Source organism: Panthera pardus, unplaced genomic scaffold (assembly GCF_024362965.1).
Source record: "Panthera pardus isolate Hobbes unplaced genomic scaffold, ASM2436296v1 HiC_scaffold_16, whole genome shotgun sequence".
Classification (NCBI taxonomy): Eukaryota; Metazoa; Chordata; class Mammalia; order Carnivora; family Felidae; genus Panthera; species Panthera pardus.
In genome coordinates this window covers 115,500,604-115,609,452 of record NW_026526721.1, presented here as the reverse complement: position 1 = coordinate 115,609,452, position 108,849 = coordinate 115,500,604, and the positions used below count along the sequence as shown (strand labels likewise).

The 108,849-nt window shown below is 36.9% G+C and overlaps 2 long non-coding RNA genes across 3 annotated transcripts; one reads left to right on the top strand and one right to left on the bottom strand.

The window, feature by feature from the left end:
- Positions 1-3,068: 3,068 nt before the first annotated feature.
- Positions 3,069-96,337, top strand: LOC109260679 (uncharacterized). 2 transcript variants are annotated; one of them, XR_002077111.2, is made up of 4 exons: positions 3,069-3,347; positions 91,700-91,768; positions 94,745-94,856; positions 96,155-96,337. It is a non-coding gene; the product is annotated as an uncharacterized LOC109260679 (long non-coding RNA). The 2 variants fall into 2 exon arrangements; XR_002077112.2 differs by having other exon boundaries at positions 94,741-94,856.
- On the bottom strand, positions 4,594-7,173 carry LOC109260684 (uncharacterized). Its single transcript, XR_002077114.2, has 2 exons — positions 6,502-7,173; positions 4,594-5,707 (listed from the first exon to the last, which is right to left on the bottom strand). It is a non-coding gene; the product is annotated as an uncharacterized LOC109260684 (long non-coding RNA).
- Positions 96,338-108,849: the final 12,512 nt, after the last annotated feature.

Here is a 108,849-nt window from a genome sequence, read left to right as displayed (position 1 = left end):
CTCTTTCAGCTTTTACCACCTCATTCACCATCAGTAATATGTATCCATTCAAACTGGTTGGGTATAGAAAGTAATACTTTATAAGGATACCTATTTATATTTTTTTCAAGTGACAATTACTAGTTTGGGGCTAGAAATAAGAAAAAATGTTAACAACTTCCTATGACATGTCACATTTGAGCCTTTTCTTCAAAGTTTATTGCAAATATAATGGTGTAATATACACAGAGAATGGGCAATATTCTCCATTAATCTATGCAAGACTGGTTGCTCCAGAGTCTCTGCCTAAGCAAGAGGCAACAAGACCAGGCCAAACCAGGGACTATTTATACCATGCAAGCTGAATTCTGGCATTAGTTCCTAACGTTTATTTCCACTTTAGAGGAGGAGCTAGAACAATATAAAGTTTCCAATTGATGTTAAATTGGAGGTGGGTTTCTCAAGAATGAGAAATAAGAGTTAGCTATCCAGTATGGAAATAACATTGTTTGGCAGCGAAGATGCTACAGACTTAAAACTGTCAACTGTCCACAATATTTTGGCTGCCTCTAATGGTTGCAGGGCATCTCTAGTAAATGCAGGGAAATTCACTGGTTGTGAAACTTACACAGTGATATTTTCACCTACAGCACCTACAGCCTACTCTTAAGCGTGGATATAAACATATGGGAATCGTATCTTTAAAAAAAAAAAAAAAGCCTCCAGACGTTTGAAGGCGAGATACCTTAGCAAATCTATCCTTTGTGTAACAATTTTCATTAAGCTACAGAAAATATAAGGACGTAAAGACAGTGAGAGAAGCTCACATCTTGATTCCTTTTTAAAAATCATCTGTCCACTCGGAAAAACCCTAGCTTCTCGCAAAGCAAACTGAGTTGTGGAGGAAGGTAAAACCAAGAGAATGGCGTGGGTGAGTCTATGTGTCAAGGGAGATTTTTGTCCTAGAGAATTTCCTGAAAATATATAAACACAAGGGGTTGGGGGTGGACGTGTGCGTCGCGGGTGGAGGGTGCGGAACAGCAAGACTTCCCCACAGCACCACCACCAAAGGCCAGGCGGTCAGCTTTTGAGGGGCCCTTTGCGCCACCCTGCAGGCCAGCGGGGCGCTTTCCAAGTCGCTGCCGTGGGCTGGGGCTGCGTCTGGGAACGCAGTGCGCATGCGCGGCCCGCGGCCCGCGGTTCCACGTGCTGATGAATATGCAGCAGGCGCCTTTGCCCACGCGGGCTGCGGAGGGAACCTCTCAGAGGCTCAGGCCTGTGAAAGCCGCCGGCCGGGCTGCCAAAATAGTGCGGCGAGGAAGCTGCACGTGTTTGTTTTCAAGCCGCGCTGGTTTAAGTGAGTTCACAAAGCCAGGCAGACAGAGTAGACTCGAGCCTAAGCTCGCAGAACTTAGAAAGAACCGAAAGCTGAGCCGGCCAGGCAGTCTCCCTTACCCCGAGGGCCTGCGAGGTGCGAGAGCCCCAGCCGAGAGCCAAGTCCGCTGAGGATTCCTCCACCTCCCGTCCCCGCCCAAACCGGAAGCTGGCATCCTGGCTCTTCTCATCCCTTAACTCCTAGACGAGGCACTCTCCCCTCTGCTCATAGACAGAACCCAAGCCTGAGATGGCGGGAGGGGGGAGCAGGCAGTAGGGGTTTCCTAGTGCCCACTTCTTTGCCCAGATATAGGCCTGAATGTCCCCCTGTCTGTTTCTCTCCCCCTTTCCTTTCTCTCTCCTGGTCCCTCTTCCTCCTTCTGTGCCCTAGCCCTAGTTACCCATTTAGGGGCTTAGCAGCAGCTCGCTCTAAGGTTTTCACTTGACCCTTCCCAAATAATGCTCGTCAGCTCGCTTGCCTACGAGCTGATGTAGTTCTGTTAAGCTCAAACGTGCTTATGTGATGACTAGTGGAGGAACTGCCCTGGCTGAGAGACCTGGAAAGTGTAGGGTTTGCTGAGAGGCATCCGGAGTTCAGGCGCTGGTGACATTCTTGGGGTTCTGCACGGTGCATGACATTTTGTGGCCAATGTGCTGACAGTTCCAGAGCGAGTGAATAACCTGTCTGGTGGAGTGACCAACGCTTTTAAACAAAGGGGAGGGGTGGTGGAAGACCCTTGGATCATTCTATTCTCAGACGCCTATAGAGTCCTGTCTTTGAGTGTGTTGGTCAAAATCCTAGGTCCCATGGCATCAGATAATGGCTGCCACAGGTTCTAATCCTCTTCTGGATTTTACTTTTAACTGAACGGGTGGACCCATTCCATGACACCCATCCCTCTTGCTTCCTCCACTGCCAACAGGAGAGGCCTTGTGCCACTGCAGTCTTACTGAGGGCCAGCTTCACCCTACCAGTTCTGATGGGGGGCCGTAGCATCATTCCATCTGATAGTCACCAGTCGCCAAGTCTTCCGCTGAAGGGTGCAGCCGAGAGGGGTTTTGGAAACGTTCCTGCCAGGACGAGGCCTTTTCTCTTTGCCAGCCTTTAGGTCTCAGAGTTCGATAATACAAAGATGGTTTGAGAAGAGCCGCACGACCTGGATCCACAGAAGCCTGGCAGAAGCCCCTCACTCCCACACCCAGGGACTTGGCGGAACGGGCTGGAGCAAGGGGTTCTCTTGTCTGAGGTCCCCGGAGGCCAGAGCGTCCGTCCAACGTTTAGTCCCGGGTGCAAAATCCCTTGATCCACTGAACCCCTGCCACAAGAGCCACCTCACAGGAAACCCTTCGCGATTTGGGTCCTTTTGTGTTTAAGCGTGTTATGGGGAGGGCGATTCCACGGACTCCATGCTAATGATGAAGACCTGTGTCGGGCACACTCTGAGCAGAAAGCTCAAACCCAGCGTGGGTTCCTGCGTTCCTCCCCAAAAGGCCAAAGCCCAAAGAACCCTTTTCATTTGGCGAGGGGCTTGACGAAAGGGAGGGGCGTAGGCGGGAGCGGGCCGGGGTCTGCAAGCCAGCGGCCGGACGCGACGGACTTGCCCGGCTGCTCAGCTTGGCCGCCAGCATCCGTGCCTGCGACTTGGTTGCTTCCTCCCCGGCCAGAGAGTGGGGACGCTTCTCCCACCCCCCCCACCCCCCCACCCCACGGCGCCTCGGGGTCGGCGCCAGAGGCCCAGAGGCTCTGGCCTGATGGAGGCGAGGCAGGCTCTGTGGCCTCCCCGGGTCAGTCCGAGTTTAGTCTGCGGAGGCGACGGCGGTGGAGCTGGCCGGGGCCAAGATGGACCCCAAACCAGACAGGCGCTTTCCTCCCCCCCCCCCCCCACCCCCCCACTCGCGCCTTAGTCCCTGCCCATATTGCCCGTCTCCGGTAGGACTATCTGCCCGGCTTCTGTCTGCTGCCAACCTTGCCCGAAACCTAGACCCCAGACTTGGTAAGTCGCGTTCTTCCCCCACCCCGCCCTGCCACCTTCCTAGCGGACTGGGCCCGCGACTTCGTGCACGCGCGTGGCCCGAGGCGCGCGCTGAGAAGTTGGGCTGGTTTGGAGTAGCCGCGCGAATCCGGCCTCTGCGGCTGGTGTGTATGAACGCCTAGGACCTCAAGGTAGTGAGAAATGTCGCGGGGCTCCCCAGTGAGGCGGGAGCGAAAAGGGTCCAGCCTCGCTCCCCTGGATCCTCTTTGTCCCTCTGGACACCAAAAGCTACCTTTTAAGAATAAGCTTTCTGCTGGTCTCTAAAGAGAGAGAGCGAGAGCGAGAGGAGAGAGAGAGAGAGAGAGAGAGAGAGAGTGAGTGAGTGTGTTGGGAGAGTATGGGGGAGGGAAACTGTCCCTTCCCTAAAGCAGTTTCTAATCCCTAAGGTCTCCAACAAAGTTTACTCAGAGGTTTCATTCGAATGCTGTGAAGTCCTTGTCGTTGTTGTTGTTACTATTTTAAGTGAAGATTTCTAAGTCACGCTTCTCAAATATACGTGCCTCTTGAGGACATTTCGACAATTACCTTGTCCACTAACTCCACTCCCTTCCCCTGGAAAAAAAAAATAAACTTAATTTTTCAGTAGTTGCCCTAGGACCCATCGTTTACATGTCACTAATGTGAAGAAAGAAGGAAAGAAAGAAAAGCAGCCTTGGTGTTTCTCGCTGGAACTCCGTGTGCTCTATTATTGAAACGTGAAAGATGGATTTTGGGGGGGAGGGGTAGGCAGGGCTCTGGAAGAGTGCTTTTGAACCGTGCTGCCCTGTTGCACGGGACTGACCTTTGGCTGACACGGCCACGGAGCGGGCCGTTCGTTAACGAGGATTTGATACATTAGACATTCGAGCTGGGCGTGTAAACCCACACTCTGAATCCAGATTTTGCTCAAATTAGTGTACGAGGAAATGATCTTTTTAAGTCCCGAGGCTTAACCAAATGTCAGGAGGGCCAATCGCTGCCTGAAAAGGGCAGTGGAGGACACAGGGTAAAAGACACATTCCTCGCTCCTTAAAAAATAAACAAAACAAAACCAAAAAGCCTTCTCTGAATAATTCCTGAAATCTCCCAAGTCACCACTTGGACGAAATGCTTATAAATAAAGCTAATCATTCGTTCTAATAAATTCTGTTGTGTTAAATCCTAATACTAAGCAAGACTGTGAAGGCAGCGGCGCAGTTAGGGCAATAATCCTTTTTTGAGATTCGTATATTTTGAGATGCTGTTTTACTCGGTGGAGATACTTGAGTATGACAATTTATATCCGCCAGGCAGTGGGGCACACACAGAGGAGGGAGTCACAGATTTTAAAGCCGTTTCAAAGTTGACGCGTCCCTCAATTTGATTTGGTTCGATTTGTCTCCAGACGTTGGAGCCCGGAAAGGGAAGGCAGGCTGGCTACCAAGCACCCTGGCCTGGAGCGCAGCGGCCGCACGGATGGGGCAGAGGTTGGGGACTTTGCTGCGGCCACTTGCAGGGTGCGGCGGCTCCCGCGGTATTTATTGACTGATTCGGGAAGGTGTCATTATATCTAAGTTCACATTAAAGCTCGAACTTAAAAAAAAAAAAAAAAGAGTACCGCCAGAAAATGCTTTTCTTTTCTTTCCCCCAATAGCAGAGCCCGCTGTTGTCAGTTGGAAAGGGGGGAGAAATTCTCTCCTGTCGAAGTTTCCAGCCACTCTAAGAGTGGAAGGGGGAGGGCGAAGCGAAACGGTGTTCTGGCTCTGTACCTGGCAACCCTCTAACCGCTGGCTTTTTCACGTTGCTGTCCTGGGGAGAGTATCGCAGAGGCAGACGCATACGTTTTATGCACCTGAGTGCTGGGTTCTGCCGCTGGGTTTTGCTGGGTCTACGCAGGGGCGGTTCCTGGGATGCGGATTTAATCCAGGGGAAAACGTACACGAAACAGTTTTTGGCCTCCTATCTTTGCTTAGAGAGGCTCTGTCTCCATTCCTCGGTGTCCTCTGAGTGTAGATGAAAAGATGGAAAATTAAACGAGAAAGGCACTTACTATCATGGGGAAAAAAGATAGGTTAAAAATAAGGAATCTAGGGGAGAGAGGTCATTCTCCAAGAGCCTACGTTGAAGAAATACAGACAGGGCCTATGAGAGCTACAGGACTTGCTCCACAATGGGTTTTGTAGATAGCGTCCCCACGCACAGGCCGACGGCTCGCCAAATTCTGGTTCCCGACCCTTAGGACAAGGGCAACTGAGCCGGTTGAACACTTTTGGAGACGATAGACGTCCTGGCCCCCTTTGGAAAAATCACACCTTTCCAGAATCTTGAGAACCCCGCAGGCTTGAGAAGGTTGCAGAAATGGTCTAAGAGTTAAGAAGAGAATGGAGAAAGAAGGGAAAGGTTGGTAGAGGATGGAGAAAGGAAAGATTGTGGCCAGTTAACTGAGAGATCGAGTTCATTTTCCCCCAGTGGCGGGTCCCAGCACCCTCCTACCCAGTCTGCGATCACCAGTTACTGGTGCAAGGGCGAGACACTGCCCGGGACCACCAACTTCCGAGTTGTGTCAAGTTGAGGTGGAAACGGTGGATCTATTTCATTTTAAGGTCCACTTTTGGGAGTCGGTGGGATTACTACAATGCTGATGCTTGTAAGAGTGGAAGGAAGGAAGCACTTGCCGCTTACAGACTTGCTCCGAGTTTCTTTGGCCCCCTTCTCTACAGCCTCCACCCTCGTCTAGCCCCGGGAGCCTACACCTGGGTTTGGGCCTCCGGACCCGGTCGCAACTCTGGGGTACCTGCGAGTACCCCGGAGCCGTGAACCCTGAAGTTCTAAATGCGACGTGACTTACTGGCTGGCTTGAGGAAAGCCTCTTTCGCCCCTTCTGGGATATCATCCAGCCCTGCCCGGGGCTCCCTCCCCGAAGCCCCCAAGGCCTCGGTAGGTCGGTCGGGGCCACCTTCGGGGCTGCTCGGGGGACCTGACGCAGGCCGCGCTGCCGCTGACGTCAGGGGCTCCCGGTGGCCCGAACCCCAGTCCTGGCAACAAGGCGCCCGGCGTGGGCGTCATTAATTATTAGATGGTAAATATTGCAAAGAAAGCTCAAGCTATAATTCAGGCTATATTTCGGTTTCTCAAAGCATAGTTACCAACTTCGCACCTTCTTGTGGTCCCGTCTGCCCTCTGGGTCCACATTTTTGTAGGTTTGAGCTCTTCACTTTGTAACTGGTTTTGGGGATTCTTGGTGGAAGCGCCAATATTTGTTCATGTGGGAACTGCATGGTTACAACTTCCCTGTAGATTCAAGCTTGAGGAGCTTAATCATCTCTATCAACCAAGGGGGTGAGATGTGTGTGGGCATTGCTTCATAAAGCTGGATCTAGGATGCTCACATCCCCTTTTCTGTTTCGTCAGATTCTTAGTCCGAGATCTGATACTATTATTGTTGTTGTTGAGTGAAAAGGAGGGGAAAAAACCCTATCAAACAGCGACAGGGCCAAGGTAAATGAATAATGCCATTCGGTATCAGGAACAAAACCTTCCATTTGTAAAATCAAACACAGCTCTCCTTTTTTCTTTTGTTTTAAAAGGAATCACACCTATAGTATCTACTTAAAATAGAATGTTAAGGAGCAGTAACTTCTTCAAAATAACACTCGTTCTCGGTGCTAGCTCTAATACATTTTCAAAATCCTTTCCCCGAGGATTACTGCCGAATAAACATAGGGCACAGCAGGGTCACTGTGGCACGAATTCTCTCTTGGGCTCTTCTCTACAAAAGGAAAAAAGAAATCATGCCATATATGATGGAATTCCACAGGTGATGGTGAGGTGATTTTCTGGAAAAAGAATGAAATTATGTAAGAATTAAACTAACCCATTTGAATCAAGACAATTTTTATAGGAGTGGAAACAATAATCCACAAATTTAAGCGTCTTGCATATTATCTTACTTGTCATAAATAATTTCTCTGCAATTCTCTTGTTATATTAGCTGTTTGAAAGATCCTGTATATAAAAATAAAGTTCACATGTATCACTGCATAAGACCAATAAGTAGCAGCTCTCAAAAATATAAAATTATCTTCATACATATGAATATAAAATGTATTTGTCAGGATCCACAGGGCCAGAATGAAAAGCCTCTCTAGTTATATCTATAGGAGGTAGAAATATCCTGAAAAGTATTTTGAAAGGCAGGTAATTTGTTTAGTGTTTCACAGACAGAAAAACAACTGACCGAACTTTAATTTTTCTTTTGGAAGTTTTAGAGCCCTGCAGGCAGCTTTTGACTCAGAACTGTGATGGTGACCATTTTATTCTCAAGTTTATAATTTATTTTTAACCAATAGTTATGTGGTAAATATTTAACAAATATATACAATCTCTCAGAAGTGTGCAATAATTATTTTGTAAAATATGAGTAAAAATGGAGCTCACTCTTATACATCAGATACATATATTTGCAGTATTGAAAGCTTTGTGAAGGAGAATTTTAAAAAGTGTAAACAGTCACATTAGTAAATGTACAAAATTCCACAAGCATTCATCAATAAAAATTTCCAAGAATTGTGTATTAAATGTATTAGAAAAGAGATAACTGCACACAAAAAGAAAAATGAAAAGAAACCTCATTTAGGGAAATAAAAACAAACAAAGGTCCAGGGTCCATCATTTACTTTTTCTGCTATGATTATTATGTATTTCTATGGCTTGTTATACCTAGACTTTTCTTTAAAATTCCAAAAATGTGTGTTAGCTGGAATAAAAAATATTTGGAGTTGCGGACAACAGTTAATTGGCATTCAACAACTTCGGTGCTGTTTTCTATTTTACGTACTACTACTTTTATATACTACAAATCTTTCCAGAGAGTTCTGCTATTTTTGGTACAGCAGGCTGAAATTTATAGGCCTAAGATATATTCCAGACTATGTTTATAACACCCTGGCTGAGAAAAACCCTAGGATATTCATTAGATTTTTTTTAAGTCAGCTAATATTATTACAGTTCCTGAATCAATAAATATTTACAGATTTAAGGCAATAATTGAATTGAAGGGCCACATTTGAAAGTCATTATGTGCATGTGTGTATATCTTCAAATAAGTGATTTGTACAATTTAGACAATATCCTATGGAGGTTATGTGATTTTTCTGCTGCTTCAAACATGATTTCACTTGCTGACCTCGTGAAGTCAGTTGATATTCTTGGCTCTTAGATTTGCACTTGTGAAATCAGTGTCCTAGACAAGATGCTCACTAAATTTTTATGTAGTCCTCAAAGTAGTGATTTCACTTAGTCTTGCTTATGGATTAAAAAAAGCAACAACAAAGCTTTTAACTTTTTATTTGTGAAAAAAAATAAATCAGGGAAATCTTAACTGATTTGGGATATAAATGAAATCAACTAGCAATTCCTATTGTAAAACCTCATTGTTAAGTTTTTTGTTTTTTTTTTTTCCCCTGAGAGTCTTGTTTCAGAAATGTGTTCTACTAAACAAGGAAGGCTACAGGAAACCTCTTTTTCTCCTTCTTAGTTTGAAAAGGAAATAAAATACATTTCCAGTGTTTTGTTTATGTGATTTACAAGGAGTATTTTCGTAAACAGGGGCAGAGGATGCTTAAGAGATGGAAACACTATTAAATTCAAATGTTTAAGAGCATGAATTTAGGAAGTGTAAACTAAGTTCTGGTCATATACAAATAGATGTATATTTGAAGGCGATACAAATCCCACCATGTAAGTAACAAGAATAAGAGGAAAACACAATGCTCCTGCACACTCTCCTCGCTAGATCAGTGTGAAGAGCTAAATATATTGAGTATATTATCCAATCCACAGGTTCTGCAGCTGTTGCTTGTTACTTACCTGTCAGCTAACTGCACTTGACTAGACCAATTAATTGATTAATTAATTACCCCGACAAACATTAGAGATAAGTATAGTTATTGTTAATAGAGACTATGTCATTTCAAAATTAAATTTCAAATGCTTTCTTCCTTCCAGGCATATAACAGGAGAAATATACACAGTTATTCAAAATATAAGGTAAAATATGGTACTTGTCATAAGAGAGGCATACACAAAATTGGGGAATGTTTTACTTTTTGATTCTCTTTAGAAGATATTGGATGTCACTTGCTGCTTTAGAAAATCAGAACAAAATGTCATATCACGGCTTTTTCTTTCTCTTTCCTTCATGCCCTCTTTTGCTCCTTTTCCTTCTCTTTAGCTCCTCCTTCTTCTCTTCTTCTCTTCCTTGCTCTAGAACCTAAGGTAAAATGAAATTTTCAGAAGACCTTTCTCAGGATGGTGGCAGTGGTGTTGTGAGCTCACTGCCTGAATCCTTGCCAGGCCTTTGTCTTTTGGGGGAAGTTTTGTCCAAGTGCCCATCTGTAGTCCGCTAGCCTGGGCTCCCATGGATGGGCTTAAACTCTGGGAATGCTGGGATCTGGGGCTGGTCAGAGCTTTTCAGCAACCAGGGTGTCCATTTTAATGGTCGAAGTGGGTCAGACCAAGCAGACGCCAAGTTCTGACAACTCTAGGTAAATATCTGAAAAGAGAACACTGATTGGTCACCAGGACATTTACACTTTATAGAATTGAGCAGGGTTTCTCTCTTTTCTATTATTTGTTTGATCTAAATACAGATTCCTTTGTCACTAACAAATAAATCTTTTGTTTGTTTTCATTATGGTTCTTTTGTTCATTTTAATTCAGTTTTTAAAATATTCACTATAAAAGTGTCAGCATAGGACTAATTTTTCAAGACTATTTTTTGTTCTGAAATATTAAGCCATGTTTTCCCTTCCCCTAAGGCTGATGTGATTCTCTGGCAGTATTTTCCAAGGACATTTTATGTCCACTTTATAACATTTGATAGTCACCCTATGAAACTAAGAAATAATTCATGTTTTCTGAAAAGGGTTCCAATCAGGTTCTTTAGAAGCTCAAAGTAGGACTAACCTGTAACCAATCAAAGAATTAGAGGTAACTGGTCCAATTACATATTATTCACATTCCTTTTTTTTCCCTTTGTGCTGTTTTTGGGTCATTTGGAAAGTGGCGCAACTCAGATCAGTTTGATTTGTATTTTCTAGCTGTTTGGATGAGTTGATCGAAGCAGGAAGGGTCACAAAGTGTGTTTGAGGACTTTGTTGTGTCATTGTCATGTGATTCTAATCCTTTTTGTAACAAGTTTTAATATTGAGCAATTTCAAATACATACAAAAGTAGAGAGAATAATGTAATAAATCTTTATCACCCAACTTCAGCGTCTATCAACAAATAGCCCAGTTTATATTTCCATCCACCGTTCTCCCCCAGAATTATTTTGAAGCACACCCTAGACATCCTATTATTTAATATGTAAATATTTATTATTTAATAAGTTCTTAATGTTTGCTACAAAGCAGAGTGGCTTTTTCAAGTCAACTAGTATGTTTTTCTGAAACACTGCTTGGTCTGAGCTTTGAGCTGCTGTTCTCGATCCTTTTAACAGTTTTGCTTCCAATACCAGAGCCTTTATTAGCCACTGGAATCAAGGAGCTCTGTAGTTATCAAGAGCAAAAGAATAATTCACTTGATTATCATCGTAATCAATGAAGATGGAAGCTTCAAGTGGGAAATCTCATAATCTCCAGAGTCTAGTAGTCATAATGGAGTGAGAATAATTCACTCAAAAGTTTCTGATTTGGGGAAAAGTGATGACTAGGAATCTTTTAATGAAAAAAAAAATCCTATGAACTTGTACTGGTATGGAAAAATCATTGTACTTGAAAAACTATCACTTAAATGCATTCATTGGGTTTCAGCTTTATTTCACCCAAGGTAATCCCCCAATTATTGATATAATAATAAATATGAATTTATGCACTGTGATTTAAATGTATTGTTTCCTTATCTCATTAAGTCACATGAAGCCATATGTTGTTGATTTTTCAAAAGAGAGTACTGATATTTTAGAGCTCTATGCCAAACTATTTATGTATGAAATTATGTGATGTCTGGAATTTGCTTCAAATAATCTTGGGTGAGGGGTGGGAATGAGTGAGTGTAAGAACCAAGACTTTTATTGCAGGGAGATGGGTACCTGGGATTATGGTAATATTCTCTACTTCTGTATATATTTATTTTTTCTTAATAAACTAGCAAAAATGAAAAAGATAATGTCAAGAAGAACTCCACTAAAGTGTTTTTCTATCTATCAGTAGAGAAGTCAAAAGAAGGAATGAAATTATATTAAAAATTAAAAAGATAAAAGTTTACTTGCATCATCCTGGACTACTACCCAAGCATGTCCTTGGAGAAGCCAGTGAATCTCTTTCAACTTCAGTTTTTACATACATGAAAATACTCCCTCTGGTTTAAATAAATGCTAATATTTTTTCCATATACCCCTATGTATTAGATATGAATTCATAACACCTTGCCAGCAAAAATGTTGCTTGATAATTTAAACTTGTAGTTACTTGAATGTTTGTCATCTAAATGTTTCAAGATCTATGGAAAGGTCTAGTTGTCACTTTCTACTTGTGGTCGTTTTGTGCATTGATTATGGTAGAACATTTCTCAGTATGTGGAGAAAATAATGACAGTTATAGATTTTAAAATGAGATTCTTGCTATAGCATAATGCTTTTCTTTTTCTACTTTTCTTATGGGAAATACAGACTCTTGAAGTTCAGGGTTAACTCCTGCCTCTTGTTTCTCCTTCCATAACACATCTGCCCTTCAGACTTCATTTCTGGGCCATTCCTTATGGAAGTAGAAAACACAGCATCCTCATAACGTAATTCATTATGGAACTTGGAATTGAATTATGATTTTCAGGTTTGAGTTTTTACAGTGGGCCTCCAGTTTTGACTTATGTTGCCCTTCCCCATTTCCTAACCAGTTCTAGAATATCAGGGATAAGAATAAGTACATCCTTCAAAGTGCCAAGTTATCTTCCTCTCAACCTATCCTGCCCAGATTGGCATTCCGTCTCAGTTTTCTTCCATGTTCTCACTATGCTGGATTTTCCTGTCTGCAACCCAAATCTCCCCAAGGATGCAAACCAGCCTAGACAGTACCATGAGACTAGAGCATTCGAAGCATTCTAGTTCTTTCCTCCATGGGACTAGATCCTGGTCCTACATCTCTAGCAGTAGTGGTTCTTGTAACAGCATTCAGAAATGATGGCTCTTCTTATCACTTTGTTATGTCTGCTGTGATGTATGTATGTATGTCTCTCATATCAAGCCATATCTGACCATGCCAAGCTGTGGAAGCCATTCATTTAACTAACTAACTATCCCCAGCCCAGCCTTTGCAGTCAGGTAAGCTCTCTCTGGACCAGTATTTCTCAGGGGGCTTGCATCAGATGTTTATACAAATTCATATTCCTGGCCTTCAGTTCTAAGTGAATGAGAATGAGAATCTCTGGGTTAGGCTGTTATTGGGAATCTTCATTTTAACAACGTGAAGTTTAAAACTCATTGATTGAAGTCCTAGACTGTGCCCTTGGGTGTGACTTTTTGTCTGGGCCTTGCTTCTATTGTTGTGATTTTAAACTTCCTGGTGCCTGCACTTTCTAGAGTCTGAACTTCCATCGAGATTCATAAAACAAAAAGCCAACAACAGTAATGATGTTGGACAGGTTCTTAGCAAACAAAGCTGGTGGTCTCAAACATACTATTTGTGTTACCACCATTACCCTTACTATAATCGCTGTCTTCTTCTTGATCTAGCGTTAGAGGAAGAATATGTGTGTGATATTAATAACGATAATGTGCATCAAAGCGCCTTTTAAAAAGTTAAAAAGCACCGGATAAATGCAATGTATTATTCAACAAACACTCAGTTAATGAACTCATAGTCTGTTTGGGGGCACTGTACAACTTGCCCCCTGAACAGAGTATGAAGAAAATGAAGAACATGTTTTCTGCTCAGGGGAAGCCCATAATGAGGATAACATGCACACATAATGTTATAGGAAAACAATTGGAAAGCAGCATACTTGATTTATATCCCAAACATACTCTTTAGTGATATAATTCTGAGTGCCCTGGGAAATACAGGATAACTATGTGCTTATGTACCAACCATTGTATCTGTTGATGTATCTGTGACTCTGTGTGTTCATCTCTATCAAACATCTGCTGTCATCATCTCTACTTTTAAATATCTTTAAAGTAAATGTGATGCGGTTAGAATATAAGCTCCATGAGGGTAAGCATTTTTATGTTTTGTTTGCCGATATATTTTCACTGCGCAAACGGTGCCAGCTACATGATAGACATTCAATAAGTGCTTGTTGTCTGACTGACCGTCCTAATGGTTGACTGAATGAAGTTAGTTAGAAAAGATTTCCGAAGAGCGATGAGTGTAAAGGAGATCTTGCAGTGCCCGCCTATTGGCTGACAATGGTTGTGTAGAGAAAAGGCCATAGGACATAAGATAGAATTGGCTTAGTGGTGAAAATCTCCATATTTGACAATTCCAGTCTGCCCACTATGGATCATTTCAGTAACCCATGACTTGGGGTGATTGTAATTGTGATTTTCTGGCTCAGAGGAGGAACTTCCTACCTCCCTTTTATTTATTTATGTATTTATGTATTTATTTATTTATTTATTTTTACTTTTTTTTTTTTTGAAGTTTATTTATTTTGAGAGACAGAGAGCGTGAGCGGGGGAGGGGCAACGAGAGAGGGACAGACAGAATTCCCTCCGATGGTGGAGCTTGAACTTAGCAACCACGAGATCACGACCTGAGTGGAAACCAAGAGTCAGAGGTTCAACTGACCGAGTCACCCAGTCGCCCCCACCCCCTTTTAGATCTGTGTTATGAGGTGTAACTGAATTCTGTTTGTGGAGATAAACATGTGAGGTTTTGTGTTTGCTTGTTTGTTTGTTTTTGGAACGTGGCATTTCCTTCCTTTAGGAATTGCGTCTGTTTGTATACACAGATACATTGGGCACTGACATATATTTGCCAAATGTCAATAGTTGTAGTTTAATTGTAGTGAAGTCTTCTCCTTTGCAACTTCATTTTCTAGTCTATCTGAGGAAAGATAGAACATTTTCTCTTGGAAACTAATGAGTGAGGATAGTCGAAATTGAACAGGCTACTGATTATAAGCAAGTAGCAGCCAACCAGGATTCTAAATAGAGCTGGAAACATAATTTGACAATCTTTTTATCTAGATGCCGTGTGAAATTTTAATTGTTCAAAGATTATTTGCACATATAGCAATTTAGTTTGTTGCCTGTTTCCAAATACTGAAGAGCAGCGATACCATGTGTGGGTGTATATTTTAAAATTGCAATTTCCAACCTTTCATTCACTCATTTAACAAATATTTATCGAAGGCCTCCTAAATCCCAGGCCCATTCTGGAGATGCAGTGGTAAGTCAAATTTCCTCATGGGGTTTACATTCCAGTGGGGAGAGCAGTGACAACAATTAACATGAAAGGAATGCATATAAAAGGGAATTTCACATAGTCGTCAGTGTTGTGCTTAAACTCAACCAGTGTAGTGGGACAGGGAGGGCCTTGCAGGGTGGAGAGGCTAGCGTAATCAGTGGCCTTTCTGCGGAGCTGACATTTGACCTAAGACCTAAATGATGTGAAGGAACAAGGAGAAGGGGGTTCTGGCTAAGGAAAGACAAAATCTAAAGGTGCTGGAGTGGTAATTAGTTTGACATGTTAATTAATCCATTCCTTTATTCTTCTCCACAAATATTTGCTAAGTGCCTGTTTTGTATCAGATGCAATGTATTCTAAGGTGCTGGGGAAATGGTGACGAACAAGACAGATATCTTGAATACCAGCTCCCATGGAACCATATTCTAGTGAAACAGAAAGACAAACAAAGCAAACAGAAAAAAATATCAGAAAATAATAAATGAGATCATACTAAGTGGGATGGAACAGTGCGATAGATACTTTTTTGGTGGATATCCTAGCTTGAGGGACTAGAAAAGGCCTTTCTGAGTAAGTGACTGGTATGATAGGAAGCTCACATTTGTGTCACATCCTACCTTTGGATATTTCGAATTATGTTTTGGGATATAGTAAAACAGGCTGATGATAATGTGTGGCTCTTGTTGGTCTACCTGTAACCCCACCATTTTCTCTTCCCCTAATGAATGCATATGGGAATGCAAGGAACTGTAAATTTTCAAGTTTATAAAACAGGAAAAAAATTCATAAATTTATGTACTTTATTAGTAGTAGCAAATTACATGAAACTTTCCCCACTGGGGGTTTGGGATATTCAGGCTTAAAACAGCTGTTTTAATTATTGGGAACGTATGGCAGAATTAAGGAATTTTTGCTGAATAAATATTAAAGAAAAGCTTTAACAATGATGAAACTTAAAACTAAATAATAAGAGTATGCAAATTAATACAGATTTGAGCAATCCTGCAAAGGCAAGAATCAGCCTTGGTCTTAGCCTTGTTATACTTTTTAATGAAAAGCAGCAAATTCACCATTGAGCACATTTTCTTATATTTTATAATTTTTCCCATGTTGGGATATTGTCTTAGTTTTTACTATCAAAAAGATATTGGTATTTAAGTCAAGATTCAACATCACAGGGAATAGAATTCTATTTAAAGTAGTTCATGTTGAAGGGTGTTTATTGATAGGAAAGAACATGGACAGGAAACAAAGTGTAATGTCTGCATGTGGATGACACTGAAAACATCTCTTTATCTACATTATCTGCTCCACTAGTTTCCTGTTTCTCTTTTTGCATACACTTTTTTTAAAAGATTTTATTTTTATTATTTGTTATTTATTATTTTTGTTATTTCTTAAAAATTTTTAAAAATGTTTATTTATTTTTGACAGAGAGAGAGAGAGAGAGAGAGAGAGAGGGACAGAGCATGAGTGGGGGAAGGGCAGAGAGAGAGAGAGAGACACAGAATCCGAAGCAGGCTCCAGGCTCTGAGCTGTCAGCACAGAGCCCAACGTGGGGCTCAAACTCACAGACCGTGAGATCATGACCTGAGCCGAAGTCGGATGCTCAACCGACTGAGCCACCCAGGTGCCCCTAAAGATTTTATTTTTAAGTAATCTCTACACACAACGTGGGGCTCAAACTCACCGCCCTGAGATCAAGAGGTGTGTGCTCCACCAACTGAGCCAGCCAGGTACCCCCATAATCTTTCTTGTCTTACGTATGTTTCTCTGTTTCTCCAGAAATTCACTTTACATGTGGTATTGTTTGACATTGGTCTCAAATTCCATGTAGCCTCTAGTTCCAATTTTCACAGCTCTCTGACTGCCTTAGTCTTACAATGACCAGTTTCAAATTCCTGGGAGACATACTTTGATTTTCCCAGTTTAAATTAGGTATATACACTGGTCCAATCAGCTGTAGCTGGAGGAGGGGAGCAGGAGATAGGAGCTATACAGTATGTTCTTGTGATGTGTTATGTTATTAACAAATAATCGATCTTCCATAATATAAAAATAATGACTATCTCACATTTAAAAACTTGAAATAATACTTAATAAGGATAAAGTACCATTTTGATATCCTCTTCCTCCCACACCAATCCTGATACCATTTACCCTCTCCCTACTCAGTACTCTCCCTAGAGCTAAATGTGCTTTAGAGATATACACACATACACACATTCTATAGAAAATAGTATAATATCATATAAATTTATTTCTCTATTTAGCAAATAGTAATTGAATGCACTGGAAATTTAGCATTGCATAAAATGAACAATAATTGTTGCCCTCATGGAGTTTACCTGCCAGAGGAGACAGACAGACATAAAACTCGCTAAATAAATATGTTACATGGTACTTGGGAAGATCATGAGTGCTATGCAGAAAAATAAATTCTGAAGATAATAGGAAAGAAGTGGCCAGAGAACAGACCAATCTGAAGGTGACATTTGAGCCAAGACTTGTAAGAGGCCATCTAGAGAAAAGACATTATAAGCATACGGAACAGCAGGTGACTGCATGTTCAAAGAACATGAAGAAGTTCTGTCAGTCTGAAGCAGAATGAACAAGGGGGAGAAGAGTAGGAGAGGTCAGAGTAACTATGGGATTCTGGGAGCTGGGGAGGAGTTGGGACTACTCACTGAGGTTCTTGTTAACAAGTTTAAGGCCTTTACTTTAATTCTCTGTGAGGTAGAAGACACTGTAATATTTTGAGCAAAGTAACTTGATCTGACTTATTTTGAGTGGATCATCATGATTTCTGAGTTGAGACTAGACGGAAAGAGGCTGGCAGCAGTCAGATGTTAGGCTATTGCTATGATTCAGGCAAGAGATCATAGTGATCTGGACAAGAGAGTAGCAGAGAAAGTGATGAGTAGTCAAGATTCTGGATTGATTCTGATGGTAGAGCAAACAAAGGTTTCTTCTGGGTTAGATGCAGATGTGAGAAAAAAAAGAGAAATCAGTGTTGACGACAAGGATGGCCTTGAATAATTGGAAAGATGCAGTTTTCATTAACTGAGATAAAGAAGATTGTGGAAGGGGAAGTTTTTAGGGCATGTGTGTTAGGGAGTGGAAATCAGGAACTCAGTTTTGGAAATGGTAGGTTAGATATGCCTTTAGACATTTGTGTGGAATAGTTGAGCAGGCAGTTGGATTGGAGTCATCAGCATAGTGATAGTATTTAAAGCTTTGAGATTGAATGAGACCACCAAAAAACAAATATAAAGAAAGAAGAGGTATAAGGCTCAGGTCTTGGCCTCTCCAAAATTTAGAAGTCATAGAGATATGGAAGGACTAGAAAAGGAGAGAAGCAGTGAGTGAGAGAGGAAGAAATCTAGGAGAGGTGGTGTCATGACAGCTATGTGAAGAAAGTGTTTCAAGAAGGCAGGAGTGATCAGCTGTGTCAAATGTGATGGCAGGCCAAGTCAGAGTAGGAGAGAGAAGTGATCATTTAATTCAGTAACAGAGGGTAGCAGTGATTTGACATGAACAGTCAGGGGGTTGTAATGGTAGAGATAATGATCTCTTTGGAGTGGGTTTGAAGGAGACAAAAGGGGGAGAGGAATTGGAGATAATGAGTATATAGGATAAATAAAATGGTAATATTATTTTTTGGGAACTTTTTAATGAAGCGATATGTGCTAGGGATTTATGCTATTCTTTATAGCTCTAGCTCATTTCTCCTAATGATCATGTGATTTTTAATTATACGGATGACCACAAAGTGTTTAAGACAGTTCTCTAAATAGACCTTAACTCTTTTGTTTTAGTACCAAGAATATCAATCATCCCTCCCCTGAAACCAAAATATAGATGATATGTCCAGTGGGAATCCATAGATAATAGGAGAGGCCAAACCATGTGGAGAAAAGAGTTGAGATAAGTCTGGCTATAGTGGGGATTTCATAGTGGAAACCGGTTGGAAATAAACTCCCCCAAACTTTTCTCTGATAACTCTTCCTTGGTTTAGTGCCAACACTAAGCAGGCAAACGCAGTTCTCTGTCTCACAAGAGACACAAGCGTAGGTCATAGATAATTTTACCAGTTGTATTTTTTTCAAAACATTTAAGTTTGTGTAAGTTGATTATGAAACCAACTATAGTTCTCCATTATCCTTTGTGATCGAGTGGAAGGTTTTTTAGTTGTTGTTTCGGTACCAATCTTCAGGATGAACATTCTTGCTTTCTTATGTTATTCTGTCTACTCTCAAAACAACTCAACCTATTTTGGAATGCTTTGTAGCTAGAAACCCCTTTTAGTTCCAAGTCTCTCTTATGAAGACAGGAGCTGTTTCTCCCCAACCTCCCACATTGCACAGCTGTTTATGAGGCTTGTAATTAATGAAGAGTTGCTAATAATCACACACCCAGTGATGTTCCGGGCTTGTTGAAAGAAATAGGGTGGGCAACAGTCATTGGGCTGGGGCCTGTAACTGTGCCTTTTGCCAATGGGCTGTAGATTGGCTATTGTCTTTTTTGGTAAGAGAATTTCTGGGAGCTCTACTCACATAGTTCATGCTAAATTACTTTGGTAAACAGGAAATGATCTGAAATGTGGAAAAAAGTAGAAAAAGAGGAATTTTCTAAATGGAATTAGCTTCTTTCTGTTGGACTTATTTAAAAGTCTACAGATCTTCAGGAATTTCCAGATTAATTGTCTGGGTTTATTGATTTCTATTTTCAATTGCTTTATTAAATGGCAGCTTCTGCAGGCAACCTCATTTTCATTGTTCTAATGAAGAGAGCTTGCTCTAGTCCAAAAGTTGAGAAGTCAAGTATCTGTAGGAGCCAAGGAAAGAACTAAGCAAAGCAGCCCAGAATTAGAACTCACTGGAGAGAAGCGAGGACTGGAGTGGATTTGTTGACACATGAGAATGTCTGCCTTGTCTTAAAACTCCTCAAGGTTTTCAAAAGAAGATAGAAATCTGGATTTTAACATGACATCTTTCAGCTTGGAAATATTGGCAATGAGCTCAAAGTTTTAAGAAAAGCAATCTGTAACCAAATACATTTCAGGCCAAAGCAAACACATCTGCAGGCTGGATCCAACCCCAGGCCACCAGTTGGCAACTTCTGGTCCAGAAGGATCGGTGGTTAGGCAGTGCTTTGGGACCAGTTCTTCACAAAGACTTAAAAAACAAGTGGTTGCTAATTATCTAAATGTTCATCGTTACAAGTCGTTCTCTCTTTTTGTTTTGGTAGCAAATTTTAAATCACCATTAGCCTGATGTTTGAAACCTGCTGGTGGAAAGTAGAGTGATCATATATCATGGACTGCCCAGGACAGCACTGGCTTAGGCCTGTAGCAGTTAAAATTAATAATGCTACCCCTTTTCATTTCCAACATTATATGGACACTTTAAGTGTCTCTTTTGTCCCCGCTTCCCATTTTTCACTTATTTCTTCCCCTCCTCCTTCTCCTCCTTCTTCTTTAAGTAAGCTCTACACCCAACCTGGGGCTTGAACTCATGACCCTGAGATCAAGAGTCTCCTACTCTTCCGACTGAGCCAGCCAGGTGCCCTTCACTTATTTTTTAATTCATTTCTTTTTATAAAAGCTATCATGATGCATTTTAAATATATAAAAAAAACTAGACAAATATCATAAACCTCCATGTAGCCATCATTCAGTTTCAGTACCTATCAACTAATGGCCACATGTTTCTTCCATACCCTCACCCACTCCCTCATCCTGTATTATTTTGAAGAGAAGTCCCGATTTCATATCACTTCATCCATAATTTCTTATGCACCTTAAGTCAGTATTGTCTAAGTACCAGTCTAACACTAAACATTTAGATTATAACTCATTTTGTTTTAAGTTGTCCTTACTTTTTTCCTTGACTTCTTTATAGCTTTTCTTTCTGCACTGTGCACCATGAGTCAGTCCTTTTGTTCCTGAGTACTAGTACTGAGACACTTCATCAGCATTTCTCAATAAGTTTTCAAGAGTCATTGAATATTTGTCGCTGCTTTATTTGTGTCTAAAAATAAATTATTCTTATATGTATTATTAGAAATAAAAGATAATTTTGAAATTTATTTTTTCTAGTCCTTCAACTTCATCCATCTTTTCAACTACTGATTTGCCCACCCTTGAGTGATTCTTGGTGAAATTAATCTCATTGCCTTGTTATAAAGTGGCAAGATGCTTGCCAGATTCCAGTTCTATGATCTCTTATCTATTGTAGGCTAATCCTGGGCCCTAATTTCAAGGTTTGTTTGACACTTTTTGGTGGAAAATGCGAATTCTGGTAACTATGTCCTTTGAAAAATTTTATGAGTTGCAAATAGTAAGAGAGACAGCACACATGGTTGTTAGAGAGGAATGGACTTTGGAGTCAAACAAACTCATCTGTGTGCATGTATTTCCTCCCTCCCTTCCTTCCTTTCTCCCTCCCTTCCTTCTTTGAGAACTTCATTAAAGACTCAAAATACTTTTCTTACATCAGAATTTTGTTCATAGTTCAAATTTTTTGGATTAGTATTTATGAAGGCACGTTATATAATACACACATATAATTTGATAATAAAAATGATTGACTCCTCAGATAAACTACTTCTGTTAACTTCCATTTCATCTATTTAGAAACCTTGAATAAAGATGTATTATATTTTTACTCTCTTTTCATTTCCTTCTGTGTTGTATTTATATTTTTCTTTTCTATGATTATTTATTTACTTACTTAGTTGTCAAATGATCCTTTATTGAATTATTTTCTGTTATAGCTCTTAACCAGCTGAGCATTCCACTGTACCTCTATTGGTGTCATCTGTAATGTCATGAGGGTGGTGGCCATCAGCATTGCAGCTCACAGATTGGGCACTCCCCAGGATCTCTTTAATGGCTCCAGAGAGTTCTCTGGCTAAAGATCTGTGTGGCATCTGTCAGGCAATGTTGACAATCTCATCAAAAGGGCTATTTCTGGTGCCTCTGGGTGGTTCGGTTGGTTAAGCATCAGATTTCACTCAGATCATGATCTCACAGTTTGTGGGTTTGAGCCCCACATCTGGCTCTGTGCTGGACAGCTTGGAGCCTGCTTTGGATTCTGCGTCTCCCTCTCTCTCTGCCCCTTCCCCACTCATGCTCTGTTTCTCTCTCTCAAAAAAAAAAATAAACATCAAAAAATTTAAAAAAAAGTCAATTCTTTCCCTTCCCTTTAAAAATAAAAGTGATATTTCTGCTTCTTTCTGTCTCTTGGCAGTTCCTTTAGGGCTTTGATAATCAGGGCAGAGGCAGAAGGTACCGCTTCAATCTGGGCCTATGTGTTCTGAAGGATCAATTTCACTGTAATCCTCAGACCTATCCAGTCGCCAGTTGCCTTGGCAATGTCATCACTAACCTGTTTTGGAGACAGACTCAGGGGGCCAGTCTTTGATCTTAGGGGCCAGGACAGATAGGCACCCGCTTCCTCACTGGTACACCTCAGGTATACGACTCTGATCTCGTTGAAGTCAAACTTAGGCGGCCTGGTGGAGGCTGCTGGTGATGGATGAACCCAGATTTGGGATGACCAAAGACAGTTGCACCTTTGTCTCCTCTGAGCCAAAAGCCAAAAGCCAAATTTTTAAATAACATATTAAAATTTTCTCTTTAATTGATTTTACGTTTTTTTTCCTCTTTTTTTGTGTGTTGGTAATCCTGATCTGCATTTTTCCCCAATATTCAATTTTCATGTGGAGGGTACCAATTGCTCTATGTTCTCATATGGCACATAATTATCTTATTTTCTTATTTAATATAATTTTGAAATTCTTTGTGATCTTCATAGTTATATACATATATATGTGTGTGTGTGTATATATATATATATATATATATATATATATATATATGTATATGAATGAATGAAAAAGGAGATGTTAGAAGGTAAAGGAATTATTCTTTTTCTAGTTATTTATACAAGTAGTCTCACTGTCCCCACAAATTTTCTGGTTAGAACTGTGCTTGGGTTAAACTTAGAAACAAGTGAAGATTTTGCTTAAAATCTCCTCTCTCCTCTTGAAGTTCATCTCTTCTTCCTGTGCCTCATCATTCAAAGGTGTCTTGTCATTATATAAGTCATACCTCTACCTCAGTTTTTCATCATGTTGAGACAAGAGTTTTTTAGACCTTAGATTCCTGATTTTGTATTTAATGTGGTGTGCCTTCAGTGACCGAAATTTCCAGTCGAATATATAAATGCTCCTTAATCATGCCTTGTTTGAAGACTTATCCCTTCCACTGATAGAGTTAGCTCTGATAATATATTTTGTTATTTCTAGGTTTACTTTTGTAGGTATCTAATTCTGCAAAGAATGCATGAGAGGACAAAGCATGATGTTGGTATGTGTGTGTATGTATATGTGTCTGTGGGTATGGGTGTACCAACATGTGTCTTCTTGTCCGGAAAGAACGGGTGTCTTTCTCCAATATCTTCGTAGTGTTCTGGTATAGGATGAGTTGGGGAGGAGTTTTCAACTTTTCGAACTTTTCTAAGTTCTGCCGTCCTTGTATATTCCCTTCCTTGCCTGGCTGGGTAGACAAAGTGTAAGCTTGAAGTGCTTCATTGCCAGAGTGACCTTTCATTCTCCCAGGTGGCTGGGATTAGATACTGCAGTCCTCAAACACTCACTCACAGTTCTTAGTCAGAGACTAGGTCACAGCCAAGCAGTCAGCCTCGGGGGATGGCCATGTTCAAGTTCAGCTCATTAGTATCAACTCAGGCCGTGTCTTCTGTTTCTGTTCTCACGGTTATGTCAAGAACATGCAGAATTTAGGCTGCTTTAAAAAATTTAATCATGTCTTCTCAAGTTTTGACTGCAGAACACCTAGAGAGGACTGGATTTTGGAGTCAAACAGACTCATCTGTGTGCATATATTCCCTTTCTCCCTTCCTTCTTACCTTCCTCCCTCCCTTCCTTCCTTCTTTCATTTTTTTCTCTTTTTTCATTTGTTTATTTATTATAGGAATGGATATAAAACAGCATGATAAAATTTCAAAAAATTTAAGAGAGTATGCAATGGACAGTAAGTAGTCCCTCCCTTTCAGGTCTCTAGACTCCTCTCCCAATTTTAGTATATGAGCTGCCCAAGCCAACATTAGACTCCTTTCCCAAAGCCCCCAAAGCTAGCATTTTAGATATCCCTCCATAAATTTTCTATTACTAATCAAACATCTATTTATATTTATATCCCTTAATTTAAGTTCTTTTAAAAAGCTCAATTGTTTCTGGCTTATTTTCACTTAAAATGTGTCTTGAATGTTATTCCAAAATAGCATATACAGATCTACCTCATCCTTTTTCAGGTCTATATTTGGTTACATAGTGTTCTATTGTATGGGTGTAAATGTTTTATTGAACTCGCCCATATGGAGGGAACTTATTTCCAGTTCAAAAATAATTTAAAAAATTAAAGATGGTATACGGTGAACATTCAAAGAGATATTGGAGTATAATTATTGGAAACATTCTTAAAGTTGATTGCTATATTTAAGCATTTAAATTTTGATAGTTCTTGTCAAATAGTCCTTCAATGAAGTTGTATCAACTTACCTTCCATTAACATTTAAAAGGTCCTAGTGTCAGACTATATACTTTAAGTTTTTAATTTTTATTTTTTACAATTTTTTAAGTTCATTTATGTATTTTGAGATAGAGCGCGCGTGCGCACTTGCGCGCAAGTAGGGGAGGGGCAGAGAGAGAGAGAGAGGGAGAGAGAATTCCAAGCAGGATCCATCTGTAAGTGTGGAGTCCCCAATGGGGCTCAATCTCACAAAATCATGAGATCGTGACCTGAGCCAAAACCAAGAGTCTGATGCTTAACCAACTGAGCCACCTAGGTGCCCCACCTATTTTTTTTTTTATTTAAATTTTAGTTAACAAAAAATTTATTTTTTATTAAATTTAAATTTTAGTTAGTTAATACAGTGCAATATTGGTTTCAGGAGTAGAATTTAGTGATTCATCACTTACATACAACCCCCAGTGCTCATCACAACAAATGCCCTCCTTAATCCCCATCACCCATCTAGCTCATCTCCCACCTCCCTCCCTCCATCAACCCTCAGTTTGTTCTCTATCAGGCTATATACTATTAAACTTTTAGATCTTTGCCTACAAATTCAATTTTCTTCAATAAAAAGGAAGCAAACAAACCCTCTTTCTTTCTCCATTTCTCTGCCGCCTTTAATTTTCTTGTTTTTATCACAAAATTGGATATTGAAGGTCATAACTTATTAGGGTTAATCATAAATTTCAAATGTTGATTATGTAATCACTCCTTATAAGGGAGAAAGAGGTGTTTCTCTGGGCCGACATTCAATTTCCATGCTTCAATCCCTCTTTGCTTTAACTCTGCCCACATGCTGATATGTGGCAGTGTTAATTGGGCATTCTGCTTTTTGAATCTCACGTAGAATGTACATCCAACTAATTTACCACAAAATTAAAAAAAAATGAAGAGAGCGAATATAGCCATTAGAGTTGTTGTGAATAATTTGAGTTAAATGTAAATGCAGAAAGAAAATAGGAAAACTACTATTAAGTACACCTTACCCTCCTCAATAGAATACAATACAGATTTACAATGTTAATTATTTCCATCATCTATCTATTTAAAAGCCCTGAGATTGAAATATGAATATGTCAGGTATTTAAATACTAACTTATTAAAAAAAACTACTTTATTAAAATATCATTATGCATATTTTAAAGCTATAACTCTGCACTCTGTAGACGTAGAGGTAAAATTCCCATTTATTGTCCGCTGAATGTGAGGGAAATTGGATTTGTCAGGAAGCTGATTGATATCTCGAAGTGTTTTGTTTTCAGTGACTGGCACTGCCTAGTTACAACCATCTATCATCTAACAGGTAATTAGTCAGATTTCTCATCATGAGCCTTCAATCCTGCTGTTTTATTATTGAAATACCACAAACCAGTAGGCAATTTGAATGCAGATAAAGTTCTCTGTCATGGTCCTAAGGACAAAGACAACATTTTGCAATTCAGCAGTAGTGAGTTTGAATAAAAGTCCCTGAAATGTAAGTTTGGGTCTTATGAGAAAATAAATATAAAACATTTAATTTAATACCACATTTGTCCTCTAACGTGACAACTGAGACATTTGCGATTTACAAAGCAATCTATTGTTCTAATATGAACTTACTTTATTATAACACGTTACGAGTAGAAAGTTAGGTGAAATAACATTGATAGCATGAGAAATAAAGTTAGATAAAATAAATGAACTAAGTCTTGAGTAGCTTTCATCTGTTTTCCAAACTATTTTAAGATGCCGGATGGAAGTAATCTGTAATTAGTAGTAGCTAATCATATAAAAAGTTTACCATTTTTCAATTATTTTTCATAAGACAGTTTAGAAATTAAAATAATTGGAAATTTTAAAGATGAATTATTTTATCACTCTTACACAATGAATAAACAAATTTGCTTCTGAAGTTGTTGCTAAGACACTTTTGGGGCCTTCTATGGTTTATAGATTCAGGCAATTGATTTACATAACTGATATTCCAACAAGATTGGTTACTTCATAACATTTAATATTATTTTCTTGACTTAATTAAAAATCATTTGGGGGCACCTGTCGGGCTTAGTCAGTAGACCATGCAACCTTGATCTCAGGGTAGTAAGTTCGAGCATAGAGCTTACTTAAAAAAAGAAGGGGGTGCCTGGATGGCTCAGTTGGTTGAGCAACTGACTATTGATTTTGACTTGGGGTCATAATCCCAAGGTTGTGGAATGGAGATCTACATCCAGCTCCATGGTAAGCATGGAACCTGCTTAGGATTCTCTCTCTCTCCCTCTGCCCCTCCCCCCCCACCTCTCCCACCTGCTCGCGGGCTCGCGTGCCTGCTATTTCTCTCTAAGAAAAAAAAAAAAAAAAAGGAAAAGGAAAGAAAAAAAGGGGAAAAATCATGTGTTATTTTTTGGAAAAATGAGTCTCAATATACATCCACTTTCCAAAAAATTCACAGGACACTATAGTCATTACTTCTTAATAAAATGTAAATATAACCTCTCTTCCCTTCAACTTTTTGTGTGGGAATGAATATGCCTACATGTTTTCTCAAACCTTAGTTAAATAACAATTTCCTTTGCTCTACAAAGTATTGTATATACAGCACATACAGATTAAAATTAACCGGATCAAACGATGTTTTAATTCAGTTACATAGTCATGCCTTCTGATGTGTAATAGATTTTACCAGAAAGAACATTTTTCATAATTAATTTCAATGTTAAAATATAAACTAGGGGCACCTGGATAGCTCAGTTGGTTAAGCATTGAACTTCATCTCAGGTCGTGAGCTCACAGTTTGTGAGCTGGAGCCCTGTAACGGGTTCTTTGCTGTCAGTTCAGAGCCTGCTTCGGGTCCTCTGTCTTCCTTTCTCTCTGCTCCTCCCCCCGTGGCTCAGTCTCTCATCAAAAATAAATAAACCTTTAAAGATAAATAAATAACTACATAAAATACAAACTAAACATTAGTTTTGTATGAGGATTGCACACATACTTCACAAACATAATGTATAATAATGGCATTCAACAATTCCTATGTAAAATGTAGAATATAATATCAAATATTACAAAATTGCTTACACTTGTTTAAAATATGGCGTTATAAACTTTTCTTGTACTGCACTTCAGCTCAGGTCATAATCCCACCATGGGTGAGTTTGAACTCTGTGTTGGGCTATGTGCTGACAGCTCAGAGCCTGGAGCCTGCTTCAGATTCTGAGTCTCCTTAGGTCACCCAATTGTTTTGTCACAAACAAAATGGTAACAAATGTTTTGATTAAAAAAAAAAAAAAAAGATTCCCTGCCTCCCTCGTTCACTGCCCCTCCCCCACTCATGCTGTCTCTCTCTCAAAAAATAAACATTAAAAAAAAAACTAAAAAGGTATATTAAGGTACGCAAATATCTTTGTGTTTCTTTAAATAGCATAAGCTTTGTTTCTACCATGAACATTTCATAAGGACTTTTCGGATGAAAACAAATACCAATTTATTATAAGCCATGATTGCTTACATGTCTTTAAATTTTTTTAATTTTTAATTTATTTTTTCAAAGATTTTATTTTTAAGTAATCTCTACACCCAACTTGGGGCTTGAACTCACAACCCTAAGATCAAGAGTGTCATGCTCCACCGACTGAGCCAGCCAGGCGCCTGGCTTACATTATCTTAATGCACTAATGTAAAAAAATATTCTTTTAGCTTTTATCACATGGAGAATAAAAAAATGAAGAAAATAATTATAATATTAAATAAGTGATCTTGTTAAGTAGATAAATAGAATATTGCATACATTGTTGCTCAGTGTAGATAATGTGATAAGGTTTCCAGACCTGGATAAGAAGGTCACAATCTCTATTAGCACATAAAATGCAAAGTAGCCAGTTCCCTGAGAATTTTATTTAGGTGATATTTAGGCAACGCTGAACCAACACAAACTGAAACCTTAAGTCAAACTTCTAGGCTCTTACAGCCATCAACATGGAGCACACACTCTCTGCTAACCCCTGGTACCTAAGCATATTGGATTTTCTTTCTGGTTGTAAGAGAATGCAAATTTTAGATGTCTACATTGACTACTTGATTACACTGTCGTATAATAAAAATAGTGACAACTGAGATTTGGTTTGTGGCAGCTTCTCTTGCTCATTCACTCCTGTTTTGAAAAAGATACTGCGATCCCCATTTGGTGGATGGGCTCCTGAGGCTGAGAGAGATTAAATATTTTGTCAGATTTCAAATAGCCAGTGAAGTGGGGGGGCTGGGATTTGGAAGTAGGTACTTCAATATGGGTCTTAGGCACTTTGTCTCCACTTGTTAGGACCAAAACATAACATGGCTGTCATCCTAAGCACTGCTGTGTTCACTCATTCTAGGGATGCAACGTCCATGATAGTCTTCAGCTATGGGCACTGTAGAGTGGACATGGAGTCACCATGTTTGGAATCTCCCGACAGCTCCTCTGTGCTGGTCTTGCTCCTATAGACTTCCTTTGGTCAGCACTATTGTTTTTTTCATCCATTACCCAAAGAGATGAAAGGACCAGTAGAAGATTACACAGCTGTTAAATGATAGTGTTCGGTAACTCATCACAAGAAGCACAAATCATTTTGTTACACACTCAACAATATTTTCTTTGGAGTATATGGGAGAAATGTGGTATAATGGAAAAAAGCATCAATTTTGGAGCCAGAAAGACCTGGTTTAAAATCTAAATTCTATCAGTTACTAGGAAGTGTGTACTTGAGTGAATCACTCGACCGCTCTAAACCTTGGTTTTCATCTCTATAAAAGATTGATAAGAATATCTGTTCTAGTTATTCTGTTTGTCTGGTATGTGCAGAACAGCATCCTCTCCTCCCATATACTCCTGTTTCCTCCCATTTGAAAGCTACAATAACTCTGCTGACTCATATTTCAGTAAGTTGAAGCATAGAACGAAAACAACAAGATTTATTTTGCATTCTTTGATTTAGTTTAATTGGACTGAATTGTAGCCAGTAAATTCTTTATTCTCATGTGCAGTTCACTGAATCAATTGACTGATATTCATGAGCTTTCGGGAAGATATCAGTTGGCTGATATTCATGAGCTTTGGGGAAGATACCTAATAATACCGAGGTTTTAAACAACAAAATAGGGCTGGAGGAAACATTTGGAGGTGATGGATGTTTATGGCATTGATTGCGGTGACAGTTTGACGGGTGTATACTTATCTCAAAACTTATCAAGTTGTATACATTAAATGTGTGCAGTTTTTTGTTGTCAATCATAGCCTAATAAAGTGGCTAAAAAATGATTTTTTAACAAACACACCTGTAAGAATGGTGAGCGGTACATCAGGATATAATTCTACAATGCTTGATCCTAGTACACTGCCCTTAGTATTTCTTAGTAATTGTATCCCTCAAGGCATGCTTGGTGGAAGGATTAAGTTAGAATCACTGGAGATGCTGAATAAATATTCAGATACCTGGGTCTTCCTTAGGAGCTATTGAATCAGAATCTCTGGAGGAGACGACAAAGAATCAACATCATTCAAAGAAATATATTATTGTATGGATTGATTGACTTCTCTCTGCCTACATTCCACCAGATCTAAAGGTAGACTAATATTCTAGCTCCTGGGAGCTCATTGTGTAGTGCAAAATCCAGAAACACAAATTACAAAACAACACGATAAAGATTAAAACAGAGGTATATAAAAGTGTGCTGTAAAAGCATAGAGGAGGAAGTGGCTAATTGCCCCAACCAGGTAAATCAGAGGGGATTGCTTGCCTCTCAGTCATGACAGTTGAGTTGGGTTTTAAAGGATGAGTAGAGTTTCACTAGGGAGAGAATGGGAGTTAAAGACAGGGTACTCTAAACAAAAAGAGCTATAGATTAAAAGACACAAGTGTTTGAGGTGGATTTTGAAGGAGTACTTTTACATACTGTTCTTGGATATATAAGTTATTATAGATGTTTTGGAGGTCAGGTGGTCAGTAAATTTTAAGCTGAATTTGTACAAATATTTGACCCTGCATTTCCCCTGTTTAATATTTACTCTAGGAAGACATGCACAGATATTCACATTACAGAAGACAATTTAAATGTCACTCATTAGGGAAATAAGTCAAGTCATAGTGCCTTAACTTATTTATTTGCCAAATATTTTCTGACACTCAGTATTATTGACATTTATGAATAGTTACCCTGTGCCGGGCACTATCCTAGGCACTGGAGATAAAAGCATTGAACAAAGAGACAAAAATATATACCTTCAGGGAGCTTGTGTTATAGTAGACAGAGATAGGCAAACAACACAAATTTAAAAACTAAAGTATTGGGAAGTTGCAATACTTATGGAGAAAAGAAAGCAGGTCATGAGATAGAAAGTGCGGGGCCAGAGTTGGGACATGGGAAGGATGGTTTGTAATTTTAAATACTGTGATCAGAGAGCCTTCAGTGAAAAGGTCATATTTGAACCGGTACCTGAAAGTATATGAGGGAGGGAAACATGTGGATGTTTGGAGCATCTAGTTAGGGTTCTAATAAGTGCAACAATCCTTCAGTGAAAGCATGCCTGATGGTTCATGGAATAGCAAGGAGGCCATGTAACTCTCTTGGAAGAGAATGATTGAGAATAGACTAGTATGAAGTGAGGTCAGAAGTAGGGGTGATTTTGTAGGTAGGTCTGGTGGCTGTAGTGAGGACTCTGCCTTCGACTCTGAATGAGAGGAGCCATTGTGCCATTGCAGGGTTTCAAATAGAAGAGTGAGAAGGTCTGCTTTGTATTTGATAAGGATCTTGCTAATGCTGTGTGGAGAACAGACTAAGGGAGGCAAGGGTGGAAGCAGGGAAATCAGTTTGGAGGCTATTACAATCATCTAAATGAGAATGATTGTATCTGTGACCAGAGCTGGAGTTGTTGATGTAGTGAGAGTTGTTTGGATGTGTATGTAGGGAAGATACGGTCACCAGAATTTCCTGATCGATAGGATATGGGGTGAGAGATACAGAAAGGAGTCAGACTCTATGGCCATACCACCCTGAATGCGCCCTATCTCGTGTGATCTCGGAAGCTAAGCAGGGTCGGGCCTGGTTAGTACTTGGATGGGAGAAAGGAGTCCAAGAGGATTCGAAGGGCTTTAGCCTTATCAGCTAGAAGGAGAGTAGGACGAGTGGCTGTGCTGGGGGAAGGCCAAGAGTATAGGTTTTGACACGCTAGCTCTGAGGTATCTCCTAGACATCCAGCTAGGGACGGAGAGTACACAGTTCTATATGCGAGTCAGAATTTGGTGGTGAGGTACAGCTCAGAGACAGAAACGTGAGAGCTGCATGTGAATGGTATTTAAAGGCATGAGATGGAGGAGATCCCTACACATTTCAGAATTTGGAATAATATTCAGAAATTAAGAAAAATAAGGAAAACAATAGCACTGATAATAGTAAGCCAACACACATAGAGTTTATGCCATGTATCAAGCACTGTTCTAAAGGATTTGCGTTTAAACCTCACAAAACCCTATGAGGGAGGTAATATTATTATCTCCATCTGCCAGATGGGAAAACTGAGGCAGGGAGGAGGTTAAATAACTTGTCTGAAGTCACACAAGTGATAAAGGGGCAGAGTTGGGATTTGACTCTATGCTGTTCTTAACCACAAACAAGATTAAGTAAAAACACCTTTCGGAATAATGTTATCAGCATGATATAAATATGAAGGCCTCAAATGCCATCATTTATCTCTCCATATGAATATCTATGAAAATAATTGCAGAGGAAATATCTGGATGTGTACCCATAAAACAGGAATTAAAGATTTGGGAGGCCAAGGAGACCTCAAATTCATTAGCAGTAATAGTTACATCTCTGGGGAAATAAAGAACCAGTTAGATATGCCTCAGTTTCTTGATACATAAATAGGATTTGTTCCTACCTTCTTTATCACTCTTGAACCTAAGTAAATTCTTACCTCAATAGGCTTTTTGGATGTAATTTAGAAAAATAATGCTGAAGGATACTGATGGAGGTCAGTAACTATCAAACCAATAAGTCTCATGTCTCGTATATAATTTTACTACAAGAAAATTCCATGAAAGCAAATTTGTGTAAGGGTGTCATCACTCGCTACCTACTCACCTGCATAAGGTATAAAGAATTTTCACAAATGGATTTTTGGATGTCACTCCAATATGCTCTATTGTGCTAATATTTAAAATATCTTTTGAAGGGAAATACTAATTCAATCAAAGGATACTCTACGGCTTAAAAACCTTGCCCATGCAAATATCCTTGATTATTAATTCATTGAAGCATAAATAAAATATAAGTTAAATTAATTTTGACTTTGCATTCAGTTTCATCTTAAGGCCACATTCTGCCCTTTTGCATCCCAGCTGATGTCCCTGGAAAAGGTTTGCAGCTGTTTCCATAACCAGTGCTATAATGACTCACCTGCCAGGCCAGCACTGCACTCCTTGTGAGAGCCCAATGGCAGGATATTGATTTCTTTAAAGGCTATTAGCATTCTCAATGATGAGGGTGTGAAGGATAAAGCAAAGGGAGATGGGAAGAAAAAACGTTAGAAACGTTCAGATAAGTCTTCCAAATGGAAGTGCATAGCGAAGTTAATCGGCTAGTTATCTGACCTCTACACCTTTGCAGAATACAAGCCCCTCTGAAAATTTGCTTTGGAACAAAGTTTCTGTGAAATTTGGCACCTTCTGCTCCAGGTTAGAAATACTAGGTACCGTTTTCCACCCCTGTTTTCCTTCTAGAGAGAGTTTGGTAGTAAAATGCTTCATGAATATCCTTATGTTTGGAAAGAAAGATGATTAAAGCTTGTTTCAGCACGTGGATCTGACACTGTATGATTATGATCCAGCCATTTCTAAATCGACGAATTTATTTATTTATTTAACATGGATGCTAAGCACTAGGATAGATGCTGGGTATGTGAAGGTTAGTAAGTCCAGATCCTTGCCATCAAGGCACACATAATCGTGGCTGAGTAGGGAGAAACACAACATACATGGCTATCCATTCTCAATGGGATAAATGTTGCTCTAGCATAAACTGCAATGGAAAACTCTGAAGGTGGTGATGACTAACTCTCCTTTGTGCAGGGAGCACAGTTGGGAAAAGGAGCTGACAGTTGAGCTAAGCTTTGAGACCATAAAGATTTTAAGCATGGGTATGATCAGAGTTGTGTAGGATATCTAAAGAGTTGGCCATCTGTGTCAGCAAGATGGCTGTGGTTGATGTGTTGAGGAGAAATAAAACCGTTGAGAGATTGAAGCATGTGACTGTTATAAAGCTATAGTTAAGAGGTGACACAGTGCCGCACTTGGGCAGCGTAGGGAAAGGAAGGCACGGAGAGGTATGAATAGGTAAGAGATTTTGGAGATACATTTCGTGGGACATGGCAAACAGTTGATAGTGGTAGTTGAGGGAGAAAGGAAGGTGGAGAAGGAAGAAACAAGATTTACTCTCAAGTACCTAGTAGAGATTACCAGAAGGGTTTTTTTTTTTTTGCAAGGAGCTATTGAGGGGAGTGATTATAGGTTCAGTTTTGTGCATATAGAATTTGGGTTTTCAGCAGATTATTCAAGTGGAAATGTCGTGTAGGGGGTTCAAAGGATATGTTTGCAACTCAGGAGAGGAGAGACAGTTCTGGAATTAGTTATATTCGAAATCATTAGTACACAGGTGATGGCTGAGGTCTCTTTGGCTGACATTCTTCAGAGAGTGGCTCTTTGATTCCCTCTGTGAGTCTCATTTTCTGAAGTTCAATTACTCATGTTCACTAAGTCTGCTTTTCAATCAATAAAAGTGGAACAGTAGTAGTACCTACACTATGAGTTTTTGGTGACAAGATTGATAAGACAGAGCATGCAAAGCCTCGTGCCTAGAACCTGTAAGACTTCAATCCATGTTAGCTGTTATTGTGGTGGTTGTTTTTATTTGCTTAAGAGCAGACACGTTTAACCGACTGAGCCACCACCCAGGTGCCCTATGGTAAAAATTGGCAGAGATAGGGAGGGAGAATGAAGATACAAGAAACAGATGGAAGAAATAGGAGACAGGGCCAGGAGGCTTAGTGGACATGTCCCTAGATTATCACCGGGAGTGTAGGACACATGGTTGGGGGCTTAAAGGACATGGTAAAGATTTACAGATTCAGTGGGGATTGAGAAAAGAGGCTATCCTGGTGTCTTTCTTTGTTGATCAGTCTTTAAGGTCCTACTGATTTTACCAGAACCTGGATTTACTTCTTCGTTAATATCTTTTCAGTCAGATACTCTATTCATGCTCTGTATCCCAGTCTAGTTTCTAAAACCCCAACCACTGGTACCTTTAAAAGATACATATTCTGATACATGCCCAGTTAAATATTTCTGATGTCTCTTCATTGCCTACAAGATGAAAAAAATCTTGATCCCTTAATACGCTCCTTAATTCTTATTCATTGTTCTTAATATGCCTAAGGTTGCAGTAATTCTGAACTGAGACCTGCTCGTCCATGAGGTTGACCACGTGCTGTAGTGTGCAAAAATAGCACTTTTGAGAGTATAAGTGGGTGCTACTAAATTATGTCAGGACAATAGATAAAAACTGGATCGTAGTGTCTATCATCCCCTTGATTTCTCACATTTGTGTCTTACTTGTGTCTACAGTTCACTTTTCTTGGAACGTCCTGCCATCAGTTTCATTCTCTCCCTAGTGAAATCCTACCCATCTCACAAAACCCAACATAACCACCAGGTGCCGGACGTAATCAATCCCCTCTGGTTTCTCTGGCTGGCTCAATTAGCCATTTTCTCCTCTATGCATTCATAGAATAGAACATTTTATGTACCCCTGCTTTAGCCTTTATCATGTTGTTTTGTAACCTGTTTGCTTGTCTATCTGCCCTTTCCAATATACGGTGAGCTCCCAGAATCCAGAATATTGGTGTCTACTTTGCACTTGGTACGATGAGTCAGGCCCTTAGAAGTCATTCAATAATAAAATCATGTATTCTCTTTAAATGTCATTATCATATGTATCAATTTCCCTATTATATGATAAACTCATGGAGACTTTGCTTTCAGTTTATCTTTTTATCCTTTTCAGTACTATCACATTTTCTCGTAAGGAAAGGTCCCAAGCTGTATTTGATGAATGAAAGAATAAAAAGGCACTGAAAAATACACTTAAGTTTCAGGCTATTAGTATATAATTCTGCAAACCTGTCCTTGAAAGAATATAGTATTTTATACAATTCTTTCTTGTTAAATAATTTCAACATAAGTTTGCAGCCTTGGGTTAATTTCCAAAGAGATTATTTTGTGGGCAATGGTGATTTGAATCTCATAATATGTTTAATGCTTGGACAAGCAAATCCTTTAGCATCAGTCAAATTTAAATATGCAATTTCCTCTTATTTCATTCTCTGAATATGAAGTGCAGCAACCTTTATCATAGGACTGATCCAGGTTCCTGTGCTGGGCTTTATTGTTTGTGTATGGAGAGGTCATGGAGAGCTTTCTGTGAAAAAAATTGCACAATTATAATATTCCTAAAGGAAGAACAGATGATGTTTTGTAAACAACAGGCATATTAGTTCCTTTCCACAAATTGTCTTCCAGGCAGAAGCCCCTGCCTTCTGATGGGAGAGAGAAATTGCTTGGGTATCTGCCTGAATGTTTGGGAGCTTCCAAATGTTTTCTGATGGTGTTTGTGGGGTTAGCCTTTTAGCTAAGCTGCTCTTTTACTAGTTGTGGTATTGAGATAAGAGAAAAAAACCCACACGCACAAGGCAGGGTTTTTATATTGAGGCAGGTCCTGTCAGAATCTTCAAACTATTTAAATTGGTTGTTAAGTGACACTTTATTACTTGAAGTAATTGAGGCTGGCAAAGACCGTAGCTGTCCCACCTGTAAGCAGGTACCACTCTGAGGTGTCAGAGACCAAGGGAATTGGGATTCTTATTATTGGTTTTATTTTTAGCTTGTGTCAGTCAGTCATGCTGACCGAGGGCTGACACCAGAGCCAGCATGTAATGAGATGTCATGATTTGTTACTTTTATGCATTCACCTTGGGGCAGTCATTATACCAAGTGAACATCTCATGGCATCTCTTCCTGTGGCTCCTACTGCCACCACTGGCTTCTGCTGTTGCTGCGGTCATCTCTCTCCCTCTCCTGCCAGTGCCTTCTCTAGCCAGGGCTTTGCACCTCACTCTCCCCTGCTATTGCTGATAGCTCTTGGCTCCTGGTGGCTCAACGAATGTCTGAAGCTAAAGGCTGCTCTCCCATTGAAGTGCTGTTTCCCAGAGCGTGCAGGAAACACTGGGAAGAGACAAACGGCCTTGTGTGTTGGCACGCTTCTGCCTCTACTTGCAGACCGTAGAGATGCGGCCCATTACAGCTGGTGAAGTGGGCGGTCGGTGAACCGCGGTGTCCCGCTGTAGAGCCATCTTTTAAGTATCATGATACTTGTAAGACTTTCCAAACAGTTGTCTATAATTATTCTATGTGAGTCCCAATTGGAATGACCTCTAGTTCCTTATTCGGTGCTTTGAAGGTTAGCAATAAAACACTTCCAATGAAAATAACCCTGGGAAGAAAATAAATGCGATGGTGCTGGAGGACAATTCTCTTGTCCATCCAGAGTGGAGTGAATACATAAATGGTTATTGGTAATCCCAAATGGTGTTGCCATGAAAATTCTTGTCCTCATCTTTTAGTGAGTACATATGTCCACATTTTTGGTTGAAATTTCCCTGGAGTGGAATTGTTGCACCAGACGGGATACGTGTGTTCAGCTTTAGCGGATACTTCATTTCTCATTTAACTTCCTACCGTTAAATATTTTTATTTATTACTGCATAGTTTTCCAAACTAATTTTTAATAGTTACAAAATATTTCAGCAAAGTGGTTATAATTCGGTTTATTTAATCCTTTCCTTACCGGTTTCAATGTTTTGCTGGTTTACAATCTCAGAAATCCTTAAAAAAGAGTTTATAAATCTTTATTAATTTTGGTTACAAGTCTTTTTGCTTTATATGTGGAATGCCTAAATGACATCCTAGAGATGATAGTCACAGCATACATATGCCCTTACCATCTCATTTGAACCAGGCATTGAAACAGATGCTGTATTTATGGGGATAAAGCAAACGTGTTCTTAAGCGCTCAGAACAACTCATCACCTTGTGGCTGGATTAGAATCATTCTTCCTCTCACTATCCCCCCACCCTCTCCTCCCTACCGCCCCATCCCTTTTTTTCTCAATTTTTTAAAAAACACAACTCATAGAATACTCTACACTTGGCATTATACCTTGCTATTTTTAATTTAGCGATAGATTTGTCTATTTTTCCTGTCAGTACATACAGATTTGCCTCAGTTTTCTTAATGACTTATGCCACTTTAATTCGTTGAATTACCAATTAGCATAGTACTCAAATAAAGATACCAAAATTGAGCTTGATAAATCAATAATCAGAAACAAGCCATAATCTATAGATTTTGGTAGAATTTTCCCCTGTAGAAGAAGCTTTTTAGGCAGCAAGCTCTATTTTCAGCAAACATGACTTTACATATATAATTCATCCTTACAAAAAGGCACAAAATTAACCATTTAATTTATTCAATTTTTCAGTGACTGGTAGCTTCACTGTTTATTTCTTTCAACAAATGGGGGAACTAAAAATTCTGGTGTATTATTCAATTAAACCAAAGAAACACAGCAAGTGGTATCCAAGCTGGGATTACAGTTCAGGGGCTCTCCTGGTTTCATGGACTGCTTATTAAGTCATGTTTCAATTAGTGCATCATTTCATATTCCCTGGTGTCTCATGCAAATGCAAAATGTTTAAGTTAAGGAGATAATGTTTTTAAGAACTCCAAATTGCATTTGAGCATAAATTCCAGGAAGCAGCCTCACCTTCAAAATAAAAAAAGGATTTTATAATAGGGTCATGCAGTTAGATGTTTAGGGTCTGAATGACTGCATTTTTTTCCCTCTTTCCTCAGGGCATTTGGAAGTGGCCCCGAAGCACAGATGCATAGCTCATTGTATGAAAAACTAAGCTATGATCAAACTGGCTTGGAGTGTGTCTCAGATTTAGAAGCAATATGTTTTCCTTTCCCTCTGTCATTCTTTGTTGGGCTTATTAGGTAAACCTTTCTATAGTCCTAGAATCTAAGTCAATGCCATGTACATCGTAGGTACCTTGTAAATACTTTATCAAATTGGCTTTTGCTTCACTTATTTCTGTTTACATTTTTTTGTTTCTAAGGTTTTATCCCTTCAACATCCATTGGCATATTTTTCAAAATCAGTTATAAAAAGCATAATATTTCAAGACAAATAAGATACTTAACATTTAAATCAATAGAAAAATGTGTTCAATACTTAAATGTTGACATGACTGGATAGGGAAACATTGGTATGACCTCAGTATAATTTGTGTAGCTATTGATTTAAATAAGCAAAAAATAGGAACATGTGGAAGTAAAGATTTTCTGATACATCCACAAGCAATATATATACACATGATATACAATGTAGTCTGGTAATCTGAAATGTACATAGTATGCTGATGCGCAATTTTATAATTTCTGTTATAAATGATTATATCCTGCTGCTAAGAGCAAAAGCATACTAAAATCAGTTTTCTATGCTTTCCTAATCATGGGATGCATAGCAGCATACTCACATCCCCAATACTTACATTATGTTAGAGGATAAGACAGTGTTCAGATACCAGACACACACACACACACACACACACACACACACACACACACACACTTCTTTTAAAAACAATGACAACAGCCAAGTAGCTTTATTATTTCATTTGTCAACCAGTGGAATGTTTTTATTAAAAACAAATTACTTTTTGATAAAATAAGTGATAAATTTGCTACTATGAGCTCTCTAAGGATCTGCTTTGCTTTTCCCGTGGGAAAAAGAAGCTTAAGCCACTGAATGAACTCTGGAAATACGCTACATGACAAAAAAACCACATCCTTATCATATTAATAGCATCATAGAATTTTCATGTCATTACAACAGTTAATTTCAGTATATTAAAGAGCATCTTGACTAAATTGAGACTCAGTCCTGCCAAATAAATATTTCCTTATCAGAATTAACTACTGTATATTTTTCTTTTTTTAAAAAAAAAATTTTTTTTTAATGTTTATTTATCTTTGAGACAGAGACAGACAGAGCATGAACGAGGGAGGATCAGAGAGAGAGGGAGACACAGAACCGGAAGCAGGCTCCAGGCTCTGAGCTGTCAGCACAGAGCCCGAAGCGGGACTCGAACTCACAGACTGTGAGATCATGACCTGAGCGAAGTTGGAGGCTCAACCGACTGAGCCACCCAGGCGCCCCTAACTACTGTATATTTTTCTAATTAATCAAGAAAAATATTTTGGAAACATCAAAATGGATACATACATTATACTTATTCTCTTAACACTGATATTCTCTACCGAATAAGATTTAAATAAACAGGATCCCTCTTTTGTTTAGAGTACAGAAGGACATGGGGTGTGATAATAATGTGATGAATTTTAATATTTCAAGATTTTGAAAGGAAAGATATATGTTACTGTGTTTGTGTACCTACACATGCTCTTCATTAACAAAGTACAGCGTGATAATTTTTTCCAAACTGGTATAGTTAGAACAAATATTTGTCAGGGTTAGTTTCCGAGAACAGAACCCAGTGAGCTAGTGTCAGCAGAACAAGATTTATTACAGAGCGTTAAATGGCTTGCTGAATCTTTGGGAGGGCTCAAGAACCAGATTCTAGGTTGAGTTTCCAGGGACACCTCTAAGAGCCACACTCCTGAAATGGGCTGCCAAGAGAGCTGCTGGTGTTGCCATGACTGTGTTTACCTGGGACGCTGCCACGAAAGCTCCTGGCTCCATGCTGTCTCTGCCCCAATTTCCACTAACAAAATGGATGTCTCTTGTCACTTCTCTCCCATTTACTTCAGATCCAAATTCTAGTCTTGCATAAATGCACTTGATGGCAGAGCACGATATCTGGAAAGCTAACTTCAAGGGAGTCTGAGAAGTTTAGTTTTTAACTCCCTAGCCTTTATTGCACATAAAAGCACATTAGAAGGTTGGAAAAGATATTTAACAAAGCAATTTACAGGATATGCGATAGAAAGAAAAATCATTTGTAAGAATACACAAATTAAATAACTATCGAAGCCTCAAAAATGGCATGTGTAATTCATCGGTTTCGTGATTTTATTTCCAAGGTATTGATTTCTACTCACCATCTTCTTTGTCATTGCATAAAAATTCAGGTACTCAGTCCTCTTTTTGACATTCAAAGTTTCCAAAAGCTAACATTTCCATAACGATTCAATATCTTTGCCCTTATGACTCCTTAACACTACTTTATTTCACTCCCCCAAACCTGATATGTACAGCCATATCTCCCTACTTACCTGGTAATGTTTTGTTTGTTTGGAATTCTTTTTTTTTTTTCTTTCTTCTTCTGAACTCATTTAATTTCTATTCAGCTTTCAAGGGTAAACACAAATTTTATTTCTTCAATGAAGACGTTGCCAAACATCCATTTCATGGTGTTTTCTTTTCTTATAGGCATAAAATGATAAGAAAGTGACACATTTTTAATATTTGTTTTGTAAACAGATTTTGTAAGCATAATTGACTTAAAGTAAACTGCACATATTGATTTTTTAATTTTTTGAGAGGGAGAGAGCATGCGCATATGTTGGCTTATGCATGCAAGAGCAGGGAAAAGGCAGAGGGAGGCAGAGAGAGAGAGAGAGAGAGAGAGAGAGAGAGAAAGATGAATCTCAAGCAGGCTCCATGCTCAGCACGGAGCCCGACGAAGGGCTTGATCCAACAACCCTGTGATCATGACCTGAGCCTAAGTCAAGAGGTAGACGCTCAACTGACTGAGCCCCTCAGACACTCCTAAATTGCACATATTTAAATGTACATTTTGATGTTTACCTGCTTACATCATTGAAGCCAAGAGTTTCCCCCTGCCCTTTTTTCCTGTTTTTTTTTTCAATTGTGATAAAATATATATAACAAAACTTACTATCATAACCTCTTTTAAGTGTATAGTTCAGTGTTTTGTAAACGTTCATATTGTTGTATAGCAATGATATTTTCTTCTTTATTTACTTTACTTTTATTTTTATTTTGTTAAGTAGGTTTCTTGCCCAGCATGGAGCCCAATGCGGGGCTTGAACTCACAATCTTGAGGTCAAGACCTGAGCTGAGATCAAGAGTCCGAGGCTTAACCGACTGAGCCACCCAGAAAGCCCCAATGATATTTTCTTATTGTAATAATGTTAGTCCTCTGGATGCCCCAAATTGCCCTGCCTTCTATCATTGACATTATAGACTTTTTGGTCAGTAGCAATAGAAATGGACTCTGGCCATCTAGATGAAAATCCAGGTATTCATGGAACCATGGAAAGCTGAAAACCAGGCTGGAAAATGAAAGAAAAACAAGGGTTAGGCAGCTGACACAACAGCAAATATCAAAGTGGAGGAGTAGTCCTTCCTATGTTCTCCCTATGTTCCAGGGAAATTTGAATTCCAGTGATGTACACATAGCAGGAGATTCCCCAGAAGGGGATTTCATCCATTGTTTATGTATCTTCTGACTCTCTACTGTGATTAGAAGGCCTTGCCTTGTGTTTCTTTCATTTCTTCCACAATAACTAGAAAGTTTCTAGACGTATTATAGTTGTCTATATGCATATGTTGAATTTATTTAAATGATAAGATATTATCCTTATCTTTTTCAGAACCTATGCTGACAAAATAGTCACTGGTTCATTCAGTAAAAAAAAAAAAAAAAAAAAAATTAAAAAATAAGTAAGTAAGTAGGGGGAGAAGGAGTTATTCAAAATTGCTTCTATGTATGACCTGATTTATTGAAGAGTGGAGATTAAGTGATTAAGCTGTGTCTGGTCTCATTTATGTTTTCAACTCTTCCATTTTCATCCAGTTATCTTCTTTTCCTGCTACCCTGCAATGATTTCACATTTCACTCTGGACTGACAAGGACATCTATAATCAAAGCCACCTCTTTATTTCCTGCCACCATCCCCTTGTTTATGTCTGTCCACTGATTAGACACATACATCTACTCAGGAGAATTCACCAAGATCCCTCAGCTTGGAACACTCAGTTTCTTCCAATAGCCTACTCTCTTGGTTTCTTCAGGTCTCTGTTTCAGCCAAGGAGGGGTCATCTGACAATCCTACATAAAATCATTGTTTTTGCCATCTTTCATTAGCCACCTTTGATTCCTCCCTCCCTGCTTTATTTGTCTTTATAGCATTTATCACCATGTGATGTATTATATTTGTTTATGGCCTATATAACTTATCCCTCCATGAGAATATAAGGATTTTTTTATGTTTGGTTCATTGACTGGCATACTACAGCCATTTCTGGCCTATCATTCTGGTATTGCCTGAGCTTAGGATGTACAGATGAACATTTGCAATGGATTTGATTATAGGAATACTAACTTTTAATCTAAATTAAGCAAAATGTTATCCTTTCTAGAGAAAGGATTTTATCCTTCTCATTGGGAGACCTGTATTACAAAAAACTTGTACTCATTTTTTATTAATTTTTTTTAAATTTCATTAATAAAAATTGAGGATATTTGTTTTCTCTTTTGTTTTGCAAGTACTACATTATTGATTTTGCCCCTTGGCCCACGAAGCCTAAAATATTTACTATCTGACCTTTTACAGTTTGCTGAGCTCTGCTTTAGTTCATAGCTGTCTTACCAGTATCTACAGCAGTGCCTGGTATAGAGAAAGTCCTCAACAAATTTGTTGAATTTATAAATAAATGAATTACTCCTGGAACTGTTAGAAGAAATAGATTATGGAGAATGGGTTGTGAAGCTATCTAAGCATAGCTTTGAATCATCTGTAAAAGCAGCTGTCAGAATCAGAGACAGGAGATGGGGATCAAAAGAGTGGGCCAAATTCAGGCAGAAGACAAAAGACCTAGAGGCCCCTGAGGCAGCAATTGCTTTATGAATCAAGCTTATCATTTATTTCCTTTTTCTATAATGGTGTCATAGTATGTGACAGAAACTAGGAGGTAGTGAACAAGAACATCTCTAAGCCTGGTTAACGTCTTAGCTTTACCACTACTAGTGCTAGGATTTGGGGTAAGTTAAACTCTCAAAATCTCTATTTCTTCATGGAGAAAATGAACATAAAATGAGTAACGACCTCATTATATTGTCGAGAGATTAAAAAAATAATGTAAAACAGAGAGCACACAATAAAAATTAGCTGTACATGTTTTATCGCTACATGTCTTTCCCCCTCCTCCCCCCCTCTGCTGCTTGGGACTTGTTTTTTGTTACCTTCTTCATTAATTTATCTGTAACGATGGAACATGGAGTTTAAGTTGAGTAAAAGGGAACTGATGGCCTGGAGGAGGGGTGGTGTAAGATGGTAGCATCAATGGATGGAATGTCTTGGTGGTCTCAGTAATGATTGGAGTTGGGGTATTCGGTGGAAAGATAGTTTACGATCAAGGAGTGGGACCTTTGGAATTGATATTTCAGTGCTGTCAATGGTAATGGCAATGTCTAGGGTAATACTACCCAACAGAAATAGAATGCAAACCACAAATGTAATTTTCAGTGTTCTAGAAGCTACATAAAAGGTAAACAGGGGCACGTGGGTGGCTCAGGCAGTTAAGCATCTGACTGCAGCTCAGGTCATGGTCTCACAGTTCGGGGATTCAAGCCCTGCATCTGGCTCTGCGCTGACAGCGTGGAACCTGCTTGGGATTCTCTCTCTGCCCCTCCCTGACTCACGTTTTCTGTATCTCTCGAAATACATAAAGTTTAAAAAAGGTAAATAGATAAAATTAGTGTTGTTTTTTGTTTTAATGTTACTCATTTTTGAGAGAGAAAGCATGATCGGGGGAGGGACAGAGAGAGAAGGGGAGAGAGAGGTTCCAAAGCAGGCTCTGCTCTGGCAGCAGTGAGCCCCATGTGGGGCTCGAACTCACAAACCATGAAATCATTACCTGAGCTAAAGCCGGATGCTCAATTGACTGAGTCACTCAGGTGCCCCAACATAAAATTAATTTAATTTAATTTAATTTTTTTAACTTTATTTTTTATTTTTTAAAATTTACATCCAAATTAGTTAGTATATAGTGAAGCAATGATTTCAGTAGATTCCTTAATGCCCCTTACCCATTTAGCCCATCCCCCCTCCCACAACCCCTCCAGCAACCCTCAGTTTCTTCTCCATATTTATGAGTCTCTTGTTTTGTCCCCCTCCTTGTTTTTATATTATTTTTGTTTTCCTTCCCTTATGTTCATCTGTTTTCTCTCTTAAAGTCCTCATATCAGTGAAGTCATATGATTTTTGTCTTTCTCTGACTAATTTCACTTAGCATAATACCTTCCAGTTCCATCCACGTAGTTGCAAATGGCAAGATTTCATTCTTTTTCATTGCCGAGAAATACTCTGTTGTGTGTGTGTGTGTGTGTATATATATATATATACACACATACCACCTCTTCTTTATCCATTCATCCATCAGTGGACATTTGGGCTCTTTCCATACTTTAGCTATTGTTGATAGTGCTGCTATAAACATTGGGGTGCATATGTCCCTTCGAAACAGTACACCTGTATCCCTTGGATAAATGCCTAGTAGTGCAATTGCTGCGTTGTATGGCAGTTCTATTTTTACTTTTTTGAGGAACCTCCCTACTGTTTCCCAGAGTGGCTGCACCAGCTTGCATTCCCACCCACAATGCAAAAGAGATCCTCTTTCTCCGCATCCTCGCCAACATCTGTTGTTGCCTGAGTTGTTAATGTTAGCCATTCTGACAGGTGTGAGGTGGTATCTCATTGTGGTTTTGATTTGTCTTTCCCTGATGATGAGTGATGTTGAGCATTTTTTCATGTGTCAGTTGGCCATCTGGATGTCTTCTTTGGAGAAGTGTCTATTCATGTCTTTTGCGCATTTCTTCACTGGATTATTTGTTTTTTTGGGTGTTGAGTTTGATAAGTTCTTTACAGATTTTGGATACTGACCCTTTATCTGATATGTCATTTGCAAATATCTTCTCCCATTCTCTCAGTTGCCTTTTAGTTTTGTTGATTGTTTCCTTCGCTGTGCAGAAGCTTTTTATCTTGATGAGGTCCCAGTAGTTCATTTTTGCTTTTGTTTTCCTTGCCTCCGGAGACGTGTTGAGTAAGAAATTGCTGTGGGCAAGATCAAAGAGGCTTTTGCCTGCTTTCTCCTTGAGGATTTTGATGGCTTCCTGTCTTACATTGAGGTCTTTCATCCACTTTGAGTTTATTTTTGTGTATGGTGTAAGAAAGTGGTCCAGGTTCATTCTTCTGCATGTCGCTGTCCAGTTTTCTCAACACCACTTGCTGAAGAGACTGTCTTTATTCCATTGGATATTCTTTCCTGCTTTGTTAAAGATTAGTTGCCCATAGGTTTGTGGGTCCATTTCTGGGTTCTCTATTCTATTCCATTGATCTGAGTGTCTGTTCTTGTGCCAGTACCATACTGTCTTGATGATTGCAGGTTTGTAGTATAGCTTGAAGTCTGGGATTGTGACGCCTCCAGCTTTGGTTTTCTTTTTCAAGATTGCTTTGGCTATTAGGGTCTTTTCTGGTTCCATACAAATTTTAGGATTATTTGTTCTAGCTCTGTGAAGAATGCTGGTGTCACTTTGATAGGGATCACGTTGAATATGTAGATTGCTTTGGGTAGTATTGACATTTTAACAATATTTGTTCTTCCTATCCAGGAACATGGAATCTTTTTCCATTTCTTTGTGTCTTCTTCAATTTCTTTCATAAGTGTTCTATAGTTTTCAGTGTATAGATTTTTCACCTCTTTGGTTAGATTTATTCCTAGGTATTTTATGGTTTTTGGTGCAACTGTAAATGGGATTGATTCCTTGATTTCTCTTTCTGTCACTTCATTGTTGGTGTAATGGAATGCAACCAATTTCTGTGCATTGATTTTATATCCTGCAACTTTGCTGAATTCATGAATCAGTTCTAGCAGTTTTTTGGTGGAATCTTTGGTGGAATTCCATATAGAGTATCATGTCATCTGCGAAGAGTGAAAGTTTGACCTCCTCCTGGCCAATTTGGATGCCTTTTATTTCTTTGTGTTGTCTGATTGCAGAGGCTAAGATTTCCAATACTATGTTGAATAACAGTGGTAAGAGTGGACATCCCTGTCTTGTTCCTGACCTTAGGGGGAAAGTTCTCAGTTTTTCCCCGTTGAGGATGATATTAGCGTTGGGTCACTCGTATATGGCTTTTATTTTATTATTTATTTATTTATTTATTCACTTATTTATTTTTAATGTTTATTTATTTTTGACAGAGAGAGAAAGAGAGAGAGAGAGAGAGAGTGCGCATGAGTGGGGGAGGGGCAGAGAGAGAGGGAGACACAGAATGCCAGGCAGGCTCCAGGCTCTGAGCTGTCAGCACAGAGCCCGACACAGCGCTTGAACTCACACACTGCGAGATCATGACCTGAGGTGAAGTTGGACGGTCAACCAACTGAGCCACCCAGGCGCCCCTCGTATATGGCTTTTATCATCTCGAGGCATGATCCTTCTATCCCTACTATCTTGAGGGTTTTTATCATGACAGGATGCTGTATTTTGTCAAATGCTTTCTCTGCATCTATTGAGAGGATCATATGGTTCTTGTCCTTTCTTTTATCGATGTGATGAATCACGTTAATTGTTTTGCAGATATTGAATCAGCCCTACATCCCAGGTATAAATCCCACTTGTTCGTGGTGAATAATTTTTTTTAATGTATTGTTGGATCCGGTTGGCTAATATCTTGTTGAGGATTTTTGCATCCATGTTCATCAGGGAAATTGGTCTATAGTTCTCCTTTTTTAGTGGGGTCTCTGGTTTTGGAATCAGGGTAATGCTGGCTTCATAGAAAGAGTTTGGAAGTTTTCCTTCCATTTCTATTTTTTGGAACAGTTTCAAGAGAATAGGTGTCAACTCTTCCTTAAATGTTTGGTAGAATTCCCTTGGAAAGCCATCTGGCCCTGGACTCTTGTTTTTTGGCAGATTTTTAATTATTAATTCGATTTCCTTACTGGTTATGGGTCTGTTCAAATTTTCTATTTCTTCCTGTTTCAGTTTTGGTAGTGTATATATTTCTAGGAATTTGTCCATTTCTTCCAGATTGCCCATTTTATTGCCATATAATTGCTCATAATAGTCTTTTATTATTGTTTTTATTTCTGTTGTGTTGGTTGTGATCTCTCCTCTTTCATTCTTGATTTTACTTATTTGTGTCCTTTCCTTTTTCTTCTTGATCAAACTAGCTAGTGGTTTATCAATTTTGTTAATTCTTTCAAAGAACCAGCTTCTGGTTTCATTGATCTGTTCTACTGTTTTTTGTTTTTTTTTTTTTTGGTTTTGATAACATTAATTTCTGCTCTAATCTTTATTATTTCCTGTCTTTTGCCATTTTGGGGTTTTATTTGCTGTTCTTTTTCCAGCTCCTTAAGGTCTAAGGTTAGATTGTGTATCTGAGATCTTTCTTCCTTCTTTAGGAAGGCCTGGATTGCTATATACTTTCCTCTTATGACCGCCTTTGCTGCATCCCAGTGGTTTTGGGTTGTGGTGCTATCATTTTCATTCACTTCCATATACTTTTTAATTTCTTCTTTAACTGGTTGGTTAGCCCATTCATTCTTTAGTAGGATGTTCTTCAGTCTCCAAGTATTTGTTACCTTTCCAAATTTTTTCTTGTGGGTGATTTCGAGTGTCATAGCATTGTGGTCTGAAAATATGCACAGTATGATCTCGATCTTTTTGTACTTACTTAGTGCTGATTTGTGTCCCAGTATATGGTCTATTTTGGAGAAAGTTCCATGTGCACTGGAAAAGAATGTATATTCTGCTGCTTTAGGATGAAATGTTCTGAATGTATCTGTTAAGTCCATCTGGTCCAATGTGTAATTCAAAGCCATCGTTTCCTTGTTGGTTTTTTGATTAGATGATCTGTCCATTGCTGTGAGTGGGGTGTTGAAGTCTCCTACTATTACGGTATTACTATCGATGAGTTTCTTGATGTTTGTGATTAATTGATGTATGTATTTGGGTGTTTCCACATTTGGCGCATAAATGTTTACAATTGTTAGGTCTTCTTGGTCTATAGACCCCTTGATTATGATATAATGCCCTGCTGCATCTCTTGGATACAGTTTTTATTTTAAAGTCTAGATTGTCTGCTATAAGTATGGCTACTCTGGCTTTCTTTTGTTGACCATTAGCATGATAGATGGTTCTCCATCCCCTTATTTTCAATCTGTAGGTGTCTTTAGGTCTAAAGTGGGTCTCTTGTAAACAGCATACAGATGGATCTTGTTTCCTTATCCATTCTGTTACCCTATGTCTTTTGATTGGAGCATTGAGTCCATTGACGTTTAGAGTGAGTACTGAAAGATATGAATTTATTGCCATTATGATGCTTGTAGAGTTGGAGTTTTTTGTGGTGTTCTCTGGCCCTTTCTAATCTTTGTTGCTTTTGGTATTTATTTATTTACATATATATTTTTTCATCTTTTCTCCCCTCAGAGAGTCCCCCTTAAAATTTCTTGCAGGGCTGATTTAGTGGTCACAAACTCCTTTAATTTTTGTTTGTCTGGGAAACTTTTTATCTCTCCTTCTATTTTGAATGACAGCCTTGCTGGATAAAGAATTCTTGGCTGCATATTTTTCTGATTCAGCACACTGAATATATCCCGCCACTCCTTTCTGGCCTTCCAAGTTTCTGTGGATAGGTCTGCAGCAAACCTGATCTGTCTTCCCCTGTAGGTTAGGGACTTTTTTTTCCCTTGATGCTTTCGTGATTCTCTCCTTGCCTGAGTATTTTGTGAATTTGACTATGATATGCCTTGTTGATGGTCAGTTTTTGTTGAATCTAATGGGAGTCGTCCGTGCTTCCTGGATTTTGATGTCTGTGTGTTTCCCCAGGTTGGAAAGTTTTCCACTATGATTTTCTCACATAACCCTTCTACCCCTATTTCTCTCTCTTCCTCCTCTGGGACCCCTATGATTCTGATGTTGTTCCTTTTTAATGAGTCACTGATTTTTCTAATTCTTAAATCATGCTCTTTTGCCTTAATCTTCCTCTTTTTTTTATGCTTCGCTATTCTCTGTAAGTTTGTCCTCTGTATCGCTGATTCTCTGTTCTTCCTCGTCCATCCTTGCCGCCGCTGCATCCATCCGTGATTGCAGCTCAGTTATAGCATTTTTAATTTCATTCTGGCTATTTTTTACTTCTTTTATCTCTGCAGAAAGGGATTCTAATCTATTTTCGACTCCAGCTAGTATTCTTATTATCATGATTCTAAATTCTGGTTCAGACATCTTGCTTGTGTCTGTGTTGGTTAAATCCCTGGCTGTTGTTTCTTCGTGCTCTTTCTTTTGGTGTGAAGTCCTTCGTTTTGTCATTTTGAAGGGAGAAAAGGAATTAATGAGGTAGAAAAATTGAAATTAAAATTAAAAAAATATTAGAATTAAAAACTAAAAACACACACACAGAAAAATCAAATAGAGGATGTAGATCCTAGGTGTGTTTTGATCTGGGAGTAGAAAGTGGTTTGACAGATTAGAGAAACAAACAAACAAACAAAAAAAGGGGGTGGAGAGAAGAGAAAAAAAAGGAAATCGGTTGAGAATTTGAAAAAATGAATACACTACAGTAGACTAAAATACACAAAATTAGAGAATATAGTAGGAAAAATTATAGAAAAATATTTTTAATAAAAATTAAAAAGAAATATGGATTGTTTTGTTTTCTGTATTTAAGAAGAAAGAAAAGAAATGAAAAAGAGAAAAAAGATAAAGAAAAGAAAAAAGAAAAGACAAAAAAATAAATCATTTGAAAATTTGAAAAAGTGAATACACTGTAGTAGACTGAAATAAAATGATGAGAGTAAGATAGAATTTGAAAAAAGTTACATAAAAGCAAAAATATAGTAATAAAAATTAAATAAAATATTTTTAAAAGAAATTGAGAGTAAAAATTAAGTTTTTCCCTTTCTGCATTCAAGAAAAAGAAAAGAAGAAGAGGAAAAAAAGAAAAAGAAAGAAAAAAAGGAAATTGTTTGAAAATTTGACAAGGTGAGTACACTGAAGTAGACTAAAATAAAATGATGGAAGTAGAATTTCAAAAAATTTACACAAGAGTAAAAAATATAGTAATAAAAATTAGACATATTTTTAATAAAAATTGAAAATAAAAATGAGTTTTTTCTCTTTCTGTATTCAAGAAAAAGAAAAGAATTGTAAAAGAGAAAAAGAAAAAAGGGAGGAAAAAAAATTGAATAGGTGAACCTGCTAACAGATTGAAGTAGGACTGAAATTGCTTTATTTTCCCCTGGAGGTCAGTCCATGTAGCTCTTTATAGTCCATAAATTAAGCCCACGGTGAGGTTTGTGTTCTTGAAGAGCGAAGCTGGCCCAGTTGGGCATGGCTCTGTGTAACAGCTCCGCTCTCCCCTAGATGGCGCTGGTAGCCTACTGGGGTAGATTGTTGAGGCGCTCGTCAGTGTGCATGCGCGGGAGGGGTGAAAAATGGCGCCACCCAGGCTGTTCTTCTGGATCAGCAATCGCGCACCGGTCCTCCGTCTTCAGCTCTCGTCCACTCCCCGCTTTTTCACTCTCCGTGACCAGGCCCCAGGCAATACCTCTCTCCCAAGTTTTGTCTGAGATTCGGCTGTTTTCCCTGGCCCCTTACTTCCGAAGGACTGCGGCTTTGACCTGTTCTGCCCCTCTGCAGGAGGGTCTCACCAAGCAATAGCCGAATGAGCAATGGCCAAATGTCGGCTGCACCCAGGAACACCCACTGGACCCTGCTGTTGCCGGTGCCCTGAGACTGTGGCCAGGTGCCAGCCCGCCCCCAAAAAAGATCGAGAGATAGTGTAGCCTCAGCGTTTCAGGGATTATGGAAAATTGCAACCCACATCTGGCACCAAGCTTCACCCTCAACAACCTTGCCCCAGCACCAGCGAATGTGGCTGCCTTCCAGGGTCTGCTGGGACCAGGTGGCTTCAACAGTCTCCACTGTTGTGGAGAATTTCACTGTTGTGAAATGTCCTTCCAGCAGTGGAACCGCTTTTCCCTGTGTGGCCCGAAAACCTCCCGGACCCCATTGTGTTCCTGGGGATTTGCCCTACCTACCAGAGCACCGCCAGGTATTGAGCTGCAGAGTTGCAGCCTTTGCGCTCCCCTTGTTTACAGTCTTAATAGAATTTAAACCCTCTTCTTTCTCCTTTCTCCCTTTTTAGTTTAGTCCCTATGCCTGTTTGCAATTTTCCACTTTCTCTCCAGCTGCTTTTGGGGAAGGGTGCTTTTCCCATATGCTCCCCCCTCCCCAGTCTCTGTCCTCTCTCTGCCCACAAATGGGGTTCCCTACGTTTTGGGGCTTCTTGCTCCCCAAGTTCAGCTCTTCGTGTTGCATACCTGTTGAATTCTGTGGTTCAGGTTGTGCAGATTGTTGTGTTAATCTTCCAATCAGTTTTCTAGGTGTGTAGGATGGTTTAGTGTTGGTCTGGCTGTATTTCATGGACGTGAGACACACAAAAACCTTCCATGCTGTTTTGCCATCTTGACTCCTCCTCCAGAGGAAAAAATTAATTTTAATAATATATTTTATTTAACCAGACATAGAAAAATATTACTTTATTATTATTTATTATTTTATTATATATTATTAATATTATAAAATATTATTAAACAGGAAATCAATATAAAAACTATTAACAAAATGTATTGCATTCTCTTTTTCTCATCCTAAATCTTAGGAATCTGAGATATATTTTACACTTATCGTACATCTCAATTAAGTAGTTAAAATTTTAGGGGCACCTGGGAGGATCAGTCAGTTAAGTGTCCTACTTTGGCTCAGGTCGTGATTTCTCACTCCGTGAGTTCCAGCCCCATGTTGGGTGCTGACATTCAGAACCTGGAGCCTGCTTTGGATTCTGTGTCTCCCCACCTCTCTCTGCTCCTCCCCCACTCACTCTCTGTCTCTCTCTCTCTCTCAAAAATAAATAAACATAAAAAAAAGAAGTTAAATTTTTATCAGAGATGTTTGATAGGTATTTAGATTTCAGAAACATTACAGTTGGAAAAAGTCAATTTATATACTCAAATTGAAATCAATCCAAACATTCTTAAAAGTTTTTCAATAACTAAATCACACATCATTTGAAAATTCTAAATTAAATTAAATAATATTAAATAAAATTTAAAGTTCAGTCTGTCAGTCACACTAGTATTTCAAGAGTTCAAGAGCACATGTGGCTGGTGCCTACTGTATTAGATAATGCCCTAGGTGTGCCCTAGGGTGTGATCGAGGAGTTACTGGCAGAAACAAAGTAGTTGGCAGGATCCTTAAGAAGATCATGTAAGAACATGCTATCTGTGAATAGAGATACTTTTAGGTCTTCCTTTCCAATTTGGATGCCTTTTATTTCTTTCTCTTGCCTAATTGCTCTGACTAGAATTTCCAGAACTACGTTGAATAGAAACGGTGAAAGCAAGCATCCTTGTCTTCTCCTTAATCTTAGGGAAAAGCTTTTAATCTTTTACCATATGTTAGCTACACAAGATTTTTTGCACTTTAGAATATTCCATCCACTTCCACCTCCTTCCCCACCATTTTGAACTATTTTTTTGGTTCTATTTTCTGTGGTCTCTTTTTAGACATTCAAGTTATTCATGTATTAGGTGTCTGTTCTGTGCTTTCCACAACCGTAGTCTTCATTTCTATCATTTTCATCTCTCTGTATCCTGTTTATTGTAGGAGGGATTTCTTAATTTTGTTCCACATATTACCGATATTACTTTCTCCATGTTGGTTTGGTTTTGTTCTCTCTCCAGTATGGATTTTTATTTTGACATTATATCTTTTATTTCCTTTCATTTGGTCCTATTGTGCATATTGCCCCTTTTTTTTTTTTTTCTGAATTGTTCTCTTATAATCTTCTGTTTCTTTTCCATAGAGGCTACATTATTTTTTACATCACACTTATATTTGTATTACATTAAAATACATAAATACAAAATATAAAATTTACATACATTGTCATATATGAGAATGTCAAGAAATTTTATAAAATTTGTTTTGAATACTGTAATATAGCTTTCTATGTCCTTCCATACCTTTCTTTATAACAGCATCAAAATATGTGTGTAATTTTTTAATTGATATCTGCCTTGCCTATTTGACTTTAAACTTAGTGTAGAGTGTTCATATATGATTTATTTTCCCTTCTATGTCTAGTGCCTCTGATAGTACTAATTATATAGAATTAGAATTATATAGGTTCAAAGATATTTGTTGAATAAATGAGTAAATAAATAGTTTATAGATTTATCTCTACCTTTCCCTTAGCCTATATTTTTTCAGAGATATCAGGTTGAATTCTTACATGTATTTGTCTACAAATGAGGCAAGATCCAGCCACACCTAAGACTTTTTTTTACTGTCTTTTGTTTAATTTCATTTTTTAAAATTTACATCCAAATTAGTTAGCATATAGTGCAAACAATGATTTCAGGAGTAGATTCCTTAATGCCCCTTACCCATTTAGCCCACCCCCTCTCCCACACCCCCTCCAGTAATCCTCTGTTTGTTTTCCATATTTAAGAGTCTCTTATGTTTTGTTCCCCTCCTTGTTTTTATATTATTTTTATTTCCCTTCTCTTATGTTCATCTGTTTTATCTCTTAAAGTCCTCATATGAGTGAAGTCATATATTTGTCTTTCTCTGACTGACTAATTTCACTTAGCATAATACCCTCCAGTCCTATCCACATAGTTGCAAATGGCAAGATTTCATTCTTTTTAAAAAAAAATTTTTTTAATGTTTATTTATTTCTGAGACCGAGAGAGACAGAGCATGAGTGGGGGAGGGACAGAGAGAGAGGGAGACACAGAATCAGAAGCAGGCTCCAGGCTCTGAGCTGTCAGCACAGAGCCCGGCACAGGGCTCAAACTCACAAACCGTGAGATCATGACCTGAGCCGAAGTTGGTCACTGAACAGACTGAGCCACCCAGGTGCCCCAAGATTTCATTCTTTTTGATTGCCGAGTAATACTCCATTGTATATATATATACCACATCTTCTTTATCCATTCATCCATCGATGGACATTTGGGCTCTTTCCATACTTTAGCTACTGTTGATAGTGCTGCTATAAACATGGGGGTGCATGTGTCCCTTCGAAATAGCACACCTGTATCCCTTGGATAAATGCCAAGTAGTGCAATTGCTGGGTCGTAGGGTAGTTCTATTTTTACTTTTTTGAGGAAACTCCCTACTGTTTTGCAGAGTGGCTGCACCAGCTTGATTCCCACCAACAATGTAAAAGAGATCCTCTTTTTCCACATCCTCACCAACACCTGTTGTTGCCTGAGTTGTTAATGTTAGCCATTCTGACAGGGGTAAGGTGGTATCTCATTGTGGTTTTGATTTGTATTTCCTTGATGATGAGTGATGTTGAGCATTTTTTCATGTGTCGGTTGGCCATCTGGATGTCTTCTTTGGAGAAGTGTCTATTCATGTCTTTTGCCCATTTCTTCACTGGATTATTTGTTTTTTGGGTATTGAGTGTGATAAGTTCTTTATAGATTTTGGATACTAACCCTTTAACTGATATGTCATTTGCAAATATCTTCTCCCATTCTGTCAGCTGCCTTTTAGTTTGTTGATTGTTTCCTTTGCTGTGCGGAAGCTTATTATTTTGATGAGGTCCCAGTAGTTTACTTTTGCACACCTAAGATTTTTTAACAAGGATAGCCCTAGTTATCTCTTGTCTATGAGAATAGTAGTTGACTTTTTATTCAGATCTGAAATCACAAAGCAAGTTGGTGTTCTATTCAAATTTCTAGCAGGAATTTTCTGTATACAATTCTTTTTTCCTTAGGGCGCTTACCTATCCTTCTCCCATTTGATTTTAATAACCTGAACTAATGAAAGTTAAAAAAAAGACTACAAATCCCAGCATGCACTACTACCTGGTTTAGGCTTGCAGACATGGCAGGATGCAACTTGCCATTGTCCATCTTTCCACATGGTCTATATATGGATACAATGTGCAGATTTGGGGGAGTGGGGTTGGAAAGGAATTTGTGTGTGTGTGTGTGTGTGTGTGTGTTTGTGTGTGTGTGTGTGTTTAAAATCGTTTTCTGGCTATTTGGAAATGCAGCATCTTAGACTTCTACAATAAGTAGGTCAATCCTTGGCTTCCAGGATGCTATAAATTGTGAGTGCCTTGAACTAAATAGTCAATATCTTACCCCCTTTTTTTGAAGTAGTCTATATTTATTGAGAGGAAGTCTATATTATTAAAAAATCAATGCAGCTATATTCCTTTCATACTTCATAGATTTTTCAGCCTAGTTTTGCATATTAAGTATTTTTTATTCAGTCTCAATTTTTAGTTGTGATATGATATTTGTTTTTCCCTGTACATTTTAGTGGGAAGTAGGGAAAGTCTGTATTGGTGACTCCTTTCTAGATATCATTGCAAATTGGAAATTCCTGAATTCTGCTTTCATATTGATAGGTGGGTACCACCTGAAAGAACTATAAATTCAGAGTCCTCTAAATCTTATTTGCAAACTAAATGTGGTAATTTCACTAGGTGATGATCAATGAGAAATCTGGAGTCTCTCAGGAATTAAAATGTAGATCCATGGGCCAAGATATGAAGGAAAAAATTATAAACATGCACCATACTGAGAGACTGGGCAACTGTCAACATGACACCATTCTACCAAAAGTTGCTGAAAGGTATCTGCTAATTATGGATCAACATATCTTACTTTCTTAATGGAAAGAATTAATAATTAACATCATCTTAATAACAGTGGCATTATTGCTATAGCACAGGGGATATAGCCCCCTAAGTTACGTCAAGCTTAGTCTTAGCATTAAAGAACTATTTCTCTGCCAGGGTTCTGCCATTCTTGGGCTCTGCCACTGTCATTGTCTACCCTGCCATCAACCAGCACTGATATGACATGCCTGATACCCATCAGAAGGGTATCAATTTCTAATCACTGCCATCTCATTCATTTTGAGGCAAGCAGCAGCTATGGTTGCCCTATATGACTTTCTGGAATTTTGGATATTTGACCTTCAATGTCAGAGTTTGATGTTTGGGAGAAACTTCTTACTACTGCCTAAAATGGATATATGAATTTCAACCTGGCATAAGGGGTGATATAGCATGTTGATTGATCCTAAAATTTCAATTTAAGATCTCTCAGTTTGGGCTATATTAATTTATTTAAGCTTCAAATAAAGTTTTGTTAGACATGCAGTCGGTGGTATGGAACATGTGAAATAAAGCTCCTCACCTCCAAGCTAAGATACTTCATTTTCTTGGGGTATGAGCTATTTTTCATTTTCCTCAAGTCTTAACAGGTTTAGGGGATAGGGAGGTAAGGTCAGCTAGTTGTAACTGTTGTTAGGAATGCATGTGGGTTTATAACTACTGCCAAATCCCTGTGGGATATGGAGAGTGGTGTGAAAATGAGTCAAACAATCTTGGAATCTTTCCTAATGAAAACCAAATGATAATGTGATACTGATCAACTTGTTTGTCAGCCTGAAAGGGTGGCTATTTGATATGTTTACATGTTTGCATGACCAGCTCTGAGTGGGAGAATATGATCTCCGCTAGGAACTATTGTGAACAACCAATACCGGGCTTGATTATATATACAATGTTTGCTCAGAAACCAGGCAAAGTCAGAGTGAAGAGTAACTGTGAATGCCACCATTTTACAAGCCAAGTAGGAGAGGCACAAACTGGCTTAGAAATTCCTTAGGGTACGTCACAAATTAGGGACAGAATTAGAATGAAATTCAGAGGCACTGAGGTTCCAGTCTGTTGCTTAGTCACCGAATCTTTCCTCTATTCAGCCTTCAGTCATGGTTCTCCTTTAGACTGAAAGACAGATTTACTTATGAAAGTTGGTGCATACAGTGTGACGGGGGAATGAGCAGGAGTGAGAATCCAAGTGACGTTTCTAAATATAGCATTGGTGGACACGGCCAAATTTAGGCAGTAAATATTTTATTCATTACTTCAGCTTTATTTTTCACTTTAAAGATGAAACATACTTTCAAAAAATTTGGCATTATAATAAAGTGATAAAAAACCAACTAAAACTAATTGTCCTATCATCAAAATAAAAAGATATTCAACATTTTGCTGAATTTGCTTTTTAAACACACATACACAATTTTTATTATATGCATTATATTGTAATTTTACCAATATTTAAACAATGTTTTGAAATTCAAAGAGAAAGTAATTGTAGAAGAATATTTAGATACTTATTGTAAAGATCAGAATTCAGTGGTTAGAGTTCAAAAGCACTGGATATTACTGTGAAATTGAACATACAAATATAGCAAAAATTCATGGTTGCCATGTAGTTCTATAGGAGTTTACTAAATACTTGCTAAACAAATAAACATGTATATATGTACACAGATAATGCTTTATATTTATTTATATATTGTGAAAACCCATAATTGGATCAATTGGCTAGAAAGAGACCAGAAAAAAATATCACAGTCTTTAATGACATATCTTTATCTCATAATGTTACGTAATAATAACAACAATCATTTATTATATACCTATTATTGTACACAGTACCATACAGATGTAAATTCTCTTTACGGCAACAACCAAGATGAACAATTGAGGCTTAGAAAGTCCAAGTGATTTGTACATGTTCACACAGTTAGTCAACACTGAATTTAAATCATTTTATATTTAATTCCAATGGATCAATGCGAACAGGTGATGACAAACTGGTTTCTGAATCTCAATAGTTTCACAAAAGGTTAGATGCAATTAAAAGAATGTAATGGGTGAAATTAAGTCTCTCACTAGCCAAACTCAGTGCCCTATCATAATTAAGTCTGTAGATTTATTCCTTTATGTAACATGCCACAAATATCATGTGTAGCAGGAAGCTGTTTTTTGTATAAATTACTAATAAAGTAAGTTTGTAGTGTTCTGGATGTTGTGGGTTGGATTTACTCTGCTAGACTATTCTGGCCTGCTTATCACTTTAAAAAACAGTTTTATCGATTGAGGTATACTTGTAATACAATAAACTGAACATTTAAAAAATGTGCAATTGATAAACTTGACATTTGTATATACACATGACACCCACATGTCCATCACGTCACAGTTTTCATACCTTTAGGTAATAGTCCCTCTCACCCTATCCCCTCTTTCTCCTGCCCCCTAGGCAACCACTGATCTGTATTTGTCATTATAGATTAGATGAGTCTGTATTTTCCACAGTTTTATATAAATGAAATTATGTGGTGTATATTCTTTTTTTTTTTTTTTTTTTTTGGTCTTGGTTCTTTTAGCATAATTATTTAAAATTCATTCTTTGTTTTGTGTGTATCCAAAGTCTATTCCTTTTTATTGCTGAGTGGTGTTTCATTGTATGTGTGTGCCACAATTTGCTTATCTATTCTCTAGAATAGGTTGCTCTAGTGTTGGCTATAACAAAGAAAGCTACAATGAACATGCATGTATAATTTGCTGTATGAACATACACTTCCTTTTCTCTTGGGCAAATATCTAGGAGTGAAATGGTTGGATCACATGACAGTGTAAATTTAACGTTTTAAGAAATTACCAGACAACCCAGTACTACATGAGAGTTCCAGTTTTTTCATATTCTCCCATACATGTGGAAAGCTCAGTCTTTTAAATTTGAGTAATTCTGATATACCTGCCATCTTCAAATGATATTAACATCTAAACAATCATTTAGTTTTTTGGTGGTGTCAGAATTCAAACTAAGGAAATGTTAGGCAAAAATGTCAAAAGGATAAAGTCTTCCTCGGTCACATTATATAACATTGTCATTTTATTTATATTTGATAATGTTGTGAACACTTACATTTCAGGGTTTTACAATTAAAATGACAACTTTTGAGGTATAGAAAATGTTATCTATGGGTCTTCTTTTTATAGCTTTAATGAAGTTTTACAATTTTCATATGCAACTCTTGTATATTTTTGTTACTCTAGTTTTGGCTATTTTAAGTTTTTGTTGTGAAAATGATTTAAAAATAATATTTTCATATATATTTATGTATTTTTAAAAAGTTGTTGATTTTTTATAGGAACACTGTCTCATCCAGCCACTTTGATAAACTCATTTCTTTCAATGGCTTATCTATAAATTAATTTACATTTTCTATGTAGGCAATCATTTTGTCTGTAAATAATGATTTTTTTCTTCCTTTTAAATTCTATAGCTCTTATTTCTTATTTTATATTTTATTGCATTGAAAGTAAATACTTTTTGGAAGTGACAAATTATTAAGGTTCTCTCTTTAGTGTTCATCTTGGATCAAAATGATATCCTTTGAAGACATGAATTCTAGTCTCTGATACTAATTTATATAACCTTGAGCAAGTAACTTATTTAACTAAGCCTCAGTTTCCTTATCTGAGAATAAGGGTAAGAAAAATGTTTGCAAACCCAATTTACAGGGATGCTGTCAGGATCAAATAAATTAAAATGTATGAAAGCAATTTTTCAACTGTGAATTGACATGCAGGGATTAAATTATATGCCCATTATGGAGGGGCTATTGTGTCTGTTTCTTTGGAGTTGTTTTAAAGGGTTATATTATCCCTAAGTAAGTTTATAAATAGATATTAGCTTGTTAAGAACTTCACTTTTTATTTAGTGATTAGTTCAGAGACAACTATAAGAAAGTTTAGCATGAGAAATTAATATAAATAATAAGAAAGTCATATCAGTTTGGTGTTTTAGCAAAAAGGTGAACATTTGAGAAAAAGTAAACCACATTAATAAAGGTATTACTTTACGTGGGAATGCTTTTGAGAGTAAGACATTTCCTTAGTTTGGAAATTAGGTCATATAAACACTTGAAATATGATATCTGGTCACTCTGGATGACATATAGTGAACGCAATGATCATAATTGCACCAACGTTTTGATAGTCTGTAAGAGGTCTACTCATAGCTGCATAGATGAGTATTTTAAAGTAATTTTTTTCATAAGAAAAAATATATACATGAAGTATATATAGCCACATGCTCTAGCTAAACATACCAGTTGATACTTAGTTACTCATAAGGCTGGCCATCAAGAAATTGTTCTGATCTTTGAAGTAAGACTTGTGTTCTGATCATTGAACATTCACTCTTGTTGATCAAAGGCAAACTAGTTATCAAAAGAAGAAAGAAAAACTAGGTCAAAGGTGAAAAACAAAATGGGGAATAAACTAAAAGAAAGTATTTCTCATTTCTAGCTCATTAGTTAGTCATGTATTTAAAAAAATTGTTTTAAATGTTTTATTCATTGTAAGATACCATTTGTTGTTTAGTTTTCATCAATTTAGACCCAAGAACAGAATTCATGGTGATCTATGATTTTGACAGCTGATAGTCAAATGGAAAGAATATTTCATAATAGTGGAAATGAAGTAAACTTGCAACTCGAAATTCACCCAGAATTTATACATTATGATATTTACCAATTACTGTTATATATTCATGCAACATGGATAAATGACTGGACACTAACTTTAAAGCTGTGTGCATGTACTCAATGCCATAGTAGACACTGATCTAGTAATTTGCACATGGTTCGGACCTTGAGGGCTAGAAATCCTAAATTTTCTCTGAGTTTGAACTATTTCTGACTTACTCAAAGATGATATGTGCAGGGTGCCTGGCTGGCTCAGTTAGTGGAGCCAGCGATTCCTGATCTCCAGGTCATGAGTTCGAGCCCCATGTTGGGTATAGAGATTACTTTAAAAAAAAAAAAAAGGAAGAAAGAAAAGAAAAGTGCATATGTGAGTGTGTGTTGTGGGAAGGAGGAGAGGAGAAAGGGGATATTGGAAGGTGTCTCAACAGGGAAGTCATTGATCACAGATAAAGGTATGGCTTCTAACTGCACTGTTCTGAGTCTGAGGTACAGAGAATGCCATGTAGTCATCACTTGGATGTTGACCTTTAACAATTGTAGATTCATGAGGAGATTGGAGCTACTTGCTGAAGAATGTTATTTAGGAGAATCCTAAACAAAACATCACTATAAGCAAACTATGGAGTTTTGCATATCTTCAGTCTTTTCTATTATTTCTTACAATTCATTTTAAGGTAACTTTTCTCAGTTCTTCATCTGTCTCATTTTTACCTTTTCTTTTCTTTTCTTTTTTTTTTTTTTTTTTTTTTTGACTTTCATCCCCAGGTCTCACCACTGTGATGAGTTCCACACAGGGTTCAGAGTTTTCTTTTCCATTCTGCATTCTCATCTCTCTCTTTGTGCTCAACTCATACAAAAATGGACTAAAATTTCCTGAATCACTTCAATTTTGTTGAGTTCAAATCTTCAGTTCATTTCAGCCATGGATCAACCACCATCCTTCTTTAGACCATGTCAGCATTTTGAACAACTGAGTATCTTGAACTAACAGGCCCCTTCCTCATCATTTCCTTGATGCTATATGTTTCACTCCTTCATTTCTTCCGTCATCCTTTACTTTCCAGAGATAGTCCTTTCCCTCATTATGATCCTTTCTTTTTTTTTTTTTTAGTTCTCGTAATATGTTTCCCGCTCTTTGCCTTAGATTATACCATTCTTTCTGTTCAAAATATTATACATCTGTCAAGATATCCTTCATCGTCCAAAGATCATTCTGAATGGCACTAACTTGAAGCATTTTCTGATCTCTTTACTTACAATAAAAACAAAACCAAAAACACCAACTTTACATTTACAACGTGATTTCTCCTACAGTATTTTGTTTTGCTATCCTACAGAGAGCTGTTACTTTATTTATCATACAGACAGCTGTTATTTTATTTATCGTACAGAGAGCTAGGTGGCAGAACTGGATCTACAGATGAGGTTTTACCCCTTGTTCAGTGCTTTTTCTGCTAACTCAGCCTGCCAGAAGGAAATTTTTAGAATTTGTTTAGTGTATTATCTGTATCATTCAATGACACTTAACATGCAGCAGTTTATTATGTAGTTATTTTCATACACGTAAGAGCTCCTGCTTCTATTTTTTAAGCTCCAGATAATGTCTTAATTTCCTTTAGAGTCCCAAAGCAACTGCCCCCGTGCCTTAAACATGGAAGATGCTCAATATATATTTGTTGAATAGATGAACAAATTAATTAAAGGACACTACAAAAGATAGAGTGTTGGAAGCCAGAGCCAGGATGCGGAGCAACATGCTTTCACAATACTATTTTGTAAGTAAAACAATTGAGGCTTAAAGAGGGCAAAAGGTTTCTTGGGGTCACATCACAAATTAGGAACAGAATTAAAAAGAAAACGCAGAGGCCCTGAGGTTCCACTCTGCTGCTTAGTCACTGAATCTTTCTTCTTTTCAGCTTTCAGTCATGGCTCTCTGTCTAGATTGGAAAAAAAAAAAAAAGATTCGTTTATGGAAAATGGTGCATATAGTGTGACGGGGAATGAGAGTCTGGCCCCGCAACATTTCCATATACCCGTAACAAGATCAATTGTGTTTAGCATCTTTCTTTATCAATTTTGCCCACTTCATGATCTTTCAGGTTAAAATATGGTCCTTACTTCAATAGATTCCCATAAACACGGGATATTATGAAGATTAGTGATGCAAGACACATAATATCCTGTAAGTTCCACAGAAGAAACGTATTACTACATAGATATAAAGCATGATTATTTTTGCCACTAGCAACAGGACTAAGCTTACCAACACATAGTTCACAGGCTGCTGAGCCACCAGCAGGTGATATACATTTTTTTCCTCTACATGGATTAAAGTGGCAAAGATTTCCCTTGGGATATTTGGACCATTTACTCCACTTAAGTTTTTATTTTTTTTTCCCCTGAGGGTGGGGTGGATGGTGGTGGTGGTGATAGGAGAGGGTTAGAAGTGAGATTAATTTCAGATTAAAACATGCATAGAAGGCATAGAAGGCCAAACAGGAAAACCAGTATAAAGAAATAAGTACAAAACTAGTATTGACGTCTAAAAAATGTGGCATTTGTCCCTTACTTGCATTTCTTGTGATGTTGGACTTATTCTGAAACAGACTGTTATCAAACACATTGGATTCAGGTGGTCTTTAATAGGAGAACAACGTGAGGTCTTTTAGGAGAATCCTCTTTATTAACAGAGAAATGATAGAATTTAGAGTTGGTTACAAGAAAGGTTATTTTATGAAAATAGTTTTGTATGAAATCAGTGATATCACTTGATTTGTTGTGACTCACACTTCACATGTCTGGAAGCAACGTAATTCCATGACGTAAAGGTGAGATAATAATATCAAGTGGTGAAAAAGTTGATCTTTTTTTGTTTCACTTTTGTTTAATGTGTATGCAAATACATGCTTTTTAAAGTTTATTTATTTATCTTGAAAGAGCATGCACAGGCATGGTAGGGTCTGAGAGTGGGGGGAAAGAGAGAATCCCAAGCAGGTTCTACACTGTCAGTGCGCAGCCCCATGGAGTGCTCAATCTCACCAAACATGAGATCTTGACCTGAGCCAAAATCAAGAATCAGAGGCTCAACTGACTGAGTCTCCCAGGCACCCCTGTATGCAAGTATTGTTATATGAACTAACTTCATATCTCATCTACAATGTTGTTCAAATTGAACAACAGTCAGATGACCTAGTTTGATGGCTCCATGAAGTGAATAACTATAGAATTTATTGCTGGCAAGATTAACTCAACATTGACTAGGAAAAGTGAGACTCATTATCTGACAAAGACATGCTCCTGAAATTAGGGTAGTGAATACTAAATGTCTTTATGAATCTAGCTCATGTGTTCAGTGATCTGGGCATGCATTTGCAGCTAACTAACTCTGGCATGCTCATGGAAAAGCTGAGTTCAGAATCATCCAACCCTTGGAAGTGGTACTGAGTTTATTCTCTTTGGACAATAGGAAGAGTCTGATTCATATAGTTCCCAGGATGATATTAGACAATGCTATAGTGTGAAAATCTGGGATCTCACTTGAAAACGTGTCAAATTCCTGAAGGTGAATGCCAGATGTTCCCTGAGGGGAGATCTGGTTTGGCTTCTTTCATGAGTTGGTAGGCGGGCCTTCCATGGAATGACCATCTTGGATAGCTTTTCAGGCCTCATAAAAATTGGAACAGTTTTACCTGCTCATCTAGAATCCAAGGTCTCTCCTTATTTTTCTGGAGCAAGTAATGCCTTTTCCCAAGGCATGTGTCAGATTTTTATTTCTCACCTGTACATTTCCGCTAATGAAACTGAGGCTCAGGGAAATGAAATAAATTGTCCAAGAGGAAATAGATTGTCAAATCTGGATCTTCTTGATTCCAAAGTCTGTGATCTTTCCCATGTGTGACCCTTCATCTAAAGTTGAGTCTAAGAAGTGATTTTTTTAAGAGACGTTAGTCCAAAGGCTTGTCCTCTATCAACTTCTGTGGATACTCAGATATTATCACTGGATCCAATTTGAAGACAGAATGGCAATAAGATCCATTTATATTAACTTAGACCTGGTAGAATTACTCTTCCTGCCTCTAGCTTTTATTGGAAGAGATCACAAAAAGCAGCAACATTCAGTGTATTTCTTTCTCAGAGGTTTCAGATTAAACTGCACAGGACAATGGGGGATAGAATTTTCTCGTGTGAGGAATTAGCATGCTTTCTACTTTTGATTAATAAGAACTATACACCTTTATAAGTTTCTTTTCTGAGCTGGCTATTACAAAGCTCAGAGTTAAATCAGATATTTTGACACATGAACCATATAATGTTTTTAGTTAGAATATTTATTTTTTCTCCTCTTCTTTATGCTCACTTTCTAATTTAGGTGTATTTTGCATCTTATTCATTTCAACCATCTGAATTCTTGTCAATAAATAAAAGTAAATACCTTTATAAAGAGAACAGAATTTAATCCTTCTTCTACCTTTTATCTTCTTATGCTCTCTTCAAGAGACATTATATGCCTTACAATGTGTCCTTTGAGAGAAGAGCGTCTGAAGTCTAGGTAAAGATACTAGGGAGAATGACCATGTTGCAGATAAAGAATCTAATTAAACTCATCCAGTGCCTTTTGAGTACAGACTATGTGTTAGGCACCGTGGGGTATTACAAGCATTAATATACATGTAAACACAGCCTCTGACTTTTCCAGCTCACAGACTAGAAAACAAAAAATAATGGCACAGTATATAGTTAATTTTATAAAAAGATGAAAAAGGCTCAAGGAAACTGAAAACTATCTAGGATATTTTATATTATGACAGTGCCATCTTAAACATGAAACCATCCAAGTCAGTAATTCAAAGCTTTTATTCTTGAACCTATACAGGAATCTATTCTAATGTGTGATTAACCTTGTGTTCCATTAGCAACATACTATGCACACAAGATTCTACTAACATCTATGGACTTGTGAGCTTTCATTCTACATTAAACACATGGATTGTTTATACATTCAACTTATTAGAATCCACAGCTTGTTTCACTTGTTTTTATTGATAGTAAGGAAATTAGGATTGTTATCCATGAAATATATTATTCTGTGAGTTTGACGAGACCTTTAACCCTCTTGTGCTCCTCAGGATTTTTGATATCTCTGAAATTTCTTAGTTATAGGATAACTAATACATAAGTTTAGCCTAACACATAACAATTTCTAATTATATGTATTTGGCTATGGTAACAAGTATATGATTTTGGTTGAGCTTTTGGAAAATTTTTGCCATCATGATACAACACAAGAATAATCTACTGTTATTAGTCAGGATAGATTAGGTTAGGCTACAGTAACAAATAACCTCTAAATCTCAACAGTTTTTTTTTAATTTTTTTAACGTTTTATTTATTTTTGAGGCAGGGAGAGACAGAGCATGAACAAGGGAGGGTCAGAGAGAGGGAGACACAGAATCTGAAACAGGCTCCAGACTCTGAGCTGTCAGCACAGAGCCCGACGTGGGACTCGAACTCATGGACCGAGAGATCATGACCTGAGCTGAAGTCAGCCGCTTAACCAACTGAGCCACCCAGGCACCCCTAAATCTCAACAGTTTAAAACAAAAGATTTGTATCTCTACAATGCAGATTGCTGAGGTTGGTATGTGCTGAGAATCACTCAGAGACCTAGGCTGACAGAGTCTTTATTATTTTATACTTCCATTTCAACATAAGCCTTCACGGTTTACCATTGTAACCATGGAGAATCATTTCCTGCTTTTAAATGGCTCCACCTAGAAGTGACCTGTCACTTTGGCCCATATTTCATTTGTTGAATCAAGCCACATGGTTATAACAAACTTAAAGGGACAATGAAGCTTAATTCTCCTTCAAGACCAGGAAAGAGAAGAGCACTAGTTAAGATCTATCACACTTAATGGAGTTTGACTGTGGCATCTATTGTGGGGAGACATGAAAGAAAAAAAATTGAAAGCTGTGTTTAAATAATTTATGTGCATTTTAAAGTATTCTTATAAATCTATCAATATCACATCACAGAAAAAAAGAAAAAGTATAATACTACATAACCTACTACTACCTGTTGGACATTTGTGTATCTTCCTTGGGAAAATGTCTATTCAGTTTCTTTGCCCCACTCCCCTTTTTAATGTTTATTTATTTTTTGAGAGGAGGGAGGGGAAGAGAGAGAGGCAGACAGAATCTGAAGCAGGCTCCAGGCTCCGAGCTGTCAGCACAGAGCATGACATGGGGCTCAAACTCACAGACTGAAATCATGACCTGAGCTGTAGTTGGACGCTTAACTGCCTGAGCCACCCAGGCACCCCTCTTTGCCCCTTTTTAAATTAGATTATTTATTTATATTTTGCTGTTGAGTTTTTGGAGATTCTTATTTGTTTTGGATATTAGCCTCTTATCAGACATATGGCTTGGAAATATTTTCTCCCATTCCATAGGTTGCCTTTTCATTTTGTTGATTGCTTCCTTTCTTGTGCAGGAAATTTTTAGTTTGATGAAGTCTCACTTGTTTATTTTTCTTTTGTGGCCTGTTCCTTTGGTGTAATATCCCAAAAACCCTTACCAACACCAATGTCAGGGAGCTTTTTCCCTTTATTCTATTCTAGGAGCTTTATTGTTTCAGGTCTCACATTTAAGTCTTTAATCCATTTTTATTTGATTTCTATATGTGATATACAATAAAGGTCCAATTTTACTCTTTTGCATGTGGATATTCAGTTTTCTCAACACCATTTATTGAGCAGACAGTACTTTCTATTGTGAATTCTTGGAACCCTTGCTGTAGATTAATTTATAGTATATGTGTGGATTTTTTTGGACTCTTAATTCTGTTCCATTTAGATATGTGTCGGTTTTTATGCTAGTATAACACTGTTTCAATAACTATAGCTTTGTGATCTAGTTTGAAATGAGGAAGTATGATGTCTCCAGCTTTGTTCTTCTTCTTTTTTTTTTAATTTTATTTTTTTAATTTACATCCAAATTAGTTAGCATATAGTGCAAACAATGATTTCAGGAGTAGATTCCTTAATGCCCCTTACCCATTTAGCCCACGCCCCCCCCCCACAACCCCTCCAGTAACCCTCTGTTTGTTCTCCATATTTAAGAGTCTCTTCTGTTTTGTCCCTCTCCCTGTTTTTATATTATTTTTGCTTCCCTTCTCTTATGTTCATCTGTTCTGTGTCTTAAAGTCCTCATACAAGTGAAGTCATATTCTATTTTTTTCTTTCTCTGACTCACTAATTTCGCTTAGGATAATACCCTCCAGTTCCATCCATATAGTTGCAAATGGCAAGATTTCATTCTTTTTGATTGCCGAGTAATACTCCATTGTATGTATATATACCACATCTTCTTTATCCATTCATCCATCAATGGACATTTGGGCTCTTTCCATACTTTGGCTATTGTTGATAGTGCTGCTATAAACATTGGGGTGCCTGTGTCCCTTTGAAACAGCATACCTGTATCCCTTGGATAAACACCTAGTAGTGCAATTGCTGGGTCATAGGGTAGTTCTATTTTTAATTTTTTGAGGAACCTCCATACTGTTTTCCAGAGTGGCTGCACCAGATTGTTCTTCTTTCTTATGATTGCTTTGGTTAGTCAGTATCTTTTGTGGTTCCTTATGAATTTTAGGATTTTTTCCCCTATTTTTATAGAAAATGCCATTGGAATTTGATAGAAATTGCATTGAATTTGTAGATAGCTTTGAGTAATATGGACATTTTCAAAGTATTAATTATTTCAATCAAACAACATGCATTATCTTTCCATTTGTTTCTATCTTCTTCGATTTCTTTCAGATCTTATAGTTTTCAGCATACAGATATTTCACCTTCTTGTTTAAATTTATTCCTAAATATTTTATTCTTTTTAATGCTATTGTAAATGGATTATTTTCTTAATTTCTCTTTTGAATAGTTCATTTTTAATGTACAGAAAAAACAATTGATTTTTGTATGCTGATTTTGTATCCTGCAATTTTATTGAATTTGTTTGTTAGATCTGGTGGAGTATTTAGGGTTCCTTATATGTAAGACATGTTGTTGGTAAACAGAGACAACTTTACTTCTTCTTTTCCAATTTGAATGCCTTCATTTATTTATTTATTTTCTTGTCTAATTGCTGTGGCTAGGACTTCCAGTATTATGTTGACTAGAAGGGGTGAGAGTTCTATACCTAATTTGTTGAGAGTTTTTATCATGAAAGAATGTTGAATTTTGTCAAATGCCTTTTTGCATATGTTGAGATGATCGTATGATTTTACCTTTCATTCTGTTAATGTGGTGCATCACATTTATTGATTTACATATGTTGGACCATCTTTGCATCCCAGCGATAAATGCCATTTGATCATGGTGAATGATCTCTGTTTATGCACCACTGAATTTAGTTTGCTAGTATTTTGTTGAGCATTTTTACATGTGGGTCAGTCAGGGATATTGACTTGTTTTTTTTTGTTTTTCCTTATTTGGATTTGGTGTGGGAGTAATGATGGCTTGTTAAATGAATTTAAAACTATTCCCTCCTCTTCAATTTTCTGGAAGAGTTTAAGAAGGATTGCTATTAATTCTCCTTTAAATGTTTGACAGAATTCACCTGGGAACCCATATATCTGGTCCTGGGCTTTTGTTGTTATTGTTGTTGTTGGGAGATTTTTGTCATTGTTTACCATTGCTATCCATTGTGAATGCTGAAAGTTATAAAATCACCAACAGTTACAGCTCCTAAATCTGTAAAACAAGGATAATAATTTCTACTTCAAAGGTTTTTTGTGAGATATATTAGATCTTATATACACAGAATCTAACAGTGCCTGAAACAAATGTTTGTTTCCTTGTCCTTGAATTGTTTAATAAATTATGTCTACTCTTTATTCTTCATTCTCATTGTTGATATCACAACTTTGGTGGATTTGGTCTACCATTTCAAGACACTTCCCACTCACAGTCTGGCTCTAACCCAGTGGTTCTTAATTGGGGTTGAATTTGCCTGCCAGGTAATATTTGGCAATGCCTGGAGACATTTTTAATTCTCCTAGCTGAGAAGTGGAGGGCTTGTTACTGGCATCTAGTAGGTAGAGGTCAGGATGCTGCTATACATTCTATAATGCACAAGACAGCCACCAGCAACAAAGAATTTTCTGATCCCAAGTGCCAAAACTGCCCTGTGGAGAAACCCTGCTTAGCCTAATTACCTGGTTTTAGCTCTGACTTCTCTGATATGTTGGCAGGTAGTTTTGAACTCTCTCTCCACTTCACCTCTTTATTCTCCTTTGATAATCCTTGGGGTTTTCCCTCCTTTTCTACCTTGAGGAGAAAAAACAAGTCTTGTCTTAATATTTCCCAGAGCAGATGAAGGTTTTAAGAAGTTATGAGTTGGTATTTACTTAATTAATACATGATTCTGGGCATTATTAGTATATGAGAATAAAGTTATTGCATAAGTAATTGTATTTTTTTCAGGATACTTAGTGTTGAGATTTGGGGGGTTGGAGGACTGCTGTAATACTAAAAACGAGGGTGTATATCTACACATGTCTTTCTTCAGACAGGAAAAATAGTTTTTTTAAGTGAATTTGACACACGTGAGAGAAATAAAGTGTGATTAAATAATCAAAGAAAAAGATCATGTTCCCTTTACATAAATATAGATGAAAATAAATAGAATGTGTATCTATGCCTTTATTAAGTAATGATTTTGTTTAGGCATTTTTGTAAAGTTAATATATAATATTCTTTTATTGATATATAATTATGTTGTCATTTGAATTTTATATTTCATAAGCTATTCTGTGACTTTTGCCTTTTGTTAAGCTACTCTGCACCTACTTTGTATTTTAGTAATTATAAGATCATAGGCTTTTAGCAGGTAAACATGTGTAGTACTTTTTTTTTTTCCAACTAGGAGTCAATATTTTCACTAGCTTCTTTCTTAGTTCTAGTTTGTCTTATATTTTGCTCCAGTGACATTTCCTCTTTCTTTCAAATAGGAGATAAGAAACTTTCAAAGTGATATTCTACAATTAGAACAATGAGAATGGAAAATCTTTTTTTTTCAATGTTTTATTTATTTTTGAAAGACAGAGACAGCATGAGTGGGGAAGGGTCAGAGAGAGAGGGAGACACAGAATCCGAAGCAGGCGCCAGGCTCTGAGCTGTTGGCACAGAGCCCGATGCGGGGCTCGAATCCATGAACCATGAGATCATGACCGAAGTCAGACGCTTAACCAATTGAGCCACCCAGGCGCCCCGAGAATGGAAAATCTTATGAAAGCAATTTCTATGTGATGACGTGTGTGGAAACCAGATAGTTGAGAAGTGAGGGGAAAATGAGGTAATGGAGACATCAATAGTAGATGATTCTATTGATAAATTTGACCATGGAGGAGAAGAGAGAGAGCCTGGGAATAGCTAAGGGGCAGAGGAGTGGAAGGAGAATTTATTTTTCATTGGAGGGAATTTGCTATGTTTCAATCTACCAGGGTCCATATTTTTGAGTCATTTCACTCCCATTATGCCATCTGGAAACTTTTTCAGTTTAAAATTCGCACACATTCTTCAACATTCCACTAAAATTTTAATGCAAATTATATGTACCCCTCAAACTCAGCAATTAAAATTGTTGCTAATATAGCACAAATGTATCTTAACTGGTTCTAATAAATAGCAGTACTGATTTTTATTGCTATATAACTTTTGGTTCATCCATTAAGTTTGATTTTCCCAATTTATAAGTTATTCTATGTGCGTTTCCTTACATTTAATAGTATATTTAGTTGTGTTCACTGAAGAAATATTGTTGAAGACATAGTCTCTTACATGGTATTATGGAATCTTCTTAATGAAGCCAGGCCAAAAAAATTTTTTGTCACATATCAGTTTCACAGAAAGCTTTATTCAAGTAAACTGCCTATAAACTTTGCATCTGATTGTATTTTCCTCTTGGCCCTGGCTGTTGGAAAGGTCAGCCTCAGATCCAAATATTGGTCCACCTACAGCATCGTATGAATTCTTTTAATACTGGATCTTATAACTGGCCTTATCTTTGTTTTCTGCCTTATTTCACTTCAATCCCATTTCTACACTAATTTTGTTCCTTATTTTATTGTATGTCTTCCAAATAATCTGTTGGAATTTTTTGTAGTACAATAATAAATTATAAAGTGAAATTATAATATGAAGGATAAATTTCTTTGTATGCTTATAGGTCTTAATAATTTGTATACAGCAGCCCATACAATTAATATTTATTCCTGTTGATGATGATAATGATAACTCTTAATTTGAGAAAAGTTCTACTGATAGTTGAGTCAAATATATAAAAGACAAACCAAAATCAAAACCAAAGCCAAAACCAAAACAAATGAACAACAAAACATACCCCAATCTGGTTTCCTTTTTCAATTTTCTAAAGCAAATGAACATTTTTAGTTCTAGTCGTTGTCTTCGTATGGGGAGGTAGGTATTACACATGCTGACAAGCTAAATTTCCTTCAGTCACACCTTTCTCCTAAATTGCATAAAAAGTTTTGGATCAGGAAATGTATCTGGTTTTTTTTTTTTTTACCCTTGTTGCCATTGGTTAGGGCCTTACTAATGGAAAGTTGTTTCATGGACTATTATGCTGATGGTGATGGGGATGGTGATGATGATGATGATGGTAATGATGATTATCTGATAACTGGTTAGAAATGAATATTCTTGGGCCCCACCATTCATTTACTAAATCAGTTTTCAGTTTAACAATATTCGTAAGTTGCTTGTATACACAGTAAAATTTGAGAACCATTTATTCAGACCATTCTTAGTAGACTGATACTGACTGGCTTTAGGAGTAGGATAGTTTTAGAAATACAGAATAGTGCCTGTAATTAATATTTAGATCTACTGGTTCTCTAATTTTATTTCTCCAGAATTTTCTCAACCAAACAGGCCAAAGTTGCAAACTGTGCTTTTAAAAACACTTAATTTTGCTAAATCCAAATATGCCTTGTAATTAGCTTTAGAAATGTAGCAACTAAAAATCTATATAAATACATGAACACAATCTTCCTATGTATTTGCAGGCAAAAAGGCAATTGAGTAGATAGTTTCAGTGGCTAATTTGCATTTGTTCTCTCCATGAATACATTTTAGATACATGTCTGCTGATAACTTCATGGAATTAGTTTGATTAAAAAGGTTCTGTGTTATGACATATATTTAGACCTATCAATTTATCTATAGTTAACCCATAAGTAACATGCAGGTTAAGTGTACTGACCCCCTTGTAGTCGAAAGTAGTTAAGTAGAAACTTAATAGCCTACTGTTGACAGGAAACTTTACCAATAACATAAACAATCAACACATATTTTGTATGTTACATGTATTATATACTTACAATGAAGTAATCTTGAAGTAAGAAATGTTATTAAAGAAATCATAAGGAAGAGAAAATACATTTACGGTGCTGTACTGTATTTTATCAATGTGGTAGGTTTATGTCATCTGTTTACAAGATGAATCATGTCAGTACCTACATCAATATTGTCTTATATGATACAAAACACTGTAGATATTATATATATTATTATCACTAGATCTAAAAAATGAGAAGATAATGTGAAAAAGAAATTCATATTTTTTAATGGGTATAATGATTCTTGTATGGATAATGAAGAAGCAGCAATAGGATTGCTTTATGGTAGCTTAGTGTAATCAATACAATTGCTTTATGGTGCTTTAGCCTATACACTAATGAATGAATCATTATAAGGTTTTTATGGCATATAGTAGTATAGTCATACTCATAATACAGTATTGGAAATATTAACGTTCAATATTTCTAGTCTGTGGGGTTTGTCTATGGTTTTTTTTTCAAAAACTTTACAATATATTTGTGGAAAAAAATCCACTTCTAAGTGGACCCATACAGTTCAAGCCTGTGTGTTTAAGGGTCACCTGTACCTGTTTATGTATCTATCTATTTTTGGATCTGTCACCAGAAATTTTCACTTCTGATATCTAGGTCTATGCCAGTATTTATGTTTATATCTACATCTAAATGTTTCTATATCAAATAAATGAATTTGTGGTTTTTTAGTCACTTCATAGATCATAGAACATTAAAACTGGAAGAAAGTATATCACACACATCAATTCAGTCCCTTGTTTCCATTGTGGATCTAAATCTGTTATTCCAAAACTTTCAGATTATAAGATCCATCTGAACCACTGTGTCCTGGAATATGTATTTTAATAAGATCCTAAGGTAATTCTTGTGAATCAGGTATGTTTGGGAAGCATTGAAATCAATGAGTTACTGAAGGGATAAACTATTCTCCTTTTATTAAAAAAAAGCTCACATAATATTGAAGTTAATATTTATATTCTTTTTATTCATGTTTTTAATATGAATTTAGGGTTAACTCTAAATTTAGTATTTGGAAACCCTGTATTCAACATTTTATAATTCAGAATAATCCAACCCCTATGAAGAGTTATAAAAATCAATCTTTGGGGTGCCTGGGTGGCTCAGTTGGTTGAGCGACTGAATGTTGATTTTGGCTTAGGTCATGATCCCAGGGTTGTGGGATCTAGCCCCTCAATGGGGCCCCATGCTGAGCGTGGAGCCTGCTTAAGATTCTCTCCCTCTCTCTCTCTCTCTCCTCCCTTCTCCTCCTGCCCCTCTCCCCAACTCATGCTCTCTCTCTCTCAAATATAAAAAAGAAAAACAGAAACAAAAAAACCCCAAAACATTTAAAAATTAATCATTTGTGGCACACTTTTAGTGTTTTTTAATATATAATTTAAAAGATACAGTCCATGTCATTTGTGAAAGTGGATATTTTTGATTATGAAAGATTGAATTAAGAAAGGATATATTCTTTTTTAAAAGTTTTTATTTATTTATTTACACACACACACACACACACACACACACACACACACGAGTGCCCTGAGAACAGGGGAGGAGCAGAGAAAGAGAATCCCATGCAGGCTCTGTGCCGCCAGACTTGGGGTTCGATCCCACCAACCATGAGATTCTGATCTGAGCCAAGATCAAGACTCAATTGGCCCAACTTACTTAGCCACCCGAGTGCCCCAAGACAGGATATATTCTTTTTTTTTTCTTAATTTTTAACGTTTATTTATTATTGAGAGACAGAGAGAGACAGAGCACGAGCATGGGAGAGACAGAGAGAGGGGGAGACACAGAATCCGAAGCAGGCTCCAAGCTCTGAGCCATCAGCACAGAGCCTGACTCCGGGCTCAAACTCACAAACCGGAAGATCATGACCCCAGCTGAAGTTGGACGCCTAACTGAGCCACCCAGGCGCCCGGAGAAAGGATATATTCTTAACACAAACATTGGTGTAAAATATATTATTAGCTTGTTTGTGGTTGCCTTGATTTTGACTTCTGTGTGTTTAGACTTTGGGGTCCGTATTTGGTCTTTGTCTATACATCTTGCAAGGAGACTTCAACTCAGCTGCTGAAAACAATAAATGCAAAACAAGGAAGAGATTACAGTTGAGCTGGCTACTTAAAATAAACAACAGGTATAGTGATTATCTCTGTCTATAGCTTAGGGGTGCACAAAATGTTTACAATAACTTGCTTGGCAAACTGGTTTTTCTCATGTTCCTCATGGTGTAGGTGTCAAAACCGTGTGCTACCTATAATAATGGACTTTTCTAGGGCACAAAGCTATTCATATTCATGTCACAGGATATGTTTACATGGGAGCAAAATGCTCTAACATCAGAATAAATCAGTAACATCTTAGAGTTCAAATTTCCATATGCTTCCTTGGCATAATAAAGAAGAAAAATTCTGATGTTGTATAATACACTTTAATTAAAAACAGAACTTTTCTACAAATCATGGAAGTTCCCATATAGTGCAGACAAACATATCATTTTGTCATATCATAAACATTTATCATCATTAAGTGGAAATAAGGATACAAGCTATAATGCAGATATTATGTGCCGTTTTTGATCTCCGAAAATATCCATTTCTTTGAATCAATTAAAATAGGATTTGACTTGGATTAGGTTTTAGAGTTGTGGCACGTCAAACTGCATCAGGAGGAACTGAACTATGTTGTCTAGGTGATGCAGAGGTATCTAAAGCATTTCATTCTTTTGATAATTATGAGTCGAGGTTTAGTCCTTAGAAAAACATGTAATCATTTTTATGTTCACAAACTTAGGCTCTTTTGGTTTCCTCTTATCATAAATATATTACAGTTTATATCAATAGTTGATGATGTTACTATTATTTAAAAACTATTTCAGTTATTTTGTTACCTTTCAGTGAAGAAAGGTCAGCAGTAGTGTATATAACTGAGAAACTTTCAAAACAAGATCCTGATTATGATAGGGAAATATTAGCCTATTGATATTTATTTGAAAATAAATTATGAATAATTTATACAAAAATAAATTAATTATGAAATGTAAGCTTGTAAAACAGAATTCCATCTTATGTGATGAGTGCTTTAATGTACATGTTGATTCTCTTTGGGAAAAAAAAATGTCATTTGAATTATTGAGAGGTACCCCGAACAAGCAAGGTGTTTATAATTATTTTGGCAAAATATTCTCTAGCACAAAGGTAGAAGACGTAATAAAATCAGTGTGGTTTTTTTAAAAACTGAAGTTTCAGCCTTACGTTACTAAAGGGACTATGAAAGGAGTGACCTTTGGAATACTTCCTTTCTATACTGCATGATTGAATTACATCACCTGAACCTAGGATTTAGTATTGTCATCAAACAGGTCCCTAGTTTTGATTAACATGCTCTTGGATTTCCCCTCACTCTGAAAAAGTAAGTAGTAGAGCTATGAATTTCATGTAAAAATAAGAAGAAGAACCTCTATTTAGATACTCATTTTGAATAGTAATTGCAAATAAATAATAAAAATTAATACTTCAGATCTTCCCCCCAATAATATTACATATTTTCAAATAGAAAAGGCAGGATTTTGTACTAGACCTCCAAAGGGTAAACTAAGGAAAGATGGGAATTGCAAAGCACACTGCTTCCAGTTGCTTGGGTCTCATATTTCGAACCCATTAGCAGTAAAATTTCATTTTCACCACTGATGGGGCACTTCGCGCTTGAATGCGTTTTCTGAGCTAGCCAGGACCAAACATAATATAAAGTTATGCACATGTGTATATATCTATATATATTTTTTGTGCTACACTTTGAGTTGCACCTGGAAGTAAATAGCTAACTAGAATAGACTAATGACATGCTCAGTGTCGCCAACAGCCGTGGAGTAAGCATCTCTCCCTGCCTGGGTTCTCCGGTGAGCTCTTAAACCATTGGCTTTTAATTCAGGAACACACTCGGAGGAGCATGTCCCCTGCTCTTTATTACATTCCAGGGGCAGTTCCATCAAACTGCATCACTGCCGCTTAGCACAGCACTCACTCTCTCTAATAAAAAAAACACTCCAGGTGCTATATTGAATGGGTTATTATCAACAGAGGAGTCCAAAATTTGGTTTATGCCCTACTCTTTCAAGATTCAGGGCAGACTGAGGTCCCAGATGTTTTATGAGTGCCAACATGACAAGCGAAAAAGATCTGCCTGATGCATAAAGGTGGTCGGGAGAGAGCTGTGTTCTGACCCAACGTTCCATGTTGTTGGCTTAGGAAACAATGTCAGGAGATGGTTACTAAGCCTCTTTGTGGAAATGGCATTGAAGGCAAAACTATTGATAAAGAAAAAAAGAGAAACAACGGCAGTGAGAGAGAAAGCAAGGGCAGAGCGACAAAACACCAACAGGACCAACAGGATCAAGGAGAGAATCCTTTAGCTACACCAGTTCCCTTTAGAAAGGATCTAAGAAGAGCCTATTTCTTTCAAGAAAGAAAACCAGGGATTTAAGAGAAGATCTAAATGATGGGATCCATATTCCCTTCCAGGATTATCTAAGAAAAGTATTTTAATATTAGGCATAAAACAATCAAATCCTAATAGACTAGACAGTATATACATTTTTAATGATAAATCTTTGTGTCAAAAAGAGATTTTTGTGGGGCACATGGGTGGCTCGGTTGGTTGAGCATCTGATTTCAGTTCAGGTCATGATCTCAAGGTTCAGTTTGTGAGTTCGAGCCCCACATCAGGCTCGCTGCTGCCAGTGCAGAACCCACTTTGCTTCGAATCCTCTGTCCCCCTCTCTTTTTCCCTCCCCTGCTTTCACTCTCTCAAAAATAAATACTTAAAAGAGATTTTTGTGTACATAATAATTCTTTGAGGTCACAGACTAAACTCTAACATGGTGTATAATCATCCCTTGCCTGCTGCCTCCTTTCCTCCCTTGTCTCCTCTCTTAAGTCTTTCTGTGTACATATTTTTATGTTCCATTAGTATTGAAGATCTTATTATTTGCCACACATACTGTTTTTTTTTTCTTTCATCTCTGTAGCTTTGTATATCATCTCTTCTGTACTTGGAACTTCACCCCCCGCCCCCGCTTTGTTTTGTCTACCTAACAAGCTCTTTATGAAGGCTCCGATCAAGGGTTACCTCCTCTAGGAAGCCTACCTTGATGTCCTCACTTCCACTCAGTACATCTCTGAGTGCCCCTTAATGCTCCCTGCATCTCTCCACTGCATTAGAGTTGTAGTCTTCTGTTGTGTTTTGTCTTTCTTCCTAACTAGTCTCCGACTTGTTCGACTGTAGAAACTGGATTGGATGCATCATTTAAACCCATGTCTCTACAACTCAGTGGATGTTCAGTAAACAATTTCAGAAAGAATGAATGACTGAAGTATCTTTAGCGAGTTAGACACCTACCCCTGGGAAAAATTGACTTAGGAGATTTTATAAAGGCAAATAGTTTTAGTCTCAGCTTTGCAATAATTATGGGCTTCCACTAAAAGCCTTTAATTGCTGGAGTAAGGCAAAGCTGGCAAAGCTGGGGTAAGAAAGAAGTTCTTGGGAGTTAGGGACACACTGAAATGACTATTTTAGCAGAACTAGAGAAGTTGAGATCTACTGCACCGAGTCATTCAGAAACTGTGGATTTCACTTTATTTCATATATCTTTAAAAATAGTGTAGTTTCTGCTCTTCATTTATGTATTTATTTTTGCCAACTTACAACGAGCCCAGCATTATGTTACTATCTGGGGTAATCAGGCTGGATATGGCACATGTTTTGTCTCTGAGGGTTCATAGTCTGGTCAAAGAAAATGTTATGGCTTGCAGACCATCCTACAGGGATGCAAGATTTTGAATGATGAGAGTTCAGCCCAGCAAATGTAGAAAAATCTTTGAAGAGAAACAGACAGTTTAAGTCAGTCTGCGCACCGAACTGGTACGGATGTGATAAAGCAGGATGAGGGAAGTTCTCAGGAGGCATCTCCATGGACGAGAACTCAGATTTGTGTGATTTCTTTCACTAGGGTGGACCTCAGTCCACAAAGAGAAGGCAAACAGTGACACAGACTGCCTGACATGGATTATGGTGGTGGAGGTGAAAGGATTACATCTTTGTTCTCTAAAAGCCCTTGACACTGACCTCAACTAGGATTCAGTTTGCTCATCTGTGAAGTGGGTATGAGGCTCAGTCAAGTGTAAGAGCCTTGTGCAAAGGCAGAGTATGAGCCAGACAAAAGTGCGGTGTTTTGTTTTGCGTTTTACAGATCAAGACGGGTTTTAGTGTGTTTTTATGCCCAGACTATACATGCTCCGAAACACTGAAATGGGCGTTGTTTGGCTCTTGCCCAGCCACCCAGCCCAGGCAGAGCTGCTTGAGCAAGGCTCACTGAGCTCCAGAGCACAGCATGGCCTTCTCTCCTCTGCATTTATAGCTCGAGGCCTTAACCTTTTATCATTATTTTAACGATGTTTTTATGTTTAATTTAACTGTAAATCACATTAACAGAGTTTTGGCAGCTATGTCAGAGGGCTTGAAAACTGAGTTCAAGTCGTTCTAAGAGCTAAATTTGTCAGGTCTGACATATTTCGTCAAGACGATCTAGTCAAGTGTAGAGATGTCTGAGAGTTGGTGCGAGATGGTATTTAATTTGTTCAGGACTTGAGGGGTGGAAATGGACTTGTAGTAGAGCTTGCTCCATATTAGCAACAGTTAAGAGGATAATTTATGGCTTTTGTTAAGGACATTCACCAAGGCAAAAATGCCCCTATAAAGCTACTAATTATAAATTATGCTTCAATTATTTTCTGAAGAATATGATTTCTATATTTGGAAATCATACCTTTAGGGATCCAAAATCCCATTTGTGAGTTTTTTACTACTGAAGATTTCCTTTCCAAGAAAATTTGTATTACAGGGGTGCGGGGTGGATCAGTCAGTTAAGCATCCGACTCTTGATTTCAGCTCAGGTCATGATCTCAGTGTCATGAGATCCACTGGGCTCTGAGCTGGGTGTGCAGCTTACTTGAGATTCTCTCTCCCCCTCCTCTCTGCCCCCCCTCCACTCTCAAAAAATTTTTATTGCCAAATAGGTGTTCAAGCAAGAAAAATAGAAGATGTAAAAAACGAATCACCATTACTATTAAGTCTTTCTATGAATAATATTGGGATATTGCAACTGCTGACATAGATATGCCTCTAAAATATCAGTGGCTGAACACAATCGTTTATTTCTTACTCTGGAGGGGGTTGCCAGCAGTGGGGGGGGGGGGTGGGGGCCGAGGCTGGAGGATGGGGGAAGGGCCGTGGTCCCTCATGCTCTGCTCCATACAGTCACTCAGGGCAGTGTCATCATTAACCTTGCTACTGAAGATTCCTGGCCATCAGCCTCCAGTCAGAGGGAAGATAGGACGGCCAGTGGGATGTTTATAAGTTTTAGGCCATAGGATAGCAAACCATCATTTCTGTTTACACTAAGAAATTCTGGGGGTGGGGAAGCAAGTTCAACATTACATTGTCTTCTTTGCCATCACAAATACGTAGGACAACAGTCTCATGTTCTATATATTCTGCTGTGTGGTATTGTCTATTTTCCTAGCAATATATCTCACACTCCTTTCCTTGTAATTTATAGTATCGTTATTTGATTGTACTATAATTTTGTACTTTTAAAGTCAATTTCTTGTTACACGTTTTTGTTACTACCAGTTTTCATAAATGTTTGCAACAGTCTGATAACATTCCTGTGACCTAAAGTTTACTTAAACTTGTATTTAACTTTAAAGGTTAATTCCTTAAAAAAAATTCCCAGAAGTAGAATTGTTGGGTTAAAGGGTATGTACTTTACTTTTTTTAAATTTTTTTTAACGTTTATTTATTTTTGAGACAGAGAGAGACAGAGCATGAACAGGGGAGGGGCAGAGAGAGAGGGAGACACAGAACTGGAAGCAGGCTCCAGGCTCTGAGCCATCAGCCCAGAGCCCGACGCGGGGCTCGAACTCACGGTCGGTGAGATCATGACCTGAGCTGAAGTCGGACGCTCAACCGACTGAGCCACCCAGGCGCCCCATAAAGGGTATGTACTTTAAACAACAACAACGACAACAACAATAACAACAACAGACGACTTTTGACACTTTGCTAAATTGCCTACAGAAATTTATATTCCCACCAGGAACGAATGTGCCAACTGATGACATCTTTCTCTTGACTAATGGGGTCTGTAGATGGAAGCTGAAAATTGCACTTCCAGTATCCTTTTTATTTTAGTGTGAATTAAAGAACCAGTCATCAAGTGCTTGTTGAGCTTCTGCTAAGTGACTGGCTTGTGCTATAGGGGATTTAAAAAAAAATAATTAAGGTTGTTTTTATTGGGAACAAGCACTCTATTCTATCTGTTTAACACTAGAAGGGAGTTCCAACATCCTGCCCCTCTCCAATGCGGTAAACGAAGCTTTGATTTTTACTCTGGCTATAGTAAGGAGTAAGAAGAGGTTAGGGTGTTTCTTAAAATTCTATAAATAATTCAAATGAAAAAACTAAGGCATGTTAAATGTATCCTGAAAAATACTGTGATAATGAGTTAAAAATAATTTCTGGGAACTGGTGACCACAAGTCCCATTAGGTAAAGGCGGGACAAATCTGGGAGATGAATGAAGAGGCAGAATCATGCCTCAGTGTTGGCTTCATGAATTTCTTGGAAAAAAAAAGTATATATAATTAGATGAGTGTTGTCATTGCAAGGTATGAATTCCCATGGCCAGTAGTAGCCGAAGTCAAATGGATTTTTTTGTTTATTTATTTATTTTGAGAGAGAGAGGGAGCGCACATGAGCAGGGAATTGGCGGGAGAGAGGGAGAGAGAGGATCCCAAGTAGGCTCTGAGCTGTCAGCACTCAGAGAGGCTTGAACTCACAAATTGTGAGATCATAACTCGGGCTGAAACCAAGAGGTGGTCAGTCATTTAACTGAGCCACCCTCCTGCCCCTCAAACTTAAATTTTAAGTTTACTTTTACACAATAGGAATACTTTTGAAGAGGTATAAATTTTGAGGCCTCTTGTGAGCTTTCTTTTTCTCATTATTTTGACAATCATTTTCCAAGTTGCTAATGATCATTATACACTCATTTAAAAATATAATGTTTGAAAAAAATGTGTAATGTCTGGATATACTCTGACACCATGTAGATTGGTTTTATTTCAATGATAAGTATTATCTTTCCTTCTCTTATTAAAACTATATTTGGGTTTAATTGTTATTTTAAAGTTATGAATTTCTTAGATTTAGATTTGTTGCCATGTTTGTTTATGTGTGTTAAAGGGAAATAATTTATTGCAGAATTCGTTAATTAGATTCTTGTTTGCTTTTCTATTGTAAGATAAATGAATTTTTAGTGAAAGTAAGAACTTGTGTCCTCCTGAGATGTAGTGTCTATAGAAATGTTGTTTCCACAAAGTAGAAATATAATCTTTGTTATTAGATACCTGAGTTGTTAGTATGTATATGTACACCATGATATATAAGAACTGCTATAAACAGATAAATTTATGTAAGTCGTGTAGAAATCTGAAACTTTTCAGGTAGATACTCTACTCTCTAAAGACTCAGAATGGCCCTGTCAAAGTTAAAAGAATACTACAGTAGTTTTTAAAACTGATAGACACATATACTTAGAATTGAGATTATAATTATAAACAACAAACCCAATAAATCACATGAAAAATGAATCCACATTCTTTTTAAAGTATCCAGAAATTCTTAAAGTCTAACCTTGTCTCATAACTACTTTGTTACCTTCAAAAACTTTTTTTTTTAATACCTGAGGCCATTTACTCAATTAACTCATCTACATACATACGTTGTATATGACATACATAGTCCACTTTCCTTAAGACTTTTTAGTCCACTGGGGGAGACAGGCGAACAAACAGAGAACTACAATTCAAAATAATAAATATTCTTATAGAGGGAAGTCATGGGGTCTTTGGGAATATAAGAAAGAGTTCTGAAGGAGAAGATCAGAGGTCAGATGGTTTTATATTTGCATTGGTGACGGCTGTATTTTGAAACACTTGATAATTTGTTAGTTTTGAAAGCTTCTGAGTTATCACCATTGCTGAAAGACTCTTCAGATCATTCAAAGAGAAACACATCTAGCTGTTCAAGTTTGTGAATAAGTACTATAAAGAGTGCTGGAAGGCAGTCTATCATGAACCGTGGTGGTCTATTCAGCTTGCTATCTTTTGACTTCAATTATTATTGGTGTTACTCTTCCAGACGACACTACTTGCAAATCTTATTAAAGTATACACTTAGGAAAATGTTTTACTGCTTAAGTATTAATGGTTATGATGTTGTGTGAGAAGTTTTCATTGTTCGTCGTTGATCCTGTAATTTTAGAAACGGTTGCAATCAAGTTCAAATCGACTTGAGGTAGCCTAGGTCAAGGGGGAATCGAAGGACTTGAACCAGACTGAAAGAGGTCAGAAAGAACTAGGGAATCAGCAGTGGAGGGTTGGAGTTGCCTGAGGTCAGGAAGAGGAGGTCTCTGTAAAAGGCTCCCAACAGCTGGGCTGTAAAAGGTACAGCTGGAGCAGTTGGAAGGGAGATTGGAAAGGCCTGCAACTGCGGAAGAATGAGGGTGAAATGAGATGTGCCTTGCTCAGGACAATAAAAGAAAGGCAGGAACAGCTGCGGGGTTTGGATCTGTGATACAAGGCAAACCCAGTTGCAGGGAAGGTCTAAATGAGCAGCAATGGGAAACATATATAGGTAATATCCGAAGATGCACAAAACAAATGCTTAGGAAAGACTAACATTCTTAGCGATGAACTGGAAAACGAAGATTAAAAGCCAAAGAGAATCGAATGGGCAGATATCTTGATTATGCTTTTCAGTCAGAACACACTATCCATGCCATGCTAAGAAATACTTGGAACTCTACACTGGACACCAAAACCAATTAGGATCTAAGTGAGTTTGGTATATTGTTAAGTTCTTAATTAGAGCCTTTAAAACATTCCCCAGTCTATTTATACACGGGCTAATAGGAAATCAATTTAACTTGCTCTACGATAGTTTAAAAATATTAAAACATTTACATAATTTTGTGATATTTCTCATTGTAATAGGACACAGTAGTCAATTAGTTTTTCCCTCCATTATTAACAGTGAGCTTTTATGAAATTGCTGCTTGGTGCAAGAGCTGTTTTCTATCTTTGGGTCATTAGATTTGCTGATTTGAATTTAAAGGGGAAATAATATTAATTCCTCCAAATATCTTTTCTTCAAACTATATAGCAGTGTCTTCCCCACCCCCCCTTCTTTTTGCACTGCATAATATAATCTGGCAAAAAGTAAGTGTGATCTTAATTGTTAGACTTGTTTATTCCAGGGAGGAACCAATGGAGCACTTACAGTAATTAACATATTTTCTCGGTCTTCTCATTTTGTTAATGATATCTTATTGAAGGCTGTGCAGTAATTACTGCCCACTGAGGTACATACGCTGAAACAAATTAATGGCCAATGACCAATAATGATTACACTTGTAATTATCTATTGTAAAGTATAAGCAGAAAAAAAAAATTGAAATTAAAAACAATGTTCTTTGAAGCTAAAATTAAACTGTATTGTTAAACTGTGCTAAAAATCATATTAACAATTCGGTGGAGAAGTGATATTCTCTGTTTTATCATAATCTCCATCGGTTTTACATAAGTTACAAGAGACTTATTTTGTTTGCTATGTTGCACAGTTCTACCCAGTGGGGATACAGAGGTAAAAAAAAGTGTGAAGAATAGGATATGTATCATGTCTGCTTTTAGATATGACTTTTAGATATTTGTAGCACATTTACCTTAACATGGGCAACATAATTTTCAATGACTTCAAGAAGTTAAAGTCATGTTTTAAAGAGCTCATTGTCTTTATTAAGAGATTCCTGAATTGGGCAGTATCCCATCCAGCAAGTAGAGAGATGCCTCCATGAAAGTAATTTTCTACATCAGATGACAATATTTCCTTCTTCCTTCTCTAGAGACTTTTTCCCCCAGTTGCTTCTTGCTACCTGTCCTTCGTTTAAGAAATTCTGGGTCACTTGCCATGTTTAACATTTTCAATACTCTTTAATACTCAAACTTCACTTGTCTCATGGGTTTATCAGAATAAAGAGTAATTTGCCTAAAACACAGTCCACTACAACTTGGGCCAGAGGGTGGGGGTAGATGTTCATACAATTTTCACACAAAACAACTTGATTTTGTAAAGTTGAGCAGTTTGAAACTCCTCTTTGTTTATACAACCACCAACTTCAGTGCATGTATTTTACACATGGAAAAATAATAATAAACTTTAGCTGCGGATTAGCATAGTACGATATTGGGGTTCTCCAGACTGGTGTATTCCAGAGACTTGCGTCCTAAGTCTGTGTCACAATGACTCGAGTCACAAGTCACTCATTGTCTCTGGGACTTGGTTTTCTGACCTGAGAAGTAGAAGCATTGTACCAGCTCATCTCCAACGTCACTTATAAGCTTTAGTGTTCTAGAATAAGTTTTGTAATAAGGATCCCAGGAGACTGGGAATTGTTTCTCCTATCTCTGGTTACATTCTTGTGTGAAAACATATTATTAAGAATTTTTGGGTGATTTTAATTATTTGGAGTTCACTTTATGAGTCAAGTTTTCTCATGTTTGATTCTCAGGCTTCATCAGATATTTAGAATATGAAATAGAATCATAAATTTTTGTTGGCCTGAGTAAAAAAAACGGCACTAGTATCTAAACTTAGGTAGCCTCATTTAAATACACACTCTATTTTCAAATAAACTTAAAAAATAATATGTAGACAAATGATTTTTTGTTAAAGTATTTAACGAAATGTAATGTTTTTCTTTATAATAGTGTTTTGTTCCTTATGAAAATTTGGGTGCCTAAAAGATCAGACTTAAGTTTTTATGTATTTTTGTACCTTGACTCTTAGTATTGATTAATGTTAAAGAAATTCTTGTTGAAAGAAGAAAAAATGATTGTCAACATATCTTTCTTTGCTTTTGAACACTCTGCATGCTGCTATGTTGTTTTAAATTGTTCTCAGTGTAGAATACCTTCTCTCCCTCAAATAGGAAGTTGGCTTTCTATCTGACAACTTAAATTTTGTTTTACAATGAAGCAATTAAAGCTTGATTCTTTGAGGTAAGGTTTATTATTTGGATAGGGATACCATGGTGGAATTATAATCTTGCTGTTTTAAGTGGAATATCACATCCAATCTTTTCTTTTTTTTACATAAGAGAAAAATTGGCGTAATGAGGATATAAATTGCTAGATTATTATCCAAAATTATCTAAAATCTCTGCCCTGGAGATTTCATTGTATCAAATCTTCTTTTAGTATCCACTAGCAAAAGAGGAGAAAAGTTGTTATCTAGCTTTAAGATTTTTTAGGACATCTGACTGCTTTTAATTTTTTCTTTCAGTTCATGGGAACTGGTCTTATACGCCTGGCTGAACTTGTTTTAGATTTTGACAGTTTTTTATTTGTGTCCCATTTGGATGTTTTTCAAAATGTCCAGACTATTCACATTACATCTGAATAAGCACTATCTAATGGTTTAATTCAAATCGTCTGGCTTACCTCTAATTAGTATTGTTAATGTTTACATATTATTCTGAAAAAAATAGTTTTATGGCTTTATTTTAAAATAAAAATAATGTGGACATTATCAGAAGTTTTAAAGAAAAAATTTCCTTAAAAAAACTGGTAGAAAACTCTTGGTTGGGGTAAAATTGGAAATGACAGAGTGGCCAAAATAACTATCTCTTATGATATAATTCCCAATCTGGAATAATCTGGGTAGTCATCTGTTAACAGATTTAGATTTAGCAACACTGGAAAACTGAAGGTTATAGAGACCCGCATACTCACCTGCTGGTCTTACTATACTAATAATTAGCACTAAATTTTAAATACATCCAAATCTAGTGCATGTCTGCACATGTGTATTTTAGTAATTTTAAAAAGGCAGTTTGCTACAATATTAAGTTAGAAATTGTTTCCCATCTAACTTAGCAATTAGTGAAAAGACAAACAACAGATTCTGAGAAAACTATTATCTAGAAGTATGCTGGAAAAATAAAATACTCATTACTTGGCTATTTATTTCTGGCCCTGAAAACACGAAAGGCTTTTGTTTATGTTGTTCAATATAATTTAACGAAAGTTATTTAAAAAGTTAATAAGGCAAGAGCCTGAATTTATTTAATTAAAAAAATCATGAATTTTAAAAAGGGAGGTTATGGGCAATTATACTATAGTCTTTTCTCTACATAAGCTGCTCCATGAACGTGGGCAAGCATATTTATCTTTCAGAGGCTTATTTTCCTCATCTGACATTCCACACTTTTCTCGTCTAGAGCATCACTAAAGTTCTGTCAGAAACTATTTGCAATGTGTATATTGGTGTTAACGGTTTTAATTTTTATATATACACTGTATGCATATATATATAATATATAGTTATAGTTATAACTTATCTTAAAACCTATATGAACATTTATAATTTTAAAGGTATATATGCTTTGTATATGAAAAAAATAATCCGAAGGAATAAATTACTTTTCTTATTTTGTTCACATATGTAAAATAATTCCTACCATGTCATTTTCTTCAATGGTGTATACACTGGAATTATGGTCATAAGAATATCACATTCTTTTTTTTTTTTTTTTTTCTTTTTTGGAAACATTTCAACATCTCTATTCAAGGACTGACTGGATCATGTTTACAGAGGCTTTTCAAGGCATCTGTTCTTAGCCACAGCTGAGAATGGGGCCCACCGTGCAGACTGGAAGGATCCACCTAGAATTTGTTGAATTAAGTCCTTGCACCTGGATATAATTGTCGTGCCGCTGTGCTGGGGGTTTTCTTAAGCTACTGGTAAAACAAATTAGCTCAATTTAAACTGGCATCCAGTAGAGAAGCAACAACTCACCTCATATAATGTTTTTCAAATAATTATTTTTGTATTGCCAGTTTTGCCTCATGAATATTTTCCTGGGGGCTGGGTGAGAAAAAAATGTAGCTAAACCAGAGACGTGATAAAAATTCTACGTATGTTATAGGCTTTGATATTGTTGCAGTATAATTAAGATATGGGTAAATATGTGATGCTAGTCAGTGCAACTGGATTTTTTTCCACCACTAAACAAAACATAAATTCAGATATTTAGTGGAGTTTAAGAAATATTCTCATCTCCATATGCAAGTTTCATAAACCATTGATATATTTGCTGTAGCTTTAATAACACAACTATTTTTTTTACAAATAGAAAAAAATGCATGTGAGAATCATGATAAACAGGAGGCAAGATTCATTTATGTTTGTCGGTAGAATTAATGAAATTCATGTGGTTATGTATTTTTGAGTCATTTATACTTGGCAACCGAATTCACAAGCTTTCTGGAAACTCAATAAACTCAAAGGTTTAATGGCTGGTAAGAATGAGACTAGTGCTTTTGGGATTATGGGGCTAATACATGTATGGATTTCTGTGTGCATTCATTACTTATCCACTTAGTACAAATTTCTTGGTTACCAATTATGTGCCAGGCAGGATTCTCAGCATCGAGGACACAGCAGGGAAGCATGAGAAATTCCTGGCTTCCTAAAGTTTACATTCTAGTTTGAGAAACACACACAGAAAGAAGGAAAGAGAGAAAGGAAGGAAAGGAGAGAGGGAGGAAGAAAATCTAAGAATCTAATTATATAATTTCAGTTTAATGTTGAGTTCTATGAAGAACATAGCGTGAACTTGTTCCGAGAGTAGTCAAAGGTACAGTTAGATTGCTTAGGAAGGCTTCTCTGAGAAAGTTATCATGTTGATATATGGATTATAGGCACATAAGGTAGCTGTATTAATATACCCACGTGTTTCTTAACATGCCTTAGCCCGCTTGCATGAGATTGGAGAGAAATCTTCCCTACTTGTATGGAAGGCACCCAGCGTTTAGAAGGGTCTGTGCACATGTGTAGGATATATATAGGATATATGTTTTCCCCCAAATATAACATACAGAACACAATAAATCAACATTAGAAAATGACTTATTATAAAGGTTTGGTCATAAAGTCCTATAGAGCCTTTCCCAACCATTTTTCTTCTGACGTTGTCACTTCTTCCTTGGTCGTAATAACTTGTACATATTTCTCTTATAGTACGCTTTGCCTTGCATTGTCATCAGTTGCCTACCAATGTATTTTCCTTTCGAGATTTTACTCTGACAGAGGCCTTTGTTTAATGTCTCTTTGTATTTCCAGAGCCTTACAACAAGTCTAGAAGGAAATCGAATGCGTTTTAATGTGTGTACGATGAAAGGATTCTACTGTAGTTCAATTAAAATGTTCAGAACTGTTACATAGGACAATTTCACTTCTACACGGAAGTTCTGAGAGTGAAATGTTGTGGTCAGGTGGCAGAGCTGAATTCGGAATTCAAGCCACCCAGCTGGCCGACTTGTGCCTATTGTTGGCAACAAACACTGTGGCAGAGTTTGATTAGCAATGACACCACCACTGCTGCTGGTGGAAATAACTACCATTTATTCAGCTCTAAAGTCAGCTAGTGGCCGCTACCTACACTGTCCTAGCAAATCCTGATAATTACCCTATGAGGCAGGTGTTATACACCCACTCTACAGATAAGTAATTGAAACTCAGAATGAAAAAGTGCCTGAAGTCAGCAAGCCGGTCATAGTTTAAAGTAATGTGTGTAATAAAAATACTATAAAATTCCAAGTTAACAATTCATAAAGTGGCTGCTTTATATACATAACGTGTATGTGTTGTTAAATGGCAGTGGGATAGTCTTTTGAATGTTTGGTGAGGGAAGGATGCAAAATGTCAGGGATGTGTATCTTGGCAAAGTTTGGAATAGTATGTGTGTGTGTGTGTGTGTGTGTGTGTGTGTGTGTGTATACACACACTCTATAAACTGTGTGTGTATACACACACACACATATACTCATCATTGTGTGCAGAGTTTTGCAAAGTTATTTGATATTATTAGTTTTGAACCAATTTATAGTCATTATGGTATAATGTCTCCTTACTGAAAAATGAACTTTTGTTTGGAGGACAGGGCCATTTCATGTTTGTCTATATTCCCAATGCTTAACACAGTGTGTGGTACAATGTAGACACCCACTAAATAAAAAATTCACATAAATTAAAATAAAAAATTAACCAAGTAATTTTGTCAATAAGGTGATCCATAGCGCAGGAGGGCCTAAGGATTTTCATTTCCATCGGCTTTAAAAATCAATGTCAAGAACGGGGGAAAACAGTAAACACTGGTTATTATCATTTTTTATTCCAAAAGCTCAGTGGAGTTTTATTTTTATTACAAAAATTAATCTATTTCAGTAGTTCTGAGTTAGACAATATGGTATGGAAATGTGAAACTTGAGAAAATCACATATATGTGCAAAATCTAGAAATAGTTTTTCTTGTAAAGTCTAAAATAGGCCTGTAATCAACAAAATAAGCAGCTAAATAAATATTTTATGAATTTGATGCTATCACTGATATTCACACATTCATATTTGTTCACACAGAAGATCATAATATTGACTGATTTTATATATATATATATATATATATATATATATATATATATATGCATGTTCTAATACATCATTCACACACAGACAGACACTCTGTAACTGAAAATGAGGCTGCCACCCTGTGAAGCTATGAAGGCTCACCAAATATCATCACGTGATTTTCAATTTATGGATTCTTTTGTTATTATAGAAAAAGGCAGAAAAGAGGTATGGACAAAAAAAAATCTCTAACCTGAAAATCAGGAGAAATATGAATCTTTAGAATTAAGCCTTTTCAGAAATATAAAAATAGAAATATAAAAATAGGTTCAAAATTAAGTAAAAGGATATTTTTATCTCCCCGTGGGATGATGGAGGCAAAGGTCGGTCCTCACTGCTGGTAATTTATTTTATGTTTATATGTCTCCAGGTACAGAGAAAGTAGAACTCACCCCAAATGCTTTCTAAGAGTTTAAGCACACAGACTCTATTATACACAGCAAAAAATGAAGAGTTGGTTTATATATAAATGTAGGTGACTTGAGGAAATGATATCACTTTTACATGGTTATATGTATCGAATATTCAAAAACCAAAATGTGGGTTCAACCTCTGTAATTACCGAGGACAGAGTAAAAACGATCCAGTCCATAAACTCTATTAATTAGAAGTAGAGGATTTGGGGTAGAAGCCCCTCTATAAACTGTGAAGGACAAGTGTACAATTCTCCAAGTTTAAAGGAGGCACTTTATAAGGATGTGTTTACCTCTGATTTTTTTTCCAGGGGGACTCAGTTCATTCTATGGAATTGGAACGACCTTGGAAATAATCTCAGGATGACGTGCTGCCCAGTGTAAGCGAGGCTCTCACAGTTCTAATATTTTTCTTAAATCAGTATTTACAGCAAGAATGGGAATGTGACAGGCTTTAAAATTCCCCAAATTATCTAATCTTAGTGTTCCACGCGTAATTCTGAAAATAACTTAAATTGTGTTGTGTTGAAAGACAGTGTTGTAGAGACTCAGTACAGGATTCTAGAAGTTACCTGCCTGTCACAGAAGATTTGCTTTTGTGGACTGGATGATCGATGGTCGATTTCATAGAAAGTTCTATATTTTCAATTTTTTTGTCCCAAATTTAATTTTACTAACTGATACCCATGGAGTTGTTATGCTCATGTGGTATGTAGATAGGTAACTGGAAATGAGGAGTGTGCAGTAATCTAGTTGCGTCAGACAAAAACTAAGGAAATATCTTTGATTTTCCCCACTTTTTCATTACTGCAAATGCTCTACACTGTGCTTTCAATGTAAGTATTGTGATTCTATTGATTTCTCTGTATCTTCACTTGAGCAAGTACCTTCTTCTGTCACCTGGACTGCTGTGCTGGTTTCCCTGCCTCTGGCCTCCCACTAAAATGTATTCTTTATATGGGAGCCGGAAGGATTTTTTTTTGAAGTTTATGCCAGATCATGTCACTCCTTCTTTAAAAGCTTCTATAGCTTTATTCGTAATGGCCCAAACTGGAAACAACGCAAATGTTCATCAACCAGTGAATGGATAAACAAATAGTGCATTCACACAATGGAATTCTTTCAGCCATAATGAACAATTGATACACTTAACAACGTGGATGCGTCTCAAAGGCATTACGCTAAGTGAAAGAAGCAAGACACAAAAGGCTACATGATTCCCTTAAATGACATCCTGGAAAAACTACGGGGACAAAGATGTGATCAGTGGTTGCTAGGGGGTGGAGGACATGACGGAACTCTTTGGGGTGACAGAATGATCTATTTCTTGATTGTGGTAGTTACACAACTTATATATTTGTCTATAATCATCAAACCATTATGTACATGAAAAGGGTTAATTTCATAACATGCATATATATGATGATTTTATATATAGAGAATATATACAGGATATATAGGATATATAACCATCACATATATGAATATAATAAAAGTTATTATATATACATTTATTGTTTAGAATAATTATATACATATATATCTATTTTTCAGAGAGAAAGGGAGAGCCAGTTCCATAGAACGCTTTAAGTGTCCTTTAGAAAAAAAATAAGAGAATAAATCCATCCTCATAAAGCACCTTCCTTTAACTCTGACAATTGTACACGTGTTCTAGAAAGTCTGTGAGGAGCTTCTATCCCAAATTATCTCTACATGAGATAAATTATATCTCAATGAACATGACTTAAAACAAATGAAAACCATTCTATGGTCTCTTCCTGTATTTAGTATAAAAATCCACACTCCTGACTCTGACCTGTCAGGCCCTTTGTGAACTCACTTCTGCCTGCCCTTTACATTTTTGTCCCAGGTTCACACTGTTCAGGTCTACTTAGGGTGTTTTCTTAGATGTTTGCTATTTAACACTAAAAACAAATAAGTTATTAGCCTTTAAGGTAACATTTAACTTTTATTAATGAGGATTTAAAGTATAAAATTATGTATTGATAATTCTTCAGCATAATCCCTTCATTTTCTCATAAAAATTAAAAGCCCGCTCTACAAAAACTCTGTTTTCATCATAATAGGCTCCTGATTCTCTCTTAGTTCATGGAAAGAGAAGAGAGAGGCAATAATTTTAAGTACCTGAGATCACATTCAACTTAGTGACCAGGTATTTTCTGTCAGTTAAACATGGTGTAAGAAAAGATGAATTTATGCCATATTAATTAATTAAACAAATGATATTTTATACCTATTATGTAACAGGATACTCAAGGGAGGCGTTTTTTAATTTATAAAGATATAAAAATTAAATCTGATTAAATAATAATCCCTCCTATTTTATTTATAAATATAAATTTAACATACAAACATTTGAATTACATGTATTTCAGATATACACCTTGAATATGGGTCAACACACAAACTTATAGAGTTTTATAACATATAAAAGTATAGAAACTGTGTGTAGAAAACACACACATCTAAAGCCCCACATACATTTTATTCAGTTATAAGAAAAATAATACTTTTCTAATAGTGGCATCATATAAAAGTAAAAATTCAGTTCACATATCTAAATCAGATTTATAAAGCTTCTATAAATGCATTAAAACAGATACACATAAATCACTAAAATGTCATCTTAAAAAAACAAGTCACATTTATTATCTGATAGTGTACCTCATCTCATGGATCAAATTTACATATTATGCACGCCAGGAATATGTCAGGGCTAGACAAAATTTCCAGCTCATGTGAGAAATAAGACAAATACTAGCTAATTCTATAGTAGGATTATGGGACTTGAATTTTTAAAGTTTTTCAAATGACTATTTCCTTCCTCTCCCTTTTTTTCCCTCCCTCCCTTTTTTTCCCTTCTCTCCCTCTGTTCCTTCCTTCCTTCCTTCCTTTCTTCCTTCCTTCCTTCCTTCTTTCCTTCCTTCCACTTCTCATTCTTCTTTAGCCTTCCTTTTCTTGTTACGCTCACTGAAAAGATATGGTCATTGAAGAAAGTTTCCAGTATATGACTTCAGGATATATATTCAATTCACCTAAACTTTTGCTGTTCAGCACGAATATAGTTAATAGATTGCTTGCTAGCCTGAGTCCCAGAATTTGTTTTAAGGTATCCAAGAACAGGATGACAGTACTCAGGAAACATCTTGTGCAATGATGCCACATCCATCACTTGACTAAGACCTTGTTTTCAACTTTATAAACCAGTGGGGTGACCTTCTGTTCCCAAGAGAGGGCCTAAAACGTACTGGGCAAATCTTTGGCTCTTGAAATGGCTGTTCAATGTTACAGATGTTCAGGTGACTGACTAATGGTTTCCTTCCCCCATAAGACAGCTCCTGGGAAGCTCTAGGATGTGGCTTTAAACTGGAAAAACTCTTGGGAGCTGGGTTTGATATGGCATGGTCTCTGAGGCATCCCTAGTCTGAAGTTCTTCCAGGAAGTCTGGTGAGTTCTAAAACTTCCCTGGCAAACCAATCTGCTTGACAACACACAGGGAAATGTAAATGAGGGAAGTGCCAAGGTCAAGGCCTTGCTTGGTACTTCCTGGATATAGTATAACATAGTGGTTATAAACTCTACAAGGTTGAGATGCTTGGCTATAATTCCTAGTTTCATTTCTACTGGCTGCATGACTGGAGCCTCAGCTTCCTCACTAATAGTAATAGTAATAGTAATAGTAATAGTAATAGTAATAGTAATAGTGATAGTAATAGTGATAGTGATAGTGATAGTGATAGTGATAGTGATAGTAATAATAATACATTTTCCAATGGAATTGTGAGGCTTGAACAAAATTAACAAAGTGCCTAGCACAAAGTAAACATTAGCTAAAAGGTCATCTATTAGTATTGTTGTTGTCACCCTAAGCCTCAGAAAATAATTTAGCCATAATTGAGAGACTACTAGGGATTTTCTCACTGCATCAGTGATAAGAATAATTTATACAACAGTTGTGATTCATATATATGCAGGGAGCTAAGCACATTGACAAGTAGAGGGCAGAATGCAAGTGGGTGCTGGAATTTAAAATATTCATAACTAGTTTATATAGAGATAGGAACATTTTATGCTTTGAGTCAGTTTACGTTCTTCACTTTAGGCATAAACATCTGATTTTCTACGTTTTATAATTTGATATAATATTTAAGGCCACCAAAATATTACTTTCAGGAGGAGGCAGCTTAAGAAGTAAACCAATATGTGTTATATATTTCTAGTCTAACATTTCTGTGAGAAATTAGATTAAGGTAAGAAAAATAAGATCTCTTGTTGGAGTTCTTTTGGCATTTTGTAATGCTTCTTACACAAAATGCTAAAACTGAAAAACAAAATCACATTTATTTCATTTCATTTCACCTGTACCAGGTCTAGGAAGCTAATTACTAAAAACACATCTTCCAGAAGTTAAATAGCCAAATATTGTTATTGTTTTAATATAAAATCAATGGAAAATATTTAACACTTTTATATCTATTTCTTTATCTCCTTTTTTCCTCATTATTCTTTTTAATACCATCATCATTATTATTAGAGCTGCACAGAAGTGACACATTACTAAATACCAGTGAACACTGGAAGAAGGTTAAGCAAAGTTAATTTATGCAAGAAAATTCCCGCTAGAAATGTGGGAAGACCTTATTCTATTTAATAAATACATTATTTGTGCAGGTCATTTTTACCTGCTGAGTATTTCCAGGCATCCAAATAATTGTTATTCTCCACTGTCTCTTTTCATGTCTTAGCCAAGCTAAACCACAAAGGATGAGCAGCTCAGAGCTTAGCGAGTGCTTCCTAGCTGCCCCCCAGGAGTGCTGGGAGCGAGCCTGGAGAGCTTCCCAGAAGACCTGAAAGGCCGCAGCAGCATCGCTTACAGAAACGGCCCTGGATAACGTTCGTTTTGGATTCATCTTCTGGCTTTGTGATCTTGGGCGAGTTACTTCTTTTCCTCCATTTCTCCATATGGAAAACTAGAGGAGTAATACCTACCTTACAAATATTGCTTTTATGAGAAAAAAAGGAGATGATGTTTGTAAAGTGTTTGCTAAGTGTAAAATGCTTATCCCACTTAAATCTATCATAGTAGTTAAAAGTGTGCCATTAGCTTGAATCTTGGCTCTCAACTGGGAATAATAATTGTGCTTACTGCTCATTCAGTGTTGTTGGGAGGGAACTACTACGTATAAAACAGGTGGGCCAATTCTGGATGCATTTACATGCTTTTTGTTATTATTACTCTACGCACCCTTATTTTCACTCAGAAGCAGACCAAATGGACATACTTAATATATATTGTAAGAATGATAGAGAAATGAGATTAATTTTTAAAAATGAAATGAAAAGAATAAATACATATTGTTTTGAATATGCAGTATTTAAGTTATACATGTTATGAGGTGATAAAAATCATTTCATTTATAGCAATATTAACTGAAAGAAACAATTTTGATCATTTCAGTGTGTATGTTCCTTGGTCAGGCTCATGTGAGCCCAAAATGAGATGGCCTTTGAAAGTCTTTCTGGCTTTGGCTGGAGATAATGTTTTTAATGGGAGAGTGTTTTGTATTACCTGACGGGTTTTAACTTCTTGAACATCTTTAGTAATTACCATGTGCAGCATTAGCTAGATAGCTTTCAAACTTTCATAGTTATTCTTTATTAATCTTTTAAAAAGATTGTGTTTTATGCTATATGTAAATATGCGAGCTTATATGCTCTTTAAGATGAGATGAAAGGGAATGATTTCATTCTATATTAGAAAAACTAGGTTAGTGCTTCCCGAATGTTAGTTAACAGGTACAATGACGATCATAACCAAACACAATGAAAATATTCCTCTGGTCAAGTTTGAGAAAAAACACTAGATTAATTAAAACTCCAAAATACAGCTTTTATTGTATCACTTCTCAAAATCTTTAACATATTAATGTGTAAGGAGAATCTCTAAAGATGGCAGTAGTATGTTTGCTAAATATTATTTGACCACTAAGACCTTTTCCTGAGGAGCTATTGTTAAGGAATATATTTTGGTAAGTGTGAGGCTGGAAGATTATTGTGTTTTTCGTCTTTGTTTTTAAATGAGAGAAAACACAGTTCATATGAGTTTAGAATTTTCTACCATATTTGCATCTAGTTTGCTCAATTCTATTGGGGACATCCTTGCAAAGCTACTTTACCAGACAATTTCCAGGGATAAGGGACTGTGGTTCCTGGCCTCTCCCTTTCTTCCTTCTCCTATTTTAAAAGTACAAATGATTCCATAGACTAGGCCAAGGAAACTTCCAGTTTTGCCCCTAAGAGGGTCTGATCCTGAAGATGGAGGAAAAAAGTAGCATCTGAGATTTAAAGATGAGCAGGAGGCAGTATTCGAAACAAAAGTGGTATCCACAAGAACAGCCTTGGAACTCCGAAAAATCATTTTAAGGGGAAAATTAGAGGCGTCAATAAACTCAAGAAGGAGATAATGATGACAATCATTTTATCATGTGAAGGAGAGAAACAATAGAAAAAGAAAAGCTCAATTGACGATCCTTTTGTTTTGTCTTGTTTTTGTTTTTGTTTTGTTTCATTCTTCCTACCTTGACACTATTGACATTTGGGGCCAGAGAATTCTACCTTGTAGAGGACTGCCCTGTGTACTATAGTGTCTCTGGCCTCTACACACCAGATTCCCGTAGCACCTCATCCCCCACAATGGGATCCCCCAAAGTGTCTCCAGACACTGCTGAATGTCTTCTGGCGGGGGGACAAAATTGACCTCAGTTGAGAACCATTGGTCTTTCCCTTTCCCACAGTATTTTCTCCTTTGGTGCTAGAAGGTGAATACAGAAAATGGAAGGGCATCATCCTGTAAATGTTCATGTGAATAATACAATACAACCGCAAATACGTTCAAGAGAGATAACACTTCTTTAATAGGTTTTCTGTCATTTCTCTAAGTCGCACTCTGGAAGTATGGGATCACTTTTTAATCTCGCGTTAGCTGAGTTATTTTTTTATTCTTTTGCCCGGACTGATTGCTATTTTCACGTAAAAGACAATTAGTAAAACATTCACTTCTTTTTCTTTTGTTTTGTTTTGTTTTGTTTTGTTTTGGTCTTAAAGCATTTAAGATGGAATCACTAAAACTGTGGCTTAAAATATCTCCTGGTTGGTGTAATCTTTCTGGAATTAACAAACATTAGTCATTCAGATAAAATAAGTGGTTGCCAAATATGTTGGTTAAAGCTATAAACCTAATGAAATAAAATGGAATACGGTACCTTGCCTATTTATATTTTTACATTCTTTTGGGCTATAAATTCACACCTATTTTTCTGTCTCTCAATGGTTTCCACCTTTTATATTGGTGTTTGGGACTCTAAGACTAGAAATGAAGCTGTCCATGATAGGTTAGAAAAGAGAGAATCTGAAAATAAACTTGTAGTTTCCTAGCACAATTGAGGCTAAAAATGTGCATTACAGTATTGTTTTAATTACTGTGTGTGTTTTCTTTTTGTCTTGGGTCTCCAGGACTGAACATTCACTTCTGGAAAGGAGCACATTAAATTTATGTCAACCTGTACTGGATTTGAGAAATTCCCTAAATAAAGGAGGAAAAAGGAGAAATACCCAAAAAGAAAAAGAAGGCAGGTATATCCTGATAACTAGATAGATTCTCAAAGCTTGTATCTGTGGTGTAGCCATGAAATAATTTAACATTGTGATATAATATTTTCTGCTTAATTAGCATTCGATTATATGCTTTCCAGTTTTGAACAATATAATTTTAGTATAGGTAGAAAGATGAAGCCTAAAGGAATCTAGATCTCAATCTAGTAGAAGGAATATTATTTTCCTTTTGCTTTCCAAAGTTTCTTTTGAGTACAGAGTTTTAAAATGAAATGTAATACATTCACCACCCAGTTATTCTTAGTGCTTATATTAGCCTTAAATAATAAAAAGCTTAAGGTCCATTTTTCCATTTTTAAAATTTACATATGATTACATTTAAGTTAATCTTCTTTATTTGTTTTCCTTTTGTAAAAAGGTACTCTGTTACCTCTGTCAGATTACGTTAGAGGATTTCGGTGACATTCTTGTACTAGAGAAACTATGAACACTTCTACAGGCTATGTATTTATGCAGCCACAATGGGTATAATCCTATTTTTATGAAGAATGAATAGAATTGACTTAAAAATAGAAATAGCTTCCTGAAATCACCTACATTCTATTTAGCCCAATTTAAAAAAATAACTTAAAAGCTTGTTGCAAACATTTAAATCAGATAAGTCAGCACAATCCCTTGCCAAAGGTCAAAAAGATTGCAGTAAAAATCCAAACAGAATATCAATTGGGACCTGACAAGGCAAAGCAAGTGGACGATTCAAATAAATTTCTTTCTGAATACACATTTGCTCATCTTTGCTCAAGGGTCAAAACAGAATTATTCTGGAATAGAAATGGTGACTATATGACCTGTTGTTTAACGAGTGTTTCTAAACTGGTTTATAATTACCAAATTAATCTCAGAATATATTAAAAACCTATTTGCACAAGCTATGTACAAGTAAAAAAAAAAAAAAAAAAAGAGCAGAGCACTTTACCTGCATCGATACAAAGCATTGCATAACAAGTATTTGTTTTTGTAGTTATTGTGGCTTTGGGAACAAGCAAATATAAACAGCAGGAAACAAAAATACAGCAGCAGTGCAACTGGAGGTTGTCAGGGAGCAGTATGGTGGCTTTAGGAGCTGAATTCGGCTTGAAATAAGCTTTGTTTCAGTATGCGTAAGAGGCTTTGGCGCTGTATCAGACCTCTGGGGCAACCACTCAGCAGGATGGGGATTATCCAGCGGTTTACTATAGTCTGTGCTTCCCAATTCATAGAAAACTTGCCTCCTTGTCGTACTCTTACATTAACTCACTTTTCCATCTCCTCCCCCGCCTTCTGGGATTTTAGGTCTTTTGGCTAAAAAGAGTAGCGGATGTTAATTCAGAATCTAAAAAGTATTTAATGAACTCAATTGAAAAGATACCAAACGTTTGACATCTATAGATAGTGAGTGAACATAAGCATGGGTAATTTTGCAAACTGAGTAAATCCATTTTCTGAAATTGATGTTTCTTTGTCATTGGTGGCCCTACCAAAAATGTCCTATGCACAAATTGACTGTATTTTAATACAACTGCTATTCATTCACAATAAATTTCCAAATATATTTCTTTCTAACAATGAAATGCTTTCTTTCTTTCTTTCTTTCTTTCTTTCTTTCTTTCTTTCTTTCTTTCTTTCTTCTTTTAAGGCTTGACAGGGTTAATTCCATTTAGCTGTGAGAAGACTATGCTATGGTGGAAACCCCATGGTTCTTCCAAACGCATGACCATCAAAGAACCAGATTAGCTGAGTGAGGAGGGAAAAGGAAACTGTGCCCTTCCTGTCTCTTAATAAAGCTAAGATTACAGAAGTATTTAATAACCATTGTGGGTTTTAATAGGAAATTGTATGAACACTTTTGGTAATTCACTCAATCTATGGTTACCGTTGAAGATTGTTTTTGTTTAAGCTAGCTTAGATATCTAGAAAATGTTGTAAAACCAGGATCCTATTACGCATAGCACTGCTAAGTAATCAACTATAAAGACATTAAAAGTTCTTTTTGGATATCTCATTTGCACTGAGAACAGTGAGTTGCACCACGGCTAAAGGAACAACAGCAATTGTTTTATACACACTGAGAAGGCAATAAAATGTGGATTCCTTATGTAGGTCCAAATGTAGCAGCTGGATTTGGCTTTATGAACCATGAAAAATAGTTCCCATCTGGAAGTTGATGTTGAATAAAGATGCAACAGTAAGAGAGCATTTTACATGAAACATTTTTTACATGTCTAACACAATCGTTGCTAATTTCTAGTTATAATTGGAAAATAATAATGGGGGGTCAATGAGTTTGGTATTAAATACCCAAAACTTTTAAAATCTTGGTGTGATTGTTTTGTTCATTAAAAACAAAATAGGCAACAGCAATATTAATTTTAAATTTTCTGAATAAATAATTAGTACTTTAATAGTTATAGTTATACAATTATAAACAGTCACATTCTCAAATTTAAAATGTCATTGACAATAATGGTGGATTTTTTGTTATTGAAAAATGTATGGTGATGTGTACAATCCACTCCTTCATCCTACAACATATTCTAAAATGTTAGTTCTGTCTTTGAATAAATTCTTATCAAACACTCCCTGTAACTCGTATTTGAAGTTACATATAAGAACTGGACCTTCTGAGGTTATTGTACTATCCTTTTGCTTTCGAGGAGGAATATTCTCAAATAAAAAATAAACCATAAATCCAAGTTTATAAGATTGGATAATGCTTGTCAGCATATTCCAATCTCCCCCTGAATTTATTATGTAAATTGAACAAAATTATTGCTTACTGCCAACTCTTTTTAGTACATGTTTTGCATTTAGCAAGGACACACATAATTTGCCCCCTTTTGGCAGTTGTTTTTGCCATATTAAAATTGAGAGACTGAGCAGATAATAAGACTGTTGACAATATTTACAGGCTATAATGCATCATTTTATTTATGTTAATCCAACTACATAAGATTTAAATTTGAAGATACCGTTGTTTCAGTTTTTAGCTATTGGTTCTTTAAAACAGATAAAATTTTTAAATTACTAAAGTCTCAGTCTTTTTTTTTCTTTTTTTTCAAAATGAACTTTTGAATTACTTAATTATTCCAGATAAAACAAAGCTTGCTTTAATGTATAGTATATCTGCAAATTAAAAAAAATACTGTAGCATATTTTAAAGTTCATTGAAAATGCAATACAGCAAGGAAGGACAGGGACACAAATAGAAGGTGTAAATCTAATAAAATTTATTAAAACTTGAGAAAATTTACTAGATGATAATTTTCCTAAACTTCCTGTTTTTTCTTAAGTGCTTGTTTCTAAATTCATCTACCAGCACAGAGAAAGATCAATACATTTTAGGAAGCTATTGTTTTTCCAAAGTAACTTTTCTTCATGTAGAGGTCTGCATATTAGGTTCACTTGATTTAAAAATGTCATGTCTTTACACTTGTTACGTATAAAAATAGAAGATGTACAAAATGATTGTGAGGCCCTTAGTATAGTGCCTAGACTTAAGGACTCAATTAATGGTAGCTATTAAGGACAAATGATGGAAACTCTTTCTCTTAGAGTTTATTCACTTTTGTTTGGGATGTTAATTGTTGGCGTTTATTTATTATTTAATATAAAGTTGAGAACAGTACTTCAGAATTCAGAATTCAGTAATTTCAGAAATTCTGAAAAATCAAAACAGATTAAGAATTGATGTGTGTAGGGGTGCCTGGGGCTCAGTTGGTAGAGTGTGAGACTCTTTGATCTTGGGATCATGTGTGTGAGCTCCACATCAGGTGGAGAGCTTAAAAAAAAAGAATTGATGTGTGGAATATAAGTTCTAGCTATGTGAAATAAAAACCAAACTACCAGAGACTTTACGCTATGTTCTATCTTGATAACTATTCAGTATATTGATTTGTTAGCCTGCTTTCTGCTAAGCCCCCAAATCTACAGCTTAAAGTTTATGAACTACAAAATATTATTTTAGACTCTTTAAACATTGTATGATTAAAATTTGCAAGAGAAATGAATGTCAGTAATTATAGAGAAATATTTTTTTTATTTCCCAAGTAAATTAAGCATAAATTCTTTTTAAAAAATGGAAAGACAATTCTTTTTTCCAGTTATTTTTAAACAATCCTCCTTCCTTTCTAGAGTCACATTACTTGTGCCTTTACAGAGATGGGCCAAATGTTTTTTTACCCAGTGTTTTCTCTCCAAACCCAACCTTGAAGATGCAACTGAAATTGAACTATTCCATAAAGCCTTTCTTGATTCATCCAATGCAGTTCCTTTCATTTTTAGACTTGTAGAACTGGGGGTGGGGGATGCCTGAGTAGCTCAGTCAGTTAAGTGTCAGACTCTTGGTTTTGGCTCAGGTCATAATCTCACCATTCGTGGGTTTGAGCCCTGCATTAGGCTCTGCACTGGCAGCACAGAGCCTGCTTGGGATTCTCTCTCTGCCCCTGCTTTCTCTCAATAAATAAATAAATAAACAAACAAACAAACAAACAAACAAACATTAAAAAAAATAAAATTACAGAACTGGAATCATCTCAGTAATTTCTTGGAGGACTATATATATGTATGTGTATGTGTGGCGTTACACATATGTGTAATATATGCATATATATGATATTATATATGTAGCTTTGACTTTATATTTATAATCTTCTACTCTTTAGATTGTAATGCAAGTAAATTTTGGAACTCCACGTGCATCGTAACTTCCTTAAAAGCAAGCACAACATTTCACAATTTGATAGCTCATGTTTGACAGTTTTGTATATGACAGACACACAGTAAATATTTGTTGCTCTATCCTTGACAAAACATTGCATCAGTGATTCCCAACTAGGGGTGGTTTTGCCCCTCAGTAGACATTTGGCAATGTTGGGAGACATTTTGCTTCTTACAATGGGTGGGTGGGGCGGGGATTGGGGTGTGTGGAGGAATGAGAGGTGCTACTAACACCAAGGGGAAGAGGCCAGGGATGCCACTCAACATCCTACAGTGTACAGGACCACCCACTTGCCTTCCTGTCACACGTACATAAACTCACTAGGTTTTCCTTTCCATCTATTTTTTTTCCTCCCCTTCTGGGATTTTAGGTCATTTGGCAAAAAAAAAAAAAAAAAAAGTGGACCTTAAGACAAAAAGTTATACAGCCCGAAGTTTCAATATTGTCAAAGCTGAGAAACTCTGCATTACATCAAATCCCATAGGCACACAGTTAAACAAAAATCCAAAGAGATTCTTTGGTAAGGAAAGAAAATCTTTTTAAAAATTTAAATATTGTATATAATTTGTTCTTTGAGAAAAATTTTACTAAGTTTCACATGGAATGTGAAGTATTAGGCATTTCTTTTCATACAGAAATTGTAATTTTTTTCCTGAGTATTTATGTAATGAGCATATATTTTATTATATAGATTTTACCATTTTGCCAAGTAATTTGTTTCTGGTTGGAAAGCAGAGACCTAGGGAGGAAAAAAATACAAAATCATGGAAATCACGTGTTTCAGCAGGCAAATAAAAATTGAAGCAGCGTTTTAATTTTTCATATTTGAGAAACATGACTGATTTCAGTATTTTGTGTGGAGATATTTTACCTGCTTCTTCTTTCCCCAGCTTGAACTCTATACCTATCTGTACTTTATTCTATCTTATCTCTCTTGTAGATATGTGGCAAATATTCCATTAAATTCAGTTGTTTGGGCCAGCTACAAGTTTCAGAAAGACAGGTCCTCTGGGATATTTTTCTCTGAAGGATATTTTTCTCTTCATGGGAAGAGAGCATTCCCTCCATCTAAGGACAGTGGTTAGTTGAGACTGTAAAGTGTAGTTTTGAATGTAGAAGGTTCTTCCTCATTTTGTTCCATTCCCTTCCTCACACCCTGAGATTCCTGCTAGAGCCCTGGAGTTAGGACCTGTCATGATAGCCTGTGTCCCTCCAGCATAGGAAAGTCTGTTTGTTGTTGTTGTGCTGTTGTTGTTGATCTTAAAATTTATTTATTTATTTGAGAGAGACAGAGAGAGAGAGAGAGAGAGTGCAAGTGGGGGAGGGGCAGAGAGAGAGGGGGACTGAGGATATGAAGGAGGCTCTGCTCTAAAAGCAGAGAGCTCGACGGGGGGCTCGAACCCACGAACCTCCAGATCATGACCTGAGCGGAAGTCCAACGTTCAACAGATTGACCGCCTACGTGCCCCTGCTTGTTGTTTTGGAACACAGTACAAGAAGTGAGGGAGGGAAGGGGTCACAACAGTATTCACTTCTTTGTGAATATTGGAGTACTATATATTTTCTTTTCAATATTTGGAGGTCTCTTCTAATTTGAGAAGTCAAATATCAAGATTCGGTTTCTAAGTTTATCACTTAACTACCTTTCTATCTTAGTTTTTGGAATACCTTTCATGCTTCCATAAATGTAGTTATAGAGAAATTTTAGTAATGGCAATTTCTTACCAAAAGCCAAGTAAAAATTCTAGCCAGTTTTAACATTTAAAAATATCCTCAGATTTTGTTGTTGTTGTTGTTACTTACAAAGTAAATTGTGAAAGGTGTGGTTTAGTCAACTAAGTATGTAATTTGCATTATACAGTAGTTTTAAATTCCTGGATCTATTTTGCTCTCTAGAAACATCAATATGTACTTTGTTAGAGCCAAACTCTGTTATAAACATATTTTTAAATTTCAAAGCAATAGACTTACTCTATATTGAGGCATGTCTTGGTTATTAAGATAACTGTTGACAAAAAAACCTGTATGTATCCTGTTCCACAATACCATGGTTTCAAAAAATAACTTTTCATTTTCTGAGGAGCAATCTCAATAGCCACCATGCAAAAGACACATTTATTTAGACCCCGAACTTTTATAACAAATGTCCACATCTATTTCTAAAATCTTGTTCAATGTTCTTAAGCTAGTTGTCATCAATTTTCTCCTTTTAGTTTTTCTTTCTTTTCTTTCTAGAATGTTTCTCTGGAATTCTTTATTCCTACAAACACCCACTCATACTTGGGAAAATAAAATATTTTTGCAAAATTCTTTCAAATAATTTATTTGTCCCCTTCTCCAGTTATAATTTGATATATTCTACAAATGCACATTACGTTGTCTTTAAAAATATTTGTCTCCATTTTGAGCTTACTTTAAAAGGGAATTACCAATGAATAACTGAAGTGGGTCTTTGAAGTATGGTTGCTATCATTTATCATTTTAGTTGGAGAAAGAGACTACTGTTGAATTATAAAAAGTAATCCCTTATTGCTCATACACATGGAAATGACTCACTATTTTGCAAATCATCTGTCTTGCTCCTAGTGAGTCTGGCTTGGCCCAGTCAAACAAAAATGTGAGTGCAGAAAAAATAATGTGAACATCCTGAATGCCATTGGTACCAGACTTTCAAAAGGGGTCCATAATTAGGTTGTAGATACAAAAAGAGGGAGAGAGTATTTAAAATTATGGGGTTAGATTGAAGGGAGAGATAATAGATATATATTTTTCCTGTAAAGACAAGTAAAGAAAAGATATAGGTAATACATATATGAAGCTAACTCCTAAGTTTCTTTTTGTTTTTATTACCTGTGGGAACTTCTTGCTACATTATTGTCTTTTTTAATTTTCTTTACATGTATAACTCTTTAACCACACTGTTAATTTCTGAGGGCAGGGATTGAATTTCATTCTTTACGCTCCCTGGACTGTATTACCTGAAGTAGCAAGTACATTCATTGGAATAAATAGAATGTATTAAAAAACTGAAATGTATTGGCTTTAGAAAGTCATCACTGAACTTTAAAAAATATTGTTTTTTCAAAGTTACAGAACTGTATGGAAATAGTATAACAAACATGCATGTAGCCAACATGTGCATATAACAGAGGTTGACAATTTGGCATGTGCTTCAAATCATTATTTTATTTAATTTAGAGAGAGAGTAAGCAGGACAGAGGGGCAGAGGGAGAGAGAGAGAATCTCAGCCTGGAGCCCAAGGCTGGGCTCCATTCCATCACCCTGGGATCATGACCTGAGGCAAAATCAAGAGTTGGTCACTCAACTGACTGAGCCACCCGGGCACCCCTGCTTCAAAGCATTTTTAAAACTAGTTAAAATTCTTGGGGGAGCTGGCTGGCTCAGTTAGGAGTGCATGTGACTTTTGATCTCGGGGTTGTGAGTTCAAATCCCACCCTGGGTATACAGATTACTTAAAAATAAAATCTTAAATTAGTATAAAATAAAATAAAATAAAATAAAATAAAATAAAATAAAATAAAATAAAGTAAAGTAATTCAAATTCCTTTTTTACATTCTCCAATCTCTTTTGCCTCCTTTCCTCCCCATAGGCAATCACTGTTCTGATATTGGTGTATATACTTTCTTTTCATGTTTTTAAATATATTTCAAGATATAATCTATAAATAAAATAGTGTATTATTTTCATGCTTAAAATTTACAGAAATATATTGTACTCTGTGTGTGTCCTACATCAAATACTATCTCATTGTTATTTTAATTTATATTTGCATTTCTCTGATTTCTAGTGAGATTGAGCAAAGAAACACTTTGCCAATATCCTCTTCCTAATTTATTTCTCTGTAAATGTTTATACTGCCTTTACTGTACCCATTTTTTATTTTATTATCTTATTTTATTTTATTTTACTTTACTTTATTTTTTATTTTATTTTATTTTATTTTATTTTATTTTATTTTATTTTATTTTATTTTATATATTATTTATGTTTTGAGAGAGAGAAAGAAAGAGAGAGTGCTCATGAGCAGGGAGAAGGACAGAGGAAGAGGGAGAGAAACTTAAGCAGGCTCCAAGCCTAGTCCAGAGCCTGACAGTGATCTGATCTCACAACCCTGAGATCAAGAGCTGAGCTGAGGTCAAGAGTCTGGGTGTCTCAGTCGGTTAAGCCGGTTAAGCACCTGGTTAAGCAAGCCGGTTAAGCAGTTCTTGATTTTGGCTCAGGTAATGATCTCATGATTCAAGAGACTGAGCCTGCATGGGGAGACTGCTTGGGAGTCTCTCTCTCCCTTTCTCAGCCCTTCCTCTGCTGGTGCTCTTCCAAAAACAAATAAGTAAACATTTTTAAAAAAGAGTCAGATGCTTAACCAAGTGAGCCACCCAGGCACCTCCAGATATTTTAAGTTTAAAGCAGACAAATGTATCAATTTTTTTCTGATATGAGATATTTTTGTTTTATTTATTTGCTTATTTGTTTGTTTACTTTTAAAGTAGACTTCATGCCCAGCACAGAGCCCAGTGCTGGGCTTGAACCCACAACCCTGAGATCAAGACCTGAGCTGAGATCAAGAGTCAGACACAACCAACTGAGTCAACCAGGCACCCCTGTTTTTATTTTATTTAAGCAAACTTTACATATCATATGGTAATAAAATCTTCTGCCATGTATTCTTTTCTCATGCAAGAGGTGCATTTAAGTCTTTTCCATGAGGAATTTATTTTGGTGTATGGAGTGTGTTAGCGATCTTATTTTATCATATATGGATAATCAATTTTCCTGGCCTTTTTCCCTGAGTAGAACATTCTTTATTCGTTGCACTGTAACATGACATGCCAAATTCCCATATATGTGTGGGGCTGTTTCTGGCTGCTCAATCCTATTTATCATCTACTGATCATTTATACAGAAATGCCATATCATTTTAATTAATGTTATTATATTATGACTCAATACATACTAGAGCACAGTCTACAGTTTTGTATTGGCCGTTATTGGCTATTTTCTCTTTCTCATGAATTTTAAGATAAGCCTATCAAATTAAAACTTGTTAGTAT